Here is a 121,605-nt window from a genome sequence, read left to right on the forward strand (position 1 = left end):
AAATAACCTTTTCCCTTCTTCTACTTTTTTTTTTTTTATTTTGTAAACTTCTGTTAGCTTCTGCTGGTTAACCAAACTGACTTATTTGCTTTATCAGGGGTCTTTCAGAGTTTTTATTCATTCAAGACATGCATTTACTCTCAATTTCTAAAATGGTGTCCTTAAAGAACCTCTGGATTCCAATAAGCATATTATCCCCAGTTCCTTTTTAATTCCTTATCAAAAAGCATCTTCATTTTTTCACGAATCTCTTCTAAAAATACAAAATAAGTCAAATTTTTGTGGGGTTTGTATATGTGTTTGTCTTTTTTGTTCCTGCCAGAAGGCTGGATTTAATACATTATGAGCCCTTGTGTGGGGTTCTATGTAAATGGTTACCCACTGAGCCACAAGCCCTGCTGTGTCTTTGCTGCAGGTCCTCTAAGGTCATGCATACAGCCTGACTTTAATCACTTTAATTAGTTTGTGACACCACTGAAGAGGATGGTCTCCCCTCTTCTCCCTGCTGCTGCTCCTTCCCCTCTGGATCAGGAAACAGAACTCAATAAAACTGTGTGACACTTCAAAGTTCCATTTGAAGCCTGCTGCCTTTCGCTTTGGGAACAGCGTGTAAAGCAGGGAGTTCAGCTGAGCAAAGCTCCAGCTCAGCTTCCCTTCAGGTTTGGCTGGGGCTGAAAGTGCTGCCAAGAGCAAAACTTCAACAACTTGTCTTGGGCTCAGCTCTCATCCAGTTTCTTGTCCCAGCTTACTGCAGCCCCACTGGGCAGCATGTCCTTTGATTCCTCCCTTGCCATGCTTGAGCAAGAGGCCTTCACTTGGCTCCTGAGAAAGCCAGCACAAAAGTAGAGGAGGATTTCCAGGAAGAAGTTCACCACCTGTTGGAGGAGCAGCCTTTTGCGCTCTTCTGCAGTTCCAGGGAAGGGTTTTGGCCTCTGCAGCTGGTAATATTTTTGCAAAGAGAAGGAGATTAAAAACATCACGCTTCTTGCCACCTTTGCCAAGAGCACTTGAAAACAACTTCAAAGAAGAACATCCCCCTTCCATGCACAGAGTGCAAAACATCCCTTTGTAGGGAGTCAAACCAGACCAATGAAACGGGGGAGAGACATCTTCTTTGATCATTCGTTGCTCAGACAAGCTCGTGGGTAACAGTTTCTAGGTTAATTAAATGTTACTTTGTACTGACGAACTGGGCTTGTGCTGAAGCCTCAGGATTTGTTTGTGTGGCTGAAAGCTTGTACTCCCTCATAGTCACGGCACAAACCACAAACCTTCCAGCCTAGTAACATGCAAACTTTATAGCAAACAGCAAGATACAAGACCTGACCTCTTGGCTTGGGTACTGGCTTTGGGAATGAGCTTCCCATGTCAAGAGCTGGTTATCTTCTCAAAATCCATTTCTTTTCTTTCAGGAAAGAAGGATGCTTTCAGTTTTTATAAACTTTCCCATTTTTGTTTTCTTTTTCTTTTTTTTTCAGCTGCTCCCTGATCGGACTGGCTCAGTTAACTTGCTTTCTCTGCAAAAAGGAAGAAATGGGGAGGAAGGAGAAAACAAGTCCTGCCTACCACTTTTATGATTAGGGGTAGGAAAAACTAGCACGTTATAGATGGAGGGCCCTGGTTGCTCTGTGGGTTTCCCACTGCTTTCCCATGTTTGTTCATCAAGTCTTGCAAAGCTGAGTGATAGCACAAAAATCCCACTGTCATGGGAGAAGTGTTGTTTCCATGTGGCGCTACTTATCTCAGAATATATGAAATAGGTCCTGTCACAGCAGAACAATTAAAGCAGAAGTTCAGCAGTTTCTTGGGCAGCCCTTCTTTACCTGTACTCTCTTCTGGGATCTTCCAAAGATTTCAAAAGGCTTCAGCTGCAGGAAAGAACAGAGCTCAAAGCTACCCTGTGGTGCTGTGGGTGTCAAGTCCCTGGTGACAAGCCCAATGCTACCTCTGGAAAAGTGTCCTTTCTGCAGGGACACCACAGACAGCACCAGATGCTGCAATGCAGATACTGACTAATGTTGGGCATCACCTCCAGAACAGATAGGGATCTGTATTTGCTTCCAAATGGACATCAGGGTCCTAATTTATAACATGTGCATATGGCAGAGAACATGCAAAGTGACCTAGTAAAGGCAGGGCAGTCCTGCTCACAGAATTGCCAGCTGCACTGTACAAAAGTCACACATCAGGCTCTTTCTTTATATAAAGGTGTTGGGTTTAAAATAATTACATTTTAAAAATACCCATGGCTTTTTGCTTGTTTGAACCCTTGAATAAAAAGCAAGTAACAATTTCAAGCTACTCTCCAGTTCATGACAGCTGGAATCTGAATCGCTACTTTTAATCAGTTCTGGGATTGCCCTGTGTTTGCTGGGCTGTGGGAGTCAGGCTCTAAGAGACCCTCTGGTAGCATGATAATTACAATAAAATGCCTCAGTTCCATGGAGCACACCCTTGGCAGTGGAAGGGCAGATCTGTTTGTGAATTTCTTTCTAAATAGCTGTTGGATTTAATTCTCTTCTGCTTCAGTTATTTACATTCAGGCAATGTGTGCCTCTCCAGGGATGGGCTCAAGCCTCTCCCACCAGCACAGATAGTCTGGCTTTCAGCCTGACCAGCAAGGGCCATGGGAAACCCTGAGAGGGGTTTGGCCCTACCACAACACAACAGTTCTGTTTTCTTTACTCTTGGGAAGGTGCAGAAAGCTGACAGTGCAGCTTTCACACAGGACCTTTTCTGACTGGGCCAGTCTCTTATAAAGCATCTGGGTGCTTTGGGACACTTCTGAGCTGGAATTTGCAGAGACAAGAGCTGCAAGTCAGCTTTTAATTCACTGTGAGGGGAATGAGAGCCTGCCAATGCTGTGACCACCATGTGTGTTTTTTCTTCGAGACACTGAGCTCAGGACATGGGTTTCAGTGGAGGTGAAGAGCTGGTAATTTTTACCATAAAGCTGATAAAGGTAAAATGTATGCTGTGAGCATGTGGCCAACCTCAAAAACCAGCACTCAGTTACAAAGCACCTGTGCCCTGCCTCTCTGAGGTTTCTATTAGGGCAGTTTTATTCCAAGGTTATAATTTTAAGTATCTTTCACATGGTCAGGACCCTTGCGCAGAGGCAGTGCAAATGCAGCTCCCAGAGCACAGAAGAAGAGACCAGGATAGAGGAAGTGTAACTCAGAAGGCCAGCAGAGCTCCAGTCTGTGTTCCCAGAATTATTCTTGCTTTTCATCCAAACACTGGAGTGCAATGTGTAAGCAGACCTGCCCTCTGCCCTGAAAGCACTCTCATCCCTCAGCTACAGGCTCTTTCTTGCTGATATTCTCTGATGTGGGTTTGAACATCCTCCAGCTGAGAAAAGCTTAAAAGGCGTGTGTCACATTTCCTGAGCACGTGTTCAAACCACTAATATAAAATTTAAGCATTACCACCAATGCCCCTTTTTTTTTCCTGCTTTTGAAGGATGCAAAGAACTTTTTTGGCTCTGAAAGGCAACACATTAGCACTAAGCCCCAAAAGAGGACCCAGGTTTGGGTGACCACAGTCTGGAGGAAGGGACTAGGTCTTGACCTTTCTCAATATGTCTCTTGAAGGCAAATTGTAGAGGCACCCTTACCCATAATATGCCTGGTTTCCAATCCTCTTTAAAGGGTGACAAACCTCATCTGTGTCCTGTATCAAAAGCATGAGCTCCAGGTTCTGGTTCCACGTCAGTAGCCCTGAGTGGCTGCTGCAGCCTTGCAGTCCCACAGCACACTCAGGACTTCAGAGACAGCGCTGCAGGCAGGCTATGGTGGGACAAGGATCCGCTTTCAGCTTCTCAGGATGTATGGTGGGCCATTCAAGGATCCACTTGCAGCTTCCCAGGTTCTATGGTGGACCATTCAAGGATCCACTTTCAGCTTCTCAGCTTCACAGAGCAGCCCCCTGATGGCTTCCCCCCAGCATCCAATGCAGACTAAAGCTTGGCTTTGAACTTCAGAAATATTTCCTCTTGCTGCTAGGGAATCATAATAGAGCATTTAAAAGGAAATAGAGTGATTTACAGCCTTCAAAATTATGCAGTTGAAATTTAATAGAGATTATGCTTCTGGTGTCAGATACTTCATGATTATAACACCACCAGAAAAATACATGTTTAATGAAATTATGCATTCTAATAGATTGTTATTGCATAGCAAAATTCTGATTAGTTTCTTTTTTAATAACTCACCTAAGAATTTTCCACACAGATTGAAGAGGCTAACCTCACCTGGCAGTCATGAAAGAGAAAGCATGTTTTTAATGCAAAGCAGTCTTGTCTAAAGACTTACTTTCAGAACACTGTTCTTGTAGGAAAAAACAAGTACCATGGCTAAGAAAACCTTATGTATTGTCATTCTAAATATAAATCTGCTTTCTGGAGGAATACTGAGTAATCTGTTCTGATCTTCAGGATGAAATTATAGTTTTACTTCAGCACAAAACAATACTCAACCCTTTCATGGTCCAAGATAGGACAATCATCTTGCCCATTGCAGACAGAAAGAACTTTTCTAAACCAACATTAGAAAAATGGTTTTTTTTTTATTTCAGGAAAATTTAAGAACCATGTTTATCTTTAGATTGAGTACTTGATGATGTTAAAAGAAGAAAATATAACAGATGAATGATTATCCTGTCATAACCGAAGTGTGCTTTATTCTCTGAGAATGACATCACATCCAAATAACTTTTCAGATTCCCTGAGCAATGCAGCAAGCCAGTCAAGGTCCCAAAAATTCAAGTGTATTCACCAAACAGGTCACCATGGGACTGGAATCATGCTGTGAAGATGGTAAAATCTATGTTTTACCACAAATTTCTGTGCAACTGTTAATTGCAAGGCCTCTCCTGCTTTTTTTCCTGAAGCTGTTGCCTGCCCAAGTGACGCTGCTCCACGATCAGCTGGAGCGATGAAGCCTGGTTCCACATGGATCCACCTCCCTACTTGAGCCCATGCTGCAGACTTTCTAGAGGGCTCCCATCTCCTCCTCTTCCTCTCTTCTCCCATGCTGCAGGCTTTGTGCTCAGCTCTCCCCCACTGCCTCCTCCTGGCAATGCCCTCAGCACCCCAAACCGCTGAGACAGCCGGCAGGAGCTGCAGGCTTTGCAGCAAGCAGGGTGAGGATAAAGTTGCCAGTCTGGTGCAGAAGCAGAGATGTTGTATATCAACATCCCTTCAGGAGGGATCCCATCCCACGCTCGGATCCACAATATCCAAATCTGCCTTTCCATGAGGGATGCCCTTCCTCACGCTAGAGAGTGAGGACAGGCTGATATCACACCTTCCCCAGCACCAGCCAGAGCCTGGGTGAGTTTGTCTGTGAGGGACACTGCACTTCGTTCACAGCATGTTTTGTCCTCAGAAATATTTCACAACTAAGAAAGGAGAAAAAGTATTCATGCCATGAGCTCTGTCTGCAAACTCTCTCCCCCTTCTTGGCAGTGGAATTTATTAGTGGTGCTTTGGCACCATCATGCTCTCCCAGGATGAAAAGATCAGTTGTTTTAGTTGTTTCCAATTAATATACAATTTTGAATAAATTTTCCACATAAATTAGATTTTTACACTCTACAGTAGTGCCAGATGGACAGAGCCATCTGTCAGAAATTAACACTCACTGAAGGACAGCTAGTATTAAAAAAATAACAATAATGTAACATTCAAAAAAATTTTTGCTTTGTACATTGGTTGAACAAACAATTGCATGTAAAGCTGCTCTTACTTTTAAAGATAATAATTTGTGAATACTTATATAATACTTTACTGAATTTGAAACGAGATTGTTGGATGATTAACCCAACAGCCTGGGGACATTTCTGAGGGTATCTGATCTAGGGTGATGCTGCATAAAGAAATTGAAGAACTAGAAACCATACAGCCATCATAAAGCCATAGGCAAGTCATGGATTGCTGCAGGAAAGACTGAAGCCCTGAATAAAGTGTCTTTTCCTTTGAACTGAGAAGAAGAACCTGGATAAAAGTTAGCAAAAGCATTGTTTAAATGATGGGCATTGCCATTACCCCAGGCTCTCTCCTGGAGTTCTTGTCTGTATTTTTCTCCTTGCTCCACCACTAGCCAGAGCTTTGCACCAAGGCACCACAAGTCCAAGCCTTGCACTGATCCCCCTTGGACACAGGGCTGAGGCAGAGGCCCTTTGGCTGCTACAGCCCACTCTGGGCCACTCTCCTTGGGTCATGCAGCCCCCTCCTGCCGTGGGGCTGCTCCCCCAGGGCTCCCCTTGCATCTTGCCAACCCTGCAGAGGTGCCTGGAGCCCTGCAGAGGTGCCCACCCAGCAAGGCAGCAGCCACAGGGGTGGCTTTCCCAGATAACTGGGAAAGTTATCCTCTGTGAAGGAGAAAGGCAAAAGGCAAAAGGAAAACCCCAGCTTTCCAAAATCTCAGCCTGCCTTTTCAGCACGAGAGGCCCAGGGCAAGATCTCCTGGCACCAACGTGCTAAAGCAGGTTTGGCTTGTTAGGTGCAGGGACTTGTGCAGTCTCTGCATGGTGTTACACTTTAAGTGTAACCTAAAGTTACACTGCACTGGAGATGGGACTTGCTGAGCCAGGCTGTCCTTTCCTTCCCACATTTCCACCACTTAAATCTATCAGTGTCAAATTTGTCTAATTTTCTTTCACTGGAGGGGTCAAACTGTGATTGGACAACTGACAGAAAACTGCCATTAAAAGACTGAGATTTCAGGGTGCTAAAAAAAGAGAAAGCTATCTAAACTTATTTTAAAAGACTATTTCAATAAATTAACATTTTCAAACTGGCTGCATCTAATGAAATTCCTCATAGATATTTCCACCACTGGTAGAAACTACCTGAGAGCTGGCTGGGGTTATCTGAGAATTTGAGGTGGGTGACCAATGTCCCACAAAACTGACCAAGGGCAAATGGAGACATGAGTTTAATAAAGGAGGGACAGCAAGGCCAGACAACTGCAGACCAGTTGGCTGAACTTTAGTACCCATAAAAACACTGTAAGAACAAACCAGGCAACTTGCAAATACACAAAAGGTGCCAATCACATGAGTGATGGCAAATAGAGGTTAAGGAGGAACTAACATTTCAAACCTCTGCAGGTTCCTTCTGTGAGAGGATAAAAATGGAAACTGTCATTCTACATAGGCAATAGATGTGCTTTGACTACAGTAAAGCTTTAGGATTATCTTGCATGGGGTGTTACAGGGGGAGTCTACACGACACCATTATAAGGACAGTTCAGAGCTGGTTAGAAAACTTGCTTCTAAGAGTCATTGCCACTATATTTCTTGTTAAACTAGAAGGGTGCATTAAGTATGGATTTCACTGAAGCCAGTCTATGGTACTACACTCTGTCTTCTTTAACAGATACTGAGCTCCTGAAATACTATTGATAAATTTGAAGATGATGGACGGGGTAGAAGGACCTCTAGTATACAGGAGACAGCCTAGGAATTCAAAATGATCTAGCCAAACTGGAGAGAGTATCTGGAAAACAGAAGGCAGTTTGATAAGGACAAGAAAAACTGCAAAGCTGACACAGGCTTCTAGAAGAGCAGACATTTAACAAGGCTGCACTGGCTGTGCAGTTGTTCTGTTGAATTTAGGTGTCAGTGTGTGTCACAGTGACTTGTTGCTAAGGAAGGTGGAGCATCATCCTGGGTCACACCGTGCAGTGGTGACATATGTGAAAATATGAAGTTATACTCCCCCACACTTGGCACCAGTCTGGTCTCAGCACAAATGAGTCATTTTGGATGCTCCAGTTTGAGCAAGGGTTGACCAGCAGCCTGGAGGAAAGCAGCAAGAGCAACTCGTCATGTGTAGAAAAGGATGGAGAGAACTGGGGCTGCTCCTGACAGGGAAGAGAAAAACGAGAATAGATACAATAAGGTTTCACAATTAAAACCAGCAGCTGGAAAGGTGGTGGAAGAGTTTAGCAAGTCTGCTGGGGTGGGAAAGTAAATTGTATTAAATTGCAGAGAATAGAGCTGGACCCAAATGCCTCCCAGAAATGGGAGCAAAGCCCTGGCAGGACCACACTGGGGGGCTGGGGATCACCACACCAAAGGTTTTCCACAAACACAGTGGGGAATCATCTGCCACAAGCAATTTAATCTTGGGCAACCTGAATGAGAGATGGGTGGTGGACCTCCCAAACATGATGTAACACTGCTATCTCTCCAAATGCCTGCCAGGGCAGCAGGGCTGGGGAAGAGCCTGGAACACGAGTCCTGTGAAGAACAGCTGGGGGAGCCAGGGTTGTTTAACCTGGAAAAAAGGAGGTTCAGGGGGGACATTATCAATCTGCAGAGCTGCCTGACAAGAGGCTGCAGTCAGGTGGGGTCAGTCCCTTCTCCCAGGCAGCCAGAGACAGAATGAGAGGACACAGTCTTGAACTGCACCAGGGGAAGTTCACTCTGGACATCAGAAAAAATTCTTCACTGAAAGAGAGACTGGGCACTGGAATGGGCTGCCCAGGGAGGTGGTGGAGTCCCCGTCCCTGGAGATGTTTAAAAAAATGACTGGATGTGGCATTCAGTGCCATGGTTTAGTTGATAAGGTGGTGTTAAGTCATAGGTTGGACTTGATGGTCTGAAAGATCTTTTCCAACCTAATTAATTCAGTGGTTAGCTCTGTAAAGACCCAGACAGATAGAGTAGAGGTCACTAATGTCTTTCTGCTATCAAAAGGAAGTCAAGTAGCATGGTTTCTGCTATAAAGATGAGGAATCTCAGGCATAGATCCTTGCTTGGATGAAAGTTCAACATTTGGTCAAGCACAGAGCTGGGCAAGAAGGCCAGTGAACTCTCATACAGAACATGCAACCCCATCACCAGGGATCTGGCAGAGCAATTGCCCAGCTTTGGATAAAATGATCAATCAGGGCTTATTTCTGTGCCAATGTCATGTTGCTCAGAAAAATATTCAAGAAAAACATGGAGTTTTGTTTATAGAACAGATTAGAAAAGGTTTCATTCCTTTCATGAGGCGTAGACATAAGAGAAACTTGGAAGATTTCATAGTCTTTCATTTACATGTAAAATTGATGTGCCCCTTTTACTCTTTAAGGGGGTCTTTTCCTAGAGGTACATTTCATCCTAGAGTTACACGCTGCAGAAGGTGAGGTATTTGTCTGCCATGCCCAAAGGAAGAGGGCAGCTAAAATAAGACCTAATTCTTCTGATCTATAGATGGGAGGCCTGAAGAAGCTTTCATATACCCTGAAAAATCTCAGGAGGGCCAAAACAGAGAATCACTCCTGAAACATCCCTACAAAGCATTTTGAAAGCTCATGATGAAAAATACCCCATGGCAGTGGCTGTACCAGCACCAGCACCTGACTGTGCTGTATCACTGAACCCAGCACATCAAGGGTTACAGCTATCCCACATCACACCTGGACACTGTGCCCAGTTTTACTCCCACAGTCAAGAAGGATATTAGATAACTGGGAGCAGCCCAGCAGGTTTGGGGGTGGGGAGGGTAAGTGCCCCAAGATGGTTATAGGATTGGGGACCTTGACACATGAAGAAAGGCTGAAGGGATTGGGTTCTTTCAGCCTGGTGAAGTGAGGGCTCAGGGGGATTCCATTCCTGCCTGCCAGTGTTAGATACTGAGAGGTGATGAAGGCACTCACTTCACCAGGATTCACTGTGATGGGCAGTTCAGTCATTTCAGGGCAAATTTTGTCTCCAGGCACAAAACAAACTTTTCCTCTGAGAGCAGCCAAAGGCTGGGACAGGCTGCTGCTTCCCTAGATGGAACATGCAGGGCTTTGTTTGGCAATGCCCTAGCTATCACCTAAGGCCCTGCTTCCCACTCACACAGGTCCAACCACACTTTCTGGCTCTGGTCAAGCTGGGCTTTCCCCCCACCTGAGTTTTTGTTTCTCTCAGCATAGCAAGATGCTGGAGAGCCCAAGGCACACTGTCTCTTACCCCTGTTTTACCTCTCCTCCTATGAGGTACAGCTCTGCACTAGCAATAGCCAGCATCAAAAGGGCATCTTTAGCATCCTCTCAGCTACACCCTTGCAAAAAAACCATAAACACAGACACAGTAGCTACAGTGCCCATTTCAGCACACACCTTCCTGCTCCTGGACAGACAGCAACAGCAGGGCTAGGTCTGCATTCCTTGGTAAGGACTAGTGATGGCACACTCTGGCACATCAGGAGCTGCCAGGGCCCAGATGCTCTCCAGTGACAAAAACAACCCAGCATGGAAAGGTCATATAAAATATAAATATAAAAAATATATAAATTTCAAAATGTCTTCACTGTTCCAGTTAGAGACAGTTGGCAGGAAAAAAAGGGGATGTTCTCTTTTTTTTCTTTTCTATTTTTGTCTTTTCCAGCATGACTTTTTAAGACCCTCACCTTCTGACTTCATTTTGAAATGCCACTTAAGTATAAATTAAGCTGCATCTGGCCTGAGATTTCTCTCTCAGATAAAGATGAGGTTAGCTAAAAAACTCTAGTCATGGAAAAACTCATGTCAAGAAAATCAAGATGTGTTTTTAAAAAAAAATTTAAAAACCCAGCAGCTTGACTCCTATTCCTTTTTTTAGTGAACAGAATAATCTTATAAATTTAACTGAAGATCAGATAAACAAAACTTCTGCTTAGGGCTACACAGCATGGACATTTATCTCCAGATGCAATTTGAGTGCATCTTCTTCATCTCTGCTTTTGTTCCACTGTACAGGCTGCCAGCACCCTCCTCCCACAGTCTCTCCCCAGGTTACAACAGCTGAGACCTGCCTCCCTCACCACTTTTTTGAGCAGTTCCAAGTCTCCTTAAGAATGTGAAGTTTGATCCATCTCCCATTGACTTCAGTGAGAGCTCGGTCAGATGCAGAGGTATTTCTGCAAGCTTTCAAAAAATAAATATCTGTGCAGAGGTAGGATGCTCGAAGATACACGGCTCAGCGGGCATCCCTCATCTCCATGGGGGAACCCTCCACTTGCCAGGCTACACCAAACACACACACCAGGTCTTGGGTGCAAGGGTGGGAGATGGCAGAGGATGCTCACATCCCTCCTGCTGTCCCCAGCTCGGGCAGGACAACAGCTCCAGCTGCCCCGTGAGCCCATGTTGCCAAAGCCCATCCGACCTCAGCCACCACCTCTTACAGCAGCAGGAGCACGTGTTCAACACTTTCCAACTGCAGTGCCACTTACAGCAGAGCTTGGGAGGAATCCTTCCCTCACACAGCTTGGAACCCAGGCTGCCATGTTGTCTTGAACTGAAGAACAGCCTTCCTGAAACACCCCACAGAGCAAGGGCAGCAATTTGTGCAGGACTCACAAAACCTGGCAGAGGCACAGTGGGAGCTGGGCCATTGCTTCTCCTGGAGTGTTTGGTTATGAGCTTTGTCAACTGAAACATTTGTACATAACAGATGCTGTTACCATTTTTCCTGTAGTTTGTGACAGAGGTAACTCAGTAGGTGACTGTGGGAATCCATAAAATTAAAGGGTTTTGGGAGAGCTGCAAAAGGCAGCTGTGATTGGTCATAAAACTTATAAAGTAAGTTGTAACATTAAGTTCTTAGTCTGCTGCCTGAGATATGAGCTGATGGCATCTTCCCATTGTTACAACCATGTACTGAGACTGATGCTGGAAAATAAAACAGCTCAAGGCATGTTCCTAGCAGTTCCATCCCGCTTGTAATTTGTACACAGCCCCTGGCCAGCGATAGGTGATCTCCAAACTGGCTTAGAAATAACGATTTGCATTTAAAACACAGAGGCTGTTGGAAAAGGGGCTTTTGGATATGGGCAAGCAGCTCAGGACCGACCAGACGAGGCAGGGCTGTGTGCGATGTTTCTCACATCCCAGCTGCTGCTGCTGCGGTGGTGGCGCGGCCGCGCTCCCACACTGACACCTAGCGCCAGCCAGCCCTGCCCTGCCCTGCCCGGCTCCTGCTCCCCGCACTCACACTCGGGATGGCTTTCTCTAAGCCTTGGGCAGCTCTTTGGGTTCCTGCAGTTTGGATTCGTTTTTTCTTTAAATGAACATGAGACTGCTCGTGTAGTCTCCATAAAGTAGATTTACACCCGCCACAACACACCTGCTTTCCACTTAAATAGAATTATTTTATCCCCATCAGCCCAGGGCTTTGCAGTTGACTTGGAAATAATGCATCCCACTGCCCTGCTGCCTGTCTGATGGACAGAACCCTGAGCCCATTCCAGAGCTATGTGCTTACAGACAACAACCAAGTCAGTTCATTTCAGAACAGCTTGAAAGCAGCATTTGGTTACACAGCAGCTCTGCAAACAGCAAACCATTCCCTACAATGCAGAAATGTGCTTTCTCCCTGAAAGCAGTTGTGAGGCTAGACTGCATTTCCAGACCACCCATTAACAGCAGATATCTTACTGACAGATTCTTTGAAACACCAGCTCTTTGGACTGTGATCATAAAGAAAAATAAATTTTACCAGTAGAAAATATTCATGAGTTCAATACTCATTCATCACAGCAGAGCTAAAGGGCTCACTCTTCAAAATCTTATAACAGTTCTGGAGACAAATGAAAAGTAGTTGAAGTCTCAGCCAACAAATCCCAGGGGATAGTTTTCCCTGCCCACACAGATCAGGAGCCCAGACAAGACTCTGTGGCCCAGGCACTAAGATGCCAAAACTCCACTTTCTGCTGCAAGAGTTCAGCAGAAAAATAAACACCTTTTACCAAAAAAGGGACCTCATAGCACTGCAGTTTTCAGTCTTGTGAAATTATAGTCACAGGACCAGGAAAGTAATTTCTCCCTTTTTAAAAACTCGCTAGAGGAAAAAAGAAATCTGAAAAGTTTAGGTTTGTAAAGTTCTTAGTTTGATGTTTAACACAATGTTTTATTCTTTCTGTCATTTAGGTCTTTGTCATATACAGAGCAGATATTAGATCACTCAAGTCTAAAGTTTCATTACTGGCTTCACTCACTGCAGAATTTGAGGCCCTGGCTAATTCTTTTAATGAGATTTAAACACAACTACTAGAATTAGAATATATTTTTGTTTGACGTTTGTAATAAAATAACTTGGGCTCCACAAGCTTTGAAAAAGGTATCTCAAAGTGTTTATAGAGAATATATTTTTATATCAATCAAAATGACAGGATTGAGAAAATTATTTAAATTATCTTCTCTTAAATCCACCAAGAACCAAACACATCACCTTAGAAACCTGGGGGTAGGGAGGTCCATCTGTCACCTTTGTGAAAAGGCAGATGTGCCTCTATTTACCTTTTTAACTTAAACGTTTCAGCATAGGATTCTCACCCCTGAATTTCAACAAACTGAGCTCCACTTGACAAGACACCTCCAGCATGTCTTCTCTTTGATGTAGCAGTACCAGGCTGCCCACCAGAGCACCTGACTCACAGCTGCCCTGGACAGTGCTTGGCAGCAGGTCAGCTCCCAAACAGGGTAGCAGAACAGCTCCTGACATCAAACTTGAAAAGCAACCATTTTCTTCCCCATCTTCTTCTCATTTCCCTGCCCCTTCCAAAGAGATCCAACCAACACACCCTCCTGCAACCTGCAAGAAAACAAACTGACATAATTGCTTTCTTAATTTGGATATATCAGTACCACAGCATTTCATTCCTGGGGCATAAGCAATGGGAGAGATGCCTCAGACCCTGGCAGTAGGGAATGCACATACTAAAGAGGCACCAGAAAAGACATGAAGAAACAAACACTGAGTTTTCACCTAATCCTGGCATAAGATGATCCCCAAATGACATCAGGTATCTGGAAGTTGTCTGTAGGGAGAAATTGTTTACAGAATTAGGCAAAATCAAATAAGGAAAAAAAATGAAATAAAACAACTTTAGAGACAATAGACTGTGCATTACTGAGAGAATAAAGTAATTTCACCCCTACAGACTAATTCCAAGTCATGTTTTGCAACCATCTATTGAAAAGGCCATCTGGCTACACTGTGGATCCTAACCCAAAACATCTCAGCTTTGACATGCACTGGACCCCCAAATTCCTACTTGGTCACACTAAAGATCTTTTCAAGGCTAACTTTCAGGAAGTTTTGCCACTGATGTAGGAAGGCAAAGGGATTGTAAACATTTCTCCAGAAACACAATAGTTCTGGCAACTTTTTGAGAGTGGATCAGATGTTAGTTAGCACAACTCAGCCTGAGGAAATAGCAACTGCAAATCATGGTGACCATTTCAGAGCCAAGCTTCCTTTGATGCAGCTTTTGATTTTTCCTGAGGGAATAAAGGGAAAATTAGAAACAGGAAATGGAAAAACCCTATGGTAAAGAAACAAGGTGAAGTACTGTGAGACTGTGTGCAGGTGTCAAACACCTCCTCTCCCTTCCCCCATTTCACTACTTGACATGTCAATCCAAAATTCCCAAGTAAAGCCTAAAGGAATATGCAAGACTCTTCAGACACAGCAACAAGCCCCTGACTGGGAAGCAGTGAGCAAGAGCTGTCTAAAAAAATTGAGGGCAAACTCAACATTTTTCAGGGCATTGAGAAAGGAGAACTGCACTGGAGTAGAAGTCCAGCTTAAACGAGAATACTGAATCAAAGCCACTCAAGTAGTGACCTTTAAAATAAATCCATCCAAACTGTCATTACAACTTGACAAAGGCTGAGAGTTGGAGCAGCTACACCCAACCCACCCCAGGCCATGGGGGTTTCAAAGCAGGAGGTGCTCCCCATGTCCCCAGAGGCATTCACTGCCCCACAGAACGGTGCTGCCTCTGCCTCTGCTTCCTCCTGCTTCTGCCCATCCAAACACAAAGCAGTGGCAGACCTACTGTGCCACTTCAGTGTGAAAAACATTGAACTGAAGAACTGTAAACTCAGTAGATAGTATTGAAAAAAAACTTTTTAGGCAGTATTTAAGGGGAACAAAATACATAAAGCTCCTTTGTGAACAACATGAGAACAGAAAAACAAAGGAGTATTTTAATCAACTATTTCACACAGTGAACATTTCTCTAAAATGCCAAAATTTTAAAATGAGAATCATGTCCCTGGCTGGATTTCCTGCACCAAAAGAGTGGTGAAAGCTCAGGCATCCTATGCATAGCAGAAATCTCCAGAAAAGTGAATAGGACTCAATATTCACTATTGTCTAAATCAGAACTTTTTGTCCCAACATGCTATATACAAATGTATATTTAAATTAGAATAAAATGTGTGGTAAAGCTAAAATAATGAATTAACTATCGTGAGTGAAGATTTTTCAGAAGATTCTGCTTTTCCTCCTGACACATCTTAAACACACCATGAAACAGAGCACCGAAACCAACTCCTTCCAAGTCCACCAAAAAAAAAAAGCTTTTACAAGGGCTTTTTGAGTTACAGCAGGTTTCACAAAGCTTTAAATTCTCTCTGAGTGGATTTCTGAACTGTCATTGCTGGTTATTACTAGTAGGCACAGAAATTCCCATTTTAATTAGAAACTTTATTTTGAAATACATTGTACAATTTACATGTGAAGTGTTTTCAAGATAAGATATTTAATAACATTATGCTGAGCAAAATGGCTGACCAATTTCCTCAAAGCTCTTCCAGTTATGGGCTTTTTTCATTACAACTATCTTACAGAACTAAGAGCAACTTAGGCATTTGTATTCAGAAGCTAATTGCTATGTTTACCTTAGGGAGAAAGTATATACTTAAATGTTCCAATTAACTGTATGTTTCCATAATGATGTTAAGCATTTGGCATAAGACTGAAAGAAACCCAAGCCCTAATTAAACTTGTATTTACCAAGGATTTTTTAAACAACCTTCATGATCAAACTTCTTTGTTCATAAGGCACAGTCAGACAAGTATTTACAAAGACTGGCTACCAATTCAGTTTTACCTGCACAGCCCTCTTGCTGGTCTGTCAACAGTAATCTGAAAGTTGTTTTCCCTGTCTGCTGCTGAGACTTTCCAAGAACAAGGCAGAGCAGTAAGGCAACTTAAAGAACAGGCATGCACAGGAGTTTGGCGTTTGGGATGGATTTTGAACATCTGCAAAGTAGTTCATTTTATAAATGGAGCATTCACCTGCTATTATTGAAATGGTGCCCAACTGTGATAAGATAAATAGAAGTGATGCAAGCAGAGGGTATTTCAATAGAAATTAACAAGATGTCTGGTATGCTTTCAGCTAAGACTTTGCATGCAGCAATTCCCACAACTTTCAGAGATAATTTAAATTTAATTCCGAAATTCCCCTCTGCCACTTAGAAAAGCTGAATGTACCAGGAGGTTTCTTGATAGCAGGTGAAATACCAAGGAATGAAATCTCCATTTAGATAATGAGCCAATACTGCATCCTACTTTGCATTTCTTATTAGAATAAAAGGAAGTCTTTGGGAATGACAACTGAAATAATTACATCATTATTTTGGCTGCAAGAAAGTTCAAGAACTTTTAACATGGGATGTTTAAAAAACAGTTCTACCCACAGTCAAAGAATAAAAAATAAAAATGGGGAAAAAAGAGAGAGCCTTACCTTCCCCTTCCAAATCACCTCTGAGGAATAATTGCTTGAGATTAGCACTGTATGGCTTCTGTGGCCTATAAATGCCAGATAGATACTCTAAAAATTATCATTTTCAAGCTACTGCTTGTTTTCAATTTTTAGTAACTTCAAACAAAAGTACTTTGTCTATTTCACTTGAATAATCAAACTGAGCATAAAAATCATTAAAAGTGTATTGCTGATACAAATTTGTATCACATACTAAAAGATACTATTTCATAGATTGTTTGTGAAACAGAAAAGATTAGACTATACAAAAAGTTTTCCAAATTCTTTTGCACAGCTGAACTCATAGTGCAGGTTTAAGATTTAAAAAAAAAAAAAATCTGTAAATGATGTAGTCAAAAGATGTTGAATACAAAATACATTCTGAAATATTTTACAGAATGGCTGAATTACCAAGCATAAGAACTGAGGATAAAGAATGTTAATGATAAGCAGCCACATACAGAACACAAAGCAATAAGTTTAAATCAGACTATTTTGGTTTGTGTAGCCCTTTATTAGCAACTAAAATAGAAGATATCTGTTGTACATCACGGGTAGTAACTGACTATACTGGAGTTTTATTATATTCTAATACAGAATCATTTATAAATGCATTGTTTTCCTTTTTTTTTTCTTTTATTAAAAAGCTTCCACCCCCTTTTCCCCCCTTTTTCCGTTTACAACTTGCAAAACTATTCTGAAAGCTGAGTATATGTGCACAGGTCTGCAAAGAGTGCAAATTTAGGATATGATAAATGCTTTACATGTTGTATTTTTAAGGACAGTCTACCACCATGCCTTCATAGCCATTATCTTTTCCAAAGAAAAAAAACAACTCTCACAAAAAGCTCGGATACCAGTCTTCCTTCCATTGTCCTAAACAAGAAAGCATTTTTAAATGAGTTGAAACTAAGGAAGGACTACACCTACTAGAAAAGAACAGAGTTCTATTAGTTTGAGGTTTCAGTATACCCAAAGACCAGGGGCTGTATCTTTGTAAGGGCTAGGGGGCTAGGCTGGGACCCCGAATACAGAGTGTGTGCAGGTGCCATCCCTGAGCATTCAGCAGTTCAGTGGACCATAAGTGCTCCAGCTGCATAACTCACGGAGCTGTCTTGCCAGTTTCGACACTGGCTCGACTGAGCGTAATTCAAAAATGAAAAGCTCATATTCATTCCGTTCTTCTGGAGCTCGTTGATAGCCTGAGGAGAGAAAAAGAGCTGTTTAAAAAACGGCATCAGTGAAATTACATTTCCTAGGTCTCAAAGGTGCTTGCACCATCTCTCACAAGCTCATTATCTAAGCACTTCCCAGTAGCTAGTGGATGTAGCCTATTTCTGTGCTGTTTCATTCACTGATGCTTCCCCCACTGCACAGTGTAGATCTGTGCAGTTCTCTAAAGCAACATTGAACCTTCCATGATACCTCTTTTAGGAACAATGCTTTCAGTTCCATGGGGAATTTATACAGAAACACAGATGCAACAGAAAAAAGTCTAACACTATTAACACTTTCCAGATTCTATTTCTTCCATCAAGGAGAAAGGAGGTACAAAGATAATTTATTAAAGCATGACAATTGGCAAAAGTGAATGAACAGAACTTAGCTGTGATTCACTGCAAAACTAATAATTATCTGAGGGTAAGAGTTGGGTATATTTGCAGAGTTGTCATAGTACTGAACTTTGCTACATGCATCACTAGTATTGATAATGCTCATACAAATTTTTATGGACTCCACTTTAAAAGGTTCCTTTCTACATTCTCCATTCAGACTACATTCCCAGTGAATTAAGTTTTCCCTATTAAAAAAAATAACATGCTTCCTGTTTCATTGAATTACAGTAAAAATACAGTGAGATTCACTCAAGCAATATGACAAATCTGCAGCACTCCACCAGTGCTGTAAAGCAGCTGCAACCAAATTTAGACAACTAAGTTAAGCCAGGTTTATGTTTGCACTGCATCAGCAAAGCAGAATATGGTAAGCAGAAAGGAATCTGAATTCTAAGTGCTGTTAATTTGTGAGTTAATGGTGCTCCGCACTAAGACTCTGTAAGTATATCTCTCACCATATTTTCAAAACTCAAAACCACTGCCAGACATCACAAGGCATCCACAATAGCTAGCTAATAGCAATATAGAGAAAATAAATTCACGTTCATAAGTACTGATTCAAAAAAGTACATACTTCTTCAGGGAGATGGATTTATTTGTTCATTTATTTAAGGCCAAGAGAAAGTGGATGATTGCATTTCATTGAAATTCAAAAGGAATGTGATATCTCATCTCCCTTAGGGAACTGAAAACCCTCAGCCCTTTCAAGAGCTTACATTTGTCTACATGCAAGACACGAAAATCAGAGACCAAATTGAGAACACTTAAAAAAATAAATTAATTCAAGGCTTGACATTTTAGAACTAAGGAATACTGCAGCAGTATTGTGTTTTACAAATGCAAGCATTTTCCCAGAAGTTGCATTCTTCAATAAATCAACAGTTACTTACATTTAATAGCACTCCAATAGGATGTCTTCCACATATTGTATTATGGTATTTCTTCAAGTAATTGCTAAAAGATACAGGATCTAGCTGCTCTATAATGCTCATACCCTGAAAAAGAATTGATAGCAATAATTACATTACACATTCACAAGAAGGTGTTCATACATCATCTATTTGTTACAACAGAGCAGGAGGAAAATCCCTCTACTTTGTACCAAGGATATCAAAGGAATCTCAGCATGTGAGCTCTAGCTTGTAGTCATCTTGTTTCCATTCCTTGCCAAACTAAAAGTGCAGGAGCTCTTCCAGAGTTGTCATTAATCCACAGATCTGTGAAGTTCACATTAAAAAGGCTCTGAAGACTAGTCGATCCCCACCATCCAAGACTGCTTTACTTCCATAAGATTTGGTACAGCTATAACCAGACAAATTTACTAAAAGGGCAAAGCAGGAAGAAGCTGTGCTGCCATCTGTTCTCCCTGGTAACAAAGTTCAGGGCCAAGCACTTATCTGGGACTTCCAGATATCAAAAAACCCTAGACAAAACAAACACTATCCATGTGCAATTCACATGCTTAACAAGTGTGATGTATCCTGGACATAACAGGCATGCAAGGCAGTTGATCTGGGCATGGCTTGGCCCTTTGCTCAGAGTATAAAAACCAGATCCAGAAAATCTATCAAGTCGGTGCACAACAGGAGATGGTGCTTCCGCTTCACAGGAGACAGTCACATGTATACATCCTTTCCTCCAAGGAGAGTGAGACCCATGATCTCATGGAGTCATGCTAAGAATACCAGCACACATGTGGAAAACAAAATCTTACACATATACAAACATTTGCATTCTTAAAAGCAAAAAGAATCCTACAACTCCAGATAAAGTCTACTCTTATCCCATCCCATAAAGCAGATCAAACACCATGAAACTAGTATAGAAACAAGTCTAAATCACTTATTGTCTCAGTTTTATAATGGGTTTGCTCTTTTGCCACTATTAGACTCCATCCTCATCTTTTTCTCCTTTCTCTGAAAATTATTCCCTTCACCAGGGAAATGAGCTCCAGACACTCACTAACTCAATAAAATACATAGTTATGCTTCTCCTGTTGGTGAAACACTAAGTTCTTTCTTAGAGACTAGGAAAAAAATATACTTTGCATGGGAATAACTGGAGGTTGATACCAGGAAATGAGACAATTTCTTCTAAGATTCCTGCATTTGTCCCAGTTCTTTCCCCTACTTTTGGGTGATAAAAGGAGAAGCCACAATGCAGGAAGGAGTCAGTCTGAAATCTCCACCTCAAGAGTGAATTTTCCACAACACTCTGCAAGGGCGTTGGCTGATCTGGCACATATCAGCTAATTATTCAGGCTGGATCCCAGCTTACAATGGAGGAGCAGAAGATTCCCAGGAGAGCTGGGAGAATTACAAACAGCAACAATAACCACTACCCTTGTGTACTTTTAAACAGAAACAGACATATGATGAATTCATAAAGAAACACGTTTTGTGGAAAAACAAAACCAGGCTAAGTTGGCCAAATGGTGGTAAGAACTCAGTTTTTCTGGAGTCATGGAGAGAGTGTTTGCAGCCCTGGCCAGTAATTTCAGCTGTTAATCACTCCAGATCTACAGAGCCTAAATAAGTGCCAAAAAAATAATGGTAGCTATTCTCTAACTAACAGTGATTACATAGACACCATTGCATTTCCAAAGTTTCCAAAGAATATCTCTCAACCATCCATTTCCTTGCAGATTGTACATGTCAATACACAGCTAAAGAAAGCAGAACTAAACTTGACTAAATACTCAAGTGAAACTAAAGATGCAGAAGGCACTTACTTAGATACTGAACAGCTCATGAGAATATATTTTACCTGTCTGTAAAACCCTTTCATGACTTTCTAAAAACATGAAAATGGCTGCTCCATTGAGAGACTCGCTTTACAGCTGTAAATCACTGGAACATACTGGGCAGAGGCATTTGAGCATTTGTCTCAAATGAATGGACATGGATTTATGAGAATGCCAAGTAAGCTTATTTCAATGCACAGTTCAGCACTGCAAAATATTTACAGCTATGCAGCTCATCCCAGAAAATGCTAACAGAGTTCCATACATCAGAGACTGGAGAAAATCTATGGGGAATTGGTACGAACAGATGTCCTATAAGCATTAGGTCGTACTGAACTCTTCAATATTTTGGATTTAAAAATCATTGTGGCAGAGGAACAAAGACTATCAACCTTGTTTCTCAGTCTAATATTGCGTGGAGGAACAAAGGAAACATTTTTGCCAGGTTGTGTTTTACAAAAAGCAGAGGTATATGAAGATAATAATTTTCAGTATTTGAAACAACTCAGCTAGGCATGACTTAGAACAGAGGTAAAACACAAAGCCCACATGGTACAAGTGTAAGCACAGTTTCACAGTTTATCACATGGTCATTATGGCATCAGGTAGAAATTGCATACCTCAGTTACCCACATACTGTTAATGGCATCTACAATATCCCAGCACAGTGCACTTAACATGATTACAAAGTTACATTTTCAAATAATATCCCTTAATACGATCAAGTATCTACAAGCCTACAAAAAAACTTTAAAAAATAATAACCCCACGCACATATCCCAAAATAGACAAACAAAAACTCAATCCAACAACCAACAGGCTCCTTTTATACTATATGCCAATAATGCTTTGTTTGGCTGGTCAAGTAAAGTCTGTTATCAGTTATTTCAGCTGTTTCTTCACACTTCAATATCTAAACTAATAGCACTCTAATGGAAGTGGAAACAAACTTGGTCTTAGTACTATCCAGCCCAACTATCTCTGCATGTGTGAGTCACTCAGCCTACATGACAAATAACCACCAGGAAAATCACTGCCGAGGCACAGAGAAGAGAACAGGGACTTGGGCATCCAGGCAGAGACTCAATCTTACATTATGCCCAGCCTAAGAAGCCTTCCCAGGCTGGAGCACTGTGGAAGGTCCTGGCTCACTGCAGCACCACTGCAGAAGCCACCAGAATTCAGCAGGTCATTAGAGGTGCCTGAGAAGCCATGGGTGCTGAGCATTTTCCTGGACCAAGTACTGGCTATTCTTGCACAGCACTTGTCAGTGCCTGCATTTTCCCCCATCAGCATTCAGGGCACCGCAATCCTCACGTTGACTCAACTGAGGCATAAAGTATCCCATACCAAATTTATGCTCCTATAAAACTAGCAATGTAGCACTGAAGATTAAAGTGAGCATCTTCTGTCTAGTCAATCAAAAACAATTACTCTTCAACAATATCTTACAAAATACTTCCCCCACTTATTTGTAAAAAGATAGTGTGTTTCAGGTTATGGTATACAAACTACTGCACATCAGCTGCTCAGTTACAGCTCCAAATTTGAGGATTATCCCCTAAGGTACCCTTCTAACCACAAGGCTATTTCCTCCTTTGCCATTACATCACAAAGTAGGCTGTGGTGACAGTGGTCAGATCAACAATTACCATGGAGAAACTGATGTCTGCCCAGCAATATTTACTACTCTGTATTTGTTTTATGCTGGAGCCTAATGGCTCTAAACTTCAATGTCCAAAGTATTCAGCAGTTTTTATGCACTAGGTGAGAAAATGCACCTATAGGTAAGGTCCAGTCCAATTAAGGAAGAGGCCATCATCCTCTCACAAAGGCATTTCTAAGGAAAATTGATTTCATCTTGCCCCAGAATACCTTCCTGCCTACAATGTGCTCAGCTGACTGCTTTCCTAGTTAGGACCAATAATATGAAGCCATAAGGAAGAGACCATCATCCTCTCACAAAGGCATTTCTAAGGAAAATTGATTTCATCTTGCCCCAGAATACCTTCCTGCCTACAATGTGCTCAGCTGACTGCTTTCCTAGTTAGGACCAATAATATGAAGCCAGTTTTAGCAGAGTTTTGTCTCTATCTTAACTCTGTTTTGTCTGTGTAGAGGCCTACTGCTTACAACAGTACAAGTTTGTTTAGTATGTCAAATCACATGAAAAAATCCAATACTTATCTCTAAGGAAATAAGAAGTAGCCAAGTGAGACATAAAATTGAACAAACTTCCAAAAACTGGAAAAATGTGACAGGGAGATCATTGTGATATTGCTAATAAGACATCTCTGAAAATCACCAAAAACAAAAGCTCCTCCATATAGCATCTGAATATGGAGTCATGTGGTCAGATATGGCATGATACAAACAAGCAAAAAATAACCATAGTATGGCTGCTATACAGCAGCATGTTTAGTTTTCCAGTTAAACTTCAGATTGAAAAAGTATTTTCATAGTTATTAAACAGTAGACATGATTTTCCATGTTACAAAAAATGTCACTTCCATTTAGCTGAATAACGACTAAAAGGAAGAGGTGGGGCAGCAATGTATTCCCTAAGAGTAATTAAATGCCAAAGTCCAGTCTTTCTTCAAGCTTTCACCACAGAAATTAACAAGGGGAAGCTGATGTTTGCTAATGCACCATAATCAGCTCTCCTGCAAAAACACTCAAAGCTACTGATGCTGGGATTCTGTAGAAAAACGCTTTTCTTGATAGAGAAGCCTCTCAACTGACCACAAGAATTATTAAAAATGGGATAAACAGAATGAAGGCAAATTATTTACTATTATTATTTCTATTCCAGTGATGAATAGTAGCAAAACAAAGAGGTTAATTTGTATACACAAGGCAAGAAAGTCGACAGATGTCTCCAACAGATAGGATTTATTCCTTCAAGATAAGGAAAAAATTAACATACTATGAATAAGAACAGCTCTCTGTTCTAACAGATTCTACAGAAGTTACATAAATGATGCAAACAGTTGTAAAACAAATTTTATGGTTATGTATTTCCAGAAGAATTACTGTGCCTTAAGTATAGACTTGAACATTAAGTTGTTGGGGTTTTCTTATATTAAAAAAAATCCTTGGCTCCTGTGACTGCAAAGAAAATGTAACATAACTGGCATTGGACCCTTATGGATTTAACATTCCTTTCAGCCTTTGGCCAAACCCCAAATGAAGCCCGGTGTACTGCTTTTCCCCACCACCTACTACAGAGTAAGGGGCAGGGGGAAGGCTACTCCCAAGGAAACAGGGGCTTTCATTTCCCTGACCAGTGCAAAGCCCTACAGCCTTTCCTCTTCCAAATGGACGTTGCCGAAACCTTTGCATAATCACAATGCTGTTGCCATATGCAGGTATCACAGCAATCAAGCTGGAAGTACCACAATTTCCCATGCATAATTCTTATTGCTTTTCAAAAACAGAAGAGGGTATGTAGACAGAAATTACATTACATCAGGGCATTTTAGGTAGGTGAACATGCTTTTTTCTTCTTCATTAATTATGCTTACTAATTTATACCCACAATATGATTGTGTGCAGTCAGCAAAATGAAGGATACCAGCTAAAACCAACAGCTAAATTCTTATTGTGGTAAACAAAGGAAAATTATACATTCAATAAAATAGCTAATCTATAATATCTTGTTAGAAAAATTTCTCAAGTGTTCAAAGAAATGGAATGTACAGGAGAAATTTGTTAGTTAGTTCCACCAAATCTGAAAACTTACCATTTTATCTAGGTGCTCAATGGATCTATAAATTTCTCCTTGGGATTCATCATAGTAACTGTAACGGAACCTCTGACCTTGAAACAAAAATCACGTATAAAATAAAAAAGGGAAAAATTGTAGCTAAACCACTCCCTAATACCTACTAAATATTTGAAAGTATAATACTTATAAAGTAGTAATCTTCATTTATTTTATACTTTTTAGCTCCATTGAGGAAATTCTAGGGCAATCATAAAGTAGCAGCCCAGAAGTAAAGTAAAAAAAATACATGATGGGTGGCTATATTCCTAAAGAAAAATCTACTATGCAGAACTGACACTGAAGTATCACTCACTATTGCCTCTTATTGCCTTAGAATCTGATTATGTAAATTATGAAGTAAAGCAACATTCATTTTGCTATCCCTCTTGACAAAGCCAGATATGAAGTCAGGCTACTTCTGCTTGCACAACAATACCCACAGTAAATGAAGGTTAAAAGAAAAAAATCATGATAATTCAATGAGCAGTTCTAGATGGGTCATTAGCCACAACAGGACCAGGTCATTCTTACATACACCTTCCACCTACTCCACTTCAAAGATGAGTGAAACATGCACTTAATTAAGCTGAGCAAAGATGACAATGGAAAAAAAGGAAGAAGGTCTGTTGTGTCATGTATCTTTCTGAAGCAGTCCCTTTTCCAGCTACTATTACGCTTCAAAGAAAAATAAAATTATAAAGCAGGGCAGAAGTCAAGGCTTCTGGAGTCTTTGTAGCTCTGTCACCAAGATGAACTGGGGTAGCACTGGTGAATTGGAATAAATAATCCATCTGCTATCTTACCCAGCAGTAAAACATACAAAACTTATTTCTGTCAGAGGAATGCGGCCATGCCCAGTGAATTTTTAGCTAATTCGTTTTGAAAGTTGTTTTGAGGTGCTTAAAAGAAGAGTAAAAAGAGCAAGCAACTTCAGACAATTATTTCATTGCAACAGTAGAGAAACATATATAAATCATCATTTATTTCCTCCACTACACTGAAAACACATTACCACATTAAGATTTTTTACCTATTATTCCAGATTTTAAAGACTTTTTAACTTTATGAAGGCATTCAAGTTGCAAAAATGAATTTACCAGAAGTTCAAATGTTCAATGTTTAATAAAATACATTATTTGAAAACAGCTACAAAATATTCAATGTACTCTTATAATGAGATATGGAACTTACCCCAATGGCAAAAGTCAGAAGAAACCACAAAGAGATTACTAGGATCAGCTAGGTATTTACTGAAGAGTTTTCCAAATTCCTGCTCTTTTGACTCACTCAGTGCTCCGACCAACACAGGAATAATAGTAAACTCATCCTTATGGCTTATAAGCAAAAGAAAAAAGGTTGTAATTCAAGTAACATCTGAAGATTTCTCAGGGCTTGCTAACTGAAACTGCAGAATGGTTTAAAAGGTTGCTATTATTTGAAGATAGCATTTTGCAAAGGTCATACTAGGATGTTGTTTTAGAACTTCAAAGTACTTCAATTTCAGAAAACATACACCCCCAAAACCAGTACTTCTCTCTGCTGCAAAGTAAAAATACCAGACAAACAAAAAGAAAAGACAGTGAAATCAGTAATGAAGTAAGAATTCAATTTTCCCTGTATAGATGCTGCATGTTGGGAATTCTCCAAAGTAAATGAAACTTATATGAAAATGCTCAACACAGTACCCAGGTATATACTGACACTCTAGGTAAAATTCAATACACAATGGAAATTTAAACCAAACAACAAGGGATGGGGCACATCTTAGGGAAGAAACCCCAACACAGACTGAAAATTTTTATTTAAAGAAAACATCTGAAACAGCAGCTATAAAGATATGCCTGATTTCAAAATTAGTATTAAGGCTCCAAACAAACTTAAAATCCCACAGAAAACTATTTGAACTTCTTTCAGAGATGCCTTGAAAAGTGGGGGGAAAAATCAGCTACTGAAAAAAGTTCATGAAAGCATATCTAATATTAATTCTATTAAATGAACCTGTTTATAAGAGGTGCTATAACTTCATTGTTTAGGTGTTTGTTTTGCTCACAGTTTCAATTACAGCAACTTATCCTAGTCTTTGACCCTCTCCTTACCAAAATTTTTATCAGGGGACAGGGAAGTATGAGCACTATATACACCATAAGGTCTTCTATGCCATAAAATGTATCATTATTTCCTACTGCACTTCACAGCAGCTCCAACATTTGATGCACATAATGTTCACTGTTGCAGAAGTAATTAGCCCCAGTACCTTTCCATGGCTTTAGCAGTGTAAGGCAAATGCATTTCAATACTGTGCTCATCTTCGTCTGTCTGTAGGGACATGCGCTCAAACATTCCAGTCTTCCACAATTCTGCATAAACTGAAATGAATTAAACAGCAGGTTTTAGTACTTTTTTTGCTTATTTTTGAAAACTATTTCAAGTGCAAAAAGCAAGCTATAGTGTACCTTCATTAGAACATAGCCACTATAAAAAATTACTTGCCTCCAAGGGCTGTCATCATAAACCACTTGTTTCTAAATAAATTCAGAAATAAAATTATGTTCAGGGCATTAAAATATAAACATAAGTGATTCAGTTTACAAAATGTGTTAGTATATTGAAAAAGATTTTGATGATACAAAATTTAATTCACAAATAAAACATTTGAAAACATACATGCATTTGCCCAGTCACTGAATTTTTATTTTCATAAACTGCCCATTAGATGTTAAAAAAAAACTAATCAGATGAGCTATTGCTTGATTTGTTACTATTTAATTGAATTTATTATTGACTGAATCATGAAATGTAGAGACAGCCACAACTGATTAAGTAATTCACATTTTAAAGTTATCTTTTCTACTCTCAAATGTACTTGAGAGTATACAGAGTCATCTCCACATTCTGAAAATTCTCCACTGGATAATGAATTTGATGTAGGGCTGTGCCTCCTTCTCAACTCCATAAAGGAGCTCTACAGAAAGCAAAACATTTCTTACCTAAGGAAATTCTGCAGGCACTATGTAGAAAGCCTGAATTAGCTTTTTGAATCACAGTTACAATGAAACACAGCACATCTGTGCTAGCCTTTCTGAAAAAAGATACTGTATCACTTAGGTATACCTCAAAATACATAAAACCCAAAATATCAAATTAAACTTCATTGCACTTAGTTCAAAAGACTGGCATTTCATGGACTCACAGTTTTTAAGTTTGCAAGTGAAAAAGTCACATGCAATCCGAATAAAAGCAATTTTTTTTTTCTCTGTTATTCATTTATCAGGAATCAAACTCAAATCAACTAAAGAACCTTTATTTCCAGCCAGAACACTTAACAGGAGAATGGAAAAGATGTTCAGGGAGTTATTATTTGATGTAATACTTTTGTAGTTTTAAAACCCTGAAGCACACACTCAGAATTGAAAAGATAAACAAAAATTTTGAATTCTTGCCAGAAGGAAGAGAAACTCTACGGTTATGACGTGACCATGTCTGAAACAACCCGGCTCATTCAGAAGTTCATTTTTTGTTGCACTAAAACCAGATTTGCACTTGTATGCCACTTAGAGCAAGGAAGTGCCCAACAAGAAGGAAGTCCCCAGCATTGCAGTACCACAGTCAATCATACCCAAGCCTCAGAGAAGTCCAAGCTCTGTCATGCACTTACTCTTTTGGTCAATTCGAAGGTCATACAGAGGTGTTCTGTAAATGTCCACACTGGAAAGTGCACATCGGGAGAGGGGCACGTGATGGGAAGGCCCAAGAATGAAAATTTTTCGGCTGCAACAATTAATACAAGGCCACAATTTAGACAACTGTAATTGTACAGCAACTCAGCTCAGAGTAACAAGTTTAAGGGAAGCATACCAAGTAGTACTTTCTCATGGCTACAACATTTTTACTGTGCTGTCAGGAAGACCCCACATCAATCCCTGGCCCAGTCTTGCTCGGTATGTCAGGCATTATCACGAGATCAGTTCAATTATGCTCTACCCTTAAATCTCTTAAGCAGGTTATATATCAGTGGGCACTCATCAGCTAGAAATTTGTCGGACTTCATTCATTTGGAGGCTGAATGATGTGTTACAGCCACTTCGAATGGATTTTTGAACTCTCTTCTTGAATCAACACAACCTTCAGCTACTCACCACCTTCAATAAATAGAGGATCAAATAACAATTATGAGTTTATCATCCACTCAGAGTTTTTCCACTTATTTACTTGATTAGCCTTACTTGGGTTTCACTAAATTAAATTTTAAGTCCTTCTCAAATGCTGGGTTTATGTTCTTACATGTTATGCTTTTTTTGCTGTTGCATCAACAACAAGAGACTTGGACCAGAACATTCATAGCTTTAGCTGATACTGCAACCTTTTACATGTCATCATGACATCATTATTTCATCAGGTCCTCAGTTCCTGGCTCTTGGTTAGATATTAAGCGTCTCCTGCCACAGGTCTTAAAAGAAAAAGGGAAAAAAATATAGGCAATTCAGCTTTTCATATCCAGCATTATATAGTCTTGTTTCTGGCACTGAATTAAAGGGGTAGGAGATATGTAAAGTTCTGAGGGTTTGGTTTTTTTTAATCCCTTACACAGGGAGTGCTATAACAAGGTACACTAAAACGCAAACTTCCTGCAAAGCTAATAAAAAACAAATATTCAAATATGCAATTTAGCAGTTCAGCTCAAAGATGAATTCTAAATATCCCATGCAGTAAAAAACAAATGATCCAGCAAGTTCAACCAACTCCTTATCAGGGAACAGCTTGTTCCAGAAATTTTACAGGAACTAGTTATCTGTCATACCATGAGCTATTTTCACATCATTTGCAATAGCTTAGAAAGAACTAAAACCATTGTCTTTGAAGAGTATTACAGCATGTTATCTTATGAACAACTGGTAAGCCTAGCCAGTTTTTATTTAGGATTGCAAAATGCATACTTTGAGTAAATACTGGAGACATTTTAAATTTTTGTCATTAAAAAAAATGTTGCAGTCGGCAGAGCATAAAAAATTATATTCCTTTACCCAAAAATAACTGGATTCAAATTTTCAGAGGCAGACACAGACTACAACAGCATGTCGGTATTTTTTTACTTTTTCTTTTTTTAAACTTCTTAGAAACAGAAGTCCATTTTAAATTATTGGCACAATTAGCTTTAATAAATACACCGGTTACTTCCTCCACAACAGAGGAGGATCCTGGCAGTATTCAGCCCATAATCCTGCACTAAAAAAACAATGCAGAATTATGGTGAAGTATTTTAATCTACTTAATAAAACAAACAAAACCTCCCAACAAAACAAAAACAACAAAAAAACAAAACAAAAGCCAAAAAAACCCAACAAAACCAGCTTGGGCTTTTATAAAGGCAATGGAAAATCAGTAATAAACTGAAAAGTCTTTAATCCCTCCCTTGTAAATAGTTAGTTACCAATTATTTTAACAATATTCCTTTTTTCCCCCTTTTGTAACATCCAATTTGAACATTTATGAAGTTAAAACAGAAGTGATGCACAGAAGGCTAAAAAGAATACAAAATTAAAATGTGAGCACTTCAAGATGTAAGAATGTAACAAGATCATTCCACTTATCAGAGAATTGCAACCTCAGGGTCTTAGGCTTTGTAAAGAAAGCTGCAACACTCACGTGATATTGGGATCCACTTGTTTGTAAGCATGGGCTGCACAAGATCCACAGTAGGTATATCCTGCATGGCTGCAAACCAAAGTACACAAAATGATAGGATTTACATATTGTTTAACATCTTAAATATGTTGATATTCAGTGTTAATCTCTCAGGATTTTTTTTGTCCCCAGTGAACCAGAAATTTTTAGAGTGATCCAAAACTCCTGAAAGAGCAGGAAAGTGCTGCTGCAGTATTGATCACACAAGACATGTATTTGTTGAAGAACTGGCAATGACCATTTATTGATCAGTAAAAAACCTATCAGTGACCATTGAACAGTCAGGAAACCCCCAGATGAAAGGACCTTCCCTTACCTGTAAAGGATACATGCACACTGCACAACTGCCTGTTATCAGAAGCTCATGATAACACTAACAGTGCAGCCAGTGAACTAGGGAGTGGCAAACTGGCAAACTACTGGAGAAAGCTCTTCTAACCACACTCCAGTAACTGAACATAATGACAGTAGAGGGGTCTTGGCAAAGAGAGAACTACATGTCACAGCAGATAAAGAGAGAATAAAAATGCTCTGTCATTGAAGAATAACTTAGCAACAGAATGAACAAGCACATGGAAAGGAGTGGAAGGCAGCATGCTATCTTTTACTGCAGGGAATAAGCTACATGCTTCACCATTTCCTATCAGTCTGGCATGGTCCTTCCTCAACCTCTGCTCTTGTGTGTGGTCCAAAACAATTTACAATTATTTTGACTAGTTGTTTCAAATATTGTCTTCAAATCTGAAAAACTATTCTCTTCAAGCCCATTAAAATGAGTGAAAATTCACATTACACTGCTAAAAGCATTAATTTCATAGAACATTCATTCCTACAATCCCAGGTAAAGGGGCAGAAAATGGCTCCTGGTCACTCAGCAGTATGCCCACAGCACAGTTTTACACAATGACACAATGATGCATGCTGCAAGCCCTGAGATTTACAGGATGCTTGAAGACACAAGTTCCCATTGACAGCACTGAAGCATTTTACACGTATTTATATGTAGGTATGCTCAGATACATTTATATTCATCCACAGACTGATACCTGGAGCAAGTTACCTTCAAAATGACCCTGGGATTTCACTTCATCACTTGTCCCAGTGATTCTAAAGAGCTCAGAAAGGTACTAACATACATGCTAAGGGGGGAAACACAAGACCAAAACCTCACAAATGGGCAAGCTATGTTATCAGACAATGTCAAAAGAGTCTGCTGAAACGTTCCCTCTGCTACAGGCTTCTTCCAGCTTCCACAAAAATATTAAGCATATCCCATTTCACAGGTGGTAAAAAAAGGGCACAGTTAACATAAAAATGTGGTGAGATCACAGGAAGACCCCCAGCAATTCTGGAAAAAGAACCAAACTACATAATCTGCAGCTGAAAGGTCTCTTGACATTCCTGCAAGAAAGACTAAGGCAGATGTGGGACATTTCTTCTGCACACTCAATACTATTATGCAATACTTCAAACATTAGGACAATGCTATGTTAGCACAGGACAAGCATCATATTTAAGGTGCTTTTTCCAGTGTTTCCTTCCACCTCATAATTATTTAGAATGACCAACATACTTTTGTCATTACACATCTCAGCTATCTTCAAGAAATTGAATTCTCCCTAAATAGTTCAGATGATCCCTATTTTACCTGTGGACAAACAGCTCAAACAAAACCAAACTAAAATTAAAAAAATAAACCATTTTGGAGAGTTGAATAGTGTTTAATTGCTTTTTGCTTTTAAGCTCTGTTAAATTTTATTTAGGAGGTGTGAGGGATGCACCAGTTTTGCTTATTTTGTTCTGAGGTGGGTTTTTTTTCTTTTATTGGAGGGGTTTTGTTTTTCTCATTAATATAACTCTGACCCATCTTACTGTGTCACAAACAAATATTATGTGTGCAGGCCATCAGCAAAGGCAAGCTAATCATACACCCAAATGTGCACAGATTTCTGTCATTCTATGCTATATCCAAACCACTTATTTAGAAACCATACAGCCCTTCTTTCAGCTAAATACTAGCTTTAAATAGTTTTCAAAATCACCAGAAAAAGAAGGAGCATTTAAACAAGTATTAGATATACTGAACTTCTGTTTCAAACTTACGGTGCAATAATGGCTCTTGCAGGTCTTTTTGTGGACTGTACTTGAGAAAGCCAACCTTCTAGCTGTGCATTCAGCTGGGGTCCTGTGAAGAGACATGGAAATATTGAAGCCATAAAAGAACCTAATACATCTCAAAAATTTACAAATAAAGCTTGAAAGTCCGGCAGATTTAAAAGTTATCTTATACATTCAAAGCTGGGTTTAAACCTAAAAACAAACAAACAGAAAAAACTATTCCCCCAAAATACCCAATGCAACAACAAAAAGAAACCCCAACCCTGTAATGTTGAAGGTTACCATAGAAAACCTGGTCTGGAAAGTTCATTTACTGCACATCCAAACACACACTTATTGTTTCCTGCTCTGTGAGGACTACTGAACACCCCACTTCACCATTTGAGAGAATTTCAAAAGAATCGCTGACAGATGATTGTTTCCTCTCATAACTGGATTTGCAGAATTCATAAGTAAAAAGTTATGATCTTGATCAAGAGAGCCCAATATGAGAAGATGACAGAATACAAAGGCCTGACACTTGCATGATAGCAAATGACTATGGTAGTAAATCCTTTATTAAACAAGTACATGAGCATAATACAAAACATTGTAACCTTGAAAATGTGCAAATGCACAGGAAAAAGCTAAAAATTAGAAGACATTATGCTTATCCTAACACCTTAACAACTTCTGGTCATTCAACATATATTACAAGTACATAATCACTTAGTTGACATTAACTTTGATAATTGGCCAATCCAGAATTTAATTTTTTTAAACTAAGTTCTGTACCTCAACAAGTAGCAAATGTTCTTAATTCAATCACCTGACACATGAAAAAAAAGCCTTCTAGAAATGCAACATTAAAAAACCAAACCAAACCAACCACATTTTGATTATTTCCCATCACAAGAAAGCTTTCTGATGTTAAGCTATCCTTCAGGAAGCGAGTCTGGCAAATACAGTACAACATTCTTTCTTATTAAAGAATACTAAACAAACTTTTAAGAAAAATTCATTCAGCTGCTATTGTTACAAGTAACATAGGATTAACAAAGAAAATAGATGCACTTTTTTCAGCTGATACTATGCTTTTGAGAGAACTCTATGCCAGCAGAGTTTATCTATAAAGTATGGTGCAGCAAGCTGCTTTTCTTCTTCCATGCACGTTGTAGATCTTTGTATCTTCCCCATGCAGGTGTTTAACTGCCAACTGCCAGTGGAAGTCAAAACCAAATTAAACTACCTGAAGCCATTCCACAGATACATTCCAAACAGCCCTGACAAGGGCTGACAGCTCTCCAAAGGGCTGACAAGAACCACAGAGAACGAGAGAAAAGGTGTCAACTTTTGCAGAATCCAATCAGTCCCTGACCAGGGATAGTCAAAAAACTTTCCCTAGAAAATGCAGACGTGAAGGGTGGAGGTGTTGAAGGCATTAGTTTTTATACAGAACTTAAATCCATGTCTCCTTGAAAAAGGACAACTTCTTAGTTGTGAAGAGCCCTACCTTCTTACATGAAGGAAGAGAACAAGTGCAGCACCATTTTCCTAAATTTTCTATTACACCTTGAAAGCCTTAGTTACTGTCTGCAACTCTAATAAGGTGAAAGAGTGACAGAGTAGCTGCTGTCACTCACATAATGCAGTGATTTTGTGAAATGATGAAATTGTTATAAAAATTCCACTACATACCAATTTTGTTCTGCTGCTTGTGTTGTTTGGAGAAATTACAAGCAGCTGACGTGCAGTAGAGATAAGCATAATGACATGTTAGAAAATGGAGGCTATTGGGCAAGTTAAGTACAAATATTAGAAGGAGGGTGAAAATAGAGGGTCTCTATTTTCACCCTCCTTTTAAGATAATAGGAGACTAACAAAACAGTACACTTTTACAGTACTACCACTTTTATTTGTTACATACTTCAGTGAAGAAACAAATCACCTAAAAAATGTTTTTACTTCCTAATTCTCCCAAAATATGTAGAAAGATAAAATACTTTTTGAATGAAGCTCTTTAGGAGGCCACTTTTTATCCCAACACTGACTACCCAAACTTAAATATTATTTTGCCCCACCTGACCTGTTCTCCTCAAAGAAGAGGATCCATAGGCAACAAAACTGCAAAAGTGACAGAATTTAAGCCAAGGGGAACTCTTCCCCTGCAAGACACTGTGCTCAGCCCTCCTCCATCCCTTCTTTAGCATGAGTTTTTTTTTTTTTTTAAGGATGTGGTGAAGGCGATTTGCCCTCGGTTGAGATAAATCAGGTAACCTGCTGGACAGTTTAAAGACAAAGGTCAGAACACCTGGTAATATCCTAAAATTTCATGATTGGTCGAATCTGACTAAAATTTCCAATCTTACAGTGTGGAAGTGGAGTAAGATGCCCAGGTTTGCTTAGTCTGCTACTACTGACACACACTCTAACAAAATAACATTTTCTTCCTAGAGGCAGTAAAATAACAGATCTCTAAGACCCAAGGGATGAAACTTTGTAAGTGTTTACTTAAGGACCAAGTAACACATCTGCTTTCAGATTTTTTTTCCTCTAATGCCAAGTATAAGGTGCCTGTTTAAATAATTAATTTTGACCTAATGTAAACTTTCATTTCAACTTATACTTATCTGCACTACTTTAATAAAATATGCAATCAAATTTCTCTCTCCAGAGGACTAACAGACAGAGAATGCAGAGTACAACATATCCATGACCTTTTAGCTAAAGAAAATGAAAGAAAAAAGGGGGGAAAAAATCAAACAGCACTCGGGTGAACTCAGAAAAGTATGGCCTACCTGCAGCTTCTTATGCTTACAAACACTTTAAGGGGTATACCCTAGAACTGTAATTTTCTTGTTACCAAATTAGCACCAACTTTTTCTTGAACTGTTCAGAGAAGTTTTTCTCCCAATTTCTCAAACATGAGGATGCTTAAAGCTAAAGTCAAAATACTTGAATTTGTTTTACAAAATATAAATAAACCCACACTATCACAGTAGCTGTGCTCTGCCATATGGAATTGTACTATACTACATGAGTAACTTCCTCATAAAGAAGTTTTGTTCATATTTAAATGAAGCTTAACTGGAAAAACAGTCATCAAGACAATCCAGTGAATGTGTAGCTGACCAGCACGGGCAGTGAACAGCACTGCCACCCATGTATCCCCTTGCTGTTGTGGTTGGAAGTAAAATAGGTCCTGGCTCCTTGAACCTCAGGTGGAAAGCTCATCTTGAGAAAGCTGGCAGGATGAGAGCAACAGGGATTTTAAGGCTAACCCAGACAGAAGGGCAGAAAACCTTAGGGATGCAATTTCTGGATGCAACAATCAGTATACTTTAGCATTAGTAGTGTAAGATCAGACCTTTCATTGATCAAAAGGTTAAGCAGCAAAATATGAGCTTCACTGAAGTATGTAACATTAGGATCTGCATTTCAATCCTGTGAATTCAGGTATAAACATAGGTGTGTAACTAAAGATTTCTGACATTATCCATGGATATTTCACATCCTGTTTTGTTGTGAAAACCAGTAGAAGTTATGCCAAGGTTCAAAATAATTGCAAGCACAGACCAAGTCTCCACTAGGCAAATTTAGGGAAACAGGGCAGCATTTATTCAATTATCTTGCCTAAAAGGACAGCTTATTTTAACAATAAACATTATCCCATCACAAAGCTCTAGAGTAAGTAAGAAAGAATCCTTCCACATTGCTCGCATGCCATTGTCACCCAGGGAATAACAACACAAAGACATCTGGTAGTGACTCAGATGAGTTCATCACCCCAATTTACAGCTGTGATGATCCAGACTCTATAGGTTAAGCCAAACCAGCACATTCTTTCCACAGCCAACCTCACCTTGTCCGTGAGGCTGAAGTGCTTATATGCCAAGTGTCAACACAATGTTATTGCATTTTTGCTCCTTTTCCTGCAGCCAACATTACACACACAAAACATACTTCTTCAGACTGGCAGGGAAGACTCAGAGTTTGCTCTGAATCCTCAGTCTCAGTGAACACTTTTTTTTACTGAAGAGCATAAACCTCAATCAAAATTTAGAGCAGTGCCAGGGAAAACTGCTCAGGTCCCCCTTGGCTGCAGGTGTACAGCACTCGCAGCAAGGCAAGTAGTGCTGGAGCACAGTAACACTGCAGTCCCCAGCAATGACAGCTTTTACATGTCCAACAATGTCTCCCACCTATAGGAGCCACCACCCTCCTTTGAGTCTTTCACTTTTTAACTACCTTTTCCCATTGATGAGAAAAGTCTACACCTTAAAAATGCTTCTAATAAATATTACAACATGTGTAGTAAGAAGTGAGTAAGCTTTTACTCCTGTAGAGTGTTAGAAAAATCAAAGTAATAGTGAAACCCTGGGGGCTGGCAGACAATTATGTTAGTAACTGGAACTAAGGGAACTCCTTTCTTCACAATTCTGAAGGTGAATCTGAAACACCAAATAAATTGTTAGGCAAACTGAAATCTGAAATGTGACAGAGGACTAACAGTTAAAATTGCAAGAAGTGTATAGATTTTTCAAAAAACACAGACTGCACTTGGGGAAAAAAAAACCAAACAAAACAACAAACCTGTTTCTCAATGCAACAAAAGGCATATCCTCGAATAAAGAATAAGTTTTGGCTATGCAAAGACTAGGATTTGTCAGGAATAGAAGGTGATCTCCAACAACTCATGTTAATGGGAACATTCTCCACTGCTAGCATATACTCTCATCCAATGTTGATAAAATGGCAAAATCAGACGATAGGCAATGCAGAAATTTACTAATGCAAACAAGAACCTGGGGGAAAATTAAGACACAAATAGAGATTACACCAATACCACATTGATTCCTATTTATATACATTGTAAGATGGAACTAAAACTGCAAGTAGTGCTTGAACAGGGGAAAATAATACTGAAGCCACAACAGAAACACTGAAACAGCTACCAAAATCTGCTTTGGTGGCAGTTCTTACTTGTATGCCCCAGTTCTCCAGTACTCAACTAGTTACTGATTTTCCTTTACTGAAAGTTGGCAGAAATTAAAAAAAAAAAAAATCAAACTATAACGCCACTCATTAAGAATATCAACCAATATGTACCTACCTAGCTTCCTTAAAAAACCTCAGTACCCAGGTCATTCAGAGATTCAAACAAATGACATTCTGTTCCAAACCCCTTTAAATTATTTTAGCTCTAACACACACTAAATGTAAATGAGATCTGTGAAAGTGTGCACTAAGTGATACTTGCAGGCCTATTTTAATGATACCAGAACTACACCAAATATAAAACTCTTTCTCAATTCCAACTGTACAGTGAAAGTTGAATCTACATTCTTTCTTTTGAAGTATGTTAATTTTGACAGTATTTAAGTGATTCAACTAGAAATAATAGCCTAGAAATTGTATTTCAAATTATTCCAGTATGCTTTTTCAGTATACAATGCTAAATAATACAGTCTGCATATTAATGCTGGGTTCCATGTTTAATTCATAAAAGAGTCAGTAATGACACATCCAGTTTCCCCCTAAAAAGCCTAAAAAAAGACAAACGACCAAAGGGAGAGAGATATTACATTTGGTATTTAACATTGCAAAGCAAACACTTAATGAATTCGTAAGACACTATGATTAGTTGTTCACAGATTGCAAGGTAAGAACTTAAGTTAACAGCTGTATTTATAATCCTTCAGCTAATGTCACAACATTAAGATTTCATGATCAGTACATTAATTATCCTGCTACTGCAGAAAGCTCCCTTCACTACAAGAGATCATAGAATTATTCAAGCTGGAAAAGACCTTTGAGATCATAGAGTTCAACCATAAGCCTAACAGTGTCAAGCTCACCACTAAACCACATCTCATTTCAGTGACCCCCACATGCTTTTTCCATGCTTTCCTGGATCCATTTGTCTATGACCATCTACAAACAACATGATGATTCACTACTTCTACATTACATTTATGAACGAAGTGTGATGAGTTATTCCAATTTTGGGGAGTATGCCAGGGTTCTTGGCATGCCACAGTAAACCACTTTTATGGACTCTTCTACGGCATAGAGAACATCTTTCTCAACCCCTCGTCTGCATTCCTAGTCTGAACCACACAGAGTCACATTTGATTCCCTTCTGACCACTTCAGCTGCTGCAGAGACCCATATCCAGCACAGTACAGAGAAGAGATTCTGCCCTAAGCTAAGGTGGATGCAGCCTCTCAGGGTCAGTGAACCCAGCAGCAGCAATTGCCCTCACAGACTGTGGGCAGCAGGCCTGGGGAATGGATTACACACACTCAGCACTGCCACAGCAAAGCAGGAACAGCTGTAACTGATGTACACACTTTCTCTAATGCTGATGAGAAGTTCCAGCTCGTGCCAACAAGCATACAAATGCTGGATTACAGCACTGTTTGTTAAAATGAAGAGTCATCCTCCCATCACTCCTCAGGGCCCCCAAACCCCAGAAGGCACAAATGAGAACAGTTTTGCTATCTCAGAATCACACTGCTATTGCACCTTGAAGTTGCCTACCTCACAGAGTAAGTGGGTTTTGACACCAGAAAAAACAGTATTTAGTAAAAAGGCAGTAAAAAAGCCTTAATTCTGATCGTACTGGGGATTACAAAGGAATAGAAGGGGTTGCAAATGTGAGAAAATAGTGGCCAACTTTGAGGGAAATGCAACCTCTGAACTGATCATTCATGGCACACAATTGCCTTTTCATTTATTTTCTGGTCTGCTGAAGTTCTTCAAAGCATTATACTTTCCTGCTGATCTAGACACCATCATGCAGACTTCTGTCCAAAAGACGAGGTTGAAACATTGCTGGCAGTACAACAGCCAGTTATTAGAGAGTTCTGGCATTTCTTGTCCAAACAAGTTAGAAGCTTAATCCTTACAAACAGTAGCAACAAGATGTCAGTGCCTACCTCCTTTGGGGTTCTTTTGCTGACAAGCTAGGGCAGCAGAAACACAAGTGCACCATTAAGCTTAAAGTCTCCTCAAATATTTACTGGCCATTTACTTAGCTCATCATTAAAAAAAAAAAAAAAAAAAAAAGAGCATTCAAGACAATGAGTGCAATGGTGTTTCAAGTCAACAAAGCAATTACTCTGCCAACTCGCATTTGCATTAATAAGCTTATGGAAATTAAGGTTCTCCTAGTTCAAACAAGTTGGCACAGGCTAACAGCACACCTCTGGCCATTACGGTTTGGTCAGGGAAAGCAGAGAAATAAACCCTAACTAATACAACAACAAACTTGTTTTGCAGGGCAAGTTTCACATCATGGAGTATTGTTATTCTCATACACTCTCAATTTGATTTTTACTCCTGTGACCTGGAAGAGCCTACTAAAACCCTTCATGTTTTACCTGTATCACCATGCCATTGACTGGGGAAAAGCTGAAACAAGAACTCTTATCACACATATTAATAAGGAGCAGCACAGTATTCAGTCAGTACTTCCAGGGGCCAGACAAGGGAGGCCAGCTGTGAGCCCATAAGCCATGTTCAGCACCATAATGTGATATCCCACTTGTCATGACAAGCAGCAGAGGAAAAAAGGACACACATAGTTAATGTTTATTTCCATTTCAGAAGCGTAGGGATTGATTTCCCACAGCAATAACCGCCCAGCACCATGCTCAGGATAGCATGTCATTTCCATTGCATTTCATCTGCTCTTTTGTATCTAGGAATGTGTCTGGCAGCATTCAAAGCCACTGAAAATTATGCCATTTTGGTTTCAAGTTGTCCTTAATCTTCCTCTTCCACCTGCTGGTTAAAAATCAATTTCTCAAGACGTCTGGATACTAGGTGGTTGAATTAACACAGCAGGACTGGGACTTCCTTCCAAAAATAAATGTGAGTGTACTATTTTTCACCACATAAGAGTGATATTTTCTTTTTTTTAACAATCTACATGACAGCAGTGCTGTGCGTTGTTTTTGTTTACATTGTATGCTTTTTTCTAAATTCTGCAAATGTTTTCAGTGTCCAGTACACACCAAGCTGCTAGTCCACAAAAGCAATGGCATGTCATATACCATTAACTTTATTTAATAGCAGACATGCAGATCAAGCTCTGCAAGTAAAGAACAAGGTTGTTGAGACCAGTGGCCTACTATCAGCAATGGGCACAGCACAGTTTCAGTCTGGAAGCTCAGTTGTAAAGCTTTCCATGCTCAGTGTGCTGCTAAGTAGGAGGAGGAACAACTGACCAGACTCCACTGTTCTGTCTGCTGCCAATCAAATGCTCCAGAGGTATACACCTCAAGTTCATTAAAGTCCTGCATTGACTGATGTGGAATGAACATTATCTTTCCTCTAGAATTCTTGGTGTGGGGAAAGAGATGACAAACATTTTGGTTTGAACTGTCATACTGAACTCACCTACTGAAACTCTTAAAGACCTTAATTTTTAGATTTTTTTTGTTGTCACAACAGCACACAATGAAGAACACAGGGGAAGAGAAATGCTACATCATGGTGAAGTTCATCTTCCACTTCTTGCCCCCTTCTCAGCTTTACTGAGTAGGAAGCAGTGAGCTTTCTCCCTGGGACCTAACTTTCTCTCTAATACAAAGTTGTTTACTAAGATGAAACATTCTAACATGTGAACATATCTGAATGTGCATAATTGCCCAGCCAGTCCCACCTGCTCTACAGCATTCATTAGCATCATACAAGTAGGTGGTGTATTCATACTAGAATGGAGGGCATGTTTATATTTTCCAAGGCAGAACCTAAGCAGTGCACATCCCATGGCTGGAGAAAATGATGGAGCAATGGTCTATTTTCAGCTGAAACAATTGCTGCCCCATGGAAATGAGCAGCTCTAAAGAACAAGAAGTGGCATTTCTTCCAAACCCTCTTACACACGTTGCATTGACTGACCATCCACGAAGAGTAGCAGCTTCCTCTTGGTTGTGGCTTCACTTGTGATATTGCTGCCATTCCTGGAGCGCAGGAGACAGCTAAGCCAGTTTAAGAATATCCTCTGACCTCCCCCCCCCCAAAAAAAAAAAAAAAAAAGACTGCATTCTGTATCCATTCTTTGTCTTCTCCCTCAGCTGGCTTTGGTCCTTCTTTCCCAGAGCTGACTTCTACAGCCAGATTTCAGAGATTTTTTATTTTTAATATCAATGGGCGCTTCACTTTTGCAGTAAACCCCCTCCCAAGCACAGGATGCCATGCATCATCCTGGATGGTGTGTTGACAGTTTAGCCCTAGGTACCAGGCAACTCAGGATAAACTACCACTTAAAAACCTTATCCTCACTCAACCCTTTTAAAAATGCTTTCAGAAAAGATTTTGAACATATCTGTAAAAAAAATCACATTTCTCATTACCCTTTCAGATGGATCATCTTAACTACAGAGCAGGATGAGGGGCAGGGCACCCACTCACCCTGTGTAGTCAACCTCAGCTCTGTGGAAGGAGAGCAGTTTGGAGGAAAGGGGAAGCTCAAACACTAACCAGTTTATACAAAACACAACAAATCGTTTCTGGGCCGAGACAGGAGCACCAAGAACAGAGGAGGGAGGAGGACTTGAAAAGACAATCCCCAGAGAACCATGGGATCACGCTGAAGAACTATCACAATTCAAACTAATCCCTGCCTCAGCTCCAGCCTTGAAGGTATGCAGGCTGAAAACACATGGTAAAATCCACTTTCTTCAAGCAGGACAATTGAGGAGACTACGTTACAAGTTTGAGGTAGCAGCTGACATGTGAGTCTGGCCTGAAATACAGGAAGATTTTAAGTTAAATCTACAATGAACGCACAGCCTCTTGGTCCCCATTTGTTTTCTCTCAAGTTTTGATGGACCTTCCTAAATGGCACACAAAATTATTTATTTATTATTTATTGCTTTCAAGCAATAAATAATAGGTAGTCCTTGTCTTGCTGAACAGGCACAATTCCTGCTCTCACATACCCAGTGCAAACAGCAGAAAAGAGTTCTATAGTAAGACACAAAATACTCCTTGCTCATTTAAGGAAAAACATTTCCAAAATCCCCAGATTATGCAACATCAACCACTTACCCCCACCATACACACTGTAACAATTTAACTTGTCACAAGCACAGCTGTCATAATTCATTATTACAACATGATTCAGTTTGGGTTTTTTTTTTTTCATGCAGTGTGTCTGGGCAACCATCCCACATCTCCTCATAAGCAACTGCCAGAGGGTTGCCCAAAAGCAAGGGGAGTAACATGCTTTTGGATGTCCGACTACAAACAACTAGTACTGGCCAAACTAGTCACACAGTGAAGCCTAACTAAATTATGCACTGCATTTTCACTGAGAAGAAAACAGTCAAACACAGTATCCATGCCTCTTAATTTATTTTCAAAAAATTAAAATTCTTATTTCCTGGTATCCAGTAATAACTTGACAGGAAGTCCAACGCCAAGCAAACGACAAAATTTGTGTGTAAGGTTATGTAGCCATTCCATATCACAGATCAGTTTTCTGCCTTACTCATAAATGAAAATATAAATTGCAGGACCAATTTGATTACCACAAAGCTCTGATGTTTTGATGTCTTTGGTTAAATCTATACCTATGACACGATTTTGTATATTTTCTGTAAATGGAGTACTATCTGTCTTTCTAGATCATCGGAAATAAATGTAGTTGCAAGCTGCACAAAGATTTGAGGCCAGTTTTGTCATGGACACAAGAATTATGTTTAGAATATTAAGCTCACAAGGAAAACAATCATCCTCTATTGTTGTCTCGAAAATGCCTACCCAACCATTTGAAGCCCAGCTACTTATCACACAATCCACCTCTTCCTGTGTTTCCCTCTTCTCTGTATTTCTTTCTTCCCTTTTATTTTTTTTGCCTCATACTTCGTTCATCAATTTATGGAGGAGAAGGGAAACCACATCTATTTTAGCCAAGAGAAGTGTATGACTTGTCACATCCAATTCTTCTTAGATGTTAATTTAGGATCCTGAATGCAATATTTCATTGTTTGGTTTGGTTTATTTTCAATTGTACCCCCCTGTCCCTCTGAACTGCTCATCTCGACAGCCTCTTGTTCATCTAAGCTCGTTCACCTGCAGTTCTGTAATCATCTTTACTCCCGGGGCCAGTAAAAGAACATCCCTTACAAATCTTATTAACAGCTCTGAAGAGACAAACGTGCATCCTTTTCACAAAAGCGGTTCTGCCCCCAAACCGAACAAAACTTATCTCCAAACACATGTGCTATCAAGCCATTATTACGTGTTTCTGCCCTTTTTTTGGCGTGGGCGAGGGGAGCGGCAGCTCGCCCTCCAATGCACCGCGTTTTTCTTCTATTCTTCTTCTGCAAGTGCCACATGTTTAAATGGACAGAGCCACTCCGCGCTATTGCCTAGTAACTTTTCACTCCTTCTAAAGAAAGCGCTAGGAAAGGAAAAACAGAAGGTTTCCTTGGACTGCAAAAAGAGAAATAGATCTCCCTATTTTCATACCTCGACAAGAAGTGAAATAAAACTCCCTATTTTCACACCTTCCCCCCTGCCTTCTAACCCCAGACGGGCGGTATTTTCTCATGGAATTAACAAAACAAAACCAACAAACCCCAGGAGCAGCTGGGAACACTGAAATCCGCCCGTGTGCTGTGACGGAGAGCAGCACTCGGTGCGAAGCACAGCCCCGGGCAGGCTCCAGCCGCGCCGCCGTGACACCGGCGGAGCAGCGGCGAGGCGCGGCTGCCGGGCAGGGCGGGCACACGAGGCGCAGCCGGGGCCCCGATCCATCCCCGGCGACGGCCAAACGCCGGGCTCCGCCGAGCGGCGCCGCTGCAGGCACCGGGGCGGCAGGAGAGGGGCACGGCGGCGGGCAGGTGCGTTCGGGGCTCGGCGGCACAGCCGTGCCCAGCCCTGCCCTGCCCGCTCCCCGCCGCCGCCGGGCCCGGCACCCCAACCCCCGCCCGCCATGTGCCGGCGGGGGCGGAGCCGGCGGCCCCTCCCCGCGCCCGGTACCGGCCCCGGCGGCCCCAAAGTGCTGATTCAGCCCCCGCCGCCCGCTCCCCGCTCCCGGCGGCGGTACCTGAGGCCGTGTACCAGCTGCCGGCGTGGCTGGCCTCCCGGCAGAGCACCCGGTTGGACATCTTGGAGCCGGAGCCGCCTATGGTGTTCGGGGGGGGCGCTGGGGGACGGGCCCGCCCGCGGCGGCGGCGGCGGCGGCGGCGCTGCTCCCCCTCCTCCTCCCCCGGCACGGCCCGGGCCCCGCGGGCGGAGGCGGCGCTGCCGGGGCGGCGCGGGCCGGGGGCGCGGGGCCGGGCGGGGTCGCGGGAGGGGGACGCGGGGACAGAGCTCGAAGCCGCCGCCGCCAACTCCGCGCCGGCGGGTGGGGGGGCACGGAGAGAAGGAGGCCGCGGCCGCAGCTGGGTTTGGACCCACTCGGCTCCCGTGGACTAAGGACCGCGCGGGCGCCGCGCCCCCATTGGGCACCAAAGCAAAAGCCTCAACGTGATTGGCCGCTCGCTCTCCGCCGGCCCCGCCCACTCCTTTGACAAGTGTAGCACCGCCCCGCGGGGGAAGGGGTAGGGGGCGGGGCCAGGCGGGGGAGCCCGCCGCGGATTGGCCGGCGCGTTGCCGTGGTGATGGGTGCCGTGCGCGCTGATTGGCCGGGCCGTGTCTCCGTGGTGGCGGGGCAGATTCCGGGCGCGGGTCAGGTGAGGGGAGCGGGGCGGGGGGGCCGGGAGACCCCGGGGAGCGCCCCGGTCCGCGCTGCCCCCGCCGTCCCCGCCGTTCCCGCCATTCCCCGCGCCCCGCACGGCCCCGGCAGCAGCTGGGATGCCGAGGGCTCCAGGGACGGAGCACCGGTTCCCAAAGGCATCTTTGGAAGCGTGGATTTTGCTGCGCTGGCCCTCCGTGTTTCCGAGCTAGGAATCTTCCCTGCGCCTCCCTGCTCGTGCGGTGACGCCCGCGGCAGCGTGGCACGGAGCGAGGGCCGTGGGAGTGTAACTGTGTGGAAGTCTCCGCTTCTTCTCAGCTTAATACTTCCCCACCTCTTCAATTTTTATTTTTTTTTATTATCTGGTGAATGGACCGCTGCCATGGAGACATCAAGCGTGGCTCAAAATAGCTAACGAGGCAGAACTGAAAAGGGGAGAAGGGCCGGTACAAAGGGGGAAGGGAAAAAGCAATTTGAGCCGCTGACGCGAGAGATGCAGAGAGGAAACCACAGCGGAGATGAGGGGCTGCGGCCATTGAGGCCTTGAAGGCAGACTGGGCCTTTGTGAGGGGGAGCACGGCTGGGCCCGGCCAGCGAACACGCTCTCCTCCTCCCCCTTTGTCATCTAGTTCTTCGAAAAAACCTCCAGGCGGTTATTAATGCGTGCGAAATACGCAGGTTTGGGGGACTGTTTTGGTTTTGTTTGCTTGGTTTTGCTTTGGTTTTGATTTTTTTACAGTAAAACAAAGGAAGTGTAGGGACAAAGGCATTATATCAGTGAGGATCCTCCTCTGCACCCATGACACTGCCTTGGCTGTGCAGCTGAGGGGCGGTAAGGACTGGGGTCTCCCATTAATAATATTTCTAATAGGTAGCCATGAGGAAATGGGCCCCGATTATCCCAGCAAATGTCTAATGTTCTATGAAACCTTCACTGCTCTACAAAGCCTTACATTATTCTATTGTTATTTTACAAACAGTGGCTTCAAAAAGGTTAATGCAGATTATAACTGCTGCATAGACCGGAAAAAATACCCTGCCTGTTTTAACATAAAAGCATATTGGTAGTTATATTGACCATTAACTATATTGATACCCATTTGTACCTCTCAAATCATTTACATAAACTTCAGTGGTAAGACTGGTTTCTGGAGTGATCCTTCAATAAACTAATCCTTCAATAAAGTTAACAAATGCAGCAGAGGCTAAAGTTTACTGCATGGAGAAAAGTACATGTTGTGATTATATACTTTAAAAATGGGTCACATCAGGGTATATTCAAGTTATTTGGTACACCATTGTTTCACAGTCCATCACCAACAGTTAGAAGAGGCTGCTAGGAGGAATATTTTATTATAAAACATAATTTTAATTATCTGCTATTATTTTCTATAACTTAGAGGAAAAGCTTTCATTTTCTCTAAGCATTTCCTTTCAATTAAATTAAAATATAAGAACTGAGTAGTAAACCAGGTGGTTTAGTAAGTAAAAACATTTTACAAGTATTTTCTTCTGGGTATACTACCTTTCTTTATTAGTGGTTATTTCCTCTTCAGCTTGCCTTTTAAAATTTCTTAAATAAATATTTCTTCTTGTCGCTATATAACAGGCTGGATTCCTTTTCTCCTCATGCCTCTTTTTTAAGCTTCCTTCTCCCTTGCTTTCCTCATTGCCCTTTCTTTCCTTGTGTGTAGTTTTGCCTCTCCTAGATTAGGATGAAGTTTTTGCTGGGTGTAACATGGACACAGCATCCCCACAGATGCAGAGGAACACTACAGCTCAGTGTTGGAGGTCACAGAAAGCACAGGCTTTCTTTTTGCTAATCCTTAACCTGTGGTGTGTGCCACAAGCACTGTGACAGCCAGGTGATTCTCTGCCCTTCTCTGTGATCAATTGGCACTGTCAGTCCAGAGCCCACGGAAGCTGAAGAACATCCTCCAGTTTTTGCTTGCTCCTGACAAAGCTTGTCAGCCAGAACACTACAAAAGGAACTTCTGCCAGTTCCACTGCTAAGGGTGACAGTAGGATATTCATTTCTACTCTGTCATAAGTGGTCCTCATACCATTGAGCAGTGTTTAGTGATTTGTGGGTTCCTGTTGGTAACTGTCCTCTCCTACCATCAGCTCTTTGTGTAAGGACTGGTGATGTGCTCCCTCTGCACCACCTGTACATGGAAGAGGCAGAAACACAAAAGCACTCAGCTCTTCAAGAACTGTTTGGGAAATACTGTCAGGCATATGGTGTGAGTCTTGGGTGTCCTGTGCAGGGCCAGGAGTTGGACTTTATCCTTGTGGGTCCCCTTCCACAGGGAACTGTCCATCCCACCGATGGCAGTGCTGGGCTTCCTGGTGCTCAGGACACAGTGTATCAAAATGTTCTAGCCAAAACCTGAGAAACTAGGCTGAGCTTTCAGTGGAATGATGTGAAGCATGGGTTTGGTTGGGAAATGCTCCTTCTTCATCTACAGTTCTTCCAAGCACTGTTTGTATGGGGAACAGTAACAGGACTTAACATTCCAAGCTGTATTGGAACAGTAACCTAACAGTTCCAAGCTGTTATTCCAGTCATTTTTCTCTGACACGATGCATGGACAATCCCCCAGGTTTGCACACCTTTAAAGCACAGACCTCTGCTGCATATGTGTGTCTGTTGGCAGGTTCTTCCTTCCCTGGAAAATGGGGTGCAGGCACTGGCAAGTGTCCTTACCAGTAACACCCTGTGACCAGCTGGGATGGGAGGATTTCAGCTGGCCCTGCTTTCATGGTCTGTTGCTCTCGGTTTTTGCTCCCATTGTCCTCTTGCACGTGGTTCTTTCCTATGGTGTTTTTCACAATGCCCTCTTCCTGTCCCCTCCCTTCTCAGGAAGCTGTTCACTGTTTCTTGAGGTTTTTCTATTTACAAACTGTTGTTCTGCATCTGAGGAACCTGCTGTTCCTACCAGTCCTTCCTTCTGCTGTTAAAAGCAGACACCCCTGCCTCACCCCCAGCTTCACAGTCCTTACAAGGGAGATCTCTCCACTTCCTGTGCAACATAAGAGCATCTGAGATTATATCAGTGGGTAATTATCCATCTTGTAAATACTGCTCAACCACCCAGCAGTCTTTCATCAATTTAGGCTCCTTTTGGAAAACGGGTCTGTTACACACTATTGCAAAGCAAACTTCTAGAAGAGAGCTGAAAGCACATTTGGAATGGGAATGTGACATTTTCCTAGTCAGTGCTGCACTAGCACTGATGTAAACTGCCCCATAATTATTCATGGTACATTTACATTTGAAATCCTTGCATAAAAGTGTATTTGAATGGGAACACTGGCAGAAACGGTGCTGATAGACTTTTCATCATGGTAAAATGTCTCTTTCTATAACAGCTGGCATTCTGTATTTCTGTGATCTAGGCTATGTAGTCACTCTTAAAATGAATCCTGAATATGAAATGGCATAGGGAACACAAGCTAAGGCTTGGCTAAGAATAATTTGTTATGTAATTAGTACAATGGTAAGAATATATCAAAACCTCCACTCTATGAAGCGTGGTAGGCATAGGAATTTTTCTCATGTTTCCTTTCCAACCTACAGGTTTCAACTGCTTGTATCTTTCAGAATTTTTCAGATTTTTCATATGTTTAAAAGCAGGTCTTTTATTTCTAGAAAGTCTGATGGGGAGAGAAAAGTTCCTTTGATCAAACTGCTTTTACAATGGTGACAGTGCCTCAGAAAATAAAACGGATTGCTCAAAGACACGTACTGATTTTGGAGAAAGTCCTTGATAAATCAGAGGAGCAAAAAAAACCAAAAAAAAAAAAAAAAGGAATTTGGCAAGTCAAACTGTAATTTTAGGTGGTAACTGGCTTCAGAATAGAAGGATGTAGAATCCTTTGATCAGAATTGCTTTTAGTGGGAAATCCTTTCTTCTGTCATTGTTCTCCTCCAGGTAAATGACAATGTTCTCAGTAGAAGCAGTTTAAAAAGCACACTTTAAAATACTACATATGACACATATATAATACTTTCACAGTTACTGAATAGTGACTTCTGGATACTGGAGATCTAAAATAGTAATCTTGAAAGGCATGTTGTCAAGTAAACTAGGTATTCCATTTTATTTTCTATTCAATTTTACTGCCATTTGGAGCATATACTCAGTTACCTGGGGTAGTTAACACTAAAAAATAATTTTAAAAAGATATAATGGCTTTCAGATACTTAGCAGCCGCCTGTCATACATCTAAAGTTGCCATTTTTAAGTACTTCTTCAAGCTTTTACTCTAAAAGTATTTGTATTTCAAAATTTAATACAATTTGTCTTGAAGCTTTCAGAACTGTTATTTCCTGTGGAAAAACAGTACCACTTTCTAGATTAAATTGGGATCACAAGCATGTGTCACGTCTCTTCACAGAATTTTCATGGTTTTGTAATGCAGAGTTTAAAACAAGTAAATGCTTTTAAAATTTAGACTTTATCATTACTTTTGTAACTGAGAACTAGATAATACAGGTATTAACTTGATACTTATTCCTGTTACAGAGTATCTTCCGTGCAGAAGCTCTCAATGGGTGAAGGCAATTTAACAAGTAAGGAAAATGGTTGTGTTTATCTTATTGACTTGTCATACCTTCGTAGTAATCACTAAGATTTAATTTTTAGAGTGGTGAGTTCACTGCTGCTAGTCACATTACAATTTATTTCTTAGAAGAGGCTGCCCAGAAAAGCTGCTGTAGTAAATCTTCTAACACCATCACTGTGTGAACATGGCTTTTTCATTCTCTTGAATTAAATCTCTAGCCTAGATGGGAAAATAATAGCAGATGACACCACGTACCAGTGACACCAGCAGCTGAGTGGATGGCACACTGCTAGCAGGAACAGCTTCCCTTGGTACTGGGACTGATGCTTTGAGATTCCAGGTTGATGCAAGAGCTGTGCAGAAAACCAGAGTGTTTCAAGTTCTGTGCAGCTGCTTGACAGGTATTACTGTCAGGTAAGAAATCTGAAATTCTGAATTCAGGTACAAAAATCTAAGAAAATTGCTCTGTCTGGGGAGGATTAAAAGTTAAACTGCTTCTTTTTGTTTGGTCTTACACAAATTCTCAACACAGAAGCTGGGGAGCAGCATAGATTCCCTTTGCATTTAACAGTTCTTACAGTCTTGCAAAGTTGTTTCTTATGAAATGTTGGAATGCCATTTTAGCAATAAAAATAGCAGTACCAAGTCCTTATGGTGCTTCCTTGTCTTCACTTAAATGTTATTAGTCATTCCAGAAAGTCAAAACACTTGTTAAAATCCTTTCAGTATCTTTTTAGTGTTACTGTTTGATGGAGACTGTATTCACCACAATGCAGTAGAATTAGCAATCTCCTTCCAAATTTTGGTACATTTTCCAAAAGAAAACAGCTTTTACACTTGATTTGGGGTTTGCAGGCTTCTTTCAATTTTTGTTCCCCTCTCTTACTGCTCTTAGACTGCACTAATTCAATGTTTCTGTTTTAAGAAAATAAGATGTATGTAAAATAGTGAGAACCTTCCTACTAAGACTAACAGCAAGACCTCCGTCCCTGCAAGTTTTTAGACAATTCAACTAAGGGTAGCAGTACAGAGACCTGAATTACAGAACTCTTATATGTCACTTCCAAATTCATTCTGTGTTTCAGCTGAATCTAGTCCTAGGAGAGCAATGACAAATGCTGAACAGCACACCTCATTAATGGACCTATGTGAGACACTGGATGCTGTCTCTAGGTGTCAGCTGCTGGATCTCATTGTTTGTTTTAACTAAACCCATTTCCTGGTGTTCTGAAGCAAGTTCTCAATTAAATTTTAATTGTTCTGCATTTGTTTGCTTTCTGTTTAGGCATGTTGCACTGGAGGGTGCTATATAAAACCCAATTAAGTTATATAAATTATCAGCCATGCGATGGAATTATTCAGACTTTCATCTAGTAGTGGAGTTTCAGTATTTTATTTTCAAAATCTCTTAATAGCTAGTTTAAAACAAGAGAACAATTAAATGTAAAGTGTTCTTTATTAAATAAACTCAAAAGATAAAGCAAATTGTGCAGTTAAGAAAGACAACAACGTGGCTAAAGGATTTTTACAGCAGAAAACAAATTGCGGCAAATGAGCATTTCAGTCTAGCAGCCCAACTGTCCTCATTTTTATGGAGTTAATTTCGGTCCTCAAATTGTGACTTGTTTTTTAAAAGATATGCTGCTAGAAATTCAATGGGATTGGGCGGTCTGCAAAAAAAAAAAGTAAATCAAAAGTAATTATTTGTTATTATATGGAATTAGGTAGCTGAAGAACCAATCACCTTCCCTTAAAAGCAACACAGCTCGTCCCAAACACTTCTAAGCATTGATTTAGTGATGACCAACTACCTAGAGTGACTCTGTAAATTTCCAGTTTACGTCTAATGAGAAAGATTTTAAAAAGGAGTCTTAGTCACTGTGGGTTCAATGTTACTAAATTGCTAGAACAGAACTGACATGCCTAAAACCACAGTCTGTAAACATAAATACTGTACGTACATCATTGGATATGACATGCATTTGCCTCTTTCTTTACTCATGCTATTTAAAGTAAAACTGAATCTCTGGTTTTTTTCTTTTTTTTTTTCAAGTGGTTATTGTGTAGCTTCGTGTATTAAGAGTTGTTTTCATGGTTTCTGGCAACTGAAACAAACACAACAAATCTTCAAGTTTGAGAAGTGCTGTAACTTGCAAGTAGTCAATAACAAACACTTTTGATCACTGGCCTTAGTCTGGAGGTTTTTTAAAAAGAACTCCTCCAGCTATGCCGTGTGAATCCTGCTAATCTGGATTCTGTCCACAGAATGACATACTTATTCCACAGCATGTCAAACCAAAGGTCTGGCAGTGAGCAAGTCTGCCTATAAAGAGCACAAAAACAACAACAACAATAAAAATATGCAGAGACACTTCTCGGGACCATCCTTTTGGCATCCAAGCATGTACCAATTCCTGAGCTAGTACCCTTAATAGTCTGGGGTGGATTCCTCTACAGCTTTGACCCGCTACCTCTTGAGCACAAATAAAATGTTAATGTCCTCAACTGAAAGCAAAAAAATAGCTTAATTATGTGACCTGTGAAGGATCAGCTCTTTTTTCATAATGAATTTGCTACCTGCTTCATTTAATTTGATTACTGAATCAGAAGAGATAATAAACAGTCCATCCCAATCCATCATCTCTGTGCTGCTGTGATTTAATATGGCTCCTAATATGTTTGTCCCACAGAAGCCTCTTTTCTAGATATCATCTAGTCAGTCATTCCATATAGAGATAGTATTCCATACTTATGACCACCTTGTCACTCTCACTTTTTCACATTCTACCAGAATACAGGGGAATTATACATAATATTAAAAATACAAGAACATCACAAATTTAAATAGTGACATTAATTTTAAGTTGGTTTTACCCCTTCAATTTCTAAGTCCTACCATTCAGAATGTATTTTTGATTAAGCAGTCCATTGAAATATATATGTAACAGTTTAACAACATTTTACCACAAGGGTAATTTTCAGCTCAGAATCTAACATTTTGTCAGTAGTGTTTTTCACTACCTTCCGAGGTCCACAAGTTTATGTTTATTTAAATTCAATGTCACTTTCTGTCAGCTTACATTTTTCATGCCAGTCTTCACAGTTTTATGAAATTCCTGTGCAATTATTTACAATTAATCAACTTAAAATCTATTCTGTAAAACTCAGTCTCATTAACAACTTCTGTCCGCCACTTCTTCAAATTGTTGTAAGTGATCTTTTCCATGATTCTAGTGTTGAGCTCATTTCACTGTGAAAATTCAACATTTATTTCTACCCTTTATCTCATATCTTCCTATCAGTTCCTCATCCATATAAAGGCATTTCCTTTAATCCCAACAGCAACTAACTAATTTTCAAAGCTGTTAGTGAACAACAATGTGAAAATCTTTTTGGAAATTTAAACAGAGTGCATCATCTGCATTCCTCTTTATGTATGCTTACTGACTCCTTCACTAAACTCCAATACACTTAAAAAGACCTAACAAAAATTGTGTTGACCTCCTCCCAAATATGTCATTTATCCATATGCTCACTATCCTGGATGGTAATTTCTACTGAATTCCAAGCATGATTATCAGATGTACTGGGCTGTTCCCTGAACATTTCTATATTCCTTTGAAAAATAACTTAGCATCCACTAGTTATTTTCCTGTTCAATTTTAAGCAGTAGATTATACAGCAGAGCTGAGAGTTCAGCTTTCTTACTCCTGAGGGTTTACTAGCTCAGCTGAACAGACAGTTTGCCCTGGTAGGTTCATACTACCTGTATGTTTCCTAACCTCTCCTATCAATGATCCAATTTCACTTCTGTGATGAGCCCCCATAATGAAGATAGAAAAAAGGCAAGGCAAGACAAGGGAAGGCAAAGGGAAGGGAAAGAGAAAGGGAAAGGGAGGAAAAAGTTTGCCTGTCACACAGGTATTCAGAGTGTAAGGGTGGAGTATTAACCTTGGGCTGTGTTTTACATTGAGTCTGCAGCAGAACTCCCACAGATATCAGCTGAAGATCTGCACATCCCTCAGGTGTGCACATGGGTGGACCTTCCTAGGTGCCTAATTTTGCTTAATTAGCTGTCTGTACACTGGAGTTTAAATTCTCAACTGCTTTTGAAGTTCATACACTCTTGATGGTTCTTCTGAGTGTAGGTGCCATGATGCAATTACGGTCATCTATATCAGCTTTTGATTGTATTATTTCAGTTTGAGAGATGGCTCACAAAGTACGATTTGCCACTAGTGAGGACACACCAAGAGGCTAGAAATTAGTTTTGTTAAGATGAACAAATATTTGCTGTTATTGAAGGATACCTGTCTATACTGACTGGTAAAGAGAGCTGGGGCATCTCAGCAGCATAATCTTTATTCAGAAGATAAACCATCAGTCTGCTTCTTACAGAAGCAGACTGTGTTTACAGTGCAGGCTCAGCCACACCCTTTGGGAAGTATCTTAATCTCTGACAAAGATGCATGTCATGCCTGATTTGTCTTTCCTTCTCTTAAATGTCAAGCAGAACTGTTTATAATTCCACACAACAAAAATCTTCAGAACCAGAACATCCTCTTGTCTTGCTTCTCTAAGGTGAATTACATGATAAAATTAATAACAAAACCTCTCCCATTTTTCCCTCTAAAACTTTCACAATAGTGTACCTTATTGGGAGATGATGATTTCAATAAATGACTCCTGTCATGCCATATGTGCCTAAGTGAGGAACCCACCCTGCATGGTCAATCACAGCAATTCATGGGTTCATAGACCTGTTATAATGAGGACCTTACAAAGAGCAATACCATATTTGGTGTGGGAGGCCTGAAAGGTGCTGCACTGCCCGAGTTTGAGACCTGCATTTCCCAGGAACAGAAGGAACACAGAAGCATCTTACCTCTCTTTTGCAAGAACAGCAAGTCCCTGTAGCAAGATAGGTACAACTGTCTGATCCAAGTAGGCACGTGTGGGTAATGACTGAAGATCCACCTTCTGCTTTGATGTTTTCTCAGCATTTAGTTTCTCATTTTCTACTATCCTCTGAAGTAAAAAAAAACCCAAAAACATGAATGAACATTGGTAATAGCAGCCACATCTACTTTGAAGTGTGTGTGCAAAGTACCCATCTCTGCAATTGGATGGCAATAATTTCTTTACATCTTTTAAGAATATTAAGTGCATATTTTTCCTTGCAAAAAAACCTAATCCAGAGGAACCTTCTGTTAAATTCCTATGTTTTGGGGAAACAACGTTAAGAAGTTGTAAGTTTTCTACAAGAGAAGACATCCAATCCCAGGAATTTTTATTTCTGCCATTTTTTTAAATTTCAGTTCAAATTCACTGATTTGAACTCTACACCACTAAGACAGGAATATCAACAAGAGTCTCACTTAGATGGTTCCTGTACACATGTGCTTCTAACACAAAATGGTAAAAGCACAAGGAATTCAGGTGAAGCCTGACAAAGGAGACTCTAGTAAAGTCAAGTACTTTGTGACTGTGCTCTACTCAAGTACAGATGGACACTTTAAAGAAAACATATGCAAAATGCCTCCAGGTACTTTTTGATCAAAAAGTGCTGCATCACCTTACACCATTAACTGTAGTTGAAGAGTGATACCCTCCCACTGCCAGTAAACCAGAAGTATTCAGTGCAATGTACATGACTCTACTGGCACAGGACCGGTGTGTTATGGGCCTGTAGGAACCATGGAAGCTGAGGCACAGACACAAGCAGTTACCAGAGAGATGAGCCCCAGAAAATGTTTTAAAGTAGTTTGTGCAAAAGCTTAGCACAGAGTAGGAACTTATAATAAAGGGAGGCTGAAAGCTTTTCTTTGATAAGAAGAGTAAATAAATATCATAGAGTTAGGAAGTGATTCTCCCAGTCTACTCACCATAGGTTGAGCCTAATGTGGGTGGCTTTTTTTGTGCCATAATATATATCTGTATCTCTCACAGACAGCAACAGAACAGATAATAATCATAAGATACTTAAAAAAAACCCCAACTCATTAAAAGTCTCATTATCTACTTCAGTACCATTTAGAACAATGGAAATAGCACAACAGAAAATATTTTTACAGCTATTTCCACCAGGGACAGGTATTGCTTAGCTCCATTGAGAATATTACATTTTCTGAAGTTAGACTCAGGAGTCAACTTCTTTCCCCTAACCACAGATGTGACTTCCACTGCAACAAAATCTTTGTTACCTCTACATTTTCAGTGAGGCCGTATTCGGAATGAGGATTTTCTGGAACCTGTAAAATAACACATGGTTAGCAAAGCTAAAATTCTCCTTTTACACATGTAACATAATGCACATAAAACATTTCTTATAATACCTGTGGCTGTCCCTCCATAATCTGTTCTCCCTCCATGATTCAAGAAGTGAAATTTGATTGACGTCCAAGAAGATCTAGGAAAGCAATAAAAAATCCGGTCAGCAGGCTGAGATGAAGCCCATGTGAGCTGAGCGATATTGCATCACTTGGTTACTAATGGTTACCAAGGCACAATTACTAGAAAGCACAGGGAGTCGCTCCGTGCTCCCCCCGCGCCAAACTTGAACTGGTTTCTCCCGCACGCAGAACCGAGAAGTGCCTTGAAGTTACGTCCGCTGAAGGGAGCAGTGCTGCGATTAGAGAATACAGCACTCATCTCCCCGGGACGCCGGAGACATCCCTTTCCCCGCTTCCTTCCTTCCCTCCCGTGCCCGCCACGGCGCCCCGAGAGCCGCCGCGGGCAGGGCCGGGCTGGGGCCGCGCCGCAACCGCGGCCACGTGCGGGCACCGCCCCCGGCCGTGCCCCGGGCACCCCGCGGGGGAGGGGCGGCCCCGCCGCAGGGCTCTCACCGCCGGTGGGTCCGGGACGGGCGGGACAGCGGGATCGGAGGGACACCGGGATCGGCGGGACGCACACCGGGAGCCGCTCCGCAGCAACCGCGGCCGCCGTCGCGGAGTGCTTTGACGTCAGTGAAGCGGTCGCGCGGCCGGCCCCGGGCTCAGTGCGCCTGCGCGGGCGCCACCCGCGTCCCGCGGGGCGGGGCCGTGTGCGGGAGAGTTCTGTCGCCTGTCGGGATAAAACTCGCGGGGTGTGCTCGCTTCCTAATCCGCCCGGGGGTTTGCCTGCAGAAATACGCTCGTAAATCAGTGAGGCTTGCTGTCTGAGGAGGTCACTGTGGTGTTCACGGAAAATAACATTGCTGAAGCTGAAAGTGGGTTTTTGTTAGTGAAATAACTTAGTGTTAACACTGCTTGAGGCTTCTGGAAGTTCTTTGGTATGATAAAATCTGTTAAAACTTTATATCAGTAAATAAGAGATTTTTTTAAAGGACAGTTATATATACTAAAAGAAAATTCATGAGTGGGGTGGAACATACTTGATGTGAAAAATGTGTATTTTATGATTGGCTTTTCACAAATATTAAAATTAATATTATATGTGTTATGGTAGAAAGTTATGCTGTATAATTTTCTTAAGTAATGTGTTAAATATAGTTTTAGGTTATAACATAATGTTAAAATACAAACTATGCTACGTAATACACTTTTTTAAAAGAGAGGACTCGCACCGAGATAGCAGCCACAGGACACCTGAATCTTTCAGAGAAAAAGAATTTATTGCTCCATTAGCAGAAGAAATGAACTTCTTCCTGCCTCGTTCAGCCCTGAAGATGCTGTGAGGAAGAAGTTGACACTGACCAGACCGAATCCTGTATTTGAATGGAATTTATGCATCATGTATGAGGTGTATGAATATGCAACAAGCTATTGCTTTTAAGGGTTAATCCTCTGTTAACGTGTGCCCCTTTTCAGGCTTATGTTGTGCAGAAAAAGGTACCCGGACGTCCATAACTCTTTGTTTTTATTGTCTCATATTGTCCTAATCCAAACTGTCCAAATTATTAGTACTCTAACTAGATTACTATTTTTATAACCATTTTATTACTATTGAACTTTTAAAATTCTAAAAAAAAAAGTGATTGGCGTTTTTCACACTTGATAATATTTTCATAATAGAAGTACATAATCATTCTTACAAAACACAGTAAAAAAGGACTTGATGTACATCACTGCATTTTTTCAGTACTAATAGGTTCACTGTCTGTCTAATAATGGTCTAGGTCATGAATAGTTGCTATATGTTTGTATGTTATTTTATACGTGATAACATTCTGTATTTCATACAGTAAGAAAAGTGTGTACTGTTCTGTCATTAAAAGAAAACCACTCCACTCTGTCGTTTAAGAAAATAAATACACATCACCAGGGGCAACTGGAAGTAACTTAATGAGGCATAAACAAACAAGAAAAAAAAAACCAGTAGATTTATAGTAATTTTGGAAGAATGAATAAAATACTGCAGACAGTAGTGATTTTAGTTTGGTGTATCCTTTTAATTAACATGCCCCACCAACTGCCCTTTCTTGCTATAAGCCGGGGGAAACTTGCTTGGGCACTGAATTACCTGTCTGCAGTTTGGGGACTGTCTCAGCTCCAGTGTGCTGTCACTGTAGGACATGAAACAACACGACACGCTCACACTATTGTTCTCAAGGTGAAAAAAGGGAAGTTTATTTTCTGACTTCAACATTTATAGATTTCCAAAAGTGACGGTGGATTGGAGGGTGAAAGTGCCACTTCACCAGTGACACTGGACAAACCAAGTCTATCAATTTTCTCCTTCTCCATAAAAGAATGCAAAACAATAAATTATTTACAAATCAGGGCGACAGTGTGCAGTTCAGGGGTGCAGCACAGAGATGATCTATCATAATCTAGTATTACTCAGTATTTTATTTGTAGAACAGAGTGTGTGTGACAAAGCAAAACAAAGATGAAAAAGATCAGACAACGCACCCACAAAGGTGGGAAGGTTGGAGCACAGAGGGAGGCGCTCGCTCATAGCGGCAGGCACACAAGTGCTGGTGTATGGATGCCTCCGTCCCCTAGATTGCTAGACCAAAGGTACCAAAGCGTTTTTAAGGTTTGCAATAACCAAAGGAGTAGGGAGCTGGAGGATCTATCTCTTTGGTGAAACACAAATAAATATTATGGCTGGGCAAATAATTGTCAAGGGCTTCGACAACTCCATGTTCCCTTTGGGTAAGGAGAGTGGAGTAGAGTCAAGATTAATTTTTTTTTCTTCCAGAGCGCTGCATCTATAATGTATAGTGAATTCCATTAGCTCCCTGCATGTGAGGAGCCAGCCTGTCATTGCCATTACAGAGCTGCGGAGCAGACAAAGCACCGCAGCACCCTCCGGGGGCAGGGACACCGTCGGGGACTGGCTGCTCCACGCCTCTCCGAGCGAGGGAATTCCCCGGGCTCTGCAGGCGGGAGCGGCGCCAGGAGCCCGCGCTGCATTGTGCCTAAAGGCGGCTCCCAATCCTGGCCAGAATAACTAATCCTGGTAAATTATTCATCGCCCGTCCGCTCGGTGAGGCCATGGGCCGGCACTGGGCGGCCTCGGCCGGGGCTGGAGCTGCCGCTGTCGGTCTGCGCTCCTGCACATCCCCGAAAGGAGGCCGAGCCAGCTGGGGGGCGGCCTCTTCTCCCGGCGACCAGCGAAAGGACAAGGGGACATTTCCCCAGGCTGTGCCAGCGGCGGTCCAGGCTGGACACTAGGAGGAATTTCTTCACAAAGAGGGTTGTTTAACTAGGGAATGGACTGCCCGAGGAGGTGGTACAGTCACCGTCCCTGATCATGTCCCGACGCCGTGCTACGGTCCAGTTTCACATCGGTCAAAGGCTAGACTCGCTGATCTCACAGGCCTTTTCCGACCACACTGATTCTGTCATTCTGTGCTTTCCAGGCCCAGCGCTGAGCGCCCCTGAGAGCCCTCCACTCGGGCCGTGGGAACGGTAGTCCGGGCGCTGTAGGTGCCGTACCCTCACCTCCCATGGTGGCAGCGGCGGTGCCGCCTCCCCCCGCCCCGCCGGGGCCGCCGGCATCCCGCCCCCCGTCCCTCCCCCTGGGCCGGCCGAAAGGGGCGTCGCCGCCGCCGCCATCGCCATGGCCGGTTGTTGTCAGTCCCTGGCAGCGGGTTATGGCGACGGCGGTGAATGAATTCTCCGGGCGGCCGAGGGAAGAAGAAGGGCTCAGCCGGCTCCAGTTCCGCGCCTCCGACCGCCGGCGCCTCTCCCTCCTCGCCGCCCGGGCCGGCGCCCCCCGTGCCGCCGGCGGGGGCGGCGGCGGCGGCGTCCCCGCACAAGCGGAACCTGTACTACTTCTCGTACCCGCTCTTCGCCGCCTTCGCCCTGCTCCGCTTCGTCGCCTTCCAGCTCGGGCTGCTCTTCGCCTGGCTCTGCGAGCGCCTCTCCCGCGGCGCCCTCATGGCCGCCAAGGGCAGCAGGGCCGGGGCCGGCGAGGCGCCCGAGCCCGGCGGGGCGCCCGAGACGGTGCGGGCGTGCCACAAGCGGGCCTTCGAGTGCATCTCCATGGCTCTGCGCATCGACGAGGACGAGACAGGTAGGGAGGGAGCGCCCGCGGCTGCCCCGGGGTGCGGGAGGAGGCCGGCAAGGCCCTGGGCCGTGGAACCGCTTTCGGCTGAGAGCAAACAAAACCCGCTCGTGGGAGAGATGCGGGGGGTGAGCCGGGCTGTGTGCGGGGGGCTGCGGACGCTGTGCCCGTGGCTGAGCCGGGCTGTGCCCGCAGGCGGTGGCGGTGCTTTGCTCCCCGGCCCGGTCCGTCCCTGCCGCAGCCCGCAGGTGCGGGTCGGATCTCAAAGCTGCGGCCCGGGTTCGTTCCCCTCGCAAGACAAGTGCTTGTATTTCTCCCCAAAAACTCAGTTTTTTCTGGGTGAGGTGGTTAAAAATTGTGGGCCGGTGTGTGACTGTAACTAGCCTTCGCCAAGCCAGCTGGACAACAAAAGCAGCAAGGACAATAATAAGGATGTGTCCTACAGTGCACTGCCTGGCAAATGATGCGAGTGCTCAAGCGAGGCTGCAGGTTACTTGGCCCTCAGAATGCCCATTTGGAGTGGTGTGACTTTTAAGGAAATAAATACTTATTTTAAGTATTTAGGCAGTTTCTTAAAATGTGTTTTTCTTAAACTGTTTGACATGCATACTCTTAAAAGCCTAAAAACCTACCACTGTGTGATGAGAAGACCTTAAGGAGAGCATTTAGGGTTCAATGAAATCAAACAGAGGAGTGAGGATTTTTTACAAAATACTTGATACTGAATTAAATTTAATCATTTATTCTAAATGCAGCAGCATGATTGTGTCAGCATGCAAAAGGTAGGCTTTGGGGGCATGCTGTGCTGGTGTTTAAAATTCTCAGGAAAAGTCAGAATGCTTTATTCTGAACTTTCAGTTGTGCTCTAATGAAACTGCTATCCAAGAGGAGGAGATTAAGCATACAGGAGCAGGCCTTCAACAGAGGCTGCATGCTGACAGCTCCATAAAAGCATGGGATGTGTCCTCCTTTGCCTTGACAGTTTGGGAGTGGCAGTGGTGTGCTCTGGGAGAGTAAAAAAACCTGCACCATGTGCAGCAGGGTTAGTTCAGCACAGATGTACAGCGAGGGAGCGCTGAGGGTCGCAGGAACAAAGCATGAAAGAAGGTGAGGTAGCTGAAAGCTTCGGTGTTGTTGGTGATTGCTCTGTGAGTGGCAAAATCTTACCTTATCAGGGACCTGTTCCACTGCTGTGACCTCTAACTGTTGGTGGTTTGGAGGGTAAGCCCTTAAATACAAATATTAATAATGGACTTCTCTGTAGGTGTCTTTAGGGTGATGATACATTAATTAGCTGCACAGGCCATACATTTAGTAAGATGATCTTTGCTGCTAATGTGAGCAGTTACACAACTGTTACAGCCCTACAAGTGCAATATACGTTCCCCTAAGAAAGAACTCCCTTTAATACATAGATTTGTTATTTGCTTATCTGATTTTTCCAGAATACTTTGAATTATTTTTTTTTCTGTAAACAAGCTTTTTATGTCTTCAAAGAGAAAACTGTATGTTAGACATAGTATGTGAAATGGTTGGAATTTCTGAATTGTCTAATAGCCTGTTAGTTGTGTGGCATTTTTTTGCTGTTGTGGGAGCTCTGCATGCTTCAGTAATTTTGATAGCACTTCTGGTAATTTTTTATGTTTCTGAATTAGTGGGGCAGTTATTCTTGCTTTGGTATTTTCACAATTAAGCTTAATATCTCTTCCTGAGAAGGCACATGTGGTGTGCTGACCTCTGCAAGCAGTTCAGCATCCACACAGCTGCTTGTTTACTCTTCTCAGTGGGACAGGGGAGAGCATAGGAAGAGCAAAAGTGAGGGAAAAAAAAAAGATGAGAAATCTTTCCAAGCAATAATTACCTTGGAAGGCAGCCCCCATTCAGTTATTCATCCAGCCAGGTTTTTATTGATGAGCATTATATTGTATGATGCAGAATCTTCCATTGGCCGGTTTGGGTCAGTCATCCTGCCAGTGTCCTCTCCCAACTTCCTGTGCTCCCTCAGCCTACTCACTGGGGATCTAGATGGGAAAAAGAAAACCTTGAGGTTTTGCTGTTCAGCAGTACCCAAAACATTTCTGTGTTATCAACTGTTGTAGTCACAAATCCAAAACACAGTGCCATTGGGGCTGTTTGAGGAAAATGAGCTCCATTCTGCCAGAGCCAATAGAGCAAGTCAGCAACTTCCAAGGACCATGACATTTATTTTATTTTTAATGTCATAATCACTGAGAACTAGTCAACCATTCTGTGTGGAGTTGGAGCACAACCTTTGCTAACAGTTTGGTGTGGTATTCTGCTTTGGAAACTTTCTACAGTTAAAAGCTGGAAGTGAAATTTTAATGATGACCTTGGCATGTTTGCAGCTGCCCATAAGAATAGCAAAGCTGTTCAGGCTTTTTTAGCACAGGTGGCTGGAATCATCTCAAATCAGATTTTTATTTAGCTATAATCAGTGTTAGATTTATGATTTACACTGCAGTTGAAACTGTTTGTGTGGGTGGTAGAGAGAAGAAGCTTAAAGAAAAAGTGTAAAGAGAGGATTGAAGGCACTCACCTTGGGTGATTTAATTTATCTAGCTTGGTCCTCAACAGTCAGGACATATGAGGCTGGTGAGGAAAGGGCAGTAATGATTTAACTCCCAAAGCGTGTGGTGTTCATGACTATAGGCAGGTGGTCTGTGGTTTGTGGTGGTAAGAGGAACAAAGCATGAAATTTCCTGTACAGGGGAACTTGCCAAATGTTATTATTAAGGGATTTTTTTGTAATCTGAAGAGGAGCAAGAGAGAACCCTGAAGAGTATTCTAAAAATTCATTGAAATATTTTTAGTAACACTGAAATTTGCTAGAAAATAGGTTTGGTACTGAAGTTTTCAAAAGATTCAAAACATTTGAGTGTAGAAGCACACAACCACTGGTAACTGGCACTTAGGAATAGTTTTGTGAAACATTATTATCTTAAAATAAGGTAATCATATCTGAATTTTCATTGTAGGCATTTTTAGTTTTTCCTACCACTAGTAGCTTGTTAATGCTGATCAGGTTTTATGTCCTAATACCTAATTTGTTATATTCCTCTGTGGAAATGCATGCTTAGTGTGATATAATTATGTTGCAAAATTATTTTTCAGTGTGCAGGCATATTAATTTTTAATGCAGAGTATTTATGGAAAGAGAGCAATATGAAGTAGATATTAATGGATGTTCAGTGGTTGACTTGCAGGCATGGTGTCACATGGCTTAGGGCAGGCACAGGCATGGTCAGGGCTGTGTTTGCTGCAATATCCACTCAGGCCATGGTTGGTACGGAGGTGAGCTCTCACTCTGTTGTGTTCTGCTTCATGTGAAAGCTGTCACACATCTGGAATACAGCAGTTTCATAATAACATAAAGAAATGCCCTCATGACAAATGAGCTGCACTGACAAAAGGTAACCAGAGGAGAAGTGTCTCTCATCTGTCTCATGTAGTGTTTTAGACTTGTTGCTTTTCTTCTTGAGTTTCTGTGCTTCTAGTGTTATTTTGGGTATTATTAGTGTTATTATTAGGCTGTCGCTGGAAGGTTAAGAGGCACTTCTGGAACATCAACATCTAGTTGATGTTCCAGAAGTAAAAACTGCTAATTTCACTTTTTATGTTGGGAGTGAATATGTGTAGGTGAGCTTTCATGTCTTTTTTGGGGGGCGGGGGGGGAGGGTGGATTTATTTCTTTAAGGCAGATGAAGAATTATTCTTGAAACAGGCAAAAGTGATTTGAGGCTGGTGTACCACCTGTTTTTAATAGAAAAACTTATTTGATATTTAAATAGCTATAAAGTTGACAGTGTCCCTTTAAGACTTCCTTTAAATCACAGGATTTTGCTCAAATATCTCTTCCTCTCTCTTACTTGTTTTATGTAGCATTATTTAGAACCATTCTTAAGCTTTAATTCGTTCAAGAAAATAATGGGCTCACTTCCTTTTTAAGCAGGACAAAAGGAACAAGCTGTTGAATGGTATAAGAAAGGAATTGAAGAACTGGAAAAAGGAATAGCTGTCTTAGTAATTGGTCAAGGTAAGCCAGTTTTGAGTTTTGTGGAACTAATTTTGGTTTATGGCTTCTTTAAAGTGAGAAATCAATATTACTAAATATGGTAGGGGCTAGGAGCAGCCTGCTGTATGAATTATTTCATAAGGATCTTTCTTATTCCTGTTTTAGCTGTAGGTGAACACTGGTCCTTTTCTCTGTTCCACCTTAATATTCTGGTCTATATGACATGCAAATCTTGCTCCAAATATTTTCAGACTCTACAAAATCATAAGGAGTTCATGAACACTGTTAAGTAAAACGTGATTTCTTATATAATGGGAGTGCCAAAATACTGAGTTTGGATTTGATTTGCTGAAGTTGACAGTTCATGTTCTCACTTATGCAGAATTTTTTATTCCCTTCAGTATAATCTAAAAAGAAACCCCCAATTTGGAATGGCCTGACATTGTGTTTCTGAATAATTTAGGGCCAAATAACTGAACATTTCCAAAAAAGGAAGAAAGCCATCTCTCTATTTGGAAACATTTTAACCTTTAGTTTAGAAGCAGGTATGTACCATAGAAATACAGGTGTAGTGAAGGACTGGCTGAAAATTTCTGTCCTCAAAATAATATTGTAATAATAACAACCCAAATCACCTGCCCCAAACCTAAACCTCTAAGTGGTTTTGCAGGCTTTTATTTATTCTTTCATCTGTGTTAAAAATTATGTTGTGATCTTACTTAGGGGGCAATACCAGTGGCATTTTGGTATAACTTGTATAAATTGCACAGTGTAAAAAAAAAACCTTGACTTGAACAGACAATATTTCTTAGAAAGTGGTGTTAATGTCTAATTCCACATGTTTTGAAATGTAAAGGGACACAGTCAACTGAATTTAAATCTGTTAATTTTGCCAAAATGAATTCTTTCAAATTGTACTTGCCTCTCAGTCACTTTTCAAGCTTTTCAAAAATCTTTTATTTGATTTCTGTTCAGAGACATGCAGAGACAAGGGACTTTTTAGGTCAGCATGAAATGTTAGACAATATGCAAAGCAGTGTTTGGGTTCCTGTCACTCTATAAGCACCGTTGTGAAGCACAGAGTGTCAACTAACTTTAAATTCTTGAGTAAACGGAAGCTTTAGAGTTTTTTTTATTAGTTTTGTAATGAAGTTCCATAGTGGAGGGAATAGATAAGGGTGGGAGGAGGAGGAGGAGGGAAGGCTGGATATGAAGTATTTTAGCACTTAATTTACCAGATTGTGTTTTAACGTGGATTTTTCTTTGTAAGGTGATCAGTGTGAACGGGCTCGACGTCTCCAATCTAAAATGATGACAAATTTGGCAATGGCCAAGGATCGCTTGCAGCTTTTAGGTACCAGTTACAATTCATGACTTTGGAAAGTTTGTCATTATTTGCAAAACTTCATTTAATGTATTCTTCTAAAATATTACTTTGATTTTTAAAGTGAAGGAGTCATTATGTTTGTAGGGTCTCTTTAGTTTAATTTTCAGTTGGGAGTAAGTGCTGTTGATGGATTTTGAAAATGGAATTTCATGACCCACTTTCAGGTATAAAAGTAACTGAGAAGTCTTTATATCATAGCACACTTGACTCAGAAAATGAGGAAGTCTTGATTAACTCCTAATGGAGGTTGTTCAGGATTTTTCTGTTAGTACTGTAGTGAAATTTATGATATATTGCTGATCATGAGTGCCAAGTGTGCTTCTTGTAAGCGTAACTACTTCATATTCTGTTGATTTTACTGTCACTTATATTAACAATTTTCCTTATTATTGGTAAATAATAATAATTATTATGATAATAATAATTCTTTAATATCATGTAGACCATAAAGTTGTGAAATTCTAATTTTCTTATTTTCTAGCGTTCTATTTTAAAATTAGAAGGTACAGTCATATTTTTCAGAAACATACTGTTGTATAGCTTTAGCTTTATTAAAATGTTGTATATAAGTTCTTAACAGAGTAAAAATCCTCCCATCAAACAACAGACCCATTGCTCTGTGTAGTGCATCTTCTAAATTTAAAACTTTGAAAATGCTTTCAGTTCAGTCAGTAAAAGTAAAATAAGGGATATTTTTTAAATTGTTCTTCAAGGGCACACTAACAAATGTACTTGATTTTAACTTGCATATCTCAGCTTTAGTCTTATACTCTCCTGTGTTCAGTCCTATTAACTCATTCTTCTAGGAGCATATAGCACAGATGGGAAAACTTGGGCTTTTTTCTCCTCTTACACCTCATAGTTCTGTGGTCCTAGCTGGTGATTGACAGGGCAGTTGTGACAACCCCAAGGAAGTGAGCCCCTTTTGTTCCCCTTGAGTTCCTAATGTCTTTAATATTTTTTGAAAAAAAATTAAGGGGACAGGAGGTGAAAGAGACATCTGTCTTCTATGCTTTAGTATCTTCATGCAGTTTTAGTATATGGAGAAAAGATATTTTCCACTTACTAGGGTTAAAGGCTAATTTGTAGAGGTAATATGAACTAGGGAGCAATGGAGTGAAAGGGATTACATGTAACAATCTTTGGTAAGGTATGGCTTGAAGCAACAGTGTTTGTGTTTTGTGGGTAGTGCTTCATCCTTGCTTACATTACTTTAGTAGTGCTTGCAGTGTTGATAAGTTGCTTATTTCTGTGATCTGATTGGACAGAAACAAAGGGTAAAACTCACAAAAAACCCTGAAGTTGAAGTATATTCATCTTCACTACCAGAATGTGTGATCACGTGCTATTTGTTTGCTTAATTCAGAGTGCAGATGGTAAGGTAAACAGATAGAATAGTGTTTATTATGTTAGTTGATGTAAAATCATGTTATTGTTATTTTTATTTTTAAATTATCAGTCTAACGATTTGGTTTGCCTAGGCTCTAGTTAATTTTTACTGAGGATGTGCTTCATACAATGTACCTAAAAGCAAAATTTGGATAAAAAGGAGCAAGTGAAGTCATGTGCCCTTTAAGAAGATGAAAGATGTGGTTTGGAGGGATATTTCAATGGTTTTAAATCCCTACAAGTTTGATCATTAGGGTTCTATTTGAGTAATATTCTATGCCATCTAACCAACTTTGAAGTATTGACAGCATATTTTTTATTATTTTTGTCTGTAATTTTTCATGGGTTTTGTAGAAATTTAAGGTAATATAGAGTTGAATTCCATGTGCCATTCTAAACACACTTTTAGCCTTTTATAGTAGCAGATATTTGGAAGTTTTTGAGTGATGTAAAGATCCTTTTGTAGTTGAATTAAGCATGAGGCTCTTGAAGCTATTACAGTTTAATGAAGTAATTTTTTTCTATTAATTGAACTCATAAGGGTTGTCTGCTTTGTGGAATTTCTCCCTTCCTTAAGTCAGAATAGGCAAGTGCTTTATTACATTAGCTGAAAGGATAAAGCAAACCAGACAATAGTGCCAAATATTTCATCCTGCTTGCTAGAGGGAGATGACATTGCAGACTATCTAACTCAAATGCCATCCAGTCAAGCAGCTTACATTGATAGTACATAGAAAACGAAAATTAAATCATGCTGTTTACAGCTGTCCCTTGAAAGTGCTCAGAGCTGTTGGTTTTTTAGGGTTTGTTTTTTTTGAGGTGTTGGTACATCACTTGTGTTACATCACACATACCTTTAATTTGCATGACCCCACTGATGGGGGTGTTGGACCCTGCTGGTGAGAGTGTGATGTCTGATCACACCCATGTGTTACCACTCTGTCATCACACCCCTGATGCCTTCCAATGTTGGAAGAGGGTGGAGCTACCCACTGTGGATGATGGGTTTTCTACTTTGAGCCTTGTTTTCATCCTGGGTCTAAATTATGTCTCTTACTCTGTTTGAAGCTGTCCTGTAACACAGTCTGAAAGCTAAAGTGACTGCTGGTATGTTTCAGGTCAACCCAAGGGGACTTGATAGCTTTGACAGTCCATTGACAATACTGGGTTGTGCAAGCTGTCAGGGGACTTGTAATTTCTTCCATTTGATTTGGTGGTGGCTCCCTGTTTTTGAGATGGTTTAGGGTGTGTTAGTTGCGTGGTTAAATCTTGCTTTGATGGTCTTCACACACCTGGTCTCCACTGGATGACTGATCACCCATGTTAGAGTCATTAAATTTTATATATTTAGGATGACAGGAGGATATTTGTTTTCTACAGTTGACACACAGATCTTGGCAGCTTGTTGTTCCTAAAGATAGATGGCTGTAATGGCCAGTGCAGCACTATTCAATTCTAATGCTATTTATGTTTTTTACCAATCTATGTTGTCTCATTTCAGAGAGACTTTCTGTAGGGGCACAGATTTCTGTCACAAGTGCCTTCCTGTGTATTTAGTGTAGCTCCAGTATTTTGGTTGAAGAGTGTTATGTGACACACAATTCAAATATTTGTCATCATTATCCTCTTTGGAGGGTATTGATATTCCTCTATTCTGCCTGTGTAGGTACAGTCTTCAATGGACACCTTTTGGAATATGTAACTTCTTGGAGGAGATGGTGCTTTTTGCTTCAGGCTTATGTTACAGGGTAGCATTTTTTTAGTAGAAATTAGTTTCCTTGAACTCAAGCTCTAGTGTTGCCTAAATAAAGCAGTGGCTGCAGTGCTGTTTGTTTGGTAGGTTTATGTCAGTGTTGTGTCATGAAAGTGAAATAATGAATGAGAATCAGTGAACTTTCTGTCAGTGTCTGGAAAAATAGGGAGAAAATATTTAAATGGAAGATGATGGTATCCTGTAATTCCCTGGAATAATATTTAAAAGCTCAATTTATTTTTGATATCCCAGAGGAGCCTACAGCTATACTGTCCCTAAAGAAAGGTGATATATATTTGCCTTTTAAAATTTCATGTGCAATACTGAAATGAAATGTTGATAGGTAATGTGATGAGAGAACTCTGAATTGAAGCTGGGCAACAGTTGGATTACATTTTTTTCTTTGGCTGGAGTTCCTGAATATATGGAACTAGCTAAGCATTGGTAATTGTAGTAGAACCCTGGTGTCAGATTGTAGCATTGAAGCAAGTAGCGTTTCCTGAACTCCTGCACCAGCCAATTGATGTTATTATGGTTGCTCACTAGGAAGTTGTTCTTTTTTCTTTTTTTTTGTTAAGCTCAGAAATGTTTTCCAAAACTCAGCTGATTATCTAATATCTTCAAAGTCTATGAATACTAATTTTGTTTCCTAAGTTTTCTGAATGTTCTTTGCATGCACTGGGCAGGGAGTAGACCATTCTGCTCCTCCTTTGGTACTGCTGTGTTCACTAAAGTAGTGCACTGTCTGCAGTCAGTCCTGCCAAAGGGATTTTCCTTACCTGTCTGGAGAGGAAGGCTTATGAGGGTAACTTCTGGGAAGTTGCAGGGTTTGTGGTTGTTTGTAGGCTGTTCTTGTGTGACTGACATTTTTTTGTTTTACTCTGTCTCTTCAAAGCCTTCAATTTAAAATGAAGTAAACTTTGTGTACACATTCTAATCTTGAGTTTTAGCTTTTCATAAATGCCTGTAACTAAAAAGTTTTCATTCCAAGCTACATCTTGTTGAACCTAAATGTTATTAAGGCATCACTTTAACTATGAAGTGTAAGGATACTGTTCAGGAAAGCTAAGCAGTGAGTGATGAAGAGCAGGAAGAAGAAAGGAACAAAACAGAAAGATTAGGGGGAGATCTGTAACAGGTAAAGAAGCCTAAGGAAGGACATGTTCATGCTTGTTGGTTATACCATCTGCAGGCTCTGAATGGCACTTCTTCCTCCAGCCAGATTATTTATGACCTTAATTGTGTACATTTTCAGTAGAATTTGTCTGCTTTTGCAATATATGCTTTCATAGTACCAGAGAACATTGCTTTTGCTTTTCTACTTGGCATCTCTTCTCTTGCAGTTTCTTGGTAGTGTTATGTCTTGTGGGGTGAGCAGAAGGGAAAAAAAGCAGGAGGGAATGAGAGAGGGGTGTGTGTGGAATAAAGATGGGAGAGGTACCCAAAGGTATGGCCTAGAGGTTTTTAACTGCAGTGGGAAAAGCAGGAGTGGTAGCTGGACTGCAGAGAACTTAACTTTTTCTTTGGTGTTTGCAGCCTTACACCTCTTTGACTTGTGGTTTGGCTGTTTCTCATTACTTTCTCATTACTTTCTTCTTAATCTTTGGCTTTATAAATACTGTATTCAGATGTTTCTGTTAATCTTCCTAAAGAACACAATTTGCATGACAATTTTATTGACTTAATTTCAAGGCAATTAAATATCTAAACAGAGGTGTCAAATGGCATCGTTGTAATGTGTATATGGTGTTCTGCTTGAAGTTTGAAGGTTTCTGTAAAATGTTGACTAGCTGTTACTACTTAAGTGGAACATTTATTATGCAGAGAAGTGAGGACTCCTTGCACCTGGTCAAAAGTAACACCTTGAGAAGGACATTCAGAAATGTGTTATCTACATGAATATTTATTAAATTAAATTGAGTTAATCCTGAACATTGTGTTTGGAAGTAACTGCAATCACTAGACTGGAAAGATTATTGTAATTAACTCAGCCACAGAGGGTGAGTTTTAAAGCTGTTTTCAGTCATGCTCATACTAACAGAGTTTTCTTACACATTTGCTGAATGTGTAGAATAGATAGAAATATTCCTTTTATCTTTAACTATAACAAAGCCAAACTTGACATTTCTGTGTTCAACATACATAAATTTTCTTGGTTCATTTTTGGTTTTTGTTTGTTTATTTTGTCCTTTTTCCTCCCTTCCCCTCTGTTCTACTATGTAGAGAAGCTGCAGGCAGTTTTGCAAATTTCCAAGCCGCAAATGGAGGTCTATAATGACAGTACTAACCTGGCATGCCGCAATGGACATCTCCAGTCAGGTGGGTTTGGTTTTACCAGCACCTCTTGAGGGGATGTCTCTCAGTTCCTGGTGTGTTACAAGGCAAAATAATGCAATGCTGTATTCTGGCCCCACCGGCTTTAAAATAAAATTATTTATGTTTCTGTTTTTAAAGGCTTTGTGTAAAATACATTCCATCCTTTCCATGGCTTTGACAACGCTGTTTTATTTTGTAGTATTCGGTTTTCTCTTAAATGACTGTCCTAGAATTCAAATCTATTTACTAAGGCAAGATTTTGGAAAATAATTCTCATGTAATATTCTTCAAGGAATTACATTAAACCTGTTGTAGAAAGTGTCAGTGTTGGATATATAGGTTATACGTTGTGCCTACAATAATTAGCTTTTCCTTTATGATACTGTGAATATGCATTGAGCAACTTAAAAATTTGGGGGTTTTTACATCAAGAAAGTGAGATGCAATTGAAATGAGGGAAGAATGACAGCAGCTCTTGCATTTTGTTGAAGAACTTTGTTTTAATCCTTTCCCAGAAGACTGAACCAAACTTACTAATATAGCAGAAATGAACTTTTTGTGTCCATAAACAAGGTGTAAAGTTGTGCAAGTCCAAGGGTTACCCAAAGTATGGAATGTTTGCAGCTGTGGGATCCCTGATATAGTACCAGTGTGGTTATTAGCAGGCATCTGGATTTCTTAAATGGTTGGTGCCTGTGCTCTTGTGTTTGCTTTTTCTGTCTTTTTGGGGTGTGGGATGAGGGAGTGATTTCTATAAGTAATACACTTTTTTTCTTAAAAGCAATGCAAATAGGTGGTTATGATTTAATCTGTTAATCATCTTGCTATTGTTTTTCCTTTATACATGTAAAACAATATTTTCATATGGACAGCTCTAATAATTTAAAAACACAAAGTAGATGGCAGGGTTTCTTAGAAAACTACAAAATCAGTTTGCAGGCTACTTCAGATAAGAGGGCTGTTGTCTCTATCTGAGAAGGTAGAGGTACTTCTGAGGTATTGAGCCACAGGGCTCTGGCATAAGCTTAGTTTTCTATCTGTGGCAAGTGTTAACCTGCCCTGTTGCCTAATCAGGTTGGGCTTTTTAAAAGTTCAGGATTTTATGAAGTATGATACATGGTCATTCTTCGTTTTAACATAAACAAAGTACCTTTTTCCCTATCATTTGGTCTAAAATTACATTGCTTTAATTTATTTGCCTTTAAAGGCCAAAGTCTTTACAGATGTTTTTGCTTCATAATTTTGAGTAAGGTACTATTCTCACAGCTATGTTGCATGTTTTTTCTATTTTCAAAGTGTTACTGATTTGAGATTCTTCCTTCTCTTAAGATACTATTTGTGTCAGCCTTCCTGCCCAATTTACTTGATTATAATACAAATGATTGCCCATCCCTGTCTTCAGCATTTGTGGTTCCCAAACTTACATGAATAGGTAGAGATTTTTCTTGGAAGTTTATCTTCCAGTTTTATGCTGAGGTTTTTCAAGACCTCATGTCAGTAGTATCACCTCCCCTTCAGTTGCAGAGGGCTATGCAGTAACTTGTATAAAGAGTAATAACAAGTAGCCTTGAACCCAACCTCTACTTGGAAATAATATTAATTTATTATTCATCATCCTTCTTCTCATAGCAGTTTTAAATTAGATGTTAAACAATTTATCTGTATTTTCCCCCCTCAAATGTGGTTGTTTTCCTTTTCATTGTGGATTGTTGTTTTCTTTTTTTTAAACAAGCTAGGGAAAGAGATTATGCCAGTCTTGCCAAAGGCAGAGTTTGAGTTTTATGAACTCATTTACTTGTCATACAATACTTAGTGTTACAGTAATTCCAGTGTATACCGTTTGATGTGTAAATGCCAGCATGAAGGATCGCCAGACAGAGCATTACATTTCTATTACCTCAACATGAATACTGTGCAGCTCGCTAGTATTTTCTCATTTTTCACATGGAAGGAGTTGCTGGCATGTCTTTAATAGTAGGCATATACTGGCAGTGTTTGTCATGGTGCAGAAGTTCTATTTTTAATACTGAAGTTTTCAAAGGAGTTCCCTGAGTGAAAGAACAAGTAGTGATAATATTGTTTTTAACAGCATAATTTGACAAAAGCAGATCTTTGACTAATTTGGATCTGTCAGTTCAGAAAGGAAAGCAGCTGCAACTCCTGGCTTGTGTAGCTGTGCTACCACTGAAAACAGGCAGCATGTCCTTCTTAGTTCCTGGAGCTTTCTGTTAAATAGCTTTTATTACTTGCATCTACCTATTTGAAAAATCTGAATTGAATTTTTGAAGAATTGCGATTTTGGGGGCTGTTGTGAATGCTGATCCTGAATAACAATCAGTCTTGCAATTGCTGCAAGTTTAAAGCAGCAATTTAAAGTTTTTTGGTTTTGTTGTTTTTTTTAAATGAAATGACATACATAAAGTTACAGATAATTTTAGGCTGGTAGATTTTTTTCTTCCAACTTAGTGTCCATAGACCATGTACAATAACTTGTCTTAGTCCCTTTATCTTATTTCTCAATAGGCATATGTAGGGAATTTCTGAGGAATATTCCCTGATGATTTTTAAGATGTCACAGCTGAAGGCTGGAAATTGTTCTGCGGTGCTGGAATTGCTGCTGTTAATTTGAATTTAAACTTTTATTTTGGATGCTTAAGAAATTAGAGACTAGTAGAATCTTGTTTATTGACATGTGCTTTAATTTGCTTTAAGTGCAGAAAAAAATCCAATGGGTTTGCTTTTTTGGAAATATAAAGGATGTTGTTATATTATATAAATGAGCTACAGTTGAATAATTTTAAGATTTTTTTTTTGTATTTCCAGGTATTTAATATAATCAAGCTTCTCTTAAATTTTTTCAAACGTATTTGTACTTTATCTTTAAAGCCAGTTTAACATAATAAGTATCTATATTATATAATAACTTATAACATTTCTTTCCGTAAGGGAGTCTGAAATTGGGCACCTGTGTCTGCATCTTATCACAGTTTAGCCAATAGAAAACTTCAGACAAAATTTTTCTACTTGCTTGTTTGTAATTTGTGTTGTGTGTGTATTTGGATGGCAGATGAAAATTGCAGGGATTCTTTCAGGACCAGACAGCTATTATGTCTGTGTAATCCAGTGGTGTTGGCCTGGAGCTATGAAGTAAATTATTCTGTCCTGAATTGGAGAGTAAAATCAAACTGATTAAGCATCTATTACCATTCTATAAGTATGTATGAAGCAGACAGTTGAACTGTTCAGTGTTTCAAATACACTTGAAACAATTCCTTGGTGTCTCTTTATGATTAGAACATATTTTAGGTACTTCCTTATTGTTTTATGCAGAACAGTGAAACGTTTGGCAAAATGCTGCTGGAGATATTATGAAGCCATTAAAGTCACTTGCTGTGTATTTCCAGACTTTCAGTAGATAACAAATAAAAATGGGTAAGAAATGTGTTTGGGGGGTTTTCTCAGCAAAATATGTGTCTTGCATAGTGGAACAGTAGGAGCTGTCTGATGTGTGATGTTCACTTAAACACCTCATGCTTTAGAAATAGATAAGCTTTATAGAAACTGTAATTCTGAACGATTTGATAACATTTTTATTTGTTACTTCAATGAAAATTTGTATATAAAATGAAGCTTCCCTCTGGAATTGACATTCAGCAAACAGCTCTGTTCTGGAGCTGTTCATCAGTGCTTCTTTATGTGCTACCCTTGAGGACTGACAACAAAACATGTAAACCTACAGGTCTTGGGTCCTGGAGGTGCAGTTAGAGTAAACAATAATTTGAATTAAACCTTGTCTCTTTTCCCTTCTTTCCTCCCATCTGTTTCCAGCTTCCTGAAATACTCCTTACCTGTGCAATTTTATGACCTTCAAAATTGCAGTATCTGGGTATTGTTCTCAATGTGTGGGAGTGGTTCTGGGAGAGTGGGGTAATTGAGCAGCATGTTAGGGTGAAGGACATGGAGAAAAGCTAATTTTGGTTTTTGAAGCCTTCCCATGTTGACTTCAAGCCAGCTGTGCAAATGAGGTTGAGGTGGGCTAAAAAAACCCCAACCAACCTGAATGCCACCTTTTGATTAAATTGGACCAGTCAAAGTGCTGAGTAGCTAGATATGTTAGCAGATTCATATACTGCTCTTTGAACTTGGAAGTTAGTAAGTATACCTCATTTTTGACTTGGAAATTCCTGTGCAGGAATGTCTAAATAATTGGATCCAGCTTTGGAGCTGTGTGTGGTTTAGTCACAGTAGCCAGTTTTGGTGATTTTTCTTGTTTATTGTTTGTTCATTTGTTTTTAAGAAGAAACATATTACAGGTAAATATACTTAATTATATTAGTCAAGTTGCCTTGTTTCTTGCATATTGATACATCTGCACTGTTTATTGTGACCCCAGCAGAGTTTCTGTAACTCTAAAAAGGGATAGATTTGTGACTAAAGAAGGGCTTTAGAAACTTTTTCACTGAATTGTTAAGGCTATCTGCAGGCTGTGTAGAGATTAGGTCCTGTAGTATGTTTAAAGAGGCTGAGAACATAGCAGTAATTAGTTGATCCTTCCATAATACTGTTTGACTGAAGTATTCTTTGAGTTTTTTAAACACAACATTTAAAATTATGAGGTTTATTACTTAAAGTATTTTTCATTGAACTGAAATGTTTTAAGTTAAAAATTCTTCTTAGAGTCACTAATTTCCTTAAAAATCAGAGTTCTTTGGCCTGTTCCTTAAGACTAGCAGGTCAAATTGAGTTGCAAATTTCTACAATCCTAGTGAAGACACTGAAATAGCTGAAATCTATTTTGAGCTTGCTTACCTCTGATGCCCTATTTCTTTTACCTAATCAAAAGGCTCCTTAATCCTTTTAAAAGGATATGAAATAAGACAGTGTTTATAGTTTCCATTGCAAACAACAGTACTGTACTAGACAGCTTCCAGTAGTGTATTCCCACCACAAAAAGTACCCTAATCTGAAGCTATGCTCTAATCATTAACCAGCCTGACCAACCTGCCTGCTTGCTGTATCACCTTCTTACCTCTTAATCTCTGATTTGATGTTTTACACTTGTCATTTCTGTGCTAAGGAACTTTATTTTACCATGTATCCCATATGGAGAATGTAGACATCAAGTGCTATTTTGTTTACTCTGAACCAGAATGACTCTTTCTAGTTTGATGGCCTGTGGCCAATATTTCAAGTTTATCTGTCACCTAATTTGAGACTTTTCTGCTTCATCATGGAGGTGAATAAGTAGTGTGAGTGGAATGTCTGGTGATGTTTAAATGTAGTTTGACTTAATTTTTAATGTAGGAAAGTAAGCTGCTTCAGACTGGTCCATTCAGAATTTACTTACACCACAAGATTGCTAAAGTGGAAGCAAGTTGAAAGAAAAAACACCTGACAGTCACTTGCAAGTATAACTACTACTGTAATTTTTCCAGATTAAAATGCCTTGGTGAAGCTTCTGTGTGGAAGGTGCTAGATAATGTTAACTGGCATCCAATTAACTAGCCTGCTAACATCACTTAAAGAATCAATACTCAGAATCTAAAGGCTTGAAATTTGGGGGATAGTGTGATGATTATTTTTAAGAGTTCCTGGGAAAGAAGACAGCAGAGGACTTCGCATCATAAGGACTAGGTGGTGTTCTTCCTTTGATAACGAGACTAAGTTATCTCTGACTTCTCTAAGACGGCTAACTAGGGTTAATTTTGAGAACTAAAAATTAGAATTTTTTCTGTAGGTGAAAACAGCAGTCAATATCCCCTTAAAAACACTAAATCTCTTTAGAAATGTGGTGTGTTGTTCTTCTATAATGCAGTATTACATGTTTCAACAATTCTATCTTCTACTTGCAGTTGATGGTAAAGTATGACTGCTGCAAATGTTCTTACAACACTGGTTTTCTTTATAGAAAGTGGAGCAGTTCCAAAAAAGAAGGACCCTCTAACCCACACGAGTAATTCCCTTCCTCGTTCAAAGACTGTTGCAAAAACTGGATCCACAGGCCTTTCAGGTCACCACAGAACGCCCAGCTACAGTGGGGTATCATCATCTGTGTCTAGACCAGCACCTAATCCTACACCTTCAGCTCACAAGGTATAGTGAGGATAAATATGCAAGTATACACTTGAAAAATCAAGTGTAAATTCCTGAAGAAGCTTTGGATTTAATGCCTTAATTGCAGTATTGTAGCAGCAGAAAGTTTTTGAAAAAACTGAAACTCTAAATTTTTAGCCAGGCCTCTTGAGGTATGCTGCAGAGTGGATTTTAGAAATTGGAGGGCATCAGGTGGGTGCATGGGAAAAAGGATTTTAAGTATAATCACAATAATAAATACTACTTTTTTTAAATTGCATGGGAAGTGAATGAAAGTTACCTAGAAGAAAAATAAATGTTACTTCTAGTATGTAAAAGATTAGAGGGGAAAACCTCTTATTCCAGAATTACAAGGTTTTTCCCCCTACATGTTCTTCTCTTCCAAAGCATGCATGCACACACAGGTTGTTTTGCAACCACATTGAAAAGCAAATTATACTTAGGCTGGAACTAAAGCACAGAAGTCCTACAGTAAGAATACAGAAAATTACAGCATTTCTTTTGACCTATCTTTTTCCCTTCCATCCTTGTTACCCAGTAAAGTGGAATAAAGAGCAGAATGGACTGAACCTAAGTGTTCTGCTAAAGCATTATTGCTGCTATAATATGAAGACTTAAAAGTGGCCTGTTACAAAGTACAACAGTAGTAGGAATTCTTGCTTATAGGTATTGAGAACCTGAAATGCTTTGTGATGCTTATTTCCAGAGTATGCTGGGGGAAAATACTGTAGTTAAATAAATGAATTATCAAACAAAAAAACCTCAAACCAAAGATGGTTAACCACTGGACTCTAAGATAGCCTACTTATGGCTGATTAATATGACAGTATGATTCGTAGCAAAATGCAGCAGTAGAATATTGGGTATTTGTGAACATGCTTTTTACTGGAGCAAATGAGATGTAGATCTTACTTTGTTTAACACTACACTTTCAAAGTATTAATCTGGGGGTTTTGGGGTTTTTTTTCTTCTCCCCGTCCAGGCTGCTCCTAAAAATAGCAGAGCAAATAAGCCTTCTACTCCTACCACTGCTCCTCGAAAAAAGAAAGACACTAAGATATTTAGAAATGTGGACAGCAATCTGGCTAATCTTATCCTAAATGAAGTCGTTGATAGGTAAGTATGAAGAAAAGAAGGCTTTTCAATCCAGTAAATCAGTTTTGCATTCAGTACAATCTTGGTCCAATTGGAATGAAATTTGTATTTCTACTTTGTTGGGTTTTCTTGGGGATTTTTTGGTTGGGTTTTTATTATTGTTACTTTGGCAAAAGAATGTTTTGAAATACTTAACAATATAAATTGTGGATTTTCTCAAAAGGGTTCTGTATAAATAGTCAAATGCATTAAATTAGTCAGCTGCAGCTGAAAAAGAGTATCTCATTGTTAGACTAATCAGTATTCCATTTCTTTGTTAGTGGGCCAGCTGTCAAATTTGATGATATCGCAGGGCAGGAACTGGCTAAACAAGCTTTGCAAGAAATTGTTATCCTTCCTTCTCTTAGACCTGAGGTAAGCAACTGGGTATTGTTGTCAATCTGTGACAGGATGAATAGATGTGCTGTGCTTCACACATGAAATGATGATTCTTGAATCCTGTTTTTACTGATTATGCAGCTATGAGTAGCTGTGGGGTCCTAGCCATCTTGCAAAAGGGAAATATAGGATTTATGTGTAAAATACTGCCATGAAATTCCTTGTCTTCTGGTTAATCGATGTTGCAGAAGGTGACTAGAGCAAGAAAAAAAACCAGAAACCCTCAAAAAACCCATGCCCAAATCAAATCAGCAAACCACAAACCCCTAAAAGAAACCAAAACCACAACACCCCCACAACCCCATAAAAAAAAAAAAAACAAACAGCAAAAGCAAACAAACAAAAATTCTCACTGTTTGTCAGGCTGACTGTTCCAGATAGCTATAGCTGTGTCTCCAACCTGTATGGCCATGTAAGGGACAAAGCCCCAAACTGGAAGGGTGAAATGGGAGAGGTTTGTGTAGGTAAATTAGCTTGTGACGCTCTCTGTTTGGAAATATGTTACTCTTATTGTGGTCATCCTCACTGTGAGGATGTTGGTCAAACACTGAATATTTTATTCACAGATGGAAGGGATACAAAGAAGTGTAGTGAACAACCAAATACACTGAGATATATAACATTTGAGGGCAGATTTCCTCTTTACTTGGCTGTATGGAAGTTGATCATTTAGACTTTTATTTATCATAGATGGTACCTCAACTACTGTGACTGTTTAAATTCAGGCCTAGTGTGCATTGTGCTGGAATATTCTGAGCTACTTTTAAGGAAAAAAAAATTGGTCATTTTCTACAGCTGAACTTACTAAAAGTTGCAGTACTTTTGAGGAAATTGTGTGCAATGATTTCCTGCAATGCTCTCATGAGACCCCACCTGGATTGCTGTGTCAGTTCTGGGCTCCCCAGCACAGGAAGGGCATGGACCTGTTGGAGCAAGTCCAGAGGAGGAACAGCTAGATGATCAGGGGACTGGAGCACCTCTTCTGTAAGGAAAGGCTGAGAATTGGGGTTGTTAAGTGTGGAGAAGAGAAGGGCTCCAGGCTGACCTTATTGCATTATTTCAGTACCTGAAGGAGACCTAAAAGAAAAGCGGTGAGGAGCTGTTTACAAGGGCAGGTAGTGACACAACAAGGGAAAATGGCTTCAAACTGAGAGTAGGATTAGATTTGGATATTATGAAGAAATTATTCACTGTGAGGATGATGAGACACTAGAACAGGTTGCCCAGAGAAGTTGTGGATGCCCCATCCTGGAGTTGTCCAAAGCCAGATTGGAAGGGGCTTTGAACAGTGTGCTTTAGTTGAAAATGTTCCTGTCCATGACAGGGAAGCTGGAAGCAGGTCTTCAAAGTTCTTTCCAACCCAGTCCCACTTTGTGATTCTGTGATTATTGAAGAAAAAATGCTGTTTGTACTTTTTGTTTGCTTGTGTGTCTCATTTGTTACATGGACAGGTGACTGGAGTTGCCCTGTGGTTTTCCCCTTAATGCAGCTACTGGTTTTGAAGCAGCATAGGGAAGAAACCTTAAACCTGGCATAGCATCACAGAAATATGAGCTGTAAGGAGAAAAAAGCTTTGGCAACAAATGTGTGTGCTCAGATGTTATGCAAAAGGAAGATGTGTCATTACAGCATCTCTGTTACTACAGTGCAATAGCATGTCAAGTGTGTTGTTCAGTGACACCAACACTGTGAACTGGGTGGGAAGGACTTGGAGATGGGAGGCTTAGAGTGGCTTTTCCAGTAACATGGTATTTTCAATGAGGTTGTCTCATATTGCACTGGGCCTGACCTTGGTGTAGGGTGAGATGTAATAAGGACAGAGAATCCCATGAATTTTTAAACTTTCCTTGGAAGTAGAGAGGGTTGGTTTTATTCCTTATAAATGAGCACAGTAGATGTGGCAACTGTAGGGGGATACTTAGTAAATTAACACCAGTTCAATTTTGGTCTTAATGAGTTTTGAACTCAAATTCATGTTTAACAAGCCAGTGGTATTTTTATAGGAGAGCAAAAGTTGGGGTACATAAGCAGGAAACATTGGTTGAAACCATTTCAGTGGTTAGATGCTAATGAAATGCTAGCAGTTCAGACCATGTTAACAAAAACTTGAAAAGCTTTGTGTCTCTCAGTAATAAATGTCAGTGCAGCTGAACTGTAGGTAATGGTCAAGGTGATAAAAAGTTACAGATCTGATCTGGGCTGTGTGAAAATGGTGGAACTTCCCAAGAATTATTTCAAACAAAAGAAGTCAGACAAAAAATGTACATGGTGGTAAGCCATGGAGTGTTCACTTAGTGAATAGCTGGGTGACTACTTTTAGGGATCAGAGTCAAGCACAAACAAAATGCTGTGGATGATGAAATGATAAGAGAAAACACATGTTGGTCAGTCAGATCAGAAATATAACACTAGAAATGGAGCTATTTGTAGGATATTGTGGAAAGAAATGCCTGCAGACAGAGCTGTTTACAGATGGGATGTATATGAGATACCCTCCTATTGCTTTTGCTTGTTTATTGGAATTATTGGAAGCTGGAAGGGAGGGGTGAGTATGAGACCAAAAGAGAAACTCTGAAACTTTTGAGGGAAGGGGTAAAGACAAAGTGCTAGAGAAAATAGGCAAGAGTAATAACTGAAAGTTATGTATTCTGTGAGAATTTGTAGACTTGCTTGCACTAGGTGTGGTGGGAGCAATTTTATAGAGTAGGGAAGATGAATCTAGTCCAAAGTGAGAGAGATGACTGTCAGTAGCATAGAGAGAGTAGGTGGTTGTTAAGTAATATTTTAAGTAATTTTGTTGAAAGCTTGTCTTCTCAAGTTTCATTTAGTAAGGAAAGATTAAGGAGCAGTTCCATATGGAATTAGTAAGAACACTAACTCTCCTACTGTACACCTTCATTAGTCCCTTTTTAACTGGAATTGATGCTTTAAACTTGATAGGCTAGTCTGTCTTGTGGAAAGTGTTTTAAACTGCTTGCACAGTGCATCCAGGCACAGAACAATTACAACATAATTTAGCTGCTGCTTGGGAAACAATAGTGGTGTGCATTAGGTCAAGTTAGTAGCAGAGTGTGGTTCTCTCAAAGCCTGCACTGTTGTGGCGCTCACTGCTACTGTTGCTATCAGTACTAGCCAGTGTCCTCAGTCTTAAACCATTTTCTTGCAAAGGTAAAGTAACATTATATTCAATTCTTTGATAACTTATGATGATGTCCTTTTCAGTTATTTACAGGTCTGAGAGCTCCTGCACGTGGTTTATTGCTGTTTGGCCCACCAGGAAATGGGAAGACAATGTTGGTGAGAAAATCACTTCCTGCATGAGTTGGTGGGCTTAAAATGTAACCACAAGGGATGGCTTTCAGTGTGGGGCTTGGACTAGTAAACTGTACATTCTTACAGAATATATATTATGGTGTCATTTCATACATAAAAGGGCAAAATTGTTCTTAACCGTGGACTTTACAGAGGGAATTGCTAAACTGTTCTCTCTTTAATTATTTTCATTTTGACAAGTAATATTTTAAACCAGCAAGTCCAGGTTTCATTTTCAGAGAGAGCAAAAGGAAGTGGGTTCATTGTTTTGTATAGCAGTGATTGATCAGAAGTTATCTGCTCTCTGCTTAAACATACTAGAAGTACATTTTGGAAACGAGAAGGGAGCACAGTAGCAAAAAAAAGGGATTGTCTCACTTGCACACTGCTGTGCAAAGAGTGTAAGAGCTGTGGAACTGCCTAGCCAGAGCTTTTTTCCTCAGCCTGCTGTGCTAGCTGCAGGGAGCTGGAGCTCCATGGCTGTGCATCAGGCAGGGAGCATCGAGTGTCCTGATGCGGCTGAGCCAGGCACATCGTCCTGATCACATGGTGTGCCTGCAGCTGCACTCCTGCTGACACTGGAGCTGGAGCAGCTCTCAAGTGCAGGAGTGTGAATGTAGAGCAGCTCGTGTAGGCTCATCTGTTATGTTTGACATACTGGAACATAATTGCTAATCACTAAAATTAGATTCTATGAGCAGGGAATCATAATTTCTTGAATATATGGTGAAACTCTCAAAGGAGAATGAGCATTCCAACTGATTATTTTCCCTAGCTTTCCTCTGAAAACAGATTTTGCATATATAGAGAAGGGGAAAAAACACCATATTTTTTTATGTGATTTGATCCAACCGATGCCTTAAATTGCCACCCTAAATTAGTAAAAACTGGCTTAGATCTCTATTCAGGATAAATTGAAAGGAACTGGAGGCTTTTATTCTTCCATAGCTAGTTGTAGTTGGCTATGGAGCTAAGGGGATTGGAAAAGTCTATGGGAGTCTGGAAATTTCTCTGTTGGTTTGACTGCATAGCCATTTTCATTTATAAGTGACCTGGACAGAAGTTTTGTGTTCCATTTACAAGGTGCTCCCTTTGAAGAAATAGTGGTTTTCAAAACTGTCCATCAGGACATGAGTGGTCACTGCAGATACAGAGAACTATCTTCAATATGATAGCTTTTAAAAGTGTTTTTGTTTTCCCCTCCTTTCCTAGGCCAAAGCAGTTGCTGCAGAATCAAATGCTACTTTCTTTAACATCAGTGCAGCAAGTCTGACTTCAAAATACGTAAGTAGTGGCTGTAAAATATATTGATTTGAAAACACTCATGCTTTAATTAGGCTTAAGAAACCCAGAGACTTCTGATGAGTCCTTGGTGAACTGTTAGCCTATAATGAACATATTTTTTAAAGTGACTAGTGAAGTAAAAAAATTTTGGTTTGTGCTTGTGATAAAGCAGTGTCAAAAGTTTTTTCAGCTCGGCAATGGCAGTAATGCAGATGAGTGATTGTGGGATTTTCCATCCTTAAAAAGTGAATTAGTTTGGTCCCAGCTCTTTTTCACTCTGGTAATTTAGGCACGAAAATCTGTTGACAGTTAACTCAGTTGTGATCATAAGAGAAGTTGTAGTGTTTCTTTTAAGATGTAAACAGTTCCATTGTATGTACTGAACCAGTGATAATCTGAATATGTATAAATGGACTGAGTGTAGGTTACTAGCAAGATTTTCTGTAGGTCCTTCTGTTAGCTGTCTTGTAGTAAAAGTTTTTAACCCCCTAAAAAACAGTTTATTGTTATTTTAGGTGGGTGAAGGGGAGAAGCTGGTGCGTGCTCTATTTGCAGTAGCGAGAGAACTTCAACCTTCTATAATTTTTATTGGTAAGACCTTAAATTTTAACTTCTATTTACTTTCTTAAATAATCTTACTTACCAAAGATTAGTAAGTATTTAACTATTGGAATAGTTGGGTAAACTTCTTTTGGGTAATTCTGCAGCTCAGGACAGCTGTCTCAGATATCACCTGCTGGGCAATCAGTGGTTCATATAAAGCATGTTAGATTGCTGTTATGTTATTTAGTTGGTGGTAATAGTGGGAAGAGGTGCTCTCTAAAAGAAAAGTACTGCCTTTACAGATTGAGTCCATTAAACTTCAAACATGAAAATATATTTTGCTTGTCCTGAGTAGTAGTTTATCATCAGAAAGATATTTTTTTTTCCCCCCCCTCTCATTTGTGCTTGGTATTACCTATTCAAAGGCCAACACATCACGCAGGTTTTAAAACTTTCCTAAGATCTGTCTGTCTCCTAAAGAATGAAGATCTGCTCTTCCTTAAAGGAGCTTTATATTAGCAAAGGAACTTAGGCAAATACAAAAACTTTGATGTTGTATGCTTAGTTAAGATGTATTTTTGTTTTTTAGATGAAGTTGATAGCCTTTTGTGTGAAAGACGAGAAGGTGAACATGATGCTAGCAGGCGTCTAAAAACAGAATTTTTAATAGAATTTGATGGTGTAAGTATTTAATCTTGGTATTGTTTGATTTAGCTAAATTGGGTAATTGTGACGGGTGCCAGTAAAACCTATAGGTGAATTACAAAGGGTTTGGCTGCTGAGGCTTAGCTCAGCCTCCCTCCCACCCCACCATAAAACAGCTTAAACAGCTTTTTTTGGTTGTTTTTAATTTTCTACCTGCTTACTGTGATATTCTGGAATATGCACTGATGGACTGAAAGGTAGTGATCTGGAGATGAGCTGTAATAATGTCTTGGAAGATTATGGACAGAGAAGAAAGGATAACAGATGGCAGTAGCAAAGGAGCTGTGAGGACAGCTGTTCTTACAGGGCAAGAGGGACATTTGAGGGTCACAGAGAGCTGAATCCATGTTTGCAATTGTATGGCTTCATGAGTCACTTCTTTATATTCTGGCAGAGCAAAACAAGATTAAAAGCCACTTAAATAGTTTTTGCTTTCAAAGGAATGTGTGTCACAAACGTGCACTGTCAAGGGGTGAGACTTGAGGTATGAGGATTTCCAAGAGACCAGTTCAGGTATTATATAAACATATATACACATATATAAAAACATATATATATACATATATATCTCACGTATACACAGTTCTGACACATCAGAAGGATTAATTTCTTTGTTAGTACACCTTTTGTTACAACTTTATATAACTTTTTTTTGGTATCATAAGCTAGAGAAGACAGAATTCAGTAAGAAGTATTTAATGGCATGAATGCAATACCCAGGAAGAGGAACTGGATTTCATAGTGGGACACAGACACAAATGATATCAGAGTATTTTTCTGTTACAGCACTGTTCTTGTAGTGAATAATTTTAGTTTGTGTTCCATTAGCACAATGGAATATTGCTGCAGTGGTGAAGCAATAGTAATGAGGTACAGGAGGAGCAGGTAACAACATGGAGAGGCAGCAAGGTTGGGAAAAACTCCAAAATGGATGAATCAGGACAAGTGATGCAATGTGACAGCGATATGCAGAGATTATTTACACACACATGCAGAGTTTTCCCTTAAAATGAAAAGAGAAAAATAAGCATAATGTAAAGTTTGCTGACTTAATATTTGAAGTGTATCTATGTCATAGAGTATTTTTGGTGAACCTTTTGAACATGGTACGGTAGCAGTGAACATAAATCTATAAAGTTTCCTCTAAAGTTTGGAAGGTGCAAGTCTCCATATTCTGGGGTATAAAATGAGTGAATTGGGAAGGAATTTGCTGTGCCTTTCTGCTATTATGGTTATTTTATGGCCTGTTTTGATTACTGGATTTGTGTGAGACCCGTGTTAGATGGATCTCTGTTCTGATTTTGTGGTTCTGGCTATACTTGAGTTTAAAGTTTTGATTCTCACCCTATCGGCTTCAAAACAATGTTTGGTGTAAAAACCCCAGAACAGCAGAATATCTCTCGTTTTTTTTTTCAACATAATTATCTCCTGGTAACTAAACTTATGAGTGCCTTTTATAGCTTTATGGTCTCAGATTTTTTCAGAAAGCCTTTTTATGATTTTGGTTTTGTTGTTTTTTTGGGGGTTTTTTTTACCTTTTCCTGGTTTGACTTTACAATTATCTAAGGAATATTTTAAACCTACTTTATTGGGAAAAAAACCCAAAACATATACATACATACATATGTATATATATAAAGATCCCATCAATGTGCTGAATCCATGGCAAGTCTCTAACTGGTTTTGTTGTATTTCTGCCTAATGTAGAGTGTGTAAACTGAGCTGGTTTGCCTTCCCACATTATATAGGTGCAGTCTTCTGGAGAGGACAGAATACTTGTGATGGGAGCAACAAACAGGCCTCAGGAGCTTGATGATGCTGTTCTCAGGTATCAAAACATCTTTTTCTGAATATACAGTAAGGTGATACTCATTATGAAGAACAGGTTTTGCCTAGTGTCTCAGTGAAGTTTTGTAATATGTAAAAGCTGTTCAGCAAGGCTAAATTATTTAACCTCTCAAAGAGGGGCTCTTTTCCTTTGAGATGCATCTGCACAATCATGGTGGTCTTGGAATAGTCTGAAACAGTAGTACATGCTGAGGTCACGTCAGTGGTTTTTAAATTAATTTAATATTTTACTTTTTTGTTATTTGGATCTTAATGGCAAAATAAAGGAGAAAATTTGATCAGTATTCCAGATTGACCAGAAATCTAGTATTTCTTCTCTGTGAATATTGTCTTCTGATATCCCATGCAATTACAGATTTGCTGTAGATTTGCCTTAGGGCTTTTTTTGTTAAAGGTACTCATACTTTATTCTCTTTTCATTCTTGATTGAGGAAAATAGATATGTCAGCATTGCCTGAAGAAATTATTCCAAAGACTTTTTTTGTGTAAAAATTAAGAGAGGCTTCATTTCATTGCTGGTAGTCAGTGGTATTTCTGCCTTTAGAGTGTTTCCCCTCTGGGAGGAGTCTTATAAATTCAGATAAGAGTAAGGTGGCACCAGTAGTTTCTACATATTTTTTGTTTGGTTGTTGTTGGTTTTTTCAAAATCTCCAATTCTGCTTCCTAGAATTTGATGCTGAAAGTGAAATTTTGTCACTTAACCAAACCAAATGTTAGATTTGTATGGGATAAATAGTTACATAATAGTGTGAACAATGTATACATGTTTGGGTTTTTTTCAGACGCTTCACCAAACGGGTATATGTGTCTTTACCAAACGAGGAGGTAAGTATTGTTTTCTACTCACATTTTTAAGACACTTCTAGGCAATTCTTAACCTGCCCTTGTGGATGGTTACAGTTCTGTGAACTAATTTCTGGCTCACCTTGACCATATACACGGTGCATTAATTCTGAGAAGTATTTTAAGATTTGTGGGGTTTTTTCACTCATACTAGTAGCAAATCTGGTGGTAGCTGCTCAGTACTTCTTGACTAGTGAGGTGTTGCTGACAGACTGGCAGACGTGGGCAAGTCTGAAGTAGGACTTAGAGGAGCATGTTTGTTTGGCTGAAGGAGTGTTTTATTGCTAAAGACAGAAGTAATTTTCCTAATGTTTGTCAGTTCAACAGGAGATCAGGAATTTTGATGAAGATTCTAATTCTTCTTGATACTAATAGTTAGGCTCTTGGTCTTGATTTTACCTAGTCCTTATCTCTGCTCCTGAAGGAATGATACTGCACAGTCTAATTGCACAAGCACTATGGGCAAGTTTAAACTGGTGAAGCACAAAAGCAAAACTGACAAAAGCGTAGTTCTGTTCTTGCAACACAATTTTAAGTGTTCCGTGAAAACGAGTTTTGCATCTGATAATTTTATCTTCTTTTCAGACAAGATTGATTTTGCTTAAAAATCTTCTAAGCAAGCAAGGAAGTCCATTAACCCAGAAAGAGTTGGCTCAACTAGCTAGGTAAGTATTTTGTAACCATACTAAATAAATATGTTCCTCTACTGCATTCATTCAGACTGTTTAATTCATTCAAAATGTAACTCATATAAATCATCCAACAGCAACAACATGAATTCATTTATTTGGGGAAGATGGTTCCCTGTCAGGCTGTATGAAAGTGGTTTTATATATGCATATATAAGATACACCCAGTCAGGTTTCTGTTGTTGAAACATGCTCATCAGCTCTTTCCTTTGAGGAGGAGGGAGGAGGATGCTTCTTTCCACCCGTCCCTCAAGGATTCCAGCTCTCCTCCCTGATGCAAAAAGATAGCACCAGTTTTGCACTTGGCATTCATTTCACATAAAAGGCAAGTTCTCTTTGCTGGTGCCTTGCTAGCACTGGATAATTTTAGGTTCTTTTCACTTTCAAATTTGATTGGGAAAATATGGGTTAATTTTTCCCTCCTCTTATGAAATAGAGTTGTTTTATGTTCTTCATCTTTGAGATTGACACAGTACTGCTGTTAGTCACCTAAATCTAATAATTTGTGTGAAGGAGATTAGACTAAAAAGCAGGTAGGGCAGGAAGGAGTGAAGACATTCTGTGAGATAGCAAAGATGGACAGGTGGATGTACTTCAGTCTGTTTCTCCTTGTGGTAGGACAACAGAGGTTAGTACAGTCTTGGATGTAGCATTTGCCAGCCTCTTAGTAATGTTGCAGAAGTTGATGTGTCATCCAATTGAATATATTCCCTCTGTGCTTGAAGGTTGTTAGCTTAGGCCATGTTTAGGCTGCAGTAATAGCTAAATGGAGGAAAAACGCAGTCAGTGTCCTGTATTCTAACTGCAAATGTAAGAACCAAATTGCAAATGCAACTTGAGCAACCTTTTTTAAAGGGTTTAGAGGAAATGTAAAAGTTTAGCATCCTGCCTGCTTCTTTTTCCATCTTTCTTTGTTTTGAAAGAGAGAAGTATTTAACTTCCGTTATGATTTTGTGTTCCTTTGCCCCTCTGCAACTTCTTCTACGAGCTATAACAGACTTTATGATCTCCAGAAGACTAAGCTCATGTTGCTGCAGCTAGCCACTGTTCTTACAAGGGTGCTGGTTTTGTTTTTAAATTTTCCTTTAGGTAACCTGAACTACTGATTTTCACTTATGCTGGCATTTGGTATTATTGGCTTCCTGGTTCAGTGGAGGCCTTTATTCTCCAGAGTGTTTCAGTGGTTAACTTGGATATTAAGTCTAATTCTGGAACAGCTCTGACAGAGTGTACAGGACAATTGAAGTTTTGGTTTTACGGTAATTGACAAATGTTGATAAACTACTGGTACAGAATTCTCCTACAGAAATAGTAAATGTGATTGGAATCAGTTTTCATCTACAAATCCTAGGTGCTGCCTTTTTTTTTTTTTTTCTAGAATGTTATTTGGGGCTTGAATATCTGTACTTTAATCTGTGAAAGATCACTTATACTGAACACACTTCTGATTTTTTAAACTTGAAAAATAACATCAAAGTAATACTTCTTCTGATTAACTAACACTTTGATTATCTGCAATTAAATTGATTTGAAGCAGCTTTTTGGTTTTTTTGCTTCCTCCTTGACCCCACTTTTTCCTTTGCCAAAGAATGACAGATGGATACTCTGGAAGTGACCTCACTGCATTAGCGAAGGATGCAGCACTTGGCCCCATTCGAGGTAAGCTGCAGAGACTTTTATTGAGGTTTTGACATTAGAGTTACATTTTCTTGCATCTTTATAATTCTCAAACCTCTGGAATTTAACTTTTTCATTGGATTTTAGTCTGTTCGTCATAATAGCATCTTTATAAGATTTACTTACACAAAACCCTTCAGCATCTCAGCATGTGAAACAAAGTTTTTGTGTCATAGGAGAAAAGCAGTGTGAAGTGTTTCTTGCTGATTTGTAGGGTTTTTAACTAGTGTCTTTCTGAGGCTGGTGTCAGTTCTGTTGTAGCTAAATTACTACTTGAATAGCAATTGCTACTTGCATTACTTGCCTTTATAAAAGAGTCAAATGTCTTTTGAAGTCTAAGGGAAAGAAAACTGAAACAAGCTATTTTATGGGATTTTTCTAGATACAGTTTGAATGGCATAGCTTTTTATATTTTTAACTCTTAATGGTGAATTGTGATCCAGATGACAACTGTGAATGATCTAGAGTTTTGCTTATATTTTTTCTTTCTCTGACATGTTCAGCTAGGAAAAACCCAGTTTTAATGTGAATACTTTTTTCCAACACCTTTTCTCTTTGTTCTCTGTAACTAGCTAATTATGTGTCCAGTAGCCACATCTGAGGGAACTGATCTGGTTTAGTGGAGATCAGTAGCAGGATTTTTGTGTAGAAAAGATTGTGAAGGTTTGGTGTTAGTTTTCTGTTTGTAGACATATTGTCCTACTTTACAGAAGGGTACTAAAGGCCGGCAGAGCAGAAGTGTTCTGTAATATCAGCCTATTATGTGTAAATAAAAATTATTGCAACTCTCTTACATTATTTACGGGGAGGAGAGGTCTGTTCATGTTTTGTGGGTGTGTTTATTTTTTTTTAAATCCTGTAGCATGCATTTTTGCCAGTGCTGCTCTCTTTTGAAAGCAGCTGTTGGAATGTAATGTTTTTACACATTTTCTTTCAGCTGCTGAATTTGTAAAGCACATCTTTCACAATCCTGCATAATAACTGGGAAACAGAACTGCATTAAATGGCTCTCATAAGAGACATCATGTCTCCTAAGCATTGAATATATTTATTTAGAGTGGTGGAATTAATAATGTATGCATTTAGGTATGCAGGCTTTACTTTGCTGACAGCTCACTTCATACGCAAGTCCATTTCAAGAAGAGACCCTGTAACATTGTGCAACACATTCTTTCACTTGCTCCTTCACTTGTTTTCCATATAAAACAGTATATTTTGGAAAATGTTTTGTGCTATTATCCTTGCCAATCCTGTCTAGGTTTTTTCTTGTACTCTCCTAGCAAAATGTTTTCTGTTACGTGTTGATATCATGAGATTATTGCAAGTTCCAAGGAAAAAAAAATTGGTGAATGATGCAAGAATGTTCAGATCCCATGAGTGCAGCATAGGGCAAGAAGCACTCTGATGTGCCCTGCCTGATTTTGTTTGTGTTCTTGGCTGACTGTACCTTCTGTTTCCTGAAATGCAGTAGGGAGGCTGTGGATACCACAATTAATATGGGGGAGGTAGCTCTGTTGGCTTGTGTGTTTTCCATACTTTAGGAAGAAGGAATAATTCTGCTATCACTTTGTGCTGCACCTGCAGTAACTGAGTGTGGGAGCAGCCTGGTTGAGGAGCTGATAAATGGGGAAGGAGGAGGCAAAACCACCATGTACCTTTCTTTATAGGAGACTGTGTTGAGGCAGAAAGGTATAATTTTTAGCTGCAGGAGTTTTTTCCAGAATATAAGTGCTTTTAGCATGTTTTATTTGTCAGAAGTGATGAAAGTTTTCTTATTAAACTCACCCATCTATTTTTATTTTTACAGAATTAAAACCAGAACAGGTGAAGAACATGTCTGCCAGTGAGGTAAGCTGTTTTAGCAGCTGTATATTCCCCTTTCAATAGAAGGGTTTCTCACTAGAAACTATTTAAGTCCCTTTTTTATGTGTAGTATCATACAAGATAGGATAATTTTGGGGGGTATCATCCTTTTTAATCGCTGCATCCTTAAAGAAAATTCTGTAGAAATAGAGATTGAGAAGATCTGTCCTCAGATGTCAGAGGTTCATGGGTAGTTTGTTGGCTTTCAGGCTTCAGAGCACTTCTTTTTCTGTTAGTAAGTCTGTTCTTAATTTCATCTGACTGTCCTGTCTTTTCCTTCACACTGAACTGCAGTATTTGTTACCTAGCTGATGATGTCAGAGCCCTGGCTATTATTTACTCAGTGTTACTTCCCAAGAACATTCCCAGAAGTATTATGTGAAATTACTTCTACCCCCTCCACCCCATCTTTACACAAAGGAGGTTAACTTGGGGAGAACCTAAAACAGATTTGTGCATGTGTATGTATAATACTTGCATTCATTGACATGTGCCATCATGAAGAGAACGATTAAGCTCCTGACCACAAACTGCAGCTGTACTGTAAATATGGAAAAAAAAGGAAGCGATCGGTTGTGTGTACAGAAGTTTCTGTTCAGGTGTGTGCAAAGCACGGTTACACAGGAGAAAATGAAGCAAAGCTTCATTTCTCAGTTGCTTTTTGTGTTTAGCTTGAGGTCATGGCCAAAGCTATAAGCTGGAAGGATTTGCTGCAGGAGGATAACAGCATCTGTGATAATTTGTTGTGATGTCCTCATATGTACCAGCTCACACCACCTACTGAAACAGGAAGAAATGACACAGTCTAATGAGCTGTTAAGTAACAAGGCAGATCTTACTATTGCCAAGTTATTTTATTAAAATGGTACCTACTGGTAGTCTTAAATTACAAGATTCTTGCATCAGGTCATAGAATAATAGAACACTCTGGTTTGGAAGGGACCTTGAAAGATCACCTGATCCATCCTTTTGTGAGAAGGGGAACTTAGATGAGATTATTTAGCACCCTGCCCACTCATACTTCAAAACCTTCAGCAATGGAGACTCTACCACATTCTTGGGGGGTCGTTGCAGTGAATGTCTACTCTGCAAAAAAAATTCATTCTTACATTAAGATGCAGCACTCATAGAATATGTTTTGTTAAAAGTGAATACTCAGGTACTTCCTGAATAAACCAAAGTACATAAACCACTTGTGACCCTGATGTCTTTCATTTTCCTTTTAGATGAGAAACATCAAGCTGTCAGATTTCACGGAGTCTCTGAAGAAGATCAAGCGCAGTTTGAGCCCTCAGACCCTGGAGGCGTACATCCGCTGGAACAAGGACTTTGGAGACACCACAGTGTGAGACACTGCTTGAAGTGAAACACTCCTGCCTCGGGAGCAGTTGGTGCAGACAACTGGGAAGCAGCCAGAGTTTACAGGACTTTACAGATATTTAAGTATCTGCATTAAAACTTGAGATTAAGAGAAAATTATACAATATGAAATGTGTTCATCAAAGCCTCCTTGCCATTTAGTGAGGATTTACACACTGTAAGTAAGAGCACAACAGGACTTGAGAGAAGTAAGATTGCTAGCAATCTGATCCTGGTTTGAACATTAATATATGTATATTGTTTCTGCTACAAGGCTCTGATGATATTGATCATTGGAGAACCTTTCCCTATGTTGTGTGTGTGGTTTTTTTTTTGTTTTTAATTTTGCCATTACATTGATGAACAATGGACTTGGAACAATGATGTTCAATTTGAGGTTTGTAAACTGCAGTTCATTTTTTTGACTTTTTTATCCTTAATGTGCCAAATAAAACAATTTCCCTGTGCAGAGTGGAAGAACAGCATTGGGGACTTATGATTATTAAAATGTTAAAAGTAGCTGGTCTGTTATTATTTGTCTTTTTGTTTTGTTGTAATGTGACGGAGTTGTTCACAGGATAGGTTTAAAGAAGACCTTTGATAGCAGAACAGCAAAAAACCCCAACCTTATAAAACCAATTCAAACTGCCTTTTAAAAGAAAAACTACTAAATAAAAGAATAGACTGAGATACTCATTAGTGGCAGTATTTTCTCTTAATGCATTTTGTAACGCTTCCATTGGTAGAATGTTAGCTTATGCTTACAGTGTACAACTTGAGCCCAGCTGATGTTTGAGAGAGTAGGTGATGCTAATTGTTGAGTTTCAGAAATGACGTGTTTCTACTGTGTATTTTGATCTGTTTATGATAATTGAAAGTAAAATTTCCATTGTGATAATTTTTTTAATCTCCACATGTAAGCATTTAAATATGAGGCTACATGTTTAATACATGGCACACATTAATGTTTTTATAGCTTTCATATGTTTCAGTTTATATATTAAAGTATGAAACACTCAACTGATCTGCTTTTTTAAAAAGAAACTGCATCTTTGTACAAATACTTGTTTTTATTATATAAATGACAAGCTATTAAAAAAACAAACTCTTAAATGATAGCCTTTAAATACCATAATAAAGGAAAGCATTTTTGCCTTTACTTCTAAAGGCCCAACATCTTGTTTACAAATTCTACACAGATTAAACACAGATGTTTGCAAGGCAGAACACTAGTTCCTTGTTAAAGCAGGTTTGTGGGTTGTCGGGTTCTTTGTTTTTTTGGTTGGTTTGGTTTTTTTTTTTACACCTCTCCCAACTTAGCGCTACTGTGAAAATGCATATTGTTTATTGTTGTTTTAATGAAAATATGTTGTGTTGTTTGCTTTTGGTCTTAACAGAAAATTTGTTTTAATTTTTCATTTAACTTATTTTTTGAACTACTTACCTGAAAGTTGATTATAAATAATATATTATATGTATATATGAAAAAAAAAACAACCCTAGCTGAGAGATGCAGTTGTAGGTATAGTAATACTCTGAGAGGACTGTGCTCACTGTGTGGTATTGAGTACTAAGTAGCAGAAACTCTGTCATACCTTTGAGATGCACATATGCAATATGTTTGGGATTCTTTTGTTTGTTTGTTTTTTCCAACCAGAGATGCTTTTAACTGATCTTAAGATTAAAAGCAATCAAATAAGAGAAGATTGTGTTCCACTACTATGCCTTTTGAAATAGTCTAACCAAACCACTTCTAGCCTTCTAAGGATAGGATCTCTCAAATTTCTATGTCTTATGTAAATGAAACATGACTTTGGTTCCTCTGATTCACTTTTCTGGAGAAATGCTAAAAGACTTCAGATTCTTAAGTCTCATGTCTTGTTTTGCCTTAGCTCTGCCTTCAGTAGACCATCTCGGATGTTGGAGATTCCTGGCTGACTTGATCCATATTTGTAATATTCTTCATATTGCTAAGCATGAATATTACTGTTGTATTAGCATCTGTCAAATAGCTACAGCTAAGAAAAGGCCTTGGTTTTATGAATAAAGCTCTGGTAGACATTCCTTGAGATCCTTTGCAAATGAGAACTTTGGAGATAATGCTTCTGGTTTTGAGTGTTCCTAAATGATTGTTACAAAACTGCTGGTTTTGTCCACTTAATTTTGAGGAACATACTGGTTATTTATTTCAAATGCATACTCACTGGCCTGGGATAGGTACCTGAAATGTTGAGCTAGAAGTCCTCAACCCCTAAAGTAGCACCAGTATGCAGCATAAGGAGTCAGAATCACCAGCTGCTACATAAAGAGACCAGCTCTTTCACTAGTTTGTACAACCAGTTCAGCTCAAGAGAATCTGTGTGACTGGTACAGCTGCTTTTTGGTCTTTCATTATGCCTGATTGTTTTCTGCTTAGTGGATGAACTACAGCCCTATAAATTATTGCTGGATCACAGTAAAAAGAAGAAAATTTTGTTCTGCAACATCAGTTTGCCCCACAGCTGCTGGACTCTTAGCCCATGGCCAGGTGCTCTTTGGTTCATAAATCTCCTTTAAATGTCTTGTCTTATGCTATTTTCTGAATAGTGTATTTTAAGAGTAATTCTGTTCTGCTTAAGGCATTATCTTGCATCTTACTCCTCATTTTAAATGTACTAAGTCCCAGCTCAGTGATTCCATCTATATGTTGGATTAACCGTATATAAGATCTGGGGAAAAACAACCACAACAACAGAAAGAAACCACCAAACCTTCCACCACCCCCCCCCCCAAAAAAAAAACAAAAACAAAAAAAAACCCAAAAAACCACCCCAAATAACCACAAATTACCTGTATTTCCCAAGGCTGTAGTACTTAGACAGAACTTTACCAGCTGTATTTTCCATAAAATCAGGTTATGTTCTAAAACAATGTCTCAAATCAGGATAAACAGGACAGCAGCTTGGGTGTTTTTAACTTTTGTGAAAACTGCGAGTCCATTAGCTCTCTGGACTGATTTTTTCCTTTCTTTTTTTCTTTTTCCCCCCACCTTTTATTTTCTGTGAATCTGCCCACTGCTAGTGAATGAGCAACTTGACCCACTTTTTTGACATGATTAGTAAGCAGCTTGTCTGGCTCTCTGCCAGTGTGTTCTACTGACTTTCAAGTGTAGCAGTTACTGGAGGGAGAAAATAAAACCAACCCAAACCCCTTGTGTTTTTCTAACAACCTTCTTCATATATCTTTCTGCTTTTATTAAGCAGGAGCCACATCTTTTGTCTTTCAACATACTGGAAGAATAGTATGTAGATTGCTCTTTCTCCTTAAAAAGAGAATATTTTCTCAGTTATGATGCTCCCTTTGCTAATGTTGACTTTTCTGTGGACTACAGCAAACCTGTACAGGTTCTCTGCGTATGCAAAGACAAAATCAACACAGAATACTAAAGATAAGCCTTAAACTAGGATATTTATGCACAAATAAATCTGTCCTGTTAGTTTCTTAGACTTTACAGCTTTTAGAGTATCAGAAATAGGCACTGTGCCCCTGAGATGTATTGCTGACTCAAAGCCAGTTGCTAGGTACAGTTCTGTTGAATATGGCCCTGCAACTTTAGTAGGTAACAAATGTGATAATAACACTTTAAAATAAGAGCAAGAATGGGATCTCTGAACTGAGAAGGTGTGTTGTCACTGCAGTAATTAGAGACTACTGCTGTTTCTTCTGTTCCTTTCTGGAAGTGTTTTTAAAATGACCGTTTTTATACATATAACTCAATTAACCTTACCTTCTGGTGTAGGATAAATAGTATTTTTTCTATTCTAGACAACTGGGGCTTAGCACTGCTTTGTACTGCTGTCATGTCCCTCTTGTGAAATTTAAGTACTTTGTACTGGGAATACTGAAGTCAGATATGCTGGCAAATGGAACTGAGACATCTGTTCTGAACTGGAAAGCAGCATTCTCCTTAGGGTTTCCTTCATCACCTGTGGTGAGACTTGGTGCCCTAGATTTCCATAGTGCTTTCCTGCCCAAGATATGGATGATGCATAGCTGTGCCTAGGATGTGCTTCTCCAGTGCTTTAGTGATGCTTCTGCATGTGGCAGCTTTGGGAGGGGGCCAGTGCTACTGTGCCTGACCAGGTTTTCATTCTTTTTCTGTGGTGCCCTCAAGCTTTTGTGATGCTTTAAGTCGTTGGGATTTCTACCAGATATCAAAAATGGAATGAAGAGTAGCAAGCAAGTAGTCAATGCAACTAGTTATCTCAGTCATTGTGCTAATTAGAGACAGTTTTACTATTAGTTTCTCTTGAGCTGCTGTTTAGTGTTGAAGAATGTTGTTTTACTGACCTATGTGAATTTTCATGCTTAGGATGATCTGCAGACATCCTAAGAGATGACCAATTGATCACCTATTTTCTTTTAGAATTTCTTATTTAATTATAACTTTCAGTGTCTTTTCTTTTAATTACGGTAATTAGAATTCCACAGGATGAGGAAGTTAAGCTGTCGCTTCCTGCAAATACAAAATCATCTTGTAAAATATGGGGAAATGTGTATTCTGTTTTTCCTGCTTCTTGTGTAAATCATTAACTGTCTTAGAGTGGAAACTTCTTACCTTGTCAATAACTACCTCCTGAGTTCAGCAATAATTGGCAAGGTACACACTCCTCCGGTGGATACAACATACTGGCTCAACACTGCAGATTCTTCAGAGTCTGATGGTTTGATTTCAAAATGCTTGACATTGCTTCTGGAAACTATGGTGATGAACCTTGTTTTGCTGTAAGACTTTCCTTGCCTTCATAAGACACACTTGTTAAAAAACCCTTTCTTCAGAGAAGTGGCTTTGAGGATTAAAGGTCGGTGCTCTTTGTAGCTGGTTGACGCAGGTGTGGTGCTCAAAGATGCCGGGGTGTGGCTCTCACTTGTGCAGGTTCTCTCCCATTAGAAGTGGGGAAGAAAGCATTTTGTCTAATAGTCACACACCTGTCAAAGGGACTGCAAACACAGAAGTTGGCCTTGCCGCATGATTCCCATTTTTAGTCGTCTGAAGGGCTAGTCAGTATTTTTCAGAAGTTTGTATTAAAGTGATGAAAACCAAAGGTGGAGACTAAACACCATACCCCACCCCTGTAAAATATATTGGACAACTCCAGTCTGGGATGGGATTCATTTTTGTATTTTGTTGTTTAGAAGCACTTTTGTTTCATTGTTCTTTTAAGAATGTTTTTTGAAATGTTAAACACCATTTTACTAATAGCAATGTAAAAAAGCATGACGAGCAGTCACATAGCTTTAGCTTACAATAAAATGTTTCGTTTGTCCTGTTATTACTGTTTTCTTGTCTGTTTATCAGATAAAATGTCCAAAACTAAAAGCCTTTTCATTAAACTTGAAGCCTATTAAATTGCTGCTGGTTTTAAAAAAACATTTAAAAACATCAGGTGTTGTATACCAGATGATGGAACAATAAATATGTAAATAAATCAGTTTCTAAAGAACATAACTCAAGTTCTTAAAACTAATGTAAACAGAAGTGCTACTTCCTAAATAAATGTGCTTAAACTGAAAGTGTGTGCTTATCCTAGTCTTGCTAGATCATGGTGAAAACCAGGAGTTTTCACATAACTAATTCTGGTGGTCATGGAGAAGGCCTGAAAATTTTGGAGCAAATTTGCTTGGCCTCAAAATGGCTTTTCTTTTTTTAATTTTGCCTGGGGGAGATTGCTGCTGTTAATTCTGAGTTAACAATATAATTTCTTTACTTATCCCCACTGCCTTACCCTTTGTAATTCTCTGTCTTGAGGCTGCATCTGGACTGCTTACAGCTATTTCTGTTATTACAGTTACATCCTGAAGATAAAATTAATCAAACTTTATTTTTTTAAGATTCATTTTAATATTACGTATCTGGCAGCATTAGGGGTCTCCAAAAAACAGCCATGACCACTGCCTTCCACACATCATCATGTCAATCACTGCTAAAACAAACCAACCAAATAAAAATCAATACAGGAAGGGGGAAAAAAAACCCAGTGTTTTGGACAGAGGCATGTGAGCTATTCCTGCCTCTGTCAAGGAATAATTCCTTAGGGCAGAAAGACATCACTGGTGTCTCTTTAGTGGTTCAAAATCTACCTTCAAGCAGCAGTATTTCAGCTCTCTTTGGCTGAAATACTGCTGCTTGAAGGTAGATTTTGAACCACTAAAATGATTTCTATTGGTAATTTTGCATATAGGTTACAGACATTCAAATATTTTATTGTTGTAGAGGAGATAATCAGATAAATTAAAATCAGTGAAGAAAGAAGAGCATGAAAAAACATATCTCACCATTTGCTATTTTAAAATCTACAGAGATTTTGGTTTTGGCAGCATACTCTGGACTGAAGTTTATCTTGGACTCAACAAATTGTTCCCATTCCAGCCAAGGAAGGAGGGGAGACAAGGCTGCATGCCTAACATTAGATGCTGGTGTATCTCAGATGTTTATTTCTGTATTTGAGTGCTCCAAGTTGGCTAGAGAAAAACGAGAAAAAAGGTATGTTAAAACTTGTTGGGTGGTGGGGGTTTTTTGGGTTTGTTTTTTGTTTTGTTTTTTTGGGGGTTTTTTTGTTTGTTTTGGTTTGGGATTTTTTTGTTGTTTTTTGGTTTTGGGGGTTTTTTTTGCTAGTTTGTTTGTTTGGGTGGAGTTCATTTTGTTGGGGGGGTTTTGTTGTTGGTTTGTTTTTTTTCCCTCATCATGCCACCTTTCTGCAAATTTCCAAATATATTGTGAACTTGTGAAATCCAGCCTGTTTCCTGCAAGGGTTCATATGGCTCTGGAGAAGACAGTTATGCAACATTCCCTAAGTTAATTTTTATTCTATGTATCATGATAAAACAGAAAATAGATGTACTGGTGAAGGCAGAAAAATACAATTTAACTAGAATCCATCTCTCAACACCGGTGGGATTATTCCAGGTGCTGTGTTGCAGCTATATTTAAAAAACCCACGTTTTTCAGAATATCAGCCTACAAGGAACCTATTGAGCAAAGTGTGTGTGGCGTTTTTTACCACACAGTTTTGAAAATTCCACTTTTTTTGGGAAGTGTATACTGTAAGAACAATATGTTCTAAGTCTGGAACTTCTGTTATTTTCAAATCTCATTTTAGTAATTTCTAAAAGGCCTCAAACTTGCCTCAGTAAGACATTCTTGAAGACTCTTAGTTTTGTTATATGCAGAATGCTAGTATCAGCTGTGCTATTGTAGAACTTTTCTTCTGTGAAGACACTTCCTCAAGTGCAGTTTCTAATAACTAACCATTGGCCTCTTCTGGGAAGAAATACCCTGTGACATCAGATAAATCAAAAAGCTCAATACTGTGTCAATAATGAAGGAACCAAACAACTTTGTGGAGCAAATTATACAGTGGTTCATCAGAGTTCTGATTTCTTCATTAAATTTGAATGGAGGCAGCAGCTGCAGTTTGAATTTCTTGCCTGTCATCCAGATTCTATAAAGCACAAATCTATTTTCTGCAAATAGTTTCTAAAACTTCTTCCATACACTGGAAAAAAAGCTTACTGATTACAGCCAAGAGTTTAGAATGAGGTCTGAGATATTAAATATATCTTAAGGAGTACAACTACCTGATAAGTCTGATAGTTTTTCTTAATTAATGATACCTCTAAGGACCACATTACTCAAAATCTAGAAAGTAAAAATGATTTTATCTTTTTTTCTCCATAATAAAATCACATATTCTGGAGACAATACACACAATCGTGAAGCACTCCTAACTGTGAAGCAGATTAAAGACTGGCTTGTTCCTGGTTTAATTTGATGTACAGGCCTATCTCTCACCCACAGTCAGGTAAGTATTTTGGTAGGTTTTACAGAACAGGTGAGATGCAAATAACATTTTTAACTATGGGTTCTGGAGAACTGAATGGACTCTTTAAAAGAACAAAAATTAAGGCAGTGTTACCAAAGGTTGTTTCAAGTTTCTTCCTAGGCACAATAATCTGTCTTAATAAAATATCTCACTTCGATTTTTATTCCTCTCTTTCTCACTTACTTTGCAAATAATAACAATAATAAATAAGCTGTTTTGTGAATAAATCTTTAAGTACATTCAATCCCATGCAGGTGCTTTGCAACACAATTTTTCTTAAAATCTCTCCGAACTTCCACGATGACTTCTGTTCTGGAATTCGTTGTACTTTCCGCGCAAAGCGTTCCTGCCGTACACATCCCTTCTGACAGGAACTTCTGGGCGCAGTGCAGCCATCTGCTGGCCACCCAGCCCGGGGGATGGCTGTCCCCTTGTGTCCCGGCGTTCCAGAGCCTCGGCAGCGGTACGGTGGCAGAATCCTCTCTCACAGTGCGCTTTGGATAGCTGCTGGCTCTGGGATGGGCTGGGCTGCGTGCGGATCCCTGCTCTGCGAGGCCGTGCTTCCAATGTTCATCATACTCACAGAAACGAGAGCACGTCTGAGGATCTCAGCACACAACAAAGTGACTAAATTTTCAACATAACTCCTGTAGTTTGGAGAGCTGCTGTCCTTCGGGGGTTTTGCTGTGGCAAAGAAATGCCTTTTGCAGGCCGTGTCCTGAGGGCCCTTAACGCCGGTACCGCGGCTGGCGGTGGGGACGCAAACCCATCCTCGTGGAATTGCTGTCGTGGAGTATCGTGACAGACTATGACAGACCTAGGACTACGACACCCATACGCTGTGCCACGGGAGGTTTAGGTTGAATAACTAGGAAGAATTTCTTCACAGAAAGGGTGGTTAGATATTGGAATGGCTGCCCGGGAAATGGTGGCGTCACCATCCCTGGAGGTGTTTAAAGGAAAGATTGGACGTGGCACCTAATGCTATGGTCTAGTTGACATGGTGGTGTTTGATCACAGGCTGGACTGTGATGATCATGGGTCTGTGATGGCACCACCGGTGGGAGCCCTTTCCTTGGGCTCTCGCAGGCAGCGGGCAGATCAACGGCACAAGTGCAGGGAGGCGGCCGACAAGACGTTCATGTCCCGAGGCGGACCTCCACCTCAGCCCGCCGGGGAGGAGCGAGGCAAGGGCGGCCCGGGCTCCACATCCCGCGGGATCGGGATTGGGATCGGGACGGAGCCGCAGCCGGCTCCCGGCGGGCGCCGCTTCCGCCACGTGTCCCGCCGGGCCCGCTGGTTGCCGCGGCGACGGGAACCTCTCCCGCCCCTTCCGGCCTCGCATGGCGCCGTCTCTTCCGCTGCGGGGAGTAATATGGTGAGTGGCCCCTGCTGGGGGCAAGGAGGGAAGGGGAAGCAAAGTCGTGCGTGGAACACGGCGTGCGGAGGCTGCTGGAAGCGCCCGCTCCCTCGCCGGGGCGGTGGCGCCGCGGGGCGCCCGGGCAGGCGCGGCCCGGAGCGGGCCCGGAGGCAGCGCGGGTATCGCTGCCCGTGCGGTGTTTGCTCCCCGGGGCTCTCCGCCCGCCCCTCGGGCGCCGGCACCGCGGGCAGGGCCCGGCCGGGAGCCGGGGCCGTGGGGGCTCCTGTGCCAGAGCTGCCTCTGGAACACCGGGCTGCGGTGTGAGCCTCGGAGTTCTCCTTCAGGGCACGTCGGTCAGGGAGCTGGGACTCGCCGCAGGACAAACAGGTTATAGTGCGCTTTCTCCAGGTGTCGGGGCTGTCACTCTGTGGCTCGCTTCCCTAAGACGAAAACCCGATCTTTTGGGCACGACCGCCGCGTGTGCGCGTTCATCTGGGTGGCGAAATGTTCCCTTGTCGTGCTGAGCCCCGCTGGAGTGACTGGGGTGACATGGGTATCCATGACAGGTGCTGTCACCTGTTGGGGCAGACAGCGCCGCTGGCTGCAGGAGCACGCCTTGTGGAGCTCTTCTGGCACCTCAGGGGCTGGCTGAGGTGTGGGGCAGAAACTCTGTGTGTAAGCTCTGGGCAGAGCTGTGGGATCCAGGGATGCCTTCATGCCGAGGTACAACATCTGCTGAGCTGGACCTTGTCCCGGGTGGGCTGGGGCCCGCCTGAGTTTGCACAGGTCCCCCGAGGCACAGAGTGCACAGCTCTGAGGCACGGCGTCCTTTGTGGACAGGGATGTGTGGCGCGGTGTGGCTGGGCAGCGCACACAGTGCCAGCAGTGTGGGAAAGCAGTGGATGTGAAGGTGACAGGGAGGGCTACGGGCATGTGAAGGGTCGGGAGGGGAAGCCGTGTGAGGAGTGGCTGAGGTGACTTGGGCTGTTCGGCCTCAGGAGACTGAGGGGAGCCCTCACTGCAGTTACAGCTTCCTCACGGGGGTAACAGGAGGGACAGGCACTGATCTCTGCTCTGTGGTCACCAGTGACATGAGAGAATGACTTGGAGTTGTGTCAGGGAGGTTTAGGTTGGGTATCAGGAAAAGTTTCTTCACCCAGAGGGTGGTTGGGCACTGGAACAGCTCCCCGGGAAGGGGTCACAGCACAGCCTGACAGAGCTCAAGAAGTGTTTGAAAAATGCTCTTGGGTACGTGGTGTGACTCTTGGGAGTTGGACTTCTGTGATCTTTGTGGGTCCCTTCCCACTCAGGATATTCTGTGATTCTTTGTGATTCTGTAACACAGCAGCTTTCATAAGCAGGCTGTCCACTGCCTGTTAGAAAAGCTTTCTGAGGTGTTCTGGCATCCTTCATGTATCTGTTAAGAATTAAAATTATCATGTAATGATTTGCTAATAAAGAAAAGAGTAAGTGCCCGTGTTTTAGCCCAGATGAGCTAAACTTGGGATATGTAGTAGTGCTTAAAGTTTAATTCATGGCACACGTGTATTTCTCAGATAATATGAAATGCAGCTGTGTTGACAAAGTCTGAAAGTCAATTGAATTTATTTTGGTGAAGAGCCCATTACTATGTTCCTTTGCCTTCTGCTGGCAGCTAAGGTGTGATAGCTTAAAATCAAGCCTTATTTAATCTGGCCCCAAATTGGTGCAGATGACAGTGGTCTGTCATTACAAGGCCACAAATTTCTATTGCAAATCAGAAGGGTTTTTCACGTGGAAAGCTTACTGCTGTGTGGTCAGAGCAGAGCAGATGATAACCAGAAGCTTGGACCCTCCAGGGAAAGGGAGACAAGTGTCATGGCAGATGAATTTCTCTGGTGATCTGCTCCCTGTCCCGCTGGCAGGAGAGCCATGTAGCTTTAGGTTAAGTCACAGCCCGGATTGTTGGTATGTTTCATTTTGTTACTGGCTTTGTGTTCACCACATCACCAGCATTGTTTTTACTTCTGTGGTGGGTTCTTCTTTATAGGTCTGTCAACAATATTTTCCTGTTTAATAAATCTGTTGCATTTGGGTGGGAAGTGTGTTTTGATGAAGAAAAATATTTGTGTTTTAAAACTGTCTTGTAGTAGTTTCATGTAAATAAAAGTTAAAACCCCCTCTTTAAGTGATACTTTAGTGTCTCTTCTAGTAAAACTGAGTTCTGGATTATGTCTAAATGAAGCTTGATTCTAAGTAATTTGTCATTTTCTAATATAATAAACCATATGAAATGGTCACCAAAATATTGAGTTTAAAGTTTGTGATAGTTCTGATTAACAAAAAGTTCACCTGAGTCTTTGATACAATTGTGAAAATAGTTCAAAAATGAAGATTTCCTTTTTGCTAATTTAAATTATGCTGTAAGTAAAGTTTTTAATTAAACTGTTGGGTTTTTTTTTAAGGGGACAATACACCTGTTCCGCAAATCACAGAGATCATTGGTTGGAAAGTTAACACATGAATTTAGGTTGGTTGCAGCAGACAGAAGGGTAAGTATTGCTTAAAACAATCATAATTATTATAAAAATACACTATTAACTTAAGTATATCATGAAATTTTTTCTTTGAATTTTTCTAGCTGTGCTTAAAAAATAATTTTGAAGTTGTAGTGCTTCTGTGAGTTGTCTCTGTGAATTAGTGTTTCTCCAGAACTTACATATTTATATCTGATGGGTTCAGTGGAACTGTAAACTGAGTGTGTTCAGATGTTTTTGGGACCAAAATTTCAGCACAAATAAAGGAACCCAGTAATATAAAGTTGCATGAGTTGATATTCAGAAGTCATTACAGCACACAGATGCTGTGTGCTGTAATGAAATGCAAATATTATAGATGGGTGGGGGGTTTTTTTAGACCAAAAAGGTATTTTAAGTATGGTGGCATTTATAAATGAGTTTTAAAATAATCTGTAAAGTTTAAAAGACTAAGGGCTTGCTGTTCTGAAACGAGTGGTGAATTTTTGGGAGGGAGGAGAAGCCAGTTCTGTTTGCATGACCAAGTACTGCAATATTGTTTTTTAAGACCAGATAGATAGATTTCTGTCTTGTAAATTTTTGAAGGTGTAAATACATATTTATTCTCATCAACAGTCCTGGAAGATTTTACTGTTTGGTGCTATAAATTTAATATGTATTGGCTTCCTGCTCATGTGGTGCAGCTCTACAAACAGCATAGGTAGGTGGCTCTCACGTACTGAAACTACAACAAACTACTGTGTGTTTCTTAGCTTGTGGAGTTCCAGCTGACTGAAAAGCCAAATCCAGTGCTTAATGGAGTTAGGGGTTTGCACAGCCAGGTTCAGAAAGTGCTTCCTTTTGATTTGCCACAGTCAGCTTAGAAAATCAGCAATTTTCACAGACAAGTTTGGAGGGGTGGAAGTCCTTCAAAGTTTGCAGTTTTTCAGTCCTGCTGGTCATTTGCTTCCTGCAGTAGCTTCTTCATCTTTAAGCCTGAAAACAAGTAGGCTTTTGAGTTACTAGTCCTCAGACCTGTTCCATGTATAAGTAGCACCAGTGACATGCAGAGTCCCTTGCTTGCAGTTGAATGAGGATGTTTGTAGTGTGGAAAAGGCTTAAGACTTCTTTGCTTCCAAGGAATGCTCAGCAGTAGCCAAGACACTGGAGTGTTTCCAGCACCTCTGTAGCTGCTGCTGCAAAGCACAGCACTGTGAGGGCTGCTGGGGAAATGAGCTCCAGATCAGCCAGCCCCAGTGCAGTTCTGTGTGCCTTCTGCTTTTGGACAGGGGCTTCAATGTGCTTCCCATCACCTGCACTGGGAATGGAGTGCTGGTTTAGTTCTTAATTTTTGGTGCAGGTTTTCTTGCAGTTTCAAGATAGGTTAGAGATGCAAAACAAGTAAAATATTCAGTTCAACCTACTTATCACTGCAATAACACACACAAGAGATCTCTTACTTTGGTAAGTGATGTGTTTCTGGAAGATCTCCTGACTTTCCAGTACCTAAATTCCTTGTCACAACTTAGTCACAAATGTGGTAACTGTTGTGTCTGGGTGCTTTAGTTGAATTAGGATTGCCATAATGAGCCTGCTTATGACATTAAATATATTGGTGTCTTTAGAATAACAGAGACTTGCTCTGTCAGTAGGGGCAGTTTATGTAGGTAGAAGACTGGAAAGAGCTGCACAAAAGGGACTTGGAATACAAGTGTTTTTTGCATTGAAAAATTAAGTATTAAATTTTAATATTTACTTTTTTTACAGCTTTAACTGCTTACACGTATTTGACAATCTTTGACCTTTTCAGGTGAGTTTTTTCCCATTTTGTCATACTGTTCATATTGTCTGTATATTTCTATACATTTAAAATTTACTTACAGGTTCAAAGACATGTAACTTATTCATCAGTATAGAAACAGTCATTGGTTTAAATATAGCTTAAATGAGTATAAAATTGCACACCATAAATATATTGTATTTGTCTGTTTATTAGATGTATTGAGAATGACCATAGCTATATTGAGAATGACTAGTAACTGATCAGTTCAGTCATGGATTTCTCTGTGCAGATGTGTGACAACATAAAACAATATGGCACAAAACTGGTGTCTGGTTGTTCTCTCAGAACATTTTCCTAATGCCATGGTCACTGATTGTGAAGCAACCCTCAGTTTTAACATCAGGAAACAAGAAGCATGTCATTCTATTTCAAAAATATTTCACAAGCTAGATACCAAGTATTCTGCACATAAGGTCATTAGATATTTACAGTGTTTTTCTTGTATTCTAAGAAAATTATATTAAAACAACTTTTAGTATGATAGTTCTGAACACTTTTGCTAATATTGATAATACAGACATGAAATATATTCAGTTCTAAGATACAGAATGGTAGCTGTGGTTGGGAAATAAAATGTAGGTATTTTAAAAATATTAGCCTACAATACCTTCCTTGCTATCTCACTATCTTATAAAAGAGTCATACATATATCCATTTCTGAGTCATACATATATCCATTACCTACTATAACTTATCTGACTTACAGTAAAACATTCATAAATTACATCAGCAAACATGCAGAAACAAAAATGACTTGTTGGGATAGGCACAAAAAAAATATCTGTGACTGCATTGGCATTAAGTTTAATGAATTTTGTCTTTGAGAATTTTGTATCTACTGAATTTTTGTCATCTTGCTCAAAATACCTTTTTTCACATTGGGGAAATTGGGGAAAGTGTTGATATTGTACTTCCCACTTGTATGGAATTCTTTTTTCTTTTAGTTTTAGAAGAAGGTGGAACAACCCCAGGCACTCTTGTCTTTGGTTAATTAGGGGTTGGACTAGAAGATTATCCTAACTCACAGCAATCTCTTTCAAGAATTTTGATTTGCTGTAAGGGAGAACAATGCTCAGTAATTCTGCTGCAAAAATCATTTTCTGCTTCTTTTCTTTCTGTCATTGCCTGGTTGCATATAATAGTCTCACTGAGAATATGAGTTTATGGCATAAGAATCAAGTTGGGAGGATGTGATTGTTCATCAGTTGTAGGGATGAGTTCTTGATCCAGTCTGATTTAACATTGTTATTAATTACAAAAGGACTGCATGAAAGCACAGATGGCACTGAATCTATGTGGATTCCAGTTGAAAAAATTATTCTGTAGAGAAAAAATTGTTCAATAGAGGAAAAATAGGCAGAGGAAACTGTACTCATCCTTGAAACATTCTGACTACTACCATGGAGATTCCAAATAATTGGAATTCTAGATGTTCCGTATGGGAGAAAAATTTGGACAGAAGATATCAAGAGAGACCTGTGGCTGTCAGTGAATGGCCAGCTAGATCAGAGCTCGTGTAGGTGAATGCAGCCAAAGAAAGTTCATCTGTTTTGGCTGTGGACAAATTACATAGAGAAATTACACTGTGGAAAAGAAAGGCAGTACTCGGTGAGGCCTGAGATTTACTCTGGAGTACCAAATCTAATTCATGGTATAGCTCTAAAGGAAGACTTTAATGGAGAGATTTCTTGGCTTTTTCTTTCACTCTTCTGTCTTGCTTATCAGCTTCTTCTCATGTAAGCAGCATTTCTCAGGTTACAGCATTTCTAGGCAAGTTCAGAAAGCACATGAGGAGCATTTAGAACATCACTGGGACAGTGATGGAGGTTGAGTTCGTGACAAGATGTTGCTGTATTTGTATGTTGAGTTCTGGTGGCTCAAGTGTGTATTTGTAGATTTTGCAGTTTGTAAAGGCTGCTGTTATTTATCACAGTGTAATTCTCCCCTTTTTTTCAGTTTGATAACATGTCTAATAAGCTACTGGGTAATGATGAAGAAACCCAGCCCAATCTATTCATTTGGGTAAGTACTAATAACAAGATACAGTGTTTGATAATACAGCATTTCATACATTGCTCACTGTCATTGCCTGGATCCCTGAACAGCCATCAGTAATACTCTGTGTGTGAAAGAGCCTAAAAGTGAGGAGGGCCAAGGCTTACTGTAAAGAACAATTACAGAGTAGGGGATGGACAGGAAGACGAATTAAGAAATGCTGAATTTTAAGGTGTCTCTGATGAGCGGAGTGTTAAAAGAAACTGAAAATAATGACTATTCCATAAGACTTTCAGTTTCTTCCCATCTGTCTGCTGTTGAATGAATTGGAAAAAGTAGGTGTATCCTGCTGGTTCTTGCACAGAAAAGATTCTATTGGATGCATTGTTCAATGTTCAGTGTTTCTAAACTTAATTCTCAAATTTCAGGTTTGAAAGGTTTGAAGTTCTAGCTGTATTTGCATCTACAGTTCTGGCACAGCTTGGTGCTCTTTTTATACTGAAAGAAAGGTAGGGTTATGTATGTTTTCTTTCATTTTATAACATATGAAGATATAGTCCAGATCAACTAAAAGCACGTGTATTCTATGAGTGCTGTATTTAAAGAGATACTTTAGAAAAAACTTAAAAGATATTAAAAAAATACTGCTAAACCTTACTGCTTGCTTTACATTTACTACACTACATGTAGGCTTTAGATGTAAAGATGGGAATTGATAAATGTTTTTAAAAAGCTTTTCTAGGGAAAGATTTAATGGTTTTAAGAATACTTTTTCCAAAGATTGTGTCATTAATTTAATGCATTTCCGTATACATCTTGACTTTCGTAAGCTCATGAACAAATAAAAGTTTTTTGGTTTTACTTGTGTTGCTTTTTGAAGTCAAAGTAGCTTCATAATATATCAAGGAGCTGAATGTTTGAAGCATCAACTTCTTCACTCCCTCAAATTTTGCTCCAGTATTAATTTGCCATACCGTGTATGCTTGGGAGCATTTCTATTTCAGGAGGTTAGCCTAAAACATTATTCTTGTTTTTAAAGATGAAGAGGCTTTTGTTAACATCTGGAATTTAAAACTGCAACAGTATACCTTCCCTAATTTTATTCAAGTGCTCTATTTTCTGTGTAAAGGGCTCTGTTAGCAACTTAGCAACTTCATACTATAAGATCAATGTATTGAAGTGACAGTCCACTGGAATGAATCACCCTTTGTCAAAACTTCCAAGTTTTCCAGCATCAATTTTAGGAATTTCCACAAACTTAGCAGGTTTTTCTGTTATAGCTGAAGCTCATTTGTTAACTCACTGATGGGTGAAAAAAGATCTATATCTCCATCCCAGTATCCAATGCCTACCTGATTTGACCTTGCTTAGTGTGAGGCTGTAAGTCTGGAATTTCAGACTTAGTTTGTTGCGGTCACCAACACGGGTGGTGGTGCCAGTAGCAATATTTTTTTGCATGTTCATTTACAAGCATATTTTTATCATACAGGCAGCATTCATGGTAGCTGGCACATTTTGGAAATATTTGGGAAGTCTAAATCACATCTGCTTTGATTCAGTGTTAAATGCTTTCTTTGCTTACAAGAGTTGCTGTGTTTATTTTAGCAATCCATTTTTTGCAGTACTTTATCAGTTTTTGTTTATGAATGGCAGCTAATGCTAAGGAACTGTAAAACATGCTTCAGGTATCAAGGCTTTACTGTATGAGTATAACTCAGATTTTCAATTATTCTTGTAGTGCGGAGCGGTTTCTGGAGCAGCCTGAGATACACACGTAAGAAATTATTTTGGCATGTCACATGTGTTGTTGTCCTTTGGTGTTTCTAATTCATATCTAGCATATATTGTTTATGCAAGTTCTTCAAGTACCAAATTGCTTTTGGTGCCTTGGCATTTGTTTCAAACCATGTGCAGGCTATACTGCAAACAGTTCTTTTCAAGGTACAATTGAAATTTAATGCTCATGTTATATCAAATAGTGATCTAACTACACATTGCTGCTTTTCATAGTTCAGTTCCTGTTTTTTCTTGTGGCCTCTTGGAAGGCCTGGTATGTGGAGGGGAAGGATGCTGTGGTCAACAGGGAACTGAAGGTTTTGCAAAGAGGGTTCAGACTATGAAGACCACAGGGAGAGGAAAAGAAAGTGTTATGGGGCAAAGGAAGGGGATGTGGGATGTATGATGAAGTAGTTCTAGAAGAAGGCTGGGGGTATATGGCATAATTCCATAGAAAGCTAAGCTTCTTGGCTGTGCTGCTGAGGGGACAATGTGTTTGTATCTTCAGAGGGCAAATATATATATATGTGTGTGTGTGTGTGTGTGTGTGTGTGTGTGTGTGTGTGTGTGTGTGTGTGTGTGCAAATATGCAGTTGGTTAAGAGCTGTTACTCAACATTATGAGCGTTGTGTGATAACAATAAAGTACGAAGTTCAGTGATCTGGTATAACCCTTACAATGATTATACACTGCTGATTATTAAGTGTTACACTAGTTTATCCTGCTGGCTTTCAGCCTCAGTGAACACCAAACAAAATATTTTGATAGTGTTATTGGTAGTTACATCTTGATGATGTTCTGTGATGATGACAAATTAAGACACTTTTTTTCCCCTCCCTAGGGGACGACTGCTGGTTGGTACTTTCGTGGCTCTCTTTTTCAACTTATTTACAATGCTTTCCATTAAGAATAAGCCTTTTGCTTATGTCTCTGAAGGTATGTGATAAATTAGACTGTAACAATAATTGAGAAAAAAATGTTAATGTTCCTATTTTTATCAAGGTATAACTTGTCTGGTAACCTCCTTAACTAGTGGTTGTATATTACTGTTACCTCTGTTAATGTAACTTTGTGCAGTAGAATTGCCATCTGATTTTCAACTCCACTTTGCTTATAAGGCTCTGAATAGTCTGAGGTAATTAAGGTGATATTATTTTAATGCTGCAGTATCCTTTATTTTCAATTTTTTGAATGCAACCAGTGAAGGTCATGTGACAGATACCAGAACTTTCAACACATTTTATTGATGTATTAATGGATTAAAATATAAGTTACTGCAATAGTTCTTTTTTCCTTTTCATTGGTAAATGAAAAGCTCTTTTACCTTTTTCAGTAAGTAGGTTTGCACTCATTCCTGCAACTGTAAATTGTTCTGTTGTAATTGTCCTGTAAATTGTCCATAGTTATAAATATCTGTTTTACACTATATTATATAAAAAATAATGGTTATAGGCTGCAATTATATTTGTATTTAATCAGTTCAGATTATTATGAGAGATGGATTTTGTACTTGCTGCCTGGAAAAGACAAATTTGGGTCTGTTTGCAAGTGCCAGGGTATCTGTTGAGATATATTTACTCATTCACACTGTATTTATTGAATTCTTCCTTTAAAATAAAACTTGTGTGTACTTTAAAATGTAGTAATTTTAAAGTGGTAATTAAAATTGTAACTTTATTACCTTCTTTCTTTTGCAGCTGCCAGCACAAGTTGGCTTCAGGAACATGTTGCAGATCTTAGTAGAAGGTGAAGCTTTATATTGTTTTCAAAATCATTAGCTTCTGGAAGGCAGTGTTGGTTTTGTTTGTATAATAACGTTTTGGAGGGATATTGAGGCACAAACTTGTATTAGAGCTTTTAAAATAGCTTTACCTACTGCAGGTCTCATGTATGAACTCTGGAGCAAACATTGTCTCCCATATTTCCCAGATACATCAATCTAACAGAAATACATATTTCTGGGTATCTTTTCTTTTGAATATGTATGTTCAGTACATTGTATGTGATTCTCTTTGGGTGAGAATAGGAAAACTAGCATTGTCCTGTACATACTTGAACTGCATTTCACAACGTGCATTACCAAGTGATAAATTTTGTAATAATTTATGTTTATTTACTTTTTGGGCTGAACAAATGTTTCTGATGGTTGAGTTTAAATATGATATATGAAACTGGTTACTCACTGAACCATAGCTATGAAAATCCCTCACCTGTGCAGCAGGAAACTGGAAAGTCTGTGTCTTCCAGGGATATAAGCAGTGTTGTTCATTCATCTTGTCTGTTAACTGTCTTGTTTGTATTGGATATCTGAATGCAAGATAACATTGTTTGCAAATAGTTTTGTCAGATGTCAGGGAAGTTTATTTTAATCCATACATGTTTTTTCCAACTATCTGTCAGTATCAAAAGAAAAATGTTAAACCAAGTCGTGAAACGTGTTAAGTATGCTTCAAAACCCATCTGTTTCTGCATCTCGTGATCTTTTTCACAGTTAAGGAGAGCAGAGAATGCTGACTTGGTAACAGAAGAATTGATTTTTATATGGGTGTGAGATGTTACATCATCAGAACCAAAATCTGTGAAATAGTTTTGGAAGACTAATAATTAGGTTTCCAAGTTTTATAAAAAAAAAAAAAAAAAAAGGTGGATACCAATCACAGATAGTTCCACAGCTTCCCTTTTATCAGTGTAGAAACACAGTTTTAAGGAGAAGGACACTGATGGATAACTTGAAGGAGTCCCAGATCAAGAGTAGTATTATTTCTACTGGGTTTTGAGATCACCTGTATAGAGTTAAGCCAATATGAGTGAAACCCCATTGAATTAGTATGTATACAGCTATTTCAGATGTGCTATGTGAAGCAGTGCTGATTTAAAAATATCTGCACCTGTATATAATTATGTTAATTTAAATTCTTAGAGAAGCAGGCCAGCACATGATGTCTAAACATAAGTTGGCTTTAACCATAGCAACAAAATATTTCATGTTGTCTTTGCCTTGAAATTTTCCAGGACATGACATGCACTTACATTCACTGGAAAGTACAGAAACTCATTTCTCTCTTCTTCATACTCCTGTTGACAGGAAATAGCTATAAATAAGTAATTTTCCCAGCATTCCCTCATGCATTTTTTTGGTCTCCTCTTATTCAACTAGCTGGTCTTCTTCCTCTTTTCAGACTCCATGAATTAGCTTTGACTTTAGGACACTTTGCCACACCAAGGTGGCAGATGGATTGAAGACAGGTGATACTCAAATCTCTCACTGTGTACATCTCTGTAATACCAGTATTGAACCCATGAGGCACTTGTGTTGCAGACAGCTGATACAGCTATATCATAGAGTTGTGTTCCCACAGAAAACCACTTGATTAATTTCTGCTGACAGCAGCCTTTGAGCTGATTTAGTGGGGCCTTTTCAGTGCTCATCATGTGCTATGACTGCAAGGTGTGTTAGAAGTTAAATGCTAAATGATGGGTGTACTTTTGGAATTCCAAAGTAGTGATGAAGAGCTGGCTGACAGCTGCTTTTTCTGTTTTGTTGCAGTATTTGTGGAATCATCCCAGGATTGAGTAGCATCTTTCTGCCACGGATGAACCCTTTTGTCTTGATTGATATTGCTGGAGCTCTGGCTCTTTGCATTACATACATGCTCATTGAAATCAAGTATGTGCAGTTGTTGTTTTAAAACAGTAGCTCTTTTTGTATCCAGTCTGTGGGAAAATACATTTTTTGCATGAGAGGAATGATCTGATGTAGAGCTGCCTTTTGTATGAATGGCATTGCAACTCTGTGAATGCATCTGTCTGCTGTCCAAGATGAATGAGAGTTGAAATGAGATTAGCATGTGTAAAATTTTGTAAGTGTATATAATTTAAAAGAATGAAAAAAGAATCATAAGTAAGTTGTTCTGCCTCTCAAAAACATAAATACCAGCGTTTCTTTAAAATTGCTCTTTCACCCTAGCAACTATTTTGCTGTGGACACAGCCTCTGCTATAGCAATTGCTTTGATGACATTTGGTACCATGTATCCCATGAGTGTCTACAGTGGGAAAGTTCTACTCCAGGTAAGGCAGCCTCACAAATCAACAGATTTTGTGGTTTTGGTTTTGTTAAATGGCCTTATTAAAAAAAAAAACCCAAACAAATAAAACCCTTGAAATCTGTTTTAAGCTTGTAGATAGGAAGTGTTCCCATGGGAATTTGTGATGTGCTACAGGAATATTAAAGGTTGTGCAAATATGCATCACAAAGTCATAAGAATTTGATGAAAATGCCATTGTGTGGGTAGACCAGACTTAAAGGCTCTCTTACTTGAACAGGGCCAGTTAATCTTTATTTTAACTGTATTTTTTTTTCTTCTATTTGAAGACAACCCCACCTCATGTGATTGGCCAGTTAGATAAACTTCTTAGAGAGGTAAGTCAGTATAATACACAGCGCAGTGTGTACAGCTAATGAGCATTCAGGAATGTGAAGAATTCTTCTGACTAGTCCAAGAAGTTTGCTAAAAATATTTTTTAATATTTTTTTAGCTGCATGTAGAAAATAGGAATCTTGTTTTCCAAGATGAATAGTGTCTTTTAGGTACCTGGAACAAATCTGTGTAAGTAGTGCAGACTGTTTTTATTTAAATTTTAGCTACTATTTGAAGTGGTTGACAAATGTGAGTTGAAGGAGGAAAAGGAGTACAGGCAGCTGTTGAATTACAGCATATCAGGTTAAGAACATACTTCAGTTTGGCAGCAAGAATTACTTGAAATAGGTTCCTTAAAACTTTTTTGATGGATTTGGATGTTTAAGGGTAGCAAAAGTGTGATAGATAAGCATTAGTGACATTAACAGACGTCATTTGTTCTCTGTATGGAGCTTTTATTTCACTACTGAAACTTATTTGTTATTCAGTTATGTATAAAAATACATTTCTAAAGGGATTTGAAGCTTCTAATTTCTTTTCATATTTGTGGATGTTTGTGTAAAATTAGGTTTCGACTTTGGATGGTGTGTTGGAAGTTCGAAATGAGCATTTCTGGACGTTAGGTTTTGGCACTTTGGTAAGTTATGCCTTTATTATCTTCCTAGCCTTTGTTGTGAGATACTACTTAAATTTTTTAATTTACATAAAGATATTTCTTCTGAAATACTAACTGTAAAAAAAATTGATGGAGTCAATACTCAGTCTGTTTGCTTTATTGCAAAACTTCTCTTCCTCTGTCCTTTACATTTTTTAAAGCTTTGTTGTTGATTAATGTTATTAATGTATACTGCAGTTCTGGCTTAATGCATACATTTTTGCAACCGTAGAATTTCTTTCATATTTAGGAGTGAAGAAAATGACAAACAATGGAAAAAACATTTTTTGAAGTGGTTTGTTAGTGTAAATTGTCTAGGAAGAGAGAAAGAACTGTTACACTTCAAGCACCAAAGCTCTACAATAGACAGTAGAATCATATGTTTTCAGCATTTCTAGGGGAGAAGGTAGAGCAAAATAATTACAGTTGTGTACCAATAATTCTGTTAGCTTAAAGAAATGAAGGGATATTTTTTGTGATACAGAGTGATCACACAGAACTTGGTTATTCCTAAGCTGATGCAGGTATTTTGTGACAGCTGGAAAATTAAGAGTCTTAGAATATTTCTTCACTGCTTTCTTTCAGTATGCTGCCCTTCTTAAAACAGCAATAAAGGCATTTGTTCTCTATTTCTGATGTAAAAACTGCTTTCAGTTTACTTTCTGTCACTTATGCCTAAATTTGCATTTTGTTCTTTTGAGCCATTTTTCTCCCCCAGTTGTTGCCTTTCCTGCCAACACATGTTGTAGTGTATAGGTTGGTTCTAAGACTCACTTTTCCTGAGTGAGGATCTTGCTGTGTTCATAAGAGAGCAGCACATGAGGAAAGATCAAAATGTATCCTGCAATAAGGTTCTTAATTTAGTCAGTAGTTTCCACTGCAAAAGGTCTTTGTGTAATTCTCTACAGGATGATTTGCCTTTTCTTGAATGCATGTGGGGAATCTTTGTTGGAGTCATAATTAACAGCCATCTTGTTTTTATCACTTTCTAGGCTGGATCGGTCCATGTCCGAATTCGGAGAGATGCAAATGAGCAAATGGTCCTTGCCCATGTCACTAACAGATTATACACATTGGTCTCTACCTTGACTGTTCAGATTTTCAAAGATGACTGGATCAGACCTACCTTATCATCTGTGCCTATTGCAAACAACATTCTGAACCTTTCGGATCATCACGTTATTCCAATGCCGTCTTTGAAAGCTGCTGACAATTTGAGCCCTGTTACCTCCACTCCAGCTAAGCCCAGCAGCCCACCACCAGAATTTTCTTTTAACACACCAGGCAAAAATGTGAGTCCAGTCATCCTTCTAAATACTCAGACAAAGCCCTATGGACTGGGCTTTAATCATGGATCTGCACCCTACAGCAGTGTACTCAGTCAAGGACTTGGAATACCAGGAATTGGAGCAGCTCAAGGATTCAGAACTGGTTTTGCAAATGTCCCAGGCAGATATGGAACAAACACTCGTGGTCAGCCCCGACCGTAATAAACACCATTATTTATTATACTTAAGGGTATTGACTTAATTCTTTTATTACCCAATTTTTATGAACATTTGGAATGTCACATCATTCTGAATGGCTGGGAACAAGTGCATTGTTCATATTCATGAAGTGGTTAAAAAGCAGTTTTTTCCTTCGCATCAGCAGTAGCCTGTGTAATGCCACAGATATTTTGCAGAATTACAATACTTACAAGTAGTTTTTATAGGGTGTCTATTTCTACTCATCTTTTTTATCCACTTTTCTTCATTTATCCAAGAATGTATCGAGATGCAGCACAACTCCATAAGAGAATAAAATTGTGACCAGGTAGCATTTTTTTTTTCCTAATGAAAATTACTGGATGCTGAATAGCAGAGTGTAGGAAATGGCAGAAATACAAGTCCCAATTTTCAGACATGTTTGATTGCTGTATTAAGCCATGTTTGGGCCAAATCACAATTAGTTTTTGGTTGCAAAAATCCATCAATATTCATGTTGTGGCCATTGTGAAGGCAATCTGGTATTTCAGATTGTAACTGATTTTGCGATACCGTGTTTTTACATTTTTATTGATGCTTTTATAGAAATTCAGATGGTTCAGCAACCATTTTCTAGTTGTAAGTATTCCATACTCATCTCTGATATTTCTTACTTTTTGGTTTAACTGCAAAATTATTTAGCAATATACTGGGAAATAAAATACTTAAAACTTAAGATTTTACAAGCACCTCTTTTTTACCATATTAAGAATACAGAACAGATGACTGTTGTTTCTGAAACCAGTATTTCATTTTTGACTATGGGGAGTATTTGATTGTGACTTTGTATTTTCCTCTTTGTATTTTTTAATAGTTCCAGGGGGAAAAGTAATTTATTTATATTCCTGGTTTAAATCCAGAGTACAGGATCACTGAGAGTTCATAGTCACTGCTGGAGTGCTTAACCTTTGGGGCACATTTGGAACAAGACCACTTGTGCTTTTGCATTACTGTTCTACTGTACATTGAGCTGTCTGCATTTCTCCAGGGCCTTTCTCAGAGAGCTCTTCCCTCCCTCTCATTGCTGTCTTTTCCTTCTCTGCTCTGAGAACAGGGAAAGGCCTTTTAGAAATACTTCAGGTTTTTTTTCTGTTCCCCTGTGCAGTATCTACATTACAATTGCCCCTCTGCACATTCTTCTGCATTTCTTGGCTGTCTAGGAATGGGTTGCTCATTCCTGTTGTTCCACTTGCAACTCAGGGTGCTATGTATTGGCTTCCACCTTGTTCATCTGTGTGCTAAGTCAGTGACTCCACTTCTGTGAGCTGGTTACATGGAGCTGTAGTATCTCAGGGATTCCAAAGATACTATGTTACCTGAAGATAATTGCTTTGATGAAGAAATCTTTCTTATGTAGATCTGAGTGGAGAAAACAACGTTCATTTTAATTTTGAAGATGTGTGGCCTCTTCACTGGCTGAGGACTTATTTTTCTGTGTAAGAATATTTGTATTTTTCCCCCCTCTCCATGACCTGTGTTTCTTGAGCCAGTGCTTGGAGGAGGGAGTCATTCTTGCAAAAGCAAGGTGACATTCTGCATGATGGAGATGTATCTTTTGGGGATGTTTCAGGCTGAGGGTGGTGCCCAGGCTGCCACTGGGATGCTGTCCATGTAAGTACAAGTAGGGAATCGAGTTCTGTACTTCATTTGCAGCGAGAGTGAAAATTTCATTGCTCTGTTAGGAAATGTAATGACCTGGCAAACTTCCATTTAAAGATTGCAATGAAGTTACAATGATTGGCTCTGTTTCTGTGAGGTCAGTATTAACTCAGTAATCACCTGTGGTCCTGTCTTTCTGTGAGCCTATTACATGTGCCATTGCTGCATGGAAATTCACTGAAGTACAGAACACTTGAACAGATTCTCTGTACCTCTTGAGTGGTGAATTAGACTGCACTTTCTACAGCATCTGCAACACCTTAGAGCCAGCAGAATGTTTACAATACACTACTCTTGTGTGGCCTGGTTAACAATTGTTCCTTACTCCAGTTTCATAATCACTTGATATCACTTTTTCTGATATTTTCAATACATTGTATTATATTGAATGCATGCTTACTTGTTTTCAGTAGAAAATTAAATATCCATTTTATTAAAAAATGAAGCTGATCTCTGATTTAAAATGAGAAGGGAGGGTGAGAATCCCAGAATTCTGAGTGCAATATAATCACTTTAACAAAAATACTTTTTTGAGTGATTGTTTACAGTATATATCATATGTGCAGATGATAAAGATTCTTTTAGATTTTAGACCAGCTTTTTAGCTGCTTTATTGTTATGAATATATCAGAACATTTGTTAAATCAGCACAGAGTAAAATGTCTCCTTTTATATGAGGAAAATAAAATCAGTGTAATTCGTAAATGACAAGGGAAAAGTGGTAATTTGTGTACAAGATTTTACAGTTACCTTTCTCTATATTTGTTTAAGTGATGCTCTCGGGTGATACTTCAGTCTCAATGAGCAGGTATATGAAACTTCAGACCTGTTTTGCTGGGTCTACTACCAGTGTAGACTGGGTCCTTGCAATAATTCTATAGAAAGTGGTTTTTTGTACATTTTGCCTTTTCTGTGTTATGCTGTTAGGTGGTCAAAATCTAAATATTTATTTGATACGTAGTGAATAAGAATTGATAAATTATATCATCTTCACTCCTAATGCTAGGAGTGCTGTCTCAGCTAGAGAGAAAAGAAGACTGGTTCTTGCTGTCATTTCTGTCTGCCAGAGGATGTGGCATTGTTACCCCCTTAAGCTGTTCCAGCTGTGATTGCACAGGACCACATCACTTGTAGGTAAATGCATCCAGCTTTAGAGAGTTTGAGGGGCATGTACCATTATCTGCCTTCAGAGTCTTGTGAGAAACTGCCTTGTCCTGATACAGAAGGAGCCAGAGCTCCTATCACAAGACAAATAACTACCATAATATGGGGGTTTTTCAGCTTCACATGTTGAGTGATGGCTCTTGAGTTCATTCTGTTCTGCATTCCCTTAACCCTGCTGATAACCACAGACACCTTTGGCACACAAAGCCAGTGACAGCCTTTTGTCGCTGGTAAACTGATTTTTATTCCCTTCCCCTTGATGAGATGTGACAAATCCTTTTCAAGGTGAGAACCTGTGCAGCAATTCCTCTGATTAGATTAACTGAAGTCCTCTACTGATTTCTAACCCTTGCTGCCACCATCCAACAGGGGAGGAGAAACTATCCAGCCATAGGTTTTTCAACACAAAGCCTCTCTCTGAATTCTGGACTGATTATCTGTCCTGTGCTTGTCCAGACCCAATGGATCTGGATATTTAGTCATATTCAGTGTTGAAACTGAGAGTAGAAGAGATACCAGTCCTGGTCTCTTCACTTTATTTTTTGTTTTCTGGGCATTTTATGAAATAACTTTGACTTTGTCCTACCTGCTTGTTCTCCACTGCCTTGGTAGCAATGAAAATCAACCTTGTGCCATGTCTGCCTTGCTGGCTACTTCTTGTGCTTTTAAGAACTTAGATTCTTGCATTCACATGGTTACTGGCTTGATGTAAGTTTTCCTTCCAGCAATTATTTTTTAAATGAATGATGGATCATAGAAATTGCTAAGATGATGACCCATCCCTCTGTAAGTAAACTTTTCCAGGGCTAGCATCCAGTTAGGAGATGGCCTTTTTTTCCTGTACCAAAAAAAACCCCAAACATGAAATCCAGGAAGGGAAGAAAAAAACCCCAGACCTTTTCATGTTTTCTTCATATTTTGAGAAATATTGAATCATATTACAGCAACCTGTGTCTCATTGCCTTGGACTGAGTAAACAACTCAAGATAAACATAACTTTTACTGCATGCTCAGGCAGTAAAAATTTAGTGACAAAATTGACATGATTTGGAGTACCACATGGTTAAATTATGGCTTCAGCTAAGTCTTCATAGAGATTTAAAAAACCCAGGCTTTTCCCAGTTATAACAACCCTCTGAACCAGTATTTCACAATGAAGCATGTTTTAAGTTAACTTTCAAATTCTCAACGAGGATTTGAGAATTTGAAGCAGTCCACACTGCAAAATTTGCAGTCCACACTGCAAACATGTACTGCATTTTTCAGCGGTCCTGCAAAATGTGAAGTATCACAAGAGTTTGCCAAAACAAATCAGCCACACGAATTTATGTTTAATATTTCTATATTTAGCCATTCTGTTAGCTTTCTTCACCACTTAGGAGAGTATGAAGGTGCCTTATTACTGCTCAAAGTATTCAAACTTCAGAAGATTTAATGTCATTTTCTAGACTATTTTCTCATGGGCTGAAGTAGAAGAGAATATGATTATGAAGAGTTCAAGAAACTTTGATATATTTACACAGATGTACAGTAACACCTGAAAGACATCTGTCTGATTTTTTAGAATTTTCATAGTGTTCTATTTCAGAAGTTGCAGGTAAGACAAATGTTTCTCACCAATGTTAAAGTGATAGGAAAACACAAAATGCTTTTGTTTCATCTTTGAGCTACCAAATCAGAATTAAATTTAAAATCAGATCAAATTTAATTTTCAGGCTATCCTGAAAATTATCCTATTGTAATAGAATAATTTGTCAAATTTTCACTGCTGTAAATACCTGTTTCTGTAACGACTTTATAATATGGATATAAATATAGTCTTAGGCTCTAAAATATTTGCCTTAGGCAAATGATAAAATACAGGTCAAATCTGACATGCCTAAAACTCCATTGCTTACCTCATTTTTAATTCTCTTTGCTCAGGGTAGAACTTCACCGGGAAGAAGTTTGGAGCAGTAAAATATTGACTTTTTTCCCTCAGTTCATCTCCTATCAGCTTGATTTTTTTTTTCCCTGTAAAATGCTCTCATCCTTTTCTCACCAGTGGAAACCACAATTCTGTCAGTAGCTTTTGAA

The 121,605-nt window shown here is 39.7% G+C and overlaps 4 protein-coding genes across 7 annotated transcripts; 2 read left to right on the top strand and 2 right to left on the bottom strand.

Moving 5' to 3' along the window:
* Positions 1 to 17,015: 17,015 nt before the first annotated feature.
* MEMO1 (mediator of cell motility 1) lies at positions 17,016 to 44,620 on the bottom strand. Its single transcript, XM_058020402.1, has 9 exons — positions 44,494 to 44,620; positions 32,433 to 32,514; positions 30,291 to 30,359; positions 28,303 to 28,415; positions 26,902 to 27,013; positions 25,839 to 25,981; positions 24,624 to 24,700; positions 19,029 to 19,133; positions 17,016 to 17,724 (listed from the first exon to the last, which is right to left on the bottom strand). Exons 1-9 carry the CDS (start codon positions 44,552 to 44,554, stop codon positions 17,593 to 17,595), a joined length of 894 nt encoding a protein of 297 aa, XP_057876385.1. The 5' UTR covers positions 44,555 to 44,620; the 3' UTR covers positions 17,016 to 17,592.
* A 6,449-nt stretch (positions 44,621 to 51,069) lies between these two features.
* On the bottom strand, positions 51,070 to 56,657 carry DPY30 (dpy-30 histone methyltransferase complex regulatory subunit). The gene is made up of 5 exons (XM_058020235.1): positions 56,538 to 56,657; positions 56,028 to 56,101; positions 55,896 to 55,943; positions 54,578 to 54,720; positions 51,070 to 51,362 (listed from the first exon to the last, which is right to left on the bottom strand). The coding sequence occupies exons 2-5, from the start codon at positions 56,061 to 56,063 to the stop codon at positions 51,290 to 51,292; spliced, it is 300 nt and encodes a 99-aa protein (XP_057876218.1). The 5' UTR covers positions 56,064 to 56,101; positions 56,538 to 56,657; the 3' UTR covers positions 51,070 to 51,289.
* A 3,017-nt stretch (positions 56,658 to 59,674) lies between these two features.
* SPAST (spastin) lies at positions 59,675 to 98,086 on the top strand. Of its 4 annotated transcripts, none has more exons than XM_058020123.1 (17): positions 59,675 to 60,156; positions 64,115 to 64,201; positions 65,451 to 65,534; positions 70,933 to 71,028; positions 76,934 to 77,118; positions 78,101 to 78,234; positions 78,534 to 78,627; positions 81,874 to 81,948; positions 83,176 to 83,247; positions 83,763 to 83,838; positions 84,380 to 84,471; positions 86,244 to 86,323; positions 87,126 to 87,168; positions 87,772 to 87,851; positions 89,464 to 89,534; positions 91,360 to 91,400; positions 92,642 to 98,086. In XM_058020123.1, exons 1-17 carry the CDS (start codon positions 59,751 to 59,753, stop codon positions 92,762 to 92,764), a joined length of 1,839 nt encoding a protein of 612 aa, XP_057876106.1. In that variant the 5' UTR covers positions 59,675 to 59,750; the 3' UTR covers positions 92,765 to 98,086. The 4 variants fall into 4 exon arrangements, with proteins under 4 accessions (XP_057876106.1, XP_057876107.1, XP_057876108.1 ...); XM_058020124.1 differs by having other exon boundaries at positions 64,118 to 64,201; XM_058020125.1 differs by lacking the exon at positions 70,933 to 71,028.
* Positions 98,087 to 101,972: 3,886 nt separating this feature from the next.
* Positions 101,973 to 119,051, top strand: SLC30A6 (solute carrier family 30 member 6). The gene is made up of 14 exons (XM_058020294.1): positions 101,973 to 102,014; positions 104,441 to 104,527; positions 105,128 to 105,212; positions 106,259 to 106,301; positions 108,291 to 108,356; positions 108,758 to 108,838; positions 110,068 to 110,103; positions 110,947 to 111,041; positions 111,803 to 111,851; positions 113,653 to 113,772; positions 114,073 to 114,175; positions 114,480 to 114,527; positions 115,094 to 115,162; positions 116,173 to 119,051. The coding sequence occupies exons 1-14, from the start codon at positions 102,012 to 102,014 to the stop codon at positions 116,668 to 116,670; spliced, it is 1,383 nt and encodes a 460-aa protein (XP_057876277.1). The 5' UTR covers positions 101,973 to 102,011; the 3' UTR covers positions 116,671 to 119,051.
* The last annotated feature ends 2,554 nt before the right edge of the window (positions 119,052 to 121,605 follow it).

This window comes from Melospiza georgiana, chromosome 3 (assembly GCF_028018845.1).
Source record: "Melospiza georgiana isolate bMelGeo1 chromosome 3, bMelGeo1.pri, whole genome shotgun sequence".
Classification (NCBI taxonomy): Eukaryota; Metazoa; Chordata; class Aves; order Passeriformes; family Passerellidae; genus Melospiza; species Melospiza georgiana.

What these genes read in the sequence shown, in the direction of transcription:
- MEMO1 (XM_058020402.1), bottom strand. Translation starts at nt 44,554, where the DNA reads ATGTCCAACCGGGTGCTCTGCCGGGAGGCCAGCCACGCCGGCAGCTGG. An exon ending in CCTTCGAATTGACCAAAAGA is followed by an intron (nt 27,014 to 28,302) that starts GTAAGTGCATGA and finishes AATTCATTTCAG; the next exon opens with TTTATGCAGAATTGTGGAAG. An exon ending in CTATTGGAGTGCTATTAAAT is followed by an intron (nt 17,725 to 19,028) that starts GTAAGTAACTGT and finishes TTCTCTCCTCAG; the next exon opens with GCTATCAACGAGCTCCAGAA.
- DPY30 (XM_058020235.1), bottom strand. Translation starts at nt 56,063, where the DNA reads ATGGAGGGAGAACAGATTATGGAGGGACAGCCACAG. An exon ending in TTATGGAGGGACAGCCACAG is followed by an intron (nt 55,944 to 56,027) that starts GTATTATAAGAA and finishes GTTATTTTACAG; the next exon opens with GTTCCAGAAAATCCTCATTC. An exon ending in GCCTCACTGAAAATGTAGAG is followed by an intron (nt 54,721 to 55,895) that starts GTAACAAAGATT and finishes TTTTTACTTCAG; the next exon opens with AGGATAGTAGAAAATGAGAA.
- SPAST (XM_058020123.1), top strand. Translation starts at nt 59,751, where the DNA reads ATGAATTCTCCGGGCGGCCGAGGGAAGAAGAAGGGCTCAGCCGGCTCC. An exon ending in CAAGTCTGACTTCAAAATAC is followed by an intron (nt 83,248 to 83,762) that starts GTAAGTAGTGGC and finishes TTGTTATTTTAG; the next exon opens with GTGGGTGAAGGGGAGAAGCT. An exon ending in TGTCTTTACCAAACGAGGAG is followed by an intron (nt 87,169 to 87,771) that starts GTAAGTATTGTT and finishes TCTTCTTTTCAG; the next exon opens with ACAAGATTGATTTTGCTTAA.
- SLC30A6 (XM_058020294.1), top strand. An exon ending in TACATGCTCATTGAAATCAA is followed by an intron (nt 113,773 to 114,072) that starts GTATGTGCAGTT and finishes CTTTCACCCTAG; the next exon opens with CAACTATTTTGCTGTGGACA. An exon ending in TAGATAAACTTCTTAGAGAG is followed by an intron (nt 114,528 to 115,093) that starts GTAAGTCAGTAT and finishes GTGTAAAATTAG; the next exon opens with GTTTCGACTTTGGATGGTGT.